The sequence below is a fragment of the Chelonia mydas genome, chromosome 14 (assembly GCF_015237465.2).
Source record: "Chelonia mydas isolate rCheMyd1 chromosome 14, rCheMyd1.pri.v2, whole genome shotgun sequence".
NCBI classification, from domain to species: domain Eukaryota; kingdom Metazoa; phylum Chordata; order Testudines; family Cheloniidae; genus Chelonia; species Chelonia mydas.
In genome coordinates this window covers 21627322-21749217 of record NC_051254.2, presented here as the reverse complement: position 1 = coordinate 21749217, position 121896 = coordinate 21627322, and the positions used below count along the sequence as shown (strand labels likewise).

The following is a 121896-nucleotide window of genomic DNA, read 5'->3' as shown; positions in this document are numbered from 1 at the left end:
TGTGATTGTGAGTTAGAAAGTTCTGCATTCGAATTCTGGCTCCGATACTGACTCTTTCTGTGGCCTTGAGCATGTTACTTCCGCTCTCTGCCTCACTTTCCCCATTATCAAATGGGGATAATAAGTGACCTACCTCACATGGGTGTTCGGGAGCTAATGTTTGTGCAATGCCGGGAATATGTTTTACACCTTAACACTTGGCATTTTATCACATGGGCAAGTGCAAATCATTTCAGGGCATGGACTTAGCCTGAGTATCAAGCGAGTGAAACATCCTCCCCCCCACCCTCCATGCTCCATATCTAGGAAGTTCCCCAGGAGGAACACGGAACCTAGTCACTATGCAAACAATCAGTGTCACTGACTAATGACAATTACTGAAGGCAACTGTCACTGCTAAGGAACACATCACACAGGCATTCGGAAAGGGAACCCTGCCCAGGATGGGAGGCTCAGAGACCGGCCAAACTCTGACGTCTGGTTGAAAGGTTAATGTGACTCTTCAGGGGGTGTTCTCAGAACAAATGATTCAATGATGTATCAGAACATACAAGATCTGTGCCAAAGAGCCTAGCACTCAGCAGCATTCCCCTCTCCCGGCTTGCAAATGTACTTGATTTCTTGCCTAACTGAAGGCCAGTGCTTAATGGTGACATGTCATATTGTCCTGTCCTTTCTTTTTGTAAGTCCTGAACAAAGCAGGGAATGTCTCTCTAAGATTCTGGGAAATCAGGAGAGGAAGAGATGATTCACTCCCAGGAATATCTGAACTCTAGAGAATTCTTGGCAGCTCTGAAGTTTCTGGTGACAATGAGTTTCCCGAGATGATGGATCACCACATCTAGCTTCACAGATCCAGTAACCACCCCAAACACACCAGGAAATCTGCTAACTGCAGCCAGGCACTCAGCTACCACAGAATACGCTCCAAAGAGAGTGTCTGGGATATACACCTTAACACACTTAAAACTGCCTTCACCAAACAAGGGCACTCCACCAGTGAAGTAGATCGCATCATGGAACGGGCCACCCAAATACCCCAAGAGAACCTGCTTTAATATGGAAATATAATCCCCCCCAACTGCACACCCTTACTTCTGCCCTACCCTTACCAACTATCTGAAGGGGGGTTCCAAAGAGGATGGAGCTCGGCTGTTCAGTGGTGGCAGATGACAGAACAAGGAGCAATGGTCACAAGTTGCAGTGGGGGAGGTCTAGGTTGGATATCAGGAAACACTATTTCACTAGGAGGGTGGTGAAGCACTGGAATGGGTTACCTAGGGAGATGGTGGAATCTCCATCCTTAGAGGTTTTTAAGGCCCGGCTTGACAAAGCCCTGGCTGGGATGATTTAGCTGGGGTTGGGCCTGCTCTGAGCAGGGGGTTGGACTAGATCACTGGTTCTCAAACTTTTTTTTCACGGACCACTTGAAAATTGGTGAGGGTCTTGGTGGACCACTTAATGATCTTTTCAATGTTGTTTGTACCATTAGCTAAGTATTGTAAAGTGCTTTGGATAAAAGCGCTATATAAAAAAACCCTTAATAATAATAATAATAATCTTTTTTTGTTCTACAAATAAAAGCACACAACTCATATTTTAATATCAGTAGTCTTACCTTTCTAATGTGATGGATGTGCCCTCTCTCCCCTGCTGCGGCAGCCCCCGAGCTGAGGCTGGGAAGGAGGGGGGTCTCTCCCTCTCTCCCCCACCATGGCAGCCCCCAAGGTGGGGCTGGGAAGGAGGGGAGTCTCTCCCCCACCACAGCAGCCGCAGAGCTGAGGCTGGGAAGGAGGGCTGTCTCTCCCTGCCAGCCGCAGCCCTGGAGCTGGGGAAAGTCCCCTCTTTCTCCAGCCGCCGCAGCCCTGCACATCCCAAATTCCCCCCACCCCCTCTTCTCAGCCCACTGCCCCCTCCCACCTACCCTATTCCCCCCCAAGGCCACCACCTCACCTTACAGGTGTGTCTTCTCCAGGGTCCAGGCACCTAATTAGTGGAGCCACGTCTGTGCGGCTCCACTAATTAGGTGGGTGGCCCTTCATTCTCATGTGTGCTGCCACCCAGGCACGCACCTTGGAGGGAACTATCCGCGAACCACCTGAATAGAGCTCGTGGACCACTGGTGGTCCGTGGACCACAGTTTGAGAACCTCTGGACAAGATGACCTCCTGAGGTCTCTTCCAACTCTAATCTTCTATGATTCTTGTGACGGGATCCCTGGGGTACAGCCTGGGACCATGGGACCGCTGTGCCCCCTTAACTCTCTCCAGCCTGGGCCGTCTCTCACCATGCCTTTTCAGTGACCAGCAGCAAAGCCCTCCAGGCGCTGTGATCACTCAGCACAACTGCATGTGAAGCCCCTGAGGAGAAGGTTCTGGAGGAGCTGGAAAAGGGGCTGCAGCCTGGTGTACTCAAGATAGATGTGCACCAGGGTCTCCCTCATGCTGCAAAAGGGGCAAATATCAGGGAGGGAGGTGAACCACACCAAATACATGGCTGTGCTCACAACTTTGTGAAGGAGCACCAACTAATATCTCCGGTAGGCCGCAGGACTAGGGTGGAATACAAACTGACCCACCGGGACTCTTCACCTTCCATGGGTGATCCCGCCACTTGGTGTCAGGGCAGGACACAAGGGTGAGGAAGGGTATGGAGCATGAGTGTGTACAGTTGCTACCCAGGCTCAGTTTGGAGACGGCCCAGCTGCAAGTCACACAGCCGGCTTAGGTATTGTAAAGTGGGCGGCTGGGGGATGGTTAGCGGGGCGGAGGTTTGATGGCAATGTCCGAAGGGCCAGGGGTGAGGGGGAGCATCCTTCCGCAGGACCCGCTTGAGGAAGGCCTGAGAGGCGGGCATGTAGGAGTAAGACTGTATAGTGCAGAAGGGTGGTAGAAATCCGCATTGTAAATAAACTGCACCTGGTGTTTTACGAGCATAAAGGTCTCTGAGCGGTTTGTGGACTTGAGCAGAGACAGGAATGAGTGGTCCCTGCCATACTTATTCACCTTTCTATTCTCATATTAATCCTCATCTTCTCCAATTTAATAATTTATCATGTGGAACTGCTTCGAATATCTTACTGAAATCCAGGTAGATTAGATCTACAGCACTTCCTCTGTCTCGAAAATCACTTATCTTCTCAAAGAAAGAAATCAGGAGGGTCTGGCAGGAAGGTCTTTTGTAAAACCATGTTGTATTTTATCCCAATTACTGTTTACCTCTATGTCCTTAACTACTCTCGCTTTCAAAACTTGTTCTAAGACCATGCATACAATTGAGGTCAAACAAATGGACCTTGCATTATTGGTTTTAATTTTCTTTGCAAGGTCCAGCTCTACCCATCTTCCGTTCCTTGTAAGCGTTTTGCTTTCTCTGAATAACCTCTTTGAGATGCTTGTTCTGTAAACCTTCCCTATGATTTTTTCCTCTTTGCTCAGAATGCAGGCTTCAGATAGCTTCTGCAACTTTGTCTAAAAGTAATTCCAATCCTTCTCCACAATCAGACCGGTGAGTTCTTCAGTCTAGTCTAATTCCCTTAATATTTTAAAGTTGCCCGTTTGAAATCAAGGACCTAGTTTCAAACCTATTTTTGTTTATCCTTCCTTTTAGCTTCCTCAGAAAGCAGAGGACATTGGGTCACTCGCTGAGGGAGGGGGGCTGGCAGGAAGAGAGAAAATAGCCCTGTGTGCTGGAACAGGAAGCAGGAGTTCACTGATAGGTTCCGCCCCAATGATGATCAAGCTTACTCAGAGCCTTTACTGGACTTCAAGGGAACATACCCCAGCACAGGAGGGGGAGCTGGGGAACTGAGCACACAGCTATGCCATTGTGGTTTCTTAATCTACAGCTCGCCCTCATGTGCTGTCAGCCCTTTTGTGTGAGATGCAGCATCACACACACAGTTCCTGAGCTGGGGCGGGGATCCTGCCAAATGTATTACTTAATCCAGGCATACCATGTGGTTGAGTCTCTCCCGTGCGTAGTCATATACTGAACCACACCCAGCCTCCAGCATCAAATCTTCACCCACTCACTGCAGGTGAAGTATAATTTCTTTGCAAATAGAATTGCTCTCCATTTTAGTGTAAAAGCATTTTTCCTGGCCAAGCTGCTCCCAGGCAGACACTGATCCTAACAAATACCTTGCCCTCACCTGAAGTTGACTATGAGCTTCTAAATGGAAGTTCCAGGAGGACTCATAAGTTAATAGATTTAAGATATAGAAAAGACCGGTTAGGTCAGCTACTCCACCCTACTGCCAGAGCAAAATTATTCCCTTGTCTGTGCTCTGTGTCCCCTGTAGCTACAGAATTTACTCTGTTAACTGTTTCATTGCTGATCATTCAGAGCATGTTACTAATACATTAAAACTATTAAGGTTGTTTAGCTTGCAGGATTGCATTATGCAAATATATTAAAGCCAGCTGTAGTGTGTAATAACAGACTAAGTGACCTCTTAGGTCACAATGCCTGCTCTCAGCAGTGACCTGCCTCCCCTCTTGAGAAATATCCAGACAGAGGCAGGAGCTGTGGTCCAGGAGGGCACCTGGGGTGAAGCAGCGGGATAGAACAACAGCAGATGCTGCATGGAATAGACAAAGGCTGGGGCTTCTTTCAGAAGAGCACCCGTCATGCCAAACCCTGTGATTCAATCCAGCTAGTGGACTAACACCTGGGAGAGATTTTGCAAGGAGGACTTTAGGATTTCTGCTGTGCCCTCTGATAGGACTAGCCATCTTTCCAATGCCAAGGCAAAGAAGAGGATGGTTACAACAGCAGCAAAGGTACCGTGTACACCCCTCTATAGGAGTGAGGTAAAGGAATAAGTGCGTGTACCAGCATACCATGCCGCATGGCCTATCATAGCCCCCAAGCCACTGCTGAATCGGGTTTTTGACTTATGTGCTCACTTTATTTTAGACTCAATAGCCTCTGCTGTTAGAAACTGGCATATTTTTATTATTTGTATTCCTCTATCGCCTCAGAGCCCTAGTCCTGGACCCCACTGGCATAAGGCCACTGACTTTAGGGGACCTCTGCTGATTGACACCAGTAGATAATCTGGCACACAGCCGTCATTGACAGCAAAAAGGGATGTGAGAAAATAACAGAGCATCCTTATTAGGGCAGTAGTTCTGCTTGCTATGCACTGGCTCTAGAAGTTGCTATCCCTTTAAGACCATGGGGCTGGTTGTCACTAGACTGATTCTGGGATGATTGTTGCTAAGGGATGAGCTTGCTCCAGCATTATCCCACTGGCCTTGGTGCAGAAACCTTCTGCTGATGGCACATAAAACTCCTCTTGGGGAGCTTGTTCTGTTCGGCAGTCAAACAAACCAGCACAATTTTCACATGCAGGCACCAAAACAGGATGTCTGGAACCTGCCTCTGGGGCCACAAACTGGCCCTTATGCCCGTAGGATGGACATTTATGCTCCACCTGAGCATCCAGGACTTGGACTTCCTATTAATGTCCCCATGTTTGAAAACTGTGTCCACTGAAGTGAAATCTAATCATCCAAAGAGAGGTAAGATCACCTCCCCTTCTGTTTATCTCGGTTGACACAGTCTGGCAACATGGGCTCAGATCTTCAGCTGCATTCAAAGAGCATTCAGCACAGCTCACATGGGGAGGCAGGACAAAGGTGCCTTTTTCACTCGCTCCCTCCAATCTTGGGCCATCTGTGCACCACTCTGGCCCTGTGACACAAGTTAGAGAAGCCTGAGGGCTGCTCTAAATTATGCCATCTGACCCTAGGGGATACAGGAGCTGGGGATCACTGGACCATAAGGGAGCCCTGGCTACACCCGGTCACACTCTGTTTGTCAGCAGCAGAGGGGCGCAGTAGGAACCAGTATGGTGATCTTCACCATCACAGGTTGCCCCTGTGCTAGTCGGATCCTCCCATGGCTGGTAACAGTTATTCTAGGGCCATTTTGGACTGGTGGAGCAGCTATGGGGTAATAATCTCATTAGAATTTTACCCAGGCTGTAGGGGAGCAGAGCCTGCCAACCTAGATCAGCTGGCCAGGAAGTGGTGTTGCCCTGGGAATACCAGCCTACACATTGCCCAGAACAGACCAGAGAAATGGGAAGTCGTTAGTTACTGCAGCACCATTGAAGAGTAGTGTCTCCTCCCCTTCCCCTGCCAAAGGGAGATTTTAATCCCCTCCACCCACAAACAAACAAGGAAAAGAAACAGCATTTGCTCTTTAAAGTGACTTTCTTCTTTTTTAAACCCCCCCCCTCCCTTTCTGTTCTTATTAAAGGCCTTAAAATATCCGTCCAGGCTGACCTCCTCACCTTGAGAGTCATAAAGGATCTAAGCCATTTTTTCCCCCCATTCTGGTTTCTAATAAGCAAACATGGATCAGTGGTGGATTGTAATGGCAATCCCTTAGAAATGCATGGGACAGCCCCATGTGAGGCAAACAAAGATTTCAGCCTCATTGGGCTGAAATTTTCCATGCTGGGTGTCTATCTTGGGCTGAATATGTCTGGAAAAGTTCAGCCAGCCTCCTGGGAAACCTGAGGGCCAAGCCAATTCAGCAACACTGCGGGCTTTGTGCAAAGCACACTTGGCTGAAAGATCACACTCCCCCCCCCCCCAGTATTTTTAATTTAACGTGCAAATTACACGATTCCTCTGATCGGAGGAGTTCAAAGCCCTTTACCAATATGGATTGTTTCATAACCTGTCAGTGAAGTAGGTCTCTAATTATTTGTATTATAGTAGAACCTAGCAGCCCCAATCAATATGAAAGCCGCATTGTGCTAGGTGCTGTACACCCATAGAGTGGAAAGACAGCCTCTGTCCCAAGAAGCTTGAAATCTAAACAGACAAAGGAGCAGCGGGTGACGTGTCTTGGACACCATCATCGCGCCAGTCAGTGGCATAGCTGGGAACCCCTGCTCTGACTTCTAGTCCAGTGTCCTAGCCACTGAATCTCGTTGCCTCTGCATATTATATCTGTTTTACAGATGGAGAAACAGGCACAGGGAAGTGTGACTTACCCAAGGCCTTCACAATGCGTCACTCACAGCACGTAGGATGTAGGATTTGTGTCTCTGCTGAACTGCTTGGGATCTGGTCCTTCAGCCCCTGGGTCAGTGGGACTGTTCACAGTGCTGGGGCCTGGCGGCCGTAACACTGACAGAAACTGCACAGCGCTTCCAAGTGGGCATAACCGCTGCCGGATTCTGTGGAACGCCAGCGTTCAGCAGCGGCTGTGAGGGTGCTTGGCCGCGCGTGTGGGGGTCTGGGAAAGGGAGAGCCGTGCCCACCCTGTCGCCAAAGTGCACACAGGAGCTGGGAGGAGCCAAGGCAGTGGTATCAGAAAAGTGCCAACCTGCCAGGAATCAGGGCCTGCAGCAGAGCCAGTCTCTGGACCACCTAACGAGCACAGCTGGCTTGTGTTAGGCCCTGAGATGTGGGAGGATCCCGAAGCTCAGGCTGCAGCCTGAGCCCACATGTCTACACTGTAATTAATCAGCTCCTTAACCTGAGCCCTGGAAGCCTGAGCAAGCTGGCATGGGCCAACCTTGGGTGTCTAATTACAGTGTAGACATACCCTGAATCTGGCTTTGACCCGGGGCTCCAATTCCTGACTCATGACTCCTGCTCGAAGCACCAAACATGACCATCCATGTCATGGGCGGTGCATGAGCTCCCCCTTTGGGGAGGCTAGCCATGCAGCCCCCGCTCCTGCTGCTCCTACCCTGCCCCCTATCTGCTGGAGCCCCGAACCTTCTCCCCACCCCCACAGCCGGAAAAGCCCCATGCCAAACTGCCCCTGGCTGCCGGCCGAACCATCCCAGGTTGCTGGCCGGCACAGCGCTGGGTCGACTGCCGACCCCAGTGTCAGCCCCAGCGCCAGGCCACCGGCTGGCACCAGCTGGCCACCAGCGGAGCTCCTGCCGGCTTCAGCGGAGAGGTTGGAATGTGAGTGGGGCCAGGGCCTGGGATAGGGGAGGCTTAGCCTCCCCTGGCCTATTATACCTGTTGCCCATGACCCAGTCCCAGTCACTGACACAGGCATACTGGATGTCTGGGGCAAAAAAAAAAAAAAAAAATCCAAGCAGACAGATGAGTCATGAGATACTAAAGGGCCAGGCAGGAGATTACAGGTGGGGCTGGTAATGCTGTCGATTATTAAGGTTGCTTGACACTTCCCATTATAAAATCCTGCATATAACTTTGCCCAGTTTTAACCATTTGGGCTGAAATCTTCCATGCCGGGTGTCTATCTTGGGCTGAATATGTTTGGAAAAGTTCAGCAGGAATCATTCAGCCATTTCTGAGAACAAGACCAGGAAAAAATAAATTGTTAAAAATAAATACAATGCCCATGTTCAAAAAAATTCCAGTGACCTTCTCTTTGAACAGCTCTAGCTCCCCTGTGTCTTGGAGCAGGGATTCAAAATTTGGCAAGGTGGCAGCCCTTGTGTCAGGGATGTGCCTTTTGCTGTCCCTGTGAAAATCCACCCAAATTTGGCCAAGTTATAAGTCTTTGAACAGTTGCAATTTGCTTCTTCTCAGTAGGGACAATTAAAGTCTCTGCAGGATCTCTCCTCACTGAGCATGCTCCATCCCCTCCCAGCTCCTACTGGTGAGTAGACTGCACGTGTGCCATCCCCACAGAGCGGCTGAGCATGCTGCAGCCCAGGGCTATGGGACAAAGCTGGACTTTTCTTGTAATGGCTGCTCTGGGCCAGGGTGCGGCTGGGCACCCCAACTGGCAGCTGGGAGCCTGTCTCTCTTGTTTCAGAGTAGCAGCCGTGTTAGTCTGTATCCGCAAAAAGAAAAGGACTTGTGGCACCTTAGAGACTAACAAATTTATTTGAGCATAAGCTTTCGTGGGCTACAGCTCACTTCATCGGATGCATTCAGTGGAAAATACAGTGGGGAGATTTTATATACACAGAGAACATGAAACAATGGGTGTTACCATACACACTGTAACGAGAGTGATCAGGTAAGGTGAGCTATTACCAGCAGGAGAGTGGGGGGGCGGGGGGGGGAACCTTTTGTAGTGATAATCAAGGTGGGCCATTTCCAGCAGTTGACAAGAACATGTGAGGAACAGTAGTGGGGGGAGGAGGGAATAAACATGGGGAAATAGTTTTACTTTGTGTAATGACCCATCCACTCCCAGTCTTTATTCAAGCCTACGTTAATTGTATCCAGTTTGCAAATTAATTCCAATTCAGCAGTCTCTCGTTGGAGTCTGTTTTTGAAGTTTTTTTGTTGAAGAATTGCCACTTTTAGGTCTGTAATCGAGTTACCAAAGAGACTGAAGTGTTCTCTGACTGGTTTTTGAATGTTGTAATTCCAACGAGAGACTGCTGAATTGGAATTAATTTGCAAACTGGATACAATTAACTTAGGCTTGAATAAAGACTGGGATTGGATGGGTCATTACACAAAGTAAAACTATTTCCCCATGTTTATTTCCCCCCCCCCCCACTACTGTTCCTCACACGTTCTTGTCAATGGCTGGAAATGGCCCACCTTGCTTATCACTACAAAAGGTTTTTTCCCCCCCACTCTCCTGCTGGTAATAGCTCACCTTACCAGATCACTCTGGTTACAGTGTGCATGGTAATACCCATTGTTTCATGTTCTCTGTGTATATAAATCTCCCCACTGTATTTTCCACTGAATACATCTGATGAAGTGAGCTGTAGCTCACGAAATCTTATGCTCAAATAAACTTGTTAGTCTCTAAGGTGCCACAAGTCCTCCTGTTCTTTTTGTCTCTCCTGTGCTCTCCATGGCCTCCTGCTGGCACATAGGTGGTGTGGAGGAGAAGCCAGTGGATGCCTGTGCAGCGGGGACAAAAGCCAGACTGGGGGAGGGAAAGGAGGAGACTGAGATGAAGTCTGGTGAGACTGGGACTGGAGGGAGTTGGGGAGAGAAACTGGGTCTGGGACTGGCTGGGCGAAGAGCCTGGGAGTAGGAACTGTGGAGAGAGGGGAGGATAGGACAGATTGGACAAGGAAATTGGGAGCTGGATGGAGACTGGGATTGGGAGCTGGTGAGGGAAAAGGGATTTACCGGGAGCCAGTTGGATGAGGGACGGGGGAACAACAGTGAGATCAGACAAGGAGCTGGAGGGGGGACAGTGGGACTGCCTGGGCAAGGAGACTGGGACTAGGAACCAGTATGGGGGAATGGGAACAAGGGGAGACAGAACTGACAAGGAGCCGGGGTGCGGGGAGGGACCTGGGCAAACAGACTGGGAGAAGGAGCCAGGGAGGGGGAGCCTGTGGCAAGGAGACAGAGATGGAGACTGAATGAGGAGCTCAGGGAGGGAGACTAGGATGGGGAGTCAGTGGGGGATGAGTGAGACAGATTGGACAAGGAGCTGGAAGGGGTGAACTGAGACTGGCTGGGGAAGGAGACTGGGACTGAGAGTAGGGGGGTCTGATTTGCAGAAGTGCTGAGGGTCATGCATAGGAATAAAAATTTGGCCGCTTTTGGAGGGGCACTTGTGCCCCCTATGGCCAGAGGAGCTGTCTCTTCCCCCCCCTCCTCCATGGCCCCGGGGCTGGTGGAGCTGTCATCTCCTGCCCTGGCCCGGGGCCAGGCTGATGGGGGGGGGAATCTCCCTGCTTGCCCCCACTTGCGCACACCCCTGCTGAGCACTCACAGCTACAATTGATATCAGTGGGAGCTATGCTTTGAATGTATAAAGTGCTGTATAACGCTAAGTACTCTGAAAAAATCCTATACTAATTGTCTCCAGCCAGACACCCAAAATTAGAGGATAGTTTTGACTTTAATCTTTCTGTGCCTCAGTTCTCCATCTGTAAAATGGGAACAATACCATCCCCACAGCTCACAGGAGGTTGTAAGAAAAAATCAGTTAATATTTGTGAAGCATTTGGATACTATAGTGATGAATCATAGGCTGGGTCTGCACTTGAAATGGTACAGTAATGCTGCAGTGTAGTGCTGCAGTGTAGACAGGACTGTGAAAGGGGTGGTTCTCCAGTTGCTGTGAAGAGCCACCTCCTCGAGAGGTGGTAGCTAGGTCAATGGAAGAGCACTGAATGAGGCAAGGGTCCTGTGGAAGAAATATTATGTAATCGTGTAATTAAAGACTATCGTGCATACACATAAGGGGTCAGAATTAAAGTTGCACAGGCAATCTTCATTCTGGCATTTCCTAGTTTTTGAGTGCTTGACTTTGCAACATTAATAATGGGGTGGGTTCCCCCCTTGTATAATGTGTATTTAAGGTCTGATCCAATACCCACTACAGTCAGGGGAATGACTCTGATGAGCATTTGTTAAGGCTTTGTGCCTGGTGGTATACGAAGTAACTACCACAATTCCCCATGAATGGTAGTAATGTGACATCCCTATAGTAACACAAATTGTTTACTGGCACTTGTACAACTTCCTCCAGTCTGCTCTCGGCTTGCAGGCCTCTGAGAGAGGAAAATAGCTGGAAATGTTTTTGGTTGCGTAGCCGTCTGTGATCAAGGTTTTGCACCCCTCCTGCTTAGTGAGAGACAGAAATGGATGTTTTTTTAAAGGAAATCTTGGAGCCTTCTCAACGGGATGCGTTCAATCACCTGACACAGATGGAAACGGCCACTGCTTGCACCTTTAAGAACTCAATGAAAGGTAAGATGACTGCACTGTGGGTGATGTAGCTTGTACCTCCCCTTGTTTAATTCTGCTGCCTTTGAAGTCGATGGCAAAGCTCCCTTTGAGATCTGTTGGAACAGGAGTGGCCATGCAAGCTCAAAGGTCAAATTCATCTACAGCTGAGCAAATACTGAAAAAAACCAAACTTAAATAAAGTCACTTTGACTGTGCTCACTCCCCTTGTGTGCTTGCTTTATGCTGGGGGGAGGGGGATTAAGTCCTGGGATGGACCAGCCCTTAAGCTCAACTGCTCAAATATTCACCAAAACCAAATTGCAAAATATGGAGCCAACCAGGGACAGTGAGAATTGTTCACTGTGAATTTTTCCCTTGACTATGCAGTTTGAAAGTTGTGCTCTTGTTGGTTAGTTCATTCAATCAATCAGGAAATTAAATCAATGCCATGTGTCTTACGGAACTCAGCAGGAAGTTTGAATATGCACTAAAAGCTATTTGCAAATTATCTGCAGACCTATCATAATTCACTGACGAACTGTGTGATTCATTTCCAATATACTGGAGAATATTGGAATTTGTTCATGGACAATTAAACAGAAAGAGGTGATATTGATCAGATAAGTGGCTTGTCACAAATCATTTGCCCACCTGTAAATTCTGCCCTCTGAAGTCCCCACTGAGTGACTGTACCTGAGTGGAGAAAATTGGTCCCAGGAATTTAAGTATTAGCTTATTCTACAGGGTCTTGCCAGTTAGGATCACAAGGTGTGTAACTTTCAGCAGATAGCATGAAGAGGATTCTCAGTGTAAATGAGTATGGCTCAAATGAGAACCTAGCTCAAAGTTGTCTAACATTGATTAGTCCTCTCTCTAAGCAGGTTTAGTATTAACAAAGTCGTGGTTAAACTTATTTTCACAAGGCAGGCGTATTGTTTCCCTAGCTGAGTGCGCTGTTTTGTAGTTCATTCAGTCCAGGGAGTCAAATATCAACACGTTATCTGTTTATTGCATGCTGTATGAATAGGTGCAATTGTTCTTTACTGGGATTCTGCTCTCTTGGCTCTCAGTGAAATTGGAAGTAGGAGTGATGCCAGAATCTCAAAGCAGAGCATTGAGCTGGCAAGTCACCCACTATTTGACTGCCATGTGCTGGGATTGATTTCATGGAAGGACAGATGCAGCCTGGCTTCCATTCCCACCGAAGGCCTTGTACGGCCATTATGTGGTTACATACATACATGCCAAGTTGCCCTGCGCTACAGAAACAGCAGCAGCATCTCTGCACGGTCTGCTGGGCACAGGATTTTGAAGTCAGCTGTTGGTAGCAGCTTTTAGAGGAATGGCTGCAGGGTGGAGTGGGGAGAGGGGAAATCTGTTGTATTTGGGCATTAATGTCATGAAGCTATCCGTCCTAAAGAGAGGTGATATTTCACAGAGAGTACTGGTATTCTAGAGGTGGAAGAGCACAACATAGCAAAATATGGGTGTGTGACTTATTGTTTTAATTTAAACGTGTGCAAATACAGCCATACAATCTGCGATGTTTGGACATCTCTACTCCAGACCTGTCTTCTGTCCAAACTACAGTCTCAGCCTGTCTCTCTGGCATCTCCTTGTGGATGTCTAGCTGTCAGCTGGAGCTCAGAACGGCTAAGATTGCACTCCCTCTCCCCACTCCAAGCCGGCCTACTACTTCCTACTGTGGATAACACCGCCATTCCACTTGTCACTCAGGCTCGTAACCTGGTTGTCATCTTCGACTCGGACTTCTCTTTAGGTCCTCACAGCCAGACTGTCTGAGTCTTGGAGATTCTTCAGCAGAACATCTAAGATCTGGCCTTTCCTGTCCATCCACACAGCCAACACTCTCTCCTCCTGGCTCTCAGCTCGCTTTTTCATTATTGCAGCATTGTTCTCTGTGGCCTTGACAAAGGTAGTCATGCCCTGTTCATATCCATTTAGAAGGCTGCTCCAACAGTCATTTCCCTTGCCCATTGCTTGGACCATGTCATCCCTCTCTTAGCATCCCTCAGTGGGTTCCCCTTTCTCTATTGCATCAGACCTATCATCTCTCATTGGTTACTGAAAGGTCGACTCCTGCCTCTGATCACCTGGTCATGATGCCCCCTTGTTCGATGTTAAATCAAGCACCTTTCTGCTTTCTCCCATGCTGCCTCACACACTTGGGAGGTGGCTGAGCATCGCCTCTCTGTCTCTCAAATGGGCATAATAGTATTTCTCCACCTGTGTGTTGTGAAGACAAATTAATCAAAGATTCTGAGGCTCTCAGACACTACAGCAATGGAGGCCGTATCAGGCCCTTAGATATCCAGAATGGAGCGTGGGTGGTAGAGGGTCAGAACTTCAGCCCTGGAAGCTCATAGCAGCTCTAAAGCCAACGTAATGGTCCCTTGAGAATTTCTCCCGTGGTGGGGCATCCTCTGGGTGCTGCAAAGGTGCTGTGTAAAATAGCCATTTGTGAGAGGCTGAGAAAGAGACCAAATGGTCTGGGGGCTGAGTAATGGTCTACAGACCCATCAGTCTCTCGGTCACTAGTGTGAACGCACTTACTGGGTGGGGACTAAAAGTAGTTACTGTTCAGTATGAAATGAGTCTGTGAAACAAATTCAGCCCTCGCTTAAGTCACCATCAGTAGGAGTTACACCCGCTGGCTAATGTTACTGCACGCTCCAGAGCAGGCTGGCAGCTGGGGGGATTGAACCTGGGACTTGTAGATCTAAATGCACGAAGCTCTACACCCACTGGTGAAAGAACCTGCTGTGTTAACCCAGGCTGCAGCCAGCTCAGCTGTTCTCTGTGACCCGAGCGCCACCCAGAGTGGGTGTGGATTACACCAGGGATGAACTTGACCTTCATGGTGGGTGGGTATATGCATCATAGAGCCCACTTCCATGACTGGCACTAATTAATACCCTTAGTCTCAGCACAGAGGGCAAGGGCTGGTGGTGACTGGCCAGCCCTGGTGCCGATGGAGACTGGGCAGTAAGATGAGGGTTGCTAATATCTGTGCTGTGGACAGATGGAGAATGGCATCCTGCAGAGCCGTCAGCGTGATACCTTTCTCCTGTGCTAGGGCTGCGATTTTTCAAAGGCTGTCTGGCACCCAGCTCCCATTGGTCTTCAGTGAGATTTGGCCACATTTTCACCAACAGCTTCAAAAGACAGTGAGCTTAGTCCAGTTTGTGCTGGTGGAATTAGAATGAAAGGAAAACTCCAAGGAGGGCAGCTGAGATGAGGGGAACAAAGAGCAAAGGGGAGAAGGCGCGTAGTACTTTCTCCAAGAGATGCTCGTTAGAAATTGGATAGATAGGTCGGGAGCCCCTTGTGGGCCCTAGGAAGGGACCATTGAAACAGAAGGAGGAACTCTCACTCAGGAGACCACTAACAGCACAAGACGTGATCCTGAGCCACTGGGCTAACAGGGGCTGCTGCGCAAGGCGATTAACTTCAGTACCAATCATTAATTGGTTAATCATTAACCCTTACTCATTAATTTCCATACATGATTTAAAGCACCCCACCTGCGGCTACTTTCTTTTAGCGAGTGCACATTGCAACAGTGCCTGGATGTCGTGTGTGTGTGTGTACGCACGCACGCACACACGCACCATGCAGCAATTAACCCCAGCTTCAGCGACGCAAACACATATCCTAGAGGTATATCTAGGAGTCACACCCAGAAAGAAGGTCACAGCCATTGTACTGTCCATAGGCACTTTGGTCTAAATCCTCTCCCCAAAGCCCAACTCACTTGGCTGCATGCTCGTGGACTGCAGGGGGGAAGAATCTTTCCTCCCAGGAAGCCATGCCCAGTAACCCATCGGTGAGTGTGTGACAGGTCCCCCTCTGTCCCAGATCTGCAGGGGATATGAGTCTAGCTGGGAGTCTTGGCTCTTTAGCTGTAGCAGCTCATACTTGTAGCCATGGAGGTTCCCGGTTCAATCCCAGTGTGTGGGTCAAGCTGGAAGCCACCACACCACTCTGCAGCAAATACTTCAGCTGAACATCTGGACTAGTCCCTGCAGCCTTAGCAGCCCCTCTCCGTGCCATGGGGAAGGAAGGGGGGATCCACATAATAGCCTGTTCCCCATGCCTGCCCCCAGAGAACTGTTGTGCATGGCCACCCCAGGAGCCCCCCTGGAGCTGGGCCCTGTGGCACAAAGGAAGCATGCCTCCCTGGCAGTTCCTGCAATCTAGCCGTGCACAGACGCAGCAGATCTGCAGGGTTTGCTCCCCCTCCCCTGCTGCAGAAGGGAGCAGGAGTTGGGCTATTGCATTTAACCTCCCGTGGGGAGCGAGTGTGACTCTTTACAATTGTGGGACCAGCTGGCTGAGGAAGGCAGAACCCAGCCCCCTTCCCTCGTGAAAGACAGGCTGTCTCCAAAATGCAAACAACAGGCAGCAGAGCAGTCACGCTCTGGACATCTTGAGGTGGGTGGGGCGAGTTTCCTTTCGACCACTTATTATTCTTAGCTCACGTGGTACTGTACGCGTCCATCAGCCTGCAGATGTTTCTGTTGCCACCCACGTGGTAGGGGTTATAACAACACTGTCTGAACCCTCAGGCTCAGCGACCGTGGGCTGCGGAACACCACCTTAGAGAAAAGGATGCTCTTATAAAGCCAGCAAAGCCATTAGCGTTCACTTAGCATGGCCAAACTTTACGGCTTCGTTTGACAGGCAAAAACAGTGGCTGGTCTGCTTGCCATGCGGCCTGCAGTTTCTCCCTCAAGGCAAGGTGTGCATAGTTGCCAGGACACAACAGAGAGTCCATCTCCAAAGCCTTGCTGGCAACCGCCGGCCATCAGAGTGCTGGAGGAGGCAAATAACGTGTACTGTATGGAGACAGATATATGCATATGTTGTTATAAGCTTGGAGTCCTGCCCAGGAGGACACAGAAAACAGATGGTGCTAGAATTGTGACCTTGCGGCTAAGCTATAGGCCTTCACTGCCAGCCCCCTGACATCAGTTTCCTTCTTACATGGGAGGGCCTAAGCAGTCTGGCTCTTGGCCTGTTACAGAGGCCACAAGGCTGTAGCTAGTAAACTAAGGCACGTTTACCACAGCTCCAGTCGGTTCAGCTAAAGGTTTATGCCTCATCTAGCAGAACTGTTGGGCCAGGTTCTCTGCTGCATGCAGAGCCAGGTGCTATCAAGGAACTGGTTAATACTCCCTCATTCTTTGCCCCAATAGCCTGGGGGCTGCTCTGTTATACCAGCTGGGGACCATACACCAGGCTGGAGTGCAGTGTGCTCTTCTGGTCACCTCCCATACATTCCCCCCGACACACCATAGACTCATCGACTTTAAGGTCAGACAGGACCACCATGATCATCTAGTCTAACCTCCTGCATATTGCAGGCCACAGAACCTCACTCATCCATTCCTGTAATAGACCCCTAACTTCTGGCTGAGTTACCGAAGTCCTCAAATCCTGATTTAAAGAATCCACCATTTACACTAGTTTAAACTTGCAAGTGACCCATGCTGCAGAGGAAGGCGAAAAACCCCAGGGTAGCTCTGCCAATCTTACTCAGGGGAAAATTTCTTTCAGACCCCAAATATGGTGATCATGTGGGTGAGACCCACCAGCCAGACACCTGGGAAAGAATTCTCTGTCATAACTCAGAGCCCTTCCCCTCTAGTGTCCCATCACCAGTCATTGGAGATATTTGCTGCTAGCAGTCGCAGATGGGCCACATGCCGTTATAGGCAATCTCATCATACCTCCCCTCCATAAACTTATCAGGCTCAGTCTTGAAGCCAGTTAGGTTTTTGGCCCCCACTGCTCCCCTTGGGAGGCTGTTCCAGGACTTCACTCGTCTGATGGTTAGAAGCCATCATCTAATTTCAAGCCTAAACTTGTTGATGGCCAGTTTATATCCATTTGTTCTTGTGTCCACGCTAGCGCTTAACTTAAATAACCCCCCTCCCACCCTGGTAATTATCCCTCTCATGTATTTATAGAAAGCAATCCTATGACCCCTCAGTCTTTGTTTTGTTAGGCTAAACAAGCCAAGCTCTTTGAGTCTCCTCTCATAAGGCAGGTTTTCCATTCCTCGGACGATCCTAGTAGCCCTTCTTTGCACCTGTCCACCTGCGTTAGGGGCTGCAATGAGGAAACATGTTCAGTGAAGGACCCTCAGTTCTTGAACTTGCTTCCACAGCTGCTCGAGCAGTCTGAGGTGCATGAGTGTGAACCAGCTGGGGTGTAGATTCTAGTGCACATCAGCATGTTGCCCACTAACTGTCCGTGTAGACCTTGCTGGTGTGCAGTAAAAGTTCCCTAGCGTGTGCTGACGTAGTCCTGTTTCACAGTACTACATCATTGCGCACTAGGGATCATATACTGCGCCAGCAAGGTCCGCACGGACAATTAGATCATGGCACACTATTGTACATTAGAACCCACAGCCCAGGTGGTGTGCACTAACCATGGGGTAGCCAAGCTCTGAGTTTGTTGGTGTATCTAATCAGACCTTTTCAAAAGGAAAGATGGCTGTTTGGGAGGAGGCTGTTGGTTCCTTTAGTTGAGTGTCCATTTTGTCTTGTATTAATTAATGATGTCTTTGGTATCTCAGACTACAGCTGGTTGGGACTTGTATTTCCCCCTGAACCCCTCCCCCCCCAAATCCTGACAAAAATGAAACCTTTTAGTTTTCTTCTAAATGTTTCCATCTCAATTTTTGGAGGTTTATTTGAAAAACTGAAAAGTTTCTAGTTTTTTGGCAACAGAAATTTTTTTAGGGGTTGGTGTTTGAAAGAAAACCCCCAAATTTTAGATTTTAGCCATTAAAACAAGTGGTGTAAATTTCCATTTTGTTGACAAGCCATTCTTCATCAGCCTCCCCGCAAAAACTCAAATGCAACCCTCCCCAATTTCAACATACAATTTCCAACCATCTACAATAGCATAAAGATTTATATAAATGGCGTCCGTCCATTGTGAGTTCAGCAGCATCTTTTCTGGTCTTTGAACTCACATTTTATTTGTTCCAGGAAGTGGTGCAGATGCCAGAGAGGTGACAATGCTTGGATGATTGTCACTCACATGATCACTGCTGGCTTCTTGAGTATCTATCTTCAGTGGGTGGAATACATGAATTCAATTAGAAATGACTGATGTTTTTTTGGGACTCTAGCACCTGCCAACATACAATGTGCTTGTTAAGTGTCTGAAGCACACGCTATGCAAAAATGCAAGGTACTGGAACCTCCTGCTGGAATAGATATTTCATCAAGTTTTCTTGTTGGGATTGGGTCAAGATTTCTCTAGGCTGGATTAAATGGGGAAAGTTTCTACTGTACTCACCTAAGCCATGCTTCCCGTCTACACAGTTATTTATACCAGTGCTAGCTGGGAGTGCAGTGTCTGAACTCTACATGCTTCCATAGATGTACCCTAAGTGGGTGCTGGAAAGTGATAATATTGAGGAGCTTGTAGACAGAATTTCTCTATCAACAGAATAAATAAAGCTTGAGGCAACAGCAGTGCAAGGTTCTCCACATACTACTGTCCATCTGCCTCAACCTTGACCTGGAGAAAGAAGCTCAAGGAGAAAAGTACAGTCTTCATGACTGTTCAGTCATTGGTCTCACTGCTGAGACTACCTAGATGGGAGGGTGGGTTTGGCAAGATGGACATCCGTCTGTTGGAAAATAGACCAGGACCTTGATTCGTTATTCCACACAGGCCATCAAATGGACAGTAGCAAACAGAGCTGGCTGAAAAAATGTCTTTTATTTCCCCAGCAAAACATGTTGAATGAAACATTTTTATTTGAGATTCTTCAGGGAGTCTTTTGAAACTAAATAAAACTAAAAATGTTGTTTCATTTTGATTCGAATTGAAATGTTTGTTTCTTGTTGTTTTTCGAGTACCAAACTGAAATGAAAAATGCAGTTAGAAACCAAACCAAAGATTTTGTTTAGAAATTTCCTATAGAAAATATTAGTCAAAAATGTCCCTTTCTTGCAAATAAATATATATATATATATATATATTTTGGATAAAATTGCATTTTTCGGCAGAGCATTTTTTGGGAGACAAAAGATTTGGATCAGCTTTAGCAGGAACTTTTAGTCATGACTTAACTGGATGGGATTCAGGCAAAGGTTTTATGTCCCATTACCAGAACCTGCGCTGCACCCTTCAAAAGCCTTTCCTGGGGAAGTGCTGCATGTCTTCTGAGGAAGAGCTGGAGAGGGGAGGCTTGGTAGATTGGAGAGTTGCCTCGTAATTGGTGAGAGCCACTGATTCACATGTCCATAGCGATGTGAGCATGCATGTTTCAGCTTCATCAGACCACACACGTCATCCTTTGCAGCACATCTTCAGAAAGCTGTAGAGTAGCCCTTTGGAGACAAGGCATGGAAGAGCAGGGAAACACAAAATCAAGGGTAGGACTGGCCACATTTCAGAAAAGTTCTGTGGAGGGGAGTTGTGTCAGTATATACAATGTCATATGTTATTACGTTCTATCCTGCACAGTCAGGCAATGGGAATGGAAGACCTAGTGGGGCACATATACCCATGAAAAGTCTTGGGGGGGGGGTGTAATTGTCCCCCTTGCCCTATATCAAATAATGCCCCTGGAATAGGATGCAGCCAAACTTTATTTTTTTTAAATGGTCTTCCTGGTGCATTACAAAGGCAGAACATCTGACAACATCATTAAGCAATGATTCCATTTCAAGACTGTGCAGGAAACACTTTGACCTGGCTTTTCATGGTCAATCTCTCACGCCAGGTAGCTCAACTCACCAAAGACACTCAAGGTGCAGAAGGATCTGGCTTCATGCATAACTTCTCTTGGGAACGTTGCTAAGTAGATATGGGTGGGGCAGTATGTCCTCAGATAGCTCTCCAGAACTCAGAAATTGTCATGTCTTCTCAATCTCACTGGTCTTCCCAGTCTTCTTTCCAGCCAGGCCCATTATGGTCATGACCTATTAAGCCCCACGGAACTGGTGTTTCATCACCAATATCCTGTCCTTATGACAGTTGTAAAGCAAATGGCTCACACAGCCCAGAATACGTTTACTAGATCAATGTAAAGCAACGTCCTGACTGCTGATTCTTTTTTTGTGTGCATGTGGCATGGCAGGCAGGTTTATTAAGAGGAACAACACTGCCCGCAAATAACAGAAATTAACCTTTCCCCACTGTCTCTTGGGTTTCTTTCTGTTCAATATAAAAAACTCATGAGCTCTTTCCCAAAATTAGCTTCAATAAGCGTAGAATATGTATGATGAATGTCTCTGATTAATGTGTTTTATTACAAGTGCATTTGAAGACATGAATAATGTATGTGTACTGGAGTTGTAGAAAAGTTTTGTAACAAAACCAGGCCTGGAACTTGAAGCAGGTTCACTGATGAGTTTCATAGGCTTTTGGTGATCCTGGCCTGAAGTTTGAGTTAACCTTAGGCTTATTTTAGCACATTTTAGTCGTCCTGCCTGGAAACCGTTTACATTCAGTGGCTTGCAAAGAGATATGGACTGAGAAGCTGCTAGTTGTATGTGAGTTAGGTTTAGTCCAGTGTCTGGATTTGATGCTGCTGAAACCTTAGGAGCTAGTCTCATGAGATTTTGGCCCCAAGGAGCAGAAACTTCACCAAACCAGTTGGTCTCACAAGATCTCATCATCTTGGGCAAAAATCATGTGAGAACCCTTATTTCCAGGTTCTCGGGGGCACATCTACCCTGGAATCAGAAAACAGGACACTTTGGGTTTTATAAACTGACCAGTTTCATCTGAGTTTCATTTTCGACCCATCTTCAGTTTTGCCTGATTCCACCTTGAAACGAAACCAAAACTGGTGCTTCGGGCTGAGTTTTTAGGTTCATTTGAACCCCAGGCTCAAAGTCAAACACAAAGGGGCCAGATCCTCAGCTGCAGTCCATAGAGCTGTGCTGCTTTACCCCAGCTGGCAGTCTAGAGGGGCAGACTCCACTCTCCTTCATGGAACTCCTTTGCCTCTCACTGGTGCAAGCCATTGAAGGGAGAGGAGAATCTGGCCCAGAGGGGGCACAGAACATACACATGCATTTGTGCAAACACAGATGCCCGTGTATTATTAATCGTTAGGGTCTCATTGTCCTGCCTTTGCTCATGCTGAGTAGTACCTTACTACGAGTGGCCCCTATGGACTGTATGCACTAAGGGACTAGTATGGATGGCACAACTGGGCCCTAATGAAGTGCCATTCAGGAGGTGTAGTAGACTTCGCTCTCCATAAGATACGAGGTAGTTCCTTCCCCTTTGTTTCATATTAACAAAGCATTCTTGGTTATGTCATACTACGTGTGCATTCTAACGTACATTACAATAGTCCCTTGTTTTTGCTGAGTTCTTACCAGCCCATGCAAATGAAAATAAGAGCTGCTAGTAATCACTGAACTCTGTAAACATACTAGCTAGTGTCCCACAAGCTAAAAGAAACCCAGACTCAGAGTCAGGACAGGCTGCAGTCAGTGGCCAGAGGCATGCACGCCAGGTTTGTATAATTTTTGGTGGTGCCCAGAATGGGTCGTAGAGCCGTCCCATTCATAGGATGGATCGGGGCAACGGCTCTGGGCCCCGTGCTTTGGCGGGCCCTGTGCTTCAGGGGGACATGGGGTCCAGGGTGGCCTGGGGGATTAGCGGGGAGCCTGGCGCCGGCAGCCTGGCGCCGGCCCCAGTCTGCCCCTGCTCCACCCTCTCTCCACCCCCATTCCACCCCTTCCCACCCTGCCTCTTTCCAGCTTCCGTTCCCTCCCCTGAGTGACACCGGGAGCCGGCGGAGCAGGCTGAGGCCGGGTCACTCGCTGATGCCAGCACCAGGCCCCCCGCTAGCCTCCCAGGCCACCCTGGACCTGTGTCCTCCTGAAGCACGGGGCCCCCCAAAGCACAGTAAGCCCGAACATTGGTGGAGCCGGGCTCACGTTTCTAAGTATTGGTGGAGCACAGGCCCATATAACTTGCCACCTATGGCCAGAGGGGGACACAGACAAATTTCGGTGAGCTAGCTTTTCCCCATAAACATGTAAATAAGGTTAAGTTATCCTGGAACACATGAGGACCCCATTTCCTTCACATTGGTTCTGGCACCATTCTCGTACGGCTTGGATCCCTCTTAGCAAAAGTTGCTGAGTTCAGTGTAGTGCTGGCTCTGCATTCCTGGATGATGAGTGAGGGGTTCCAGTGTTTACTTTGAACACTGTTCCCTGTGTCTGAATCCACCGGGTGTTAAATTCTTCCAGATTTCTGGCTCTGTGCTGCAACTCAGACGTGGAAAGGAAACGGTTCTGCTGCAGAATAGGGAGGTCTCTGTATGAGCTACTCAGCCTACTGCTCCCTGATGTTTCTTTGAGTAAAACACAATCGAGAAGGGATTCATTTAATTCTGTTATGCTCATAGGCTCCATTTACCATTAGATTTGTAAGGGGTATCGGAAGTGCACAGCTGAAAACAGGATGGAAAAATCCCAGTAGAGAAAGCACTATTGCAGAATTCATTGATGGAGAAAGCTCAGAGGTGCTCACAATGATGGTTCTTGGGTAGCGAAAGGCAGTATTTGGGAGGTGGTTTCTAATGTCTTGCGTTTTACAGTCAGCCACATCTGTCTTTTCCAAAGGAGAAGAAAATACACTGCACCAACCCCTCAATGTGGCCCCTAGACTTTTGGAGTCTGAACTCCAGAGGCAAATATTGTGACTTGAGTCCATCTTTCGTAGGTTTGGGTCCTTGTGCGGGAATCAACAAAGAGTCTGGTCAAGATTTCCAGAAAAGTGATCAATGATTTTGGAAGCCCAACTTCAGACACCTTAAAGGGACCTGATTTTAAGTAAGTGTTGAGCCAACGCTCTCACTCAAGCTGAGCAACCCAGAATCACCCGTCGCTTTTGGAAATGTCAGCCAGTATTTTCATTTGTCAGCACCTCTTTTCTGAAGCACTCTGTTGTGCTGTGTATAAAGATGCTGTTGGAAAATGTATTGTATTGTGCTGGACTTCTTTTAATTCCAAACACCCGATCATCCAGCAACAGGGGAGAAAGTGTAGGCTAGTGGTTAGAGCAAGGCCCTTGCAGAAAAAACTCCTGCATTCTGATTCTGGCTCTGCTTCGACTTGCTGGGTGATTTTGGGCAAATCATATAACATGCTGGGCCTCAGTTTCCCCATTTGTAAAATGGGAATAATTATAATAACACCTCTGTACCAAACGGAGGATGACGAGGCTGAATTAAATATATGTAAAAGACTCAGAAGATCTCTAAGGAAAGGCCCTGGGAAGTTCGAAGTGGAACTTTGTTGGTCCAGCCAGGAAAATGGCAAATAGTGCAAAAAATAAAAATCAATAGTTCAAATTTGTAAACAAATTCAGTTCACCTCTCTGTGTGCCTCTTTTGTGTTCATTTCCCACAAATGTTCTGGCAAATAAATTTCCCATCAGAAATGTTTGGTGGACCAGCAAATTTTTAAGTGACTATCTTAGAATATTTGCAAAAAGCAAATTTAGCTTTTGGAATGGCGAATATTCACTCTGGAAGCTTCCACCTGAGAGTCACATTTATTCAGTCATGCAACAGAAACATAGCAAGCGATCTATATGTCCAATCAAAACTGCTCAAATATGACCTATGTGTCTGACCGGAATGACTCAGAATATTGAATACTCACAACAAATTGCTACAGGACAATATATGGACCTAGAATCATCTGAGGAAATGAGTATGTATCAACAGGGCAAATGCACCTTAGCCCATCATTGATCTGATTGCAGATGGTTTGTAAGAGACAACATTTGTCTGATAAATTATTATGAGTTGTCGCTGAGCTCTAGCTATAGCCCTTCCAGGGGTTTATGTGTGTGTGTATTGTGACAGGGTCAGGCCAGATGGCTACAAAAGAGTGGTTGAAGGTAGATACATTAGTTCCAGGTTAAGCAGGTCCCTTTTCCCAGGGTAAAATAACAAGGACTATTCCAGAACACTCAGGAACTTTCTAGAACTAATTAAGGGAGGCAGGCTAATTAAGACACCTGTAGCCAATTGGGAAGCTGCTAGAATTAATTAAGGCTAATCAGGACACCTGGTTTAAAAAGGCTCTCACTCCAGTTAGCGAGGTGTGTGCAAGGAGCTGAGAGCGAGAGGGTGTGCTGCTGGAGGACTACAAATCCTATCTGCCATCAGGTGAGGATACAGAAGGTGTTGGGAGGAGGCCATGGGGAAGTAGCCCAGGGAGTTGTAGCTGTTGCATAGGTGTTACACAAAACACTGTAGACAGCTGTGATCCACAGGGCCCTGGGCTGGAACCTGGAGTAGAGGGTAGGCCTGGGTTCCCCCCATCCCCCCAACTCCCTATTGGATACAGGAGGAGTTGACTTGGACTGTGGGTCCCACCAGAGCGGAAGGTCCCTGGCCTGTCCCCGACCCACTAGGTGGACCAGCAAAGACTGTGGGGATTGTTCTCCTTCCTTTTCCCCATGCTGGCCAGTGATAACCTTATCTGAGTGAATGGCAGATTTGAGCCATGAAAGTGGCCAAACTGAGGGCTACTGTGAATCTCTGAGGCAAGCAAAATCCACCAATAAGCGCAGGACCCACCAAGGTAGAGGAGGAACTTTGTCACAGTATGTGTGTGTACACATGCATGTGCTTTGCTTTTTCCTGTGTCCTCCTTTCTCTGCTGCGATCTGTGTCCTCAACACCCACTTTTGATGCCTTAAATCCTTCATTGGATCACAAGGTATAAGCAAATCTTTTTTTGTTCAATCCACACGTTCAAAAAGTTTCAGAGAGTTGCTGCCACCTATAGACTAGAAAAAATACAGTAACAGAAGCATGCAAGCAGCTGCCTAGTAACTAGACAAGGGCTGCTGATATAAAGCTGGGCTTTTCCTGCAGCATTATGAAAGGTGGGCAGGGGCCAGTAGACAGGACGATGGGTACAAATGTGACTCTCAATAGCTTCCCTGGGAAGCTGGATTCTTTCATTAGCCATCTTCCTCTCTGTCTTCCTTTCCCAATAAAATTGATTTCTCATAAGTGGGCAGCAAGGCAGAGATTGGCAAAGAGCCAAAGAAGCTCCACCTTTCTGGAGGCTGCTGATCTTTTTCTTTTCTTTTTCTTTTCTCCTTCTAGAGTTACTCGTTTCTGAGGGTCCACTGACATTAATGAATGGAGTCTCACTACCTGATTGTGCACTAGGGAAGTAACATTAGCCCATTTTACTGGTAGGGAGCACTGAGGCCCAGAGAGTTGCCCACAGTCCTGCAGCAAATATGTGGCAGAGCTGTGGCTGCCTCTCAGCTAGGGGGGCTGGAATGAGGGGTGCTGGGGGTGTGGCAGCAGCCCCTGGCTTGAAGTGGTTTCCATCATATACAGGGTTTACAATTTTGTTCAGTAGCTCTCAGCACCCCCATTATACAAATTTTTCGAATGTCACTGCTCTCAACTCCATGCCTTAACCACAAAGCCAGCCTCCCTCCCTTCTCATCTGATACTCTGCAGAATCACAAGGATGCGCCCATCTTCCCCACTTTAATCCCCCAGGCCTGTAGATCCTTGTGCCCTAGCCACTGCCTTTCTCTGCAAGAAGTCGACGTCACATCTTTCAAAAACCCATCAGCGCAGCTCTGTGGAGCAGCTGGCAGGGGACACTGATGAGCGGTATGAGACAATCCCTTTATCTCAGAGACCCAGGGCCTGATCCAAACCCATTGTGTTCAAGAGAAGTCGTTGGATTGACTTCAGTGAACCAGCGACAACTCATAACTTATCAGACAAATGTTGCCTCTTACAAACCATCTGCAATTAAATCAATGCAGCCTTGAGAGATGGGATTTGGAAATGAACCCACATCTCTCACATAGCATACCCATAAAGAAGTTTGCCAGACTGGGTCAGACCAGGGTTCTGTCTAATTCAGTACCCTGTGTCTAACAGTTGCTTCAGAGGAAGGTGCAAGAAACCCCCACTTCATGGATAACTAAGGAGAAACCTGTGAATACAGGAAGTTTCTTTCTACCTCCTGGCAGTCAGTAATTGGCTCATGACCCCAATTACTCCTTATCAAATGTTTTCTTGTCAACATAGCTGTGGATGTTCTTGTTATTTTTATAAATGTCTTATCCTTTCTTGAACTTTACTAATTTCTTGTCCTCTGTGATATATTGTGGCAGGGAGTTCCATAAGCTAAGTTTGCATTGTGTAAAAAAATTAGTTTATTTTAACAGTTTCTTATCCCAAACCAGGCCATGGGCCCTTTATATCTGTAGTGGTTCAGTGGCATCTCTGCCATCAGCATCCTACAGTCCTTAAAATGTTTTAAATGTTTAAACTTTTAGTGCACACACACAAAAATCTAGAAAATGCACTATCAGTGAAAAAGTCCCTCCTGACCCCAGTTAGGAAGTTTGGTGACTCCCAAGAACAAAGCTGATTAACTCGCCCTTCACTTATTAAATTCCACATAACCATCCAGATGGGAGGACAGTGGGATAGCCTAAATCTGGTATTTTGGGCCCTGATTCAGCAAAACATTTAAGCATGTGCTTAATGTTAAACATGCTTCAGTGATCTGAGGGGTATGTGCTTAAAGTTCAGTTTGTGGTTAAATGCTGTGCAGAATAGGGATGGAATTACCCACAACATGCTTGAAGTTAAGCATCTGCTGAAAATCTTGATCCATTGAAGTTGATGGAAGTTTCGCCACGATCAAGCCCTAAGTGCTTTGCTGAATTTGTCTGTCATGATCAAAGCTTTGAAATAGCCATTGGCTTGATGCACAAAGCTGGGTCCTGGATTCAAATTTACCCAACGTTCTGGGTTGTTGGTTTGTAAGTCTGTAAGTAGGAATACAGCGCTTTATAGCTTCTGGTATCTAAGGGAATATTGGATCCATTTCACAACACGTGGTTTCTGTATTAATTTATGGTAAATCCATCAATGCTTTAGTTGCTTTTGGTGCTCAGTTACCAAATCTTATCAGTCAAGTGAGGTCAAGAAGAGCACTGGGTATATGAGAAAAAGCACTATTGAGTCTTCGGTGTCATCTCCTGGAATAAAAAGAAAAACTTCCTTAGCCCTATCTTCACACAAACAGGCACAGAGTTGGAGAGAACTAGCTGCTTGAGGCAAAATTATTGTCTGACCAAGGATAATCTGGGACAGCAATTATTAAGGGGACCAAGCAGTAGTTAGTTTTTGTGGTCTGACCTTTCTCCCCCCGTCAATCCAAGCTGTTCATGCCCAGACGCATCAAAACCAAACTCCCAAGCCTGGTATACAAAGGAAGGATTTAGCTATGGACCAGCTGTTAAAACATAATAGCGCAGAGTCCTTTTTTGGTGCACCCCTCTCCTGTTGTTGGGGCCTGTGCTTCCTGCACACCACTTCAAAATGCACTGCTGCTTCCCTGTGCTCTATTTAGGCCAGGCTTCTTCTCTATCTTAGGAGTTTAAAACAACATTTATCTTCCTTGTGCAGACTGGCTCCTTGACTGGAGTGGCATGGCATGGACATGCATGGAAAGAAAAAGGAGGGGCCTGCAGAGGCAGAGATGGGAAAATGGAAACAAACGCAAGAACTCAAAAGCCCCTCGAGTCAATAAATGTGACAATCCGTCTGGATAAACTGAACGGAATCCTTCAGCCTAAGGGAGGTGTCTCAGCACTGAAATGTGTGACACGTAGACAGCACAGATCCCTTCCCAGGCTATATTTGGGGTCATGCGCACGTATGGTTTCCCTTTGTGCCCTTGCTGTTGTTTTCTATTCTTGTTTGTTGCTTAAGAGTGATGGAGCTGAGAGAACTTTGTCGGGTTGTACCATGTTTCCCAGAGGCAGCAGGATCAGGGGAATGTTCTTTTCCCCTTGGGAAGATTAATAGTGCGAAGCTGACATTTCTGTTCCCAAGGCTAATTCGTTTGGTTACTGAACGTTCCCGCTTCACATGTTTAGCATGGCAGGCCTATGTCATGGCCTCCTAGTATCTTCTTCCTAAAAACAGACTCACACGCAATCCTACAGCTCACATTTCATACTACAGTCCAGATACACTGTTTTACGCAGTAGCTTGTGCACACAGATTTTACAAAGTGCGTCTCTAGGGATCACGAGGAATATGTCAGTGACGTATGGTGGACTTTCCCTAGGTGGACGTTGACGGTGATCAGAAGGACAGCTCAGGAATGGTATAACCGATAACCAATGGGTCATTTCAATGAGCTGGCAGAAATCTCCATTGCTAACTCTGGACCAACTTCTGATACCCTTATGTATATTGGGTGAAATCCTGGATCCAGTGAAGTCAATGGAAAAACTCCCACTGGCTTCAGTGGCACCAGGATTTCACCTGCTGAATATGAACTTAGTCTGTAAAAAGTCCTGTTGACTTCAAGTGCTCAGAGAGAGAGGTACTGCCCAGTGTGAGTAAGGGTAATAGAATCTGGGGCCCTCTGAAATTACCTTGATGGCCACCAGGCAGGGTGGAAGCTAGAATAATGCATGCTCTTTTGGAAATTAGATGATGATCACAGAACCAAGGGTGAAAACTAGAATCACATTTTCCATAAGCAAGGTGTCTCTGAGGACTTGTCTGCACACTGGAACATCCAGGAAAATTAATCTGAATTAACCAGAGATGTGAATTTGAAGTGCAAACTTCATGAAATCCCTGAGTACAGGCTGGTATTTAGCATAAAAGTGGTTTTTAATTTGATTTTATCTTAATTCATTCTGGAAGTGAATTAAGCTATATCAAATTAAGGCCACTTTAATTCTGAATGAGGGTGTTCACACAAGGGTTTAAGAGAGTTGGTGATGCTGCCTCAGTGAAATAGAAATTGATGTGTTTGGTAGTGCTATAGCCGCATCCTGACGTTCTTGGTGCCTCGTTGTAATATCTCACCACAAGGACCTCACCACAGCTCTTCCTTCACTGCCACGTCAGGAGATCAAAAACCAGCTTCAAGGCCCCAGGGGTGAATGAGTGGTAGGTGTGATACCTCCACCATTGAGTGCAGTGGTTTGTCTCCCGGTAGGGGGGCACATACAGAGGTTGAAGCTCTTACAGCCTTGGATAACAGAGGTGTGGCTTTTAGCTCATGCAGTAGAGGCACAGGTATTTAGACCCCGAGATTTGGGGTTTGAGTCCTGCCTTTGATGATCCACCCAAGATGTAACAGGTTAACGTTGCCAGCAGTCTCCCTCGCACAGCTGTAGTTTAAAAAGCAGCTCTGTTGCAACAGGTGACGAAAGCAAGCAACACGGCACGTTGGCAAGAGGGATATTTTTCTTCCTTGTGAACTAATCAGAAAAAAATAGACAGTGCAAATTTCACTTCCTGTGCAAAGCTATTTCTGGAGCTCAAACTGCAGTATTGTGTGCACCTGCCTCACCCAACGGCCTTTGCAAGCCTCCATAAAAATTCCTTCCCGCTGGGAAAGCTGAGTCAGACCACCAGTGGATGCTGCTTCTGGGCCTGAGCAGAGGCAGAATGAAAGAGGTGGCATCGCAAGTACATCTCTCTTTAAGGGGCAGGAATCTCTGGCAGGGATCATACCCAGCTGTCCTGGTGGACAGTGATTTCTTTTGAAATCTTTAGAGACTTGAAGCAGAGCTCTGTGTGACTCCAAAGCTTGTCTCTCGCTCACCAACAGAAGATGGTCCAATAAAAGATATCCCCTCCCACACCTTGCCTGTCTAATATCTTGGGACCGACACGGCTACAACTACACTGCATACAATGATTTCTACCATCGACTGTCTCCTCCAACTGTGCCAACATGTTCACAAGACATTCTGTATGGCTGTTGCTGGGGATTTCAGTCTTGCAGGATGAAGCTTTGTCATGGAACTTTACACACCAGGGTTTTCACCTAGAAGCAGGGTGAAATCCTGGCTCCATTGATGTCAATGTGAGCTTTGCCATTGGCTTCCATGGGGCCAGGATTTCACGGATAGGGTGAAGTCTTATCTCTGCCCAAACAACAATTAGAAAGTCCAGATTTAGGAAGCGTGAGTTTTGTCCAAAATTCCCCTGTTTCTGAGCAAAAATGATGATTATTCATATTACCACCATAAGCAGATCAAGGCCTCTTTGTTCTAGCCACACTGTGTACACACCTTAAGGGTAGGTCTACACAATAAAGCGCGTCTGAATCCAGCTAATACGGGTAGAATAGCCGTACAAGCCCTGCACAGACCCTGGGTACGTGCTCAGCTTACTAGGCTGCTCTGACACATGGGCTACATTGTCGTCTCTCTATTGTTACCGGCGCTGGCTGGATCAAGCTAGCTTGGGTAGGCTAATCCATGCACAGCTTTTGCTGTGTAGACATAGATGAAGTGAAAGTCTCCTGCTCCGCCTGTTCCCTGTCCCTTCTGGCCCACTTCCCTTCCACACTGCTAGCCAGAGCAGCAGTGGTCTGACAGGGTAGAGCACCTTCAGCTGAGCCTGAGGGCTAGCCAGGCCAGCCTCCAGGCTGATTGAGTTCAGTGCGGTCGTGGTGGGATCACCTGATTTGCTGGAGGCTTTTAAGCTCAGCATCAGCAGTTGGTTGCTGGTTGCTCAATGATTCCACCCACAGCTGTGATCTTTCCTGCTCCAGCCCTGCCCCTGCCTTGTTCCTGTCCTGCACCAGCCCTGGATTCACTTCCAGACTCCTGACTCCAGCTCTGAACCTTGGCTGTGGTTTCTGGTTTCCAGCTTTGGCTCAGACCCTTGTCCCGCAGCTCTGGTTCCCAGCCTCCTCAGCCTGGTTCTCACTATTGAGCAGGATGGCCAGTACCTGCCCCATAACATGACCTCTCACTGCCTCTTAGAGATGCATCACAATCTGGCCTTCAGTGGGAACCCAGATGCTGAGAAATTAGGTGTCTTGCTAGAAGTCATACAAGAAGAGCCAGGAATAGAACCAAGATCTACTGAGCAATGTTGGTGGTCTATGATAGGTGGGCAAACTAGATGGTCTGCTGGTCCCTTCTGCCCTTAGACTCTATGGGTGGGCCTACACTGCAGTAAAACACCCATGGCTAGCACATGTCTGCGGACTCAGGCTGCGGGGCTATAACACTGCAGTGTAGATGTTTGTGCTTGGGCTGGAGCCCGGGCTCTGAGACTCCACAATGGGGGAGGGTCCCAGAACCTGGACTCCAGCATGAACCCAAATGTCTACACGGCAATTTTATAGCTCTGCAGCCTGAGCCCCACAAGCTGGAGTCAGCTGACATAGGCTAGCCCCGGGGGTGGTATTGCATTGTAGACAGACCCTGTGACAGTAGTTCTTAATGAGGGGTACCCATACCCCTAGGGGTACACAGCAGTCTTACAAGGGGTACATCAACTCATCTAGATTGTTACCTAGTTTTAGAACAGGCTACATAAAAAGTGCAAGCGAAGTCAGTACAAACTAAAATTTCATAATGACGTGTTTAGACCGCTCTATATACCCATACACTGAAATGTAAGTACAATATTTATACTCCAATTGATTTATTTTACAATGATATGGTAAAAATGAGAAAGTAAACAATGTTTCAGTAATAGTGGGCTGTGACACTTTTGTATTTTTACGTCTGATTTTATAACCCAGTAGTTGTAAGTGAGGTGAAACTTGGGGTATGCAAGACAAATCCAACTCCTGAAAGGGGTACAGTCCTCTGGAAAGCTTGAGAGTCACTGCCCTATGAGACCCAAACTGTGACTTTAACCCCAAGCCTATCCTTCCTCTCTGCCACATTTTGCAAGGAATTTTTTAATTCACACCATTTACATTAAGTCCCAAAGAAATGTAAAAACCCACAAATGTTCTTTTTCCGATTTAGTTGCTAGCATTTCTCACAGCATTAGAACTCATGCAGGCAGACATGGCACAAACAGGAGCAACTTGTGACAAAAGCCACATTTGGAGTTGTGCTCACGGCTATGGAAACCAACACGGCTCGGTTGGACTGCTCGTCAGCAGAACTAGTCGGAAAAAGGTTTCTTTTTTCCATGGAAAATTTTGACTTTTCCTTCAAAAAATGAAAACATTAAATGAAAATGGAAAGTTCATATTTCTTGGTTTGGGGTTTTGTTTTGCTGATGAAAAAGTGAATTTTTCCAGTTTGGGGGCAAGGGGTTATTTCTCTGATGAAAAGCTGAAGGTTTCTATGGAAGCCAGACACTTTCCATGACAATGTTTCTTTAGTCAAAACCCTGAAGTTTTCCTTCAAATAAAATTTTTTAACCAGCCTTACACATTGGTATTATTCACTGAGGATAGGTCCTGATACTGAGTGCATCCCATGAGCTGCTGGGTAATATTCATTCCAACTGAAGTCATGAATAATGGCTAAAAGATGTCTCTTTGGTTAAATATTTATTTCACTCTGAGAGTTGTCGCTGTACTTTGGAAGCACAAAGCACATCCTCACAAACAAGTGTGTGTGTGTGTGTGTGTGTGTGTGTGTGTGTGTATTTCACTCGTCGTTGCTCTGTAAGGGAAATTGAAGTGTTTGGTTGTGTCACATCTACATCCTGATAGTCTGAGTCCACGCAAAGAGTAAAGAACAATTTGAAGATTGGACAAGGCTTTTTTCTGGAGTAGGGAAGGGTAAACGGGGGCTGGGGTTGCTATTCTGAATTACATGACTGAATGCTGATGAGTAGATGAATAATGAACGGCATCACAGTTTGACATGGCCTGGCCCACGTGCGTCTTTCCTTTTCAGAGAGCGAGAGACTTGGTACAGATAAGGCCGTATTTCTTAAGATTAGGGTCTGACCTAAGAAGACAGCTACATTTAAAGTGAAAAATCAGGGAACACAAGGGTTTGAATTAGTTGTGGGATAAAGTGGAACTTGTTTGCTTAGTGAAAATCCTCCTGGCCTATCAAGTGAGATAAAGTGACTTGTAAACATGTCATCCACCATCCTTGCAAAACAGTAATGTGTTTATTAAAATTGGTCTTACGGCAGGACACAGGGGTCTCTTTGAGATCAGGGGCCCATTTTGCTGGGTGCTGCACAGACAGTCTCTCCCTCAAAGAGCTCAGTCTGTAGAGATGAGACAGACAAACAATGGGAGAAAGAAAGTCTCATTAACCCCATTGTAGGAGCAGAGACGGAGCGATTAGGTGACTTGTCCTGTGTCACACAGGAAGTCCCTGGCAAAGCAAGGGCTTTATCCCAGGTCTCCGGAGCTCCAGTTCTGAACCACCAGACCATCCTCCTTCTCTACAATATAGTGTAATTTGAGATGGGCCAAAAATAGTGGGGATGCCCAGCTCTGGATCCATCCTTCACAGCAAGACCATTCTCTGAGGCCTAGTTGGTGCCCTGAGGGCACAGCCCTGTTTGGGAGGAACAGGAGAGGCACACAGCCAGGGGAGAATGAGAGAACCACAGAAATGTTGGGCTGGAAGGGACCTCAAGCGGTCAGCTCGTCCAATCCCAACTGCTGAGGCAGGATTACGCATATTTAGAATGCCTTCCACAGGGCTGTCTGGTGAATGGGGAAGGGCACAAACTACTAGCCCCATGTGAGGGGTGACAGCATGCTTCTGGCTGCTTGACTAGCCAGCTCTGCCTGTTCTCCATCTCTTGCACCCCACGGGTAACCGGAGCGCTGCCCTTGTTGGACCCCGAGTGCAGGATCTGCAATTCTTCCTGGCCCCTGGGCTCTCCCTCCCACACCCCCATGGCCCATAGCGCACCAGCATAAGGCCTGGTCAGAATCCAGCCCCACGCCAAGTGCCAGAACAGAACATTGCACGTACTCAGCACATCTCTGGGAACAGCTGCCCGTCTTGCCCCAGGGCACTCTGCATAGCTCCGTTGGCTCTCTCTTGCTGACGGCCTCTCACGCAGCATTCCGTGCCATCTTCTGATTGGCCGACAACAAATCCAAAACAGCCACCACCCACCAGCTACTGTATCACTGACCCCAATGTGCCTGCTGGGGTTTATTTAAAGGACATTTCCCTCCCTCCCCTCCCCCCCACCCCCCCGCCACAACCTGACAGCCCACCCTGAGACTGAGCCATTAGCTCCCAGTCCGGAAAAACCCTTTCTCTGTGCACTGGGTACATTGTGTTGGACTATCAGAGACTGGAGGACTAAGCAGGGGAGAAGAGTCTCCTAGCACAGGACAGCAGATTGTCAGGGACTCTCAAAATCCAAAGATTCCCAGCCAGAATAAGAGGCTTAGCAATTACATTCCCTTTAGGCTGGGGGCTGAGGCCAAGTTACGGACAATCACACACACACCGTTGCGGTCTGCAGTGCTAGTCTAACCAGTGGAAGCTGCTAATTAGCCCTGCCAATCACATCCACTCTTCGCTTTCTCTGCCTAATCAATATATAAATACCCAATGTGCACATTGCCGTGGCATCCCCATCAAGTTTGGGTCAGACCAAACTTGCAAGGGAAGAGCTAGGTGCACTGCGTATGAACTCCTGCCCCAGCTTCCCAGCTTGCATGCGAAACAAGAAACTGTGAAAGCTCAGAAAAGGGGAACATCAGACAAAATGAAGGCTAGGAAGGATTTCTCCAGCTGCTAAGCAGGCGACAGCTAGCTCAGGTTTCCTGGTGCAATGTCTGAATTATCACTCAACCCATTCAGCACATGTCTAGATTTGAGCTCATCTAAGCAAGTTCTATTTGAATGAACTCAGCCAGAACAGGAAGCTTAGACTGTTATCAAGCTGAGTTTGGGTCCTAGCCACCGCATATTAACACTGGGAATTCTACATCATCCTGTCTGAAACTCATTCACTGATTGCTATTAACTCCCTTGCTGTCTTTTTTTTTTTTTTTTTTTTTTTTTTACTAGTGCATGGGTGGGGTAGGTTGTTGTTTGCCTTCATCTGAAAAAGAATTTGGCATTTCCCTGAATAACACACTTACTTGGGTGGGAAATTGTGCTGTGATTATTTGTGTTCAGAGCCATCAAACCAGAGAAAGAGATTCCAAAACATCCTCTTAGTTCTTGTGGGGAGCCTAGGCAGGAAAGAAAAGCAGTAGTATTTGTTTATCTGGTTTTCTCCATGATAAATAACACATTTACACAAAACCTCAGCATATCAGAACGTTGCCAACTAAAAACAGGATTATTGTTCCATTATACCATGAAAATAAATACGTCAAAGATATCAGGGTAGTTTTGTAAGTGGTACATAGGTGCTGGAACTAGAGGTGTGGGGGATGCTGCAGCACCCCCTGACTTGAAGTAGCTTCCATTATATACAAGATTTACAGTTTGGTTCAATAGGTCAGAGCACCCCCACTATAACAATTGTTCCAGCACCCCTGAAGCGGCAGTTATGCTTCTGAAGCAAACGTGATTTAAACATTTATCAGCACCCAGTAAAATTATTTCACAAGGGCAGTCTAATTATTTTATGCACCCTAGATTACCAAAAATGACCTTCCTAAGGTGTGTTCTTCTGTAGGCTTTTCCACCAACTTATGTATCTCTTCAGAGCGGTTGGAAAACAGAATTTTCGTTCACAAGAAATTCTGACATTTTGGGGGGAAAAGTTTGTTCTAAATCAAAACAGAAAGCCAAAATGTTGCTGTTTCCCATGAAATGAAAATTCCCCAAAATGTTTGACTCAGGACCACTGAAACATTTCATTGTGATAATGCTGAATCATTTAGTTTCCATAAGATAAAAATATTTCACTTCAGTAATGTCCTTTCTGCAGAAGGGACCCAATACCGTTATTCTTTCCTAACCTTAGACCTTAGTCTATCCCGTGCTTTGCTGCACATTGGGCTATCCACATTTGCCATCCTTCTCTCCAAATCTTCCCATTTCACGTTAAGGTGCTGGATGTCATTCAGAACTATTCGTTTCCATGTTATTCGTGGTCTTCCTCTCTTTCTTCTTGCGTTTTCTGGCTTCCATTCAAGGGCGGTATTTGGCAAGCGTTCTTTTTCCATTCTCAGCACATGTCCCAGCCACTGATGTCTTCTTTTGTAGATTATTTGTGGAAGGGTGCCTTGTCCAGTAATTTTTCTGACTTTGTCATTCGTCTTCCTATCTCTATATGTTATCCCCAATATTCTTCTCAGACATTTGTGATGAAATGCATCCAGCTTTTGCGTATCTTTCTTGGTAAGTTGCCATGTCTCACTGCTATATGTTGTGATGACAATAACAATTGCTTTGTACACATTCAGTTTTGTCTTGAGGGAGATGTTTTTGAGTCTTCCAAATGCAGCGTTTGCCTTCCTGATTCTTCTTCTTTCTTTAGAACTAGTACCATCTTGGCTGATGGTACTTCAAGGATACCTAAAATTGTCCACCTTCTCCAGCTCTCTTCTTCAATTTTGATTTCTGTCCCTATAGTCCCCATTAACTTGACTTTACATTTCTTTGCATTGTATCTCAAACTTATCTTCTCCATTACTTCTTTTACTTGGTTTGTGCATTTTTGTAGTCCATTGGCATCTTCACTGATAAGAGCGATGTCGTCAGCAAAGTCTCAGTCAAATAGCCTTGAATTGTTCCATTTTAGGCGATATGTATCACTGTCGCATTGTTTTAATCCATACTTGATGACTAGCATAAACAAAAAAGGAGACAGGACGCACCCCTGCCTTACACATGTCTTGATGCTGAATGGCTTACTGAATCCATTTTCCATTTTAATGCAGCATTTTGATTTGGCGTAGAATGCCTTCATAATGTTAATTAATTTTGTTGGAATTCCATATTGTTCCACAATTTTCCACATTGTTTCCTAGGGTACAACCATTCCTTCTACCAATCGAGAGAATGGGGAGCTCACTGGAACCCTGCTGCCCACCCTTGGGGAGGAAAAGAGCAGGGTTACTCCTCATGTTTCCCCTTCCCCCAAACGACAGCCTGTCCCCCTTCAGAGTCATTGATCTCAGTGGGAGTTTTGCCCTAATATCGGCTGGATCAGAACTGAGTAAAGATGGCAAGACTTGGCTCTAAAATAACAACAGGGCCAAAAGACTGCAGGTGACAATGATATCACTGAGAGCAGAATGTGGCCCTCTGACATGACTGGAACTTGAGCATCAGGAATAATCAAATGATCAGTAGAGTTGGAAAACCACAGGGCCAGAGCCTCAGCTGGTGTAAACTGGCTTCATGCTAATGAAACTAGCAAAGCAATGCTGTTTTACACTGATTGTGGATCTGGCCCTGAATACTTTAATCACATCTAATTTTTTTTTAAAAATTTCAGGTGTTTTACATTCACACCTTTGCTTTGGTCAGTGAGGTGCACACAGATTTCCCTTCTTTGGTTAAATATTTGACACAACCAAAAATCAAACGGACTCTACCCCATTCCCCCACCATCCATTGTTTTGAAATAACTCAACAAAGAACTATTCTGTCAGCAACTGCAGATTTCACAGGCATCACACGCATGAGCCTTTTCAGAGGAAAGACACTGTCCATTTAATTGGACAGATAGGACTAAATTCTACGTCTCAGCTGTTCTCTGACCTGTGCTATACAGGAGGTCAGACTAGCCACAGTAGTCCCTTCTGGCCTTGGAATCTATGAACCTGATGGTGACTATTTACATGTGCAAAGTGTGAGCCAGATGTCCAGCTAGTGTGTATCAGCATTGCCCCATTAGAATGGTGCCGATTTATAGCAGCTGAGGGTCTGGCCCATATTTCCAGGTCACATGTTATGGTAATCAGACAGTTCAAGGATCCATTAAAGATACTAGCTGATGGAAACCAAATAGTAAACATGCCGAGGGGAGGCCTATAGCAGGGGTATGTGGTTCTCTTTTCCTCTTTGTAGGGAGCAGGGAAATGTGTTTTCTATTTATCCTGGTGCCTACCCCACAAATGGCATTTGTACTGTGTGTATATCACAGACAGGCCTGAGCCATTGCGTTCACATCTACATCTGGATCTGGACTTTCTCTGCGTTTCAGTAAGCCCCACCAGGGGATTAGATCTGGGCCCTTCTCCGTATTGGATTGGGGAGAAAGCACGTCAGACCAATCCGTTTCTAACACATAGAAGAGGCCCGGTGTCACAGTCATTGCAATGGAAGGTGATTCCCATAGCAGGCTGCTCAGTGGCTTTGGCGATGCAGCCTGCAGCGGGACATGAAGGTTGTGACACTGCCATAGTTGCAGCTCCCAGAGGAGGAAGCATTGTGGCAGAGGCTAGGAAAGTGCCATCAGAAGAGCTGGGGGGGGGGGGGGTGCACACCTCTCGTGGGCACTACTATCCCCTGCCTGGCTCCCTCCCTCCCCCATGGCTTTCAGTGTCCTCATTCATAAGCAGTATTCCTGACTTGTGGAGCTGTCACATCTCGAGGTATGATATGATCTTCCATAGGCCCCTTGGGTTAGAGATTTGCTTGGCTCTAATTTAAAAGCCCAAGCTGGACCTGAGCACAGCTAACCTGAACCCAACCCAAGAGCGTTGAGTCACTTTCGGAACCGACCCAATGCTTCCCCCCCATACCTATGTCAGCACCGCTGCTGCCTCATCCTTAGGGTTCAGCCTGGTGGGGGCTTTCTGCTTCCCATGCCTGTGATCCACCTCTGGCTGCCTCCTGCCCGTGGGGTCAGCGCAGTGGTGGCTCTGTGCCCCTCTCTGGCTGGCTGTCACCACCTCGCTGCCCTGTGTGGGCTGCGGAGCGAGAGACACAGCAACTTGTTGGCAGCTCGTGCAGTGCGGCGAGGTGGTGGTGGCCGGCAGGAGTGGGGCACATGGCTGCCGCTGCGCTGACCACCTGGTAGGAGGAGCTGATCAGAGATGATCCAACCTGAGCCCGATGCTTGTAGTTGGATCTCACTGGGGTTGGGTCAGTTTGCAAGGCTCTACTTCAGGTGCCTGCTTTTATTACTGGGCATCTCCCATCTGCCTTTGGAGCTCCACTCTTCAAGGGAATCTTAAGTCAGATGCCCGCAAGCACTTTTTTGGAGTAAAAAGAAAAGGAGTACTTGTGGCACCTTAGAGACTAACCAGTTTATTTGAGCATGAGCTTTCGTGAGCTACAGCTCACTTCATCGGATGCATAGCATATCGTGGAAACTGCAGAAGACATTATATACACACAGAGACCATGAAACAAAACTTCCTCCCACCTCACTCCCCCGCTGGCAACAGCTTATCTAAAGTGATCCTCAAGTAGAGCCATTTCCAGCACAAATCCAGGTTTTTGTTCTCCCCTTAATAGGAGTGGGGTCTCTGGGGACTTTCCATGACGTTCAACCCCAGTATCAGTCTTGTGCTCAGGCTCCAGAATGCAGAAGCCTTAGGACCTGTGGTATTTGGCTTTCCCAAGACCATTGGGATGGACTCTGACTCATTTACACTGAAGTAAATCTGGAGTATCTTATTATCAGGATCTGATCCTGTGTGTATATTGCTTGACGTCAAAAGCCAAAGAAGCCCTGGTACAGTGCTTCGGCGGCAGCAACTGACTGGGATCCCAGCACCAAAAGGTAAACGAGATGAGTTAACCAAGCCACAGGTTAAGGACCATGTTCTATTCAAGGGATGAGCCAAGATATGTTTGGGTCTAACTTCATCCAGTTTAAATCTCTTGAGCACTGGGGCTTCCATCGCCCCCCAAGTGATGCTGACCAGCAAGGGAGAGATTGTGATGGAGAAACCCTTGCTGAGAATTTCCTGTCTCTTTCATGCTTCTCAACCTGAGCTCGGTATTTACCAAGCTTTTTGGCTGTGGGAATAGAGTGAACTTTTGACTCTTTCTGACTAATACTTAAGCCGTTATCTCTCTCAGCCTGCACTGCCAGCTTGGTTTGTTTTTTCCCTCATTTTCATGATCTCATCGATAATAATTATGATCCCTTACCAATTCCCTTACAATGGCATGAGGATTGTAGTGCATTCTAACCACCAGCCTTCTAGCCACTGCCTCATAGGTAACATGGTCATTAGCAGCTATCTAGAGCAGTGTCAGGGCCCCCATAGAAACACAAGGGCCTACTCCCTCATCCCAGGAGAAATTCACTGCTTCCTAGGGATCCACAAAGGCATAGGGCCATCTGTATGGAAGTCCTGTGCTTCTGCACTGGTTCCTGTCTTCCCTCATCCTCCCCGCCCCCATCCCATCCAGCCTCCTGGCAGTATGGCTCCTGGAGGGACTCCCCAGTGACCTCTGCCCATGATCCTTTTAAATTGGGGATGGGGCTCCACCATCTGGAAGGGGAAAGCTGGTAAGTGAGGTATGCTGCTGAAGGATGGTTGTGGGGCACAGATGATGCTGCAGACTGTGATTAGTACTTAGTCCCTGCCCCAAGGGGCTAAAAAATCTATCTTTTTGTTCTGTGTTTGTACAGCGCAGAGCGCAGTTGGGTCCTAGTCCAGGACTGGGGCTCCTAGGTAGAGCAGAGTTGGAAAAGGTCCTCCTATCTAATGAGAATTTTTGAGGGTTTAAAAGATTTTCTGTCTTGAATCAGGGCAAAATGTCAAAATCAAATTTTCACAAACTGCTAATCTGAAAAGAATTTCGGGTTGAGTCAACCAAAATGTTTCATTTCAATTGCAACTTTAAAAAAAATGTATTTTGTTTTGGTTTTTGTTAGTATAAATTAACTAAAATTTCAAAAAGGAAAGTCATTTCCATGGAAAAATGAAAGTTTTCATTTTTAAAATATTGAAATGGGATGTTTTGACAATTTCAAAACTTTTTTTTTAAAATCCCCCCCCCCCGCCCCCGAATTGGGAAGTTTTTCAAATCCAAGCCTTCCTGTGAACAGTTTCACTTCCAAAGAATCGGTGTTTTCCTGCGAAAAAAATGCTGTCAGAAAATTCCCAACCAGAACTACTCCTAGGTGTTATTGCAATACAAATTAATATATAATAATAAAAACAACTCTGGGTATTCCCCACACACCCCGCAGCCCTTCCCCTTTCTGTATCCTGCAGCCTGAACCAAAAGAAGTTCCCATGCATGTCCTTTCATGAACTCCTAGGAAAGGAGAAACAAAGCTGCACGTATCTCCCTTGTGGAAAAGGAGTGGGTGACATAGCCCGTAGACATCTGAATGGAAAAAACCTTTTAGGACTTAGCTACCTTCCTGCAAATGCAGGACCACATTTTTAGGTAATTAACCAGCCTGGTTAAAAGACACCAGCAAAGGGATTTCCCCAGGAAGCTATTACACCCTCCCACCTCATTCAGGTTCTTCATGATATTCAGCCCAAATTTTCTTGGCCTCGTTTCTTCCAAAGTTTCACAAGATTGTTGATTATTCCTGAAACAATTCTGCTCCTTCCTTGGGATTTACCCTCTTCCTAGTACCAGGCATTACAGTAGGATCATTTCCACACAGAACATGCCTGAGCACCCATTGACATGTTGTGGCAGGTAGGGGACCTTAGTGGTTGGGCTTTATGTTCACATTCTGCTTTGGGGCATTCTGCTGCCACTGAGCATTTGGGACCAGCGGACATCCGTGGAACTGAAACAAATGTATTGTGCTACCACTGGAGGAAACCCACACTGCTAAACTGATGGTTTACACAGCCCTGTTTGGATAGTCCCATGGTTAAATCTCAGGACTAAGACTGGAGAGAGCGGGGATCAATTTCTGACTCTGCTACAGGCTTCAAGTGTGACCTTAGGTTCTCCTAAGAGTCATTTACTCTCTGTGCCTTAGTTACCAGTCTGTACAATGGGCATCATAATACTTCCATCATAATACTGACTTGTCCATCGTTGAGAATGGGGCTCACTGGAAGTAAGGAATGTCTCTCACTGTGTGCACAATAAGCCTCTCCTTTGATCTTGCTTGTGTTATGACTGCAGTCCCTTGTAATGGCACAGCCATCTGTTTGAGGTTTTCCTGTAGCATTCATCCCCATATAAGAGCAGTCGCTTCAGTGGGCATAAAACACTCCCTTTTAATTAATCAGGAAAAACTCAGTTCTCAGTCTGGATACCGCATGGCCTTGGTGGTCCAGATTCGCCTCACACTTAGAATCATAGACTTTAAGGTCAGAAGGGACCATTATGATTGTCTAGTCTGACCTCCTGTACAACGCAGGCCACAGAATCTCACCCACCCACTCCTGTAACAAACCCCTAACCTATGTCTGAGCTACTGAAGTCCTCAAATCATGGTTTAAAGACTTCAAGGTGCAGAGAATCCTCCAGCAAGTGACCCGTGCCCGACGCTGCAGAGGAAGGCGAAAAACCCCCATGGCCTCTGCCAATCTGCCCTGGAGGAAAATTCCTTCCTGACCCCAAATAGGGCGATCAGCTAAACCCTGACCATGTGGGCAAGACTCACCAGCCAGACACCCAGGAAAGAATTCTCTGTAGTAACTCAGATCCCACCCCATCTAACATCCCATCACAGGCCACTGGGCATATCTACCACTAATAGTTGAAGATCAATTAATTGCCAAAATTAGGCTATCCCATCATATCATCCCTTCCATAAACTTATCAAGCTTAGTCTTGAAGCCAGATATGTCTGTTGCCCGCACAGGCTGCCCCCAGTGTTCCAGAACTTCACTCCTCCAATGGTTAGAAACCTTCATCTAATTTCAAGTCTAAACTTCCTGATGGCCAGTTTATATCCATTTGTTCTTGTGTCCACATTGGTACTGAGCTTAAATAATTCTTCTCCCTCTATGGTATTTACCCTCTGATATATTTATAGATAGCAATCATATCTCCTCTCAGCCTTCTTTTGGTTAGGCTAAACTAGCCAAGCTCTTTGAGTCTCCTTTCATAAGACAGGTTTTCCATTCCTCGGATCATCCTAGTAGCCCTTCTCTGTATCTATTCCAGTTTGAATTCATCCTTCTTAAACATGGGAGACCAGAACCGCACACAATATTCCAGATGAGGTCTCACCAGTGCCTTGTATAACGGTACTAACACCTCCTTATCTCTACTGGAAATACCTCGCCTGATGCATCCCAAGACGGCATTAGCTTTTTTCACGGCCATATCACATTGGCGGCTCATAGTCATCCTGTGATCAACCAATACTCTGAGGTCCTTCTCCTCCTCTGTTACTTCCAAGTGATGCGTCCCCACTTTATAAAAAAAATTCTTGTTTTTAATCCCTAAATGCATGACCTTGCACTTTTCATTATTAAACTTCATCCTATTACTTTTACTCCAGTTTACAAGGTCATCCAGATCTTCCTGTATGATATCCCAGTCCTTCTCTGTATTGGCAATACCTCCCAGCTTTGTATCATCCGCAAACTTTATTAGCACATTCCCGCTTTTTGTGCCAAGGTCAGTAATAAAAAGATTAAATAAGATTGGTCCCAAAACCAGTCCCTGAAGAACTCCACTAGTAACCTCCTTCCAGCCTGACAGTTCACCTTTCAGTGTGACCCATTGTAGTCTCCCCTTTAACCATTTCCTTATCCACCTTTCAATTTTCATACTGATCCTCATCTTTTCCAATTTAGCTAATAATTCCCCATGTGGAACTGTATCAAATGCCTTACTGAAATCGAGGTAAATTAGATCCACTGTGTTTCCTTTGTCTTAAAATTCTGTTACCCTCTCAAAGAAGGAGATCAGGTTGGTTTGACACGATCTACCTTTTGTAAAACCATGTTGTATTTTGTCCCAATTACCATTGACCTCAATGTCCTTAACTACTTCCTCCTTCAAAATTTTTTCCATACTAAAATTTTGCATACTACAGATGTCAAACTAACAGGCATGCAGTTACCCGGATCACTTACACGCCCCCCCCGCCCCCTTTCTTAAAAATAGGAACTATGTTAGCGATTCTCCAGTCTTACGGTACAACCCCTCAATTTACAGATTCATTAAAAATGTTTGTTAATGGGCTTGCAATTTCATGTGCCAGTTTCTTTAATATTCTTGGATGAAGATTATCTGGGCCCCCCGATTTAGTCCCATTAAACTGTTCAAGTTTGGCTTCTACCTTGGGTGTGGTAATATCTACCTCCATATCCTCATTCCCATTTGTCGTCCTACCATTACCCCTAAGCTCCTCATTAGCCTCATTAAAGACTGAGGCAAAGTATTTATTTAGATATTGGGCCATGCCTAGATTATCCTTAACCTCTACTCCATCCTCAGTGTTTAGCCGTCCCACTTCTTCTTTCTTTGTTTTCTTCTTATTTATATGGCTAAAGAACCTTTTACTATTGGTTTTAATTCCCTTTGCAAGGTCCAACTCTACATGGCTTTTGGCCTTTCTCACTTTATCCCTATATGTTCTGACCTCAATAAGGTAGCTTTCCTTGCTAATCCCTCCCAACTTCCACTCCTTGTAGGCTTTCTGCTCTTTCTTAATCACCTCTCTGAGATGCTTGCTCATCCACCTTGGTCTACAACTCCTGTCTATGAATTTTTCCCCCTTTCTTGGGATGCAGGCTTCTGATAGTTTCTGCAACTTTGACTTGAAGTAATTCCAGGCCTCCTCCGCCTTTAGATCCACAAGTTCTTCAGTCCAATACACTTCCCTAACTAATTTCCTTAATTTTTTAAAGTTATCCCTTTTGAAATAAAAAACCGGAGACCCAGATCTTTTTTTGTTTTATCCTTCCATTTAGTTTGAACTGAATTAGCTCATGATCGCTCAAACCAACGTTGTCCCCTACAACCATTTCTTCTATGAGGTCCTCACTACTCACCAAAACCAAATCTAAAATGGCATCCCCTCTTGTCGGTTCAGCAACTAGTTGGTGAAGGAACCCATTAGCTATCGCATCCAGGAAAATCTGAGCCTTATTATTATTACTAGCATTTGTCCTCCAGTCTATATCTGGGAAGTTAGTCTCCCATGATCATGCAATTCCCATTAGTATTTACTTCACTAAAAACATTAAAGGGGTCTCTATCCATTTCCAAATCAGATCCAGGTGGTCTATAGCACACCCCAAGCACTATCACGGGAGGCTCTAGTAGCTTTCTTCCCCAATGTGATTTTTGCCCAGACAGACTCTGTCTTATCCATTCCATCACTTCTTATTTCTTTACAGTCTACCTCATTGTTGATATACAATGCTACTCCACCACCTTTGCCTTTATTTCTATCTTTCCTAAACAGCACATACCCTTCAGTACCTGTACTCCAGTCATGACTACTATTTCACCATGTTTCTGTTATCCCTATAATATCTGGTTTCATGTCCTGCACCAGTAGCTCTAGTTCCTCCATTTTGTTACCTAGGCTCCTCGCATTAGTGTACAAACATCTTAATTTTTGCTGTTTGGCTTCGCTCACATTCTTTACCCGATTAGGCACAGACATTCTACCGCCAGTATCACTTATTAGACTGGTATGTACACTACCCTTCCTACTTATGTCCATTCTCCTACCCATGGCTATATTCTTTCTTACTTCATTTTCTTCCCTCTCAATGTTAAAAGCCGGCGTGGAGATTATCTGGACATCTCCCAACCATCTCCCCCAGATTCCTAGTTTAAAGCTCTCTTGATCAGTTGTGCCATGCTCCATCCTAGAAGTCTATTTCCCTCCTTACCCAGGTGAAGTCCATACCAAGAGAACAGTCCTCTGTCCATGAATGCCTCCCAGTGGCCATACATCCCAAAGCCCTCCTTATAGCACTACTGCCTGAGCCATTTCTTGGAGCATCATAATCTTGTCACACCTTTGTTGCCCTTCTCTAGAAACAGGCAGAATCCCACTGAAGATAACCTGAGCCTCGATTTCCTTAAGCGTCTTCTCCAGCCTGGCATAGTTTCCCTTGATACGTTCCAGCGAGAATCTAGCCGTATCATTTGTTCCCACATGAAGGACAATCAATGGATTCTTTCCTGCTCCTGCTAGGATCCTCTTCGGCCTCAGGTCCACATCCTGTATCATAGCACCCGGCATACGGCACACCCTTCTGTTCTCTGGATCAGCTCTTGTTACAGGCCTGTCTGTTCTTCTCAGTAAGGAGTCCCCAATCATGTAGACCTGCCTTTTCCTGGTGATGGTGCGATTCTCCAGTCTATCCCCTGTTCCCTCTGGCTGCAAGTCCTCTCAATTCTTATTGTCCCTTACAATCCTCTGCAATCCATCCTGTATCCTCTTGGGGCTTATATTTGGTGGTGTTATCTCCATTGACTCTTCCCCTCTTTCTATAGGACAAGTTGCTCTTCTCTTCTTCCTTGCCCTCTCACCTTCAGTGACCATCTGCTGTGCCCCTTTTTCATTTTCCAACCCTGCAAACCTGTTCCTGAGCTCTGTTTCTCCTTCATTAGCCCGTCTTTTATCTGCCTGGTTCTCTTAGTCTCATGCTTCCACTGTTCACTTTCCTCACCCAGCAGTCTCCCCTCAGAGTTCTTTGGTCCTGCTTCCATCTGCAAGTCTGAGCTTTTCCCTTCAGCCTCCTCATGTCTTTGCTCCATCATCCGCTCGAACCCCCTTCTAAACTCAACCAGAGTTTCCACCTGCATCTCCAATCCTCGGATCTTTTCTTCCATCAGCTCTATCAGGCGGCACTTCATGCAGACAAAACTCTTTTCAGGTACCCCCTCCAGGATCATGTACATGCCGCAGCTTCCACATCCAGTCACCTTCATTGTGTCTTTCACTGCTTGGGTCACTACCACTGCTGCCTCTGTATCTGTCACCGCCTTCTCACCTAAGTCCTGTTAATCTGGGAAACACAAACCAAACCAAAACACCACCACCCACAGCAAAACAAACCCCCAACGACCACCAAAACACTGCCAGAACACCACACACTCCCTTCACTAGCCTGTCTGTTCCTCTGCCTGGCTCTCCCAGTCTTTCCCCCAAACTCCCCTGTTTACAGCTCTGTTTGCTGACTCCTCTGCAGCTGTCTGTGCTGCTGCCTGACTGGCTGGCTGCCTTTATAGGACCCCTAGTCAGAGAAGCCCCGCCCCCTAAGCAGAGCTCAGCTTCTCTCCCAGCACACTGCCCCTACCAGCCTCTATAAATACCAATACAAATACCTACCAATGCCTTCTCCTCCAACAGAACTTTAAAAAGTCTTTATTTTGGAGGAGGTGGAAAACATTGTATTAAAATGAGAGAATTTTCAATGAAAAATGGGCCTAATTTCAAGGGAAAATGGGCTGGCTTCTGAGCAAAATTATGTTCACAGCAAAAAGTAACATGGGTTATTTGATTTTTATTTGTGTTTATTATTTGGTTTGTGGTAGTACATAGGGCCTCTGTCAGAGATCTGTGCGTTACAAACATGGCATAAAAAGATGGTGACTCACGACCCAAAGAGCTTACAATGATTTGGTAACTTCTCACAGCCACAATTACAGTAGAACCTCAGGGTTATGAACATCTTGGGAATGGAGGTTGTTCGTAATTCTGAACAAAACGTTCGGGTTGTTCTTTTCTGAACTGACCCGTCAACCGCACATCTTATTTGGAACTGGAAGTACACAATCAGGCAGCAGCAGAGACCAAAAAAAAAAAAAAGGTAGGAAATACAGTATATTACCATGTTAAACGTAAACGACTTAAAAAAAAAGAGGAAAGCAGCATTTTTCTTCTGCACAGTAAGGTTTCAAAGCTATATTAAATCAGTGTTCAGTTGTAAACTTTTGGAAGAACAACTATAATGTTGTTCAGAGTTACAAACATTTCAGAGTTACAAACAACCTCCACTCCCGAGGTGTTCATAACTCTAAGGTTCTAATAAGACTGGGGCTTTTCAGCTTGGAAAAGGGACAACTGAGGGGATATAACAGATGTCTATAAAATCATGACTGGTGTGAAGAAAGTAAATAAGGAAGTGTTATTTACTCCTTCTCATAACACAAGAACTAGGGGTCACCAAATGAAATTAATAGGCAGCAGGTTTAAAACAAACAAAAGGAAATATTTCTTCACACAACGCACAGTCAACCTATGGACTCTTTGCCAGAGGATGCTGTGAAGGCCAAGACACTAACAGGGATCAAAAAAGAACTAGATACATTCATGGAGGATAGGTTCATCAGTGGCTATTAGCCATGATGGGCAGGGGTGGTGTCCCTCCGTAGGCTCTGTTTGCTAGAAGCTGGGAATGGGTGACAGGGGATGGATCATTTGAGGATTACCTGTTCTCGTCATTCCCTATGAAGCACCTGGCATTGGCCACTGTTGGAAGACAGGATACTGGGCTAGATGGACCTTTGGTCTGACCCAGTATGGCTGTTCTTATGTTCTACCGTAGCACAGCAAGTGAGAGGGAGAAGGAGGCCCTGTGCTAGCTTTTTAGCTGTCACTTTTTACAGCCATACTACTATGGAAATATTCTTCTTTTCCTAATATTTACTGTGGGCCGCATTTCTCATGCTGCTGTAACATGCAGTTATAAAAACATTTTGCAAGATTCTTCATGCTGAATTATGGTGAATGAGAGTGCTCTGATTACCAGAGGAAGCCAGCCTGTAATGTGACTAGTTCCAGCTACATTGCTGCAATTCGGCCATGCTAAATCAGATTTTTGGTCTAATGAGGGGATGATGCTAAGTCACTTAAAGTTTTCTCAATAGTAACAGCTCCCTTGAAGTGTTGCCCAGGAGTTTCCTGATTTCCAGTGCACATTCTGGCGCACAGGGGTGATAGGCTGCCTCTGGTCTAGCTTGCTCAAGAGGAAGGCAGTCACATTCTGCACTGGCTGGTGTTTTTGGATTGCTTCTGTGGTCAGCCCCAGGTAAAGTCCAGCCAAGAAGTAATGAGAAAATGGCTGGCTATGGTTAAGACTGAATCAGAGAAGAAAGGGAGCAGCTTTCTGCTTCCTGCAGAGATCAACAAATGTGTTTATGGCCACCACTGCCCTCTGAGAATCCAAGAACAGGGATGTGTCCCCCAGACTGCGAATGGTTTTTAACAAAGGGTGAACAAAATGCCACAGCTGATGGAGTGGACATCAACACTGGCAACAGGAAGCATCTCAAGCATTGCCAATCAGCATCACTTCTGTCTTGTCTGAGTCCCTACGTCTGCCAGAAAAGTGGAGAGCAAGGAAACAGGGCTGATGATAAAGAGTCATAGAGTCAAGTGTCACTTGCACGGTGAGGCTGCTGTGGTCCATACAGTCTTGTTCTCTCATGGAGTGCCTGACTTCACATAAATGAAGGAAAACTGGGGATGGCAAGACAATGGCCCCCTTAGCTGAGAACTCACTGGAATCTCTCCAAGAGAGGAATAAAACTGTGCTGGAATTTAGAGAGCTGGTCGGCAACCAAGAAAACAATTCAGCAAACATTTCTGAAATTTCACTGGTGTTTCCAGGTTGCAAGGTTTGAATCTAACCAATCATCTGTGTTTTCACAACTATTTCTGCCATATCTTTTACCAGACAGTTCCTTTCCTTAAAAAAACCCCCAGTTTTCTGTAAAACGATTCAGTTTTCAGAAGGTGAAAAATTTCAATAGTAAGCAGAACAAAAATTTTGAAAAATAATTTAAAGGAAAACTTCTATAATGTGGATAATTTTTCACAAATAGCTTTGATTTTGAAAAAAAAGCCCATTTTTTGACCAAGACATTTTTGTATGAAAAATTTCGCCTGGCTCCACTTTCTGGTTAGTAAGGTCCCGTATTCTATGGCATGGCATCAGAGCGGACAAAGGCCCGAGCCTGGGGCTCCCACAGCCTGATTCTCCATTGCTCTGTGTTTCCATGATCATTTACACCAGAGCAAATGAGAGCAAAGCTGACTGTACTACACACTATTGCACTATTACACCCCCTTTACGCTGATGGAACGGCTACCTGGAATGATTGGACAGACAGAATGGGGCCCACGGCCTTCAGCGCCTGTCGCCAGTTTGCAATTTACCACCAAAATGAATTTATGAAAAAAAATCAGAGACACTGACTGCTCATTTCGGAACAAACAGGGTTAATCACAGTCTGAATCAGAGCGGTATTATAGAGGCTTGAAAATCTGGGATGTATTAAGGCTAATCAAACTGGGAATTAGGAGGAAGAACCACGTCCAGCCAGTATGAGAGTTTTCTCAGAGCTTTAGAGCCCAACTGTTTCAAATGAAGCTCTGATTTGAAGTGGCAATGCCAGAATTTCTAACTGGGGCCTCAGGGAAATGAAGGATGAACAGGCTGATCTGTTTGAACCACCATGCTCGCCTAGCATGTCATTTTTAAAGCCTTGTTGTGCTTTCCCTGCTTGTTCCCCAGGCTCACAAAGCACCCATTGTTTAGACTGCAGCACCACTTCCTCTTTCAGAGTGACTGGAAATTGTGCAGTCGCTTATTTTTCGTGGTCTCGCGTCCTGATGGATGGGGAGGTTAGTGGCTCTGTAACACAGCAGAATAGCCCCCAGGTATATAAACTGTAGTGGAGTGCCAACAGTCAAAAGCCAAGGAGGACTCACTTCCTGAGCTTTGGGGCCCCTTGATCTCCTGAGAGAAGGAGAAGAAGCTTTCCACCTCTCAGTGATCATTTCCCTCTGTTGTGCTGCTTGGACTGTCCCCTTACAACAAACTGTGCCATTAGCTTTCCATAGGGGCTACACCCCTCAAGTACCCAGGAGACAGCATGGCCTGCTGGTCGGAGTCTAGGATTAGACAGGTGTACTTGGTCTAAGCTGACTTGCTTCTGACTCAGCACAGGGGAATGGACTAGATGGCCCCTCACGATGCCTTCCAGCCTTTCATTTCTATGATTCTATGAAACCCAGATTCCCCTCCCAGCTCTGACCGTGATTTGTTGTTTGACCTTGGGCTAGTGACTCAGTTTGCCTGTCTGTAAAATGGGGATTATAAAATCGATATGTGGCTGTGACTGGCTTAATTAGTATTTGTAAATTGATTCGAGGCCCTTGGACGGAAAGTGCTGTAGAAGTGCTAGATATTACCACGTGTTTCAAAGAGACACAGACTCACAGCTAGTCTGGAGGGTATTATTCCGCTAATTCCTTTTGCCTTCTACCAGGCTTAACTGAGAAAGTGAAACATCAGGTCATAGTGTGGCCACATGCCAATCACTCCAGTATCATGCGATTCACTCAGCGACAAACACAATGCATTCCATTGTCCTTGGCATCTGTGGTCCCCATTCGTATCGTGCTGTAACTGAATTACTAACTTTTCACTGGCACTAGGGTCACAATGAGCCCTTACTATAAGAATGGTGTATTTATTTTCAGTGTGTCTCCAGCCTCACGTACAAACACTATCCTAAACTGACCTTGTTTGCTAATAGCTTTCCTTGCTTTAAGGGTCCAGTGTGGAAGCAACAGAACTGCCAGGATGCGGTGCTGTCTAGTGGTGAGTTGCTCACCCTGTCACGATCTCCAAGAGGCATCAGGATGAGTGGCAGGGTGGGGTCCCCACTCTGCTACCTTGTTCCAAACTCTTACAACCCTGAGGGAGGCAGGAACTCAGCCAGGAATCGCTCCAGTGCACAGATCAATCTGTGCCCTTATCAGCATGGACAGAACCCCCGTGTCAGTGCACTGGGCCGTTAACGGGAGCATGGCATAAATCCATCTTCCACAATCAGTCTTGACAGGCTCTCCAGCCTTAGCCCCTTAGTCCTGGATTCAGGCACCTCCTTCTCTTTGGCCAATGGCTGATTCCTGCATTCAGAAATTCCCACACTCAGGCTGCTCCCTGTGCCTGTCCCTCAGCCCAGAGCTTGGGCTTTCAGCCTGCTGGGCCCCTGCAGAAGCAGCATGTTCCCTCTCCTGCAGCCTGCACAGCTCCTTCTTGAACGGCATCCCCCTACTCCAGCTGGAGGAGAGCTGGCAGGATTTCCTGTTAGTAACCTACCAGGCCAGAGCTGGTGGGAAGGCAGAAGGTTAAGAGGCCAGCTTTTCCAGTCTGCCTGCCCAGAACCCGCAGGTCTCCAGGGACAGGGCCGCCACGTACTGATCTGAGCTGATCTGTGAAGTGGGGGTTCCTGGGTGATTTATAGCCACTTCTCCTGGGTGCCGTTTCCTTGCTTAACACATTTGTTCTCTCTGTTCCAGGCCAATGGGTGATTGTACATTTACTACCGTACAGCAAACACGTGTGTTGTTATTTATACCTCCGTTGTAAGTGACCTAACGGGATAGCCTGGGTCACACATACACTACTGTACTTTTCGTCAGTTTCAGAAGACCAACTGAACAAAGGGAAGAAGGGAAGGATTGTTTGGCTGTACTCTAAGGAGCAGGATCTAATAGAAGAGGTGTTTGATATGGGATAGAATAGGATGGATCTAGATAGCAGAGATCAGGGGTTCTCAAACTGGGGGTCGGGACTCCTCAGGGGGTCGCAAGGTTATTATATGGGGGGTCACGAGCTGTCAACTTCTGCCCCAAACCCCACTTTGCCTCCAGCATTTATAATGGTGTTAAATATATAAAAAAGTGTTTTTAATTTATAAGTGGGGGTCGCATTCAGAGGCTTGCTATGTGAAAGGGGTCACCAGTAAAAAAGTTTGAGAGCCACTGGGATAGATCAACATGCAATAGGAGCGAGTAGAAAAATAAGCCCCATTTTATAGAGAAGTAATCTGAGGCAGAGAGTGCATGTGACTTGGCAAAGGCCAGCGGATGAATCAGACAGGTGATGAGAATGCAGGAATGCCTTGCTCCCAGTCCAGTTCTCAGACCACTAGACCACGTCAGATGCAACAAAACAAAACACTGAGGGGTAAGATTTCAAAAGAGCCATAGTGACTGAGGAGTTAAAGTCCCATTGACTTTCTGCGACACTTAGGCACCTAAACATCTAGTTCACTTTTGAAAATGGGACTTAGGTTCCTAAATCACTAAATTGCTTTTGAAAATGCTACCCTATAACTCTGAAGCAATCTGGTCTGGCTTACACTAGATGGCCCATTAGAACAGACAGACGGCTGGGACAACTGGAGATTCCATAAGCCGCTGGATCTTTGGCCCACCCCTGGTCCAGCCTTGTGCACTGCCATGCAAGAGATCCTGGAGAATGGGGCTCTGCACAAGCTCCTCTTCCAGGGTCAGGAACATGACTGACTCCTAAATGAATATCTCCAGTGCATTCATTCTCTTCCTTGCTGAGGCTTTACATTAGCCATGGAGTTAGTGCTCAGCAAGCATGCCCCACTGCCTGAAACAAGTCTAGACTCCCAAATGTGCTGTCTGCCAATCTCGCTGGAGTTCCAGAAGAAGCTCAGGGCTTTGGAGCAATAATGGCTTTGCCCGAGTGGAGGCTGGTGGGGGTGGCACTTAAAAGAGGCAGATACAGAGTCATATGCAAACATCTTGGCCTTTGCGTCCTACTTTGTCTGTCGCTTTGCAGCACAGGACATTGTGTCTCGGGTAGAGAGAAAATCCACAGAAATTCCACAGACCCTTCCCTGGCCATCAATATGGTTTCTGTGTGTGGCTGTTGTTTTGCTTCTCTTTTAGAGTGTGAGGGGGAAAAAAGGTCCCTTTGTGTGAGAACTGAAAGAAATAGTCCAATCCCACAGCCTGCCTGAAATCTTAATGTCAACTATTTGTCTCCTTGTATTTTCAGATAAACAAGCTCTTTCCCCTGTATTTCTGACCACTCCCGGCCACTCCCCAAAGTTTTTCTCGTTGCTCTGTCCTGGAGGGCACTGGCTCATTACCAGTGGGGATTGGAAAGCTGTGCTCGCAGGGCCCATGCTGTAGGAGAAGTCGCTTTAGGGTCTTCTCCGAAGCCCATTCAGTCAGCGGGAAGGCTCCTGTCAGCTCCAGGGGCTTTGGAGCCATGCCCTTTGGGGTTATTTGATTCTGTTTTTAAAACATCAGGGGTGAAGTCCTGCCCCTATAGGAATCAAAGGCAAACTCCTCATTGACTTCAGAGGGGCCAGGATTTTGCCCTACGTTTCAGATGGAAAGATACGGGTCCAGCCAGGGAACAAGACTTAGTAACAAACAGGGAGGAGTGAGAATCAAGCTCACTTTCAAGGGACATGAAATTTGGTCACCACCTCTTTCTTGATTCAAGGGACTAATGCTCATTTTATATGCTGCTGATATGAATCAGCACAGCTACAGTGAAGTCAAGAGAGCTACTCTAATTGATGCCAGCTGATGCTGTTGTCCATGATCTCTTTGGACCATTCATTGGGCATCGGATAGCACTCACCCTAGCTAAGGTTCCCAAACAAAACTGGGTCAGAGCTTCCTCTGGTTTAAGTCAATGTAGGAAGTCAATGGAGCTACGTTGATTTGCGCCAGCTGATGGTCTGCCCCTTCGATTGTAGCTCCTATTTATGCCTGCTCGGAAGTTTCTGAAATGTTCCGGAACGTTGCCATGCATGATATCTGCCCCCATTTCTTTTCTCTCTCTTTTCTTTTAAAGCAAAGACATTAGATACAATCCCCTCCCACAAAGTTCATGCAGTGGCATGGCTGCAAAGCAAAACTAATGGATGCCATGAAATGCAAAAGTCAAGGTTCTGTGGCAACTGTTCATCCAGGTGCATTGCACATGTGAATTTTTTTAATGTTCCTTGTCCTCTAATGTATTAACAGGTAGATTGTAAAATATGTCCCATCAAACACAGAGGATACAGTGCATCCAACTTGCCATTGCTGTTAGAACATTAACTTTTGCATTTCTTGATGTTTTCCAGTGTTAATTTTGTAAACCTAACAGCGCTTCGATATGGGATATTTTGATATGGGATATTTCTGATGGTGGTTTCTGTCGTTAAACTCTATGAAATACATAGTTTCATAGAGTTTAAGGCCCGAAACCACCATCAGATTATCTAGTCTGTCTGCTCACTAAAGCTGCTGGATTTAAAGAGGCATAGCTGTGGAAGGGCTCTATTCTATTCCGGTTCTTATCCCGCATGCTTCATGGTAATAGCTGAACACCTTCCAGTAGTGCATTAAGTGACATGACTAGCATCTGCCAGGTTAGTGCTGGATCTCAGCGACTTGGTTTTTTATCACCACAAGCCCACCTGGTGATTCTGTTTCACCAGTCAGATGCTGATTTGCATTAAGGGCCTGATCTAAAGCACACTGGAATCGACGAGAAGGGTTCCCACTGAATTGAGCGGGTGTTGGGGCCCTTCCAATAGGAAACCTGTAAAGAAAGAAAGTATTTGCCAGGCTGTTTTCTTCCTACATTGATTTCTCACTGTGAGCTCAGACCCCAGGTTCAGCCTTTTCCTCTTCACTGGGATGTGATGCTGGGCAGTGGACACACAGGTTCTCCTGTGCTGCCTTGTCTGTCATCTACTCCTCCATCGGCTTTTGTGAAGATCAATTTCTGCCCTTTTTACACAGCTTCCCAATTCACTCGCATGGACAGGAGTTTGGCTGTGAATCAGTTTATGGAGAATTTCAAGCGGTGAAATCAGATGTATGAATAAAGGGTTTTTTGTTGCTGTTATTCCTTCATCAGCTTTATTCAGTGTCAAGCAGTACTTTTAACAGATGCCGCTATATCTGGGTTGGCACTAAGAGTGGAAGCCTTAGCCCATTAAAGTCAATAGCAAACTACCATTGACTTCAATAGGACCAGGATCGAATGCATAGGGAATTTCTTGTTGGTAAGATTTTAAGTTGGCTTCATCTCCTGAAAAACATTACTGACATCCCTTTGTACCCTGCGGAATTACAGAGGCAGAAAATGCATCGCCTTGTTCTTGGAGTTTCATATATTTTGTTCAGGAACCTTGACCGTGGGCGGGGCGGGGGGGGGGGGGGGGGGGAAATGAGGATCTAAAAAGTTGCTGTAAAACCAAGAACCAATAAATTTAATCTCATATCGAGAATGAAGAAATGCTCCTGGGAAGATGGGTCCATTATATCCTCTGTAAAATCTAATCTATCCATCCCATGTTCATCATCAAGGTAGCTGCATCTGTACTTCAGAGAGTGGTTTTCTCCAGGACTGAAAGCATTGACAGAATCACAGGGTTTCTTGCCTCTTTTGTCAGCTCTGCTGCAAGGCCTCACCCAATTTCTCGCCCCTGGGGTGCACTGAGGAAAACAAGGGATGTTTCCAGGATCCCTGAGGAGGGCCAAGTGGTTGGACCTAGCACAAGGAAGAAAGAAGTGAAGTGAAAGATGGCAAATAAAACCACAGTTGTCACAAAGTTTGATCACATTTGTGATTTGACTGATATTTGCCAGGACTCATCAGTGATTTCTCCTTCTCTACAATATTTGATACAACAACTTCTTTCCTAGGGGCTGATCTAAAGAAACTGATTAAATTAATGGGCCCCTGAGTGGGTTCGGATGAGGGTTGGGTGCTTATCTGAGTTGCTTTGATCTTGCAATTACCTGGGGAAATCAGACTTTCTTGTGCATGTTCCAGCTTTGAAAAGATTGCAAGAGGAGCCGTCCTAGCATGTTTCAGTATTTGTGTGCACCATATATGGATTAATTCACAGGAATTATGGATGTCAATTGGATTTAAAATATAATGTCAATGAAAGACGACATGGTCCCAATCCAAAGCCCACTGAAGTCAATGAGATTTTTTTCCACTGCCTTTAGTGGACCAAGCCATATATCTGTGCACTTTTGCAGTGTAAATGTGTGTCTTTCGTGCAATCCATTAAAGCCACTCAAAAAGCAAATGTTTTTCATGAGGCTGATTCCTGATTCCAAAGCAAAACTAAAGTATTTCTCCCTCCTCTGCCCCAGTCTCTGGAGACATGAGCTCTTTCTGATTTGCAGACCCAAACCAAGTGAATATAGAAACCACATGGTGAAAAGTAAAATAAATAAGAGATCAGCATTTGGGAGCCAGCAGTCCGTCAGAAGGGAGCAGTGAGAAAAACTGTAACTTAAACAAAAGAGTGAGAGAAAACGAGTTCTAATTATTCCAAAGGTGGGTTTTTTTTTAACAAAAGCTTATTAGTTTGCAAAGTTTCCCTCTGCAACATGTAATTTCATTTCCCCCTCATTTGCTTTTACTACATGTTCTGGGCACTGTCAGAACAGCCTGATTTATAACTGACAGCTTTGGCTATTTTTCATGCAAGCTCTCTCTAAATATAAGAGTGTGAAAATTGTTCCACTGCCAGGAATTCCTCTTCGAATTATAACTTGCAGCAGTTGCAGCATGCAGGAAAGCGTCAGTAGCTTTATGATTTCAATGTTTTTCATAAAAAGCAAAATCCTCTTTCTTTTGGGAAATTGTTTCTCTTATCTCTTTGATTACATTGACTATCTCAACATGTCCTGGGAAAACAAATCAATGGGTGTTACTGCACTGGTTCCTGCTGCCAGCAATGCAGATTTTAGATTACAGAGGAAATGTTTATTGACCAGGATTTTTTATCTGCAGTTTTGTTCCTTGGGCTTTATTCCCATCCAATGGTCTCCTGAAGCAGCTTGTAAAATAAATCAGCAACACGGACATGATACATAATGTGGTGTTTCTGGCTACAGGGACCGTAACATGGAGAGCAACGTATGGACAGGCAGTCAAGTGCTGGGTTTTATTCAGTGAAATTTCAGCATCGGCCAAAAATTAGCTTTTTTTTTTTTTGGTGCTGGATGGAAAAGTGAAAAGCGGTGTCCACTGAGGAACATTTCTCCACCAGTGATGCTGGCAGATGTCTCCTTCTGTTCATGAAAAGGGTCTCCCTGTTTGTCTGCAACAATTGCTGGTTTTACAAGGCTCTACCATTGTTTTCATTTCTTTTTGTCAAAATTAGAGTGAGCTCTGAATCTCACGCCTTGAATCAGAGCACTCGTGAACTCTGGAAGCGTTTGGTCCGGACTTGAAATTGACTGCTCACATTCCAAGGTGTGGGAATATTTCTTCTCTCTTTTAGTGCCTTTGATTTTAAACTTCCTAAAGAGCCTGTATTCTTGCTGGCTCATATGGAGCCACTGGTTTGATGGGGATCTTTGTGGAGATGATCACAATGGGCCAGATTCACCGACACACGTTGGGGGCTTAGGTGACACAAAACAGCTGTAAACCTGGTTTGGTAGTGGATTCGACTGGACTGCTTGTTGCTTTGCATTACCAAAGCAGTGCAAAACAATTGGGGTTTACCAGTGAAACTGGCCTAATAATTGCAAGCTTAGTAACACTGTATCCAAAAATCCAATCTGGCATGTATCAGTGACTTCCTTGGAGTAGTTGAGTGACAGGCAGACCGTAACAGGTTCCGAATTTGAATCTGCATTGGATAAGACTGCAGAAGTATGAACAAGCTCCTCTGCTATGTCTGTGTGCCTGTTGCACACTCAGGGTCAAATTGTGGGTGAAGAGCGTGTAAGGAACCTTCATCCTTTGCTCACCACATTCAAGGTTAGAGACAAATTGCAATTCCTGCACTATGCTAAGCTCAGAGGCTGCTCTCTGCTACCACCCTCTGTGACACAAGCCATCCCACAAGGGGTGTGGAAGATGCTCCATGGTCCCCTTTGTCCTGGCCAGCTGAGCTCACTGCTGAGGAGGGGAGCACATACCCTGCCCTCCCAGTGGTGCACTCCCCTTGGGCGCCATGGAGCACCAGGAGGAGTTGTCCTTACATCGCACACTCAAATGCAGTGTCTGTTTCTGTTTGTTGGAACAAAGAAGCGAGAGTTCCAAATTAAAAACCTGGATCCAAGTGTCTGTGAACAGTGGGGAAGTCCCTGCAGATCCCCCAACCTGCATTTAAACTCTGGCTTATCCCTAGAATAAAGATCAGAAGATTGGGATTTGAGTGCCTATGTGAAATGGACTCAGCTGGGGGCAAGAGGAACCCTTCAAGCAAATTGTTTTCAGAGAAAGGATCTTCAGTGCCCATAAGGAGATGTGTTTCCAGGAAGACCAGATAGGGTATAAAATCCAAATTCTTGCAAAATGCATGCACACGCATTTAGGAACCCATCATGCTCCCACTGGGTCAGGGACAAAACTTTGATGGGACCAGGATTGGCTAAAGCCCTTCAGGGTGTGTATGAAGTTAGGTAGGTTTAGGTTGCTCAGAGGTTGAATTTTTATTGCAAGCCTGGACTTCACATCCCCAGTTAAAAAGTCTGGTGAGTTTCTACCTGCCCTGAAGGGCAATGCTACCCAGGCCTCGTTACTAACCAGAGCTGTTCCATGAGAGCGAGGCACAAATCTTCCGTGCCACATTCTTCTTTGACAAGTTACGCCTGGATATCCTCCATCTGCCAGATTGGCTGGGTGCTTCAGGAGAGGTGCCTTGTGCTGAGCTCTGGCTCACAGAGTTTCGGTCAGTTTCCTAAATTATTCAATTTAAATACAGCTTATAGGGGAGGATGGTGGGGGAGCTTCCCAGGAGAATAATAAACATCAGGGATAGATCCCTCTGATTGGGTGGGATATTGAAGAGCATTTCGTCTAACTCTGCTCCCGCTGAAATCAATAACAGCTTTGCCTCCTGCGAGTTTGACTGCAGTGGGCACAGAGTTAGGTCAGGACTGAGCACTTCTGAAATCCCATTCTGTATGAATATTGGGGAACTATATTCTCCTGAGCCTTCCCTGCAACCTTCCCATGGGGAGGAGTTTTCAGGTCTGATTTCCAGGGCTTGTGTTTTCAAACTAAAATTTCAATAGCGCCTAAGGCTCCCAACCTCAAAGTATTTAGAGATCTGACTCCCATTATTTCAGTGGGAGTTAGACATCCAGATACCTTTGAGCCTCTGGGACTAAGGGACTTAGGAGCCTAACTCCTACTGCTTGCTAACAAGCCTTGCCGCCTTTGCTTATATCCATTTCATGGTCTCAGTGGGTTCAACCAGGTTCCGCTGCTGTCTTTAAATCTGGGGCTTTCCTGGGGTCACGTAGGAAATGGGATAAATGCTTTTGGGGACGTCTCTTAACCTGTGAGATTTGATTAAAGGAACTGGCCAGACACCTGCAGATAGATTCCCAGAACCACACCTCACCTTCCCACACTGCAGATCTCATGCAGGAGAGGGAACTGGGTGTGGCCATGGGACCTATCGAGCCGAGGGATTAGGATACTTGAGTATGTGCATGGTATACGCAAGGGGAGGCTGAAGGCAAGGATTGCTGGCAAAGAAAGTGAATTGGAAGCAGAGAAAGAAGGATGGAGTTGGAAGGAGAAGAGGAAGAAAGATGGGGCTTGGAGGAGAGAAAGAGAAGGGTTGGATGGAGAAAGAAGTAATGGACACATAAGCTGGGGGGGAGCAGCTGAACTCAGTGGCTGTGGTTTATCCCAACAGCCAGGCTTTTTAGAGGTTTGATTCTCGCTGATTACCAGGCAGCTGAATGAAATGTTTCTGAGGACAGGACATGAAAACATGGGCCTTATTTCAGCTGTGTGGTGCAGTGCATCACAGGCCACACCTAGCCCATGGGCAGTATGCCCCAGCTGAGTGGGCAGAGAGGCTCGGTGAGGATGCTGGGGATGACCCAAATGAATATCCTGGCAGCAGCCACTGGGATTTCCCCGGCGCTGAACCAGCCTGAGCTTGCATTAGCAGAGTATGCTGTGCTGGGCAAGGGTATGTTGCTAGAATCCGTTGTGAGGAGAGAATGTGAAATTCCCATCAGGATGTACCTGGAGAGCTCCTGCCAGTGAAAAGCCAGCATTAGCATGAGACAGAAGACAGCTCTGTTAGGCTGCTCAGGCCCGTTTTGGGTAGTTTGTGAACTGTTTAATTCTCTGGCAGCTACAGATAAACCCTAGGCTGGGTTTACTAAGCACCGTCCAACTTCAGTGACAGACAGGGACTCCTGTCTGTGCCATGGGTAAAACTCCTCCTCCTAAATGAGCTCTGGGATGCATCACCAGATGCACCACAGAGGCAGCCCTTGGTAACAGCCACTTGCACAGTAGGAACACCTGAAGGCTCCCAAGATTTGAGTGGATCACAGAACCTTTTCTCTGTAGGCTGGGGATTCAAATCCAGCCCAGACTAGCAGCCAAACCCAAGATGTTACCAACTGATGGTTCTTCAGAACCCTCCTTCACTTCTCCCTTAGGTGTAATCCCTCCAGCCCACCCTCAGCATAAACCCCTCCCCTGCTTAGTGTTCGGTCCTTCTATGACCCTGTTTCTCCTCAATGTGCCCCATACCAATGTATCCCTTAGCTAGCACCCTGGTTCATTTATCTGGTGTCCATGGTGGAAATGTATGGAGGGGCCAACTTAGAGTGACCAGACATCCCGATATTATTTGAACCATCTCAATATTAGGGGCTTTATCTTATATAGGCAAATATTACCCCCTCCCACCCCCGAAAAAGAAAGTATCCTGATTTTTCACACTTGCTATCTGGTCACCCAGGGGCGGTGGGTGGACTAGACAGAAAATTGGGAGAGCTGCACTTTATATCTTGTGGGCACACACACTTTTTTTTAACAGTAGGGGGCATGGACTGTACTCTGGGAGGGTATGAGCTGCCCAGCTCTGAAGGCAGAGCAGACAGCGGCGGCTGCTGGCCGGGCACCCAGTTCTGAAGGCAGAGCTGCCGTCAGCAGCAGCGCAGAAGTAAGGGTGGCAATGCCCTACCATGCCACCCGTACTCCTCTGTAATGTTTGACCTTTGCACTGGGAGGGGTGGCTGGGGCGGGGGCTAAGGCAAATTTTGGGGTGGCTATATCTCCCGCAAGCCTCCCCGGCCAATGCTGCCCCTGTGGTCACCCTAGACCAACGGCCAGGAAAAGTTATGGAAGCCTTGAGGAGTCAGACGGGGAATGGGTGTGGTGTTCCAAGCAGTCAGTGGTGTTCTCACTGCTGTCCAGTCTTGGAATGTAGCTTGTGCGTCATTTTGGTGGGTGCCAGTGCAGCGAGGACTGGAGGTGAAGGTCGGAGGAGAAACACCTGGGACCACCGGTGCCATAACAGAGGGGAGGTTTGGAAATCAGACCCTGAGGCCTCATCCCAGGTTTGTTTCACCTTCACATGCAATTCAGACACCCCCCCACACCCCGAAATGGAAACATTCTCACTGGCCAACACCAAATAGCCTTAACTTTGCTTCGTAGCAAAACCTTCCCACAAAAATCTAAACCAACACTATCCATCCATCACATAACTTTCCTAACTGTGCACAAAAATGTGAATGCCTTGCTCTTTCATCACACAGACTGAATTCTGTGCTCCTATGCAAAGCATATTCAATTCCACAAAAAGGTATTTTAGCAATTCGACTATAGGCTCTTTTGAAAACCTCAGCCAACATAAATATCACACAAACAGCAATGCTTTCCTTCTGATCAAAATAATTCCATGCCACCTTAATTAAATATCATGAGATCCAAAACTACTATATGCACACATCTTCCTGTTCCTAACTCTTACACATGACCATAAAGTTATCTGTCCCCTTTGCATCAAAAGAGAATTTGGCTGGATACAGTTTTTGGTTTAGTGAAGCTCAGATAAGTACTCCTTTAAAAAAACAATATAAATGTAACTGAGATATGCACATGCCAAAGCCAAGTCTCGTTGCTGTAATTCTTGTCTTTCCTTATTCCATCCCCTGCTATGGCTCGTTGCTTTCATTTGATACATTGTAAATTCCCTGAGGCAGGAACTATACCATGTCTGTTTGTTCACTCTTCAAATCCTCTCTCACATTTTCAGGGGGCTCTACATATAAACTAAAAAATAATCTGCTCTCCTTACCTCACCCTCCCACGGAGATTTTTGAAAGAAGGGCCCATCAGCTGTCTCTTTACAACACCTACAGTGTCATGTTTTGATTTGGTACTACTGTACATATCATTGACTGTTTGTGGCTCTCTCTCCAAGATGCTTGGAATGCAGCTCACAGATGTTTCATAGCAGAGCCAGTTGGGGCTGCGGTATGGGAACAGACTGTAAGTTTTGGATGTGCCTGTTCGGTGCACAGAGTTCTTTTCCATTGCCTTTGTTATTACTGTGTTTAATTTACAGCTCAGTGTTGTTGAGTGGCTGGGTCCCCAGCTTTCAGCTAGAGTGTTAGTTCTTCTTTTTCAAGACCTGATCCCTAGCCTGTTGAAGTCAGTGGATGGACTCCAAAGCATTTTGGATCAGGCCCTTATTCTTTGAGCCTTCAAACACAGAATCATCATTGTTGCCTTTGGTGCCAATCCTTCTGTTACACAGTGGACCTCAGTCTGCAGGGCTGTCAATGCAACACTATATTTGCACACACACAGTTTAAACACATTTTCTGTTGTGCAAATGTATCCCATGCAACCACTGATTAGCAGCCAGGCTCCTTGCTAGCAGATGCCTTTTGGTTTGCAAAATGAAGGCTGAAGGGAGTTGCTTGGTGTTGTTTTCCTGGCTACGTACCAGGCCAAAACTCTCATAAATAGAGCTGTTTGGCGGGGGTGGGGGGGAATGGGATTGGCCTTTCATGGGAAATTTCAACATTTTGAAATGACTTTCTGCTCAGAAAAGGAACAAAAAGTCAAAATGTTGAGCTGGAAAGTTTCAGATTGCAAATATTGGAATGGAAAATGTTGATATTTTTCATCGATATGAAACAATTTGATATCTCACCCTGACTTTTTTTTTATTTTGGAATAGAAAATGTAGCTTCATTTCAAAAAGGTGATTTCAGACAACAGGTTTTGTTTTGATTCACCTGATCAGAAAATTGAAAATTTTCATCAAAATTGACATTGTGCTGTGGGAAATTTTGATTTCAACAAAACCACATTTTCTGACAGGAATTTTGCTGTGGGAAAAATTTTCATCACCTCTACTTATATATGGGTGGAGGAGCTTGTCTGTCTGCACACCATCAGTCTCTGGAATAGCCCATCACTCTGGCATCTGAACAATAAGAGAACAAGTGGGGAGACCAAAGCAACCTCAACATTTATTCCACAAGTCTTCCTGTTGTGTAAAGTATAGATTCCTCGATCCTAGAGCTGAGCGAAGAATTGATTTTCGATTCAGGACCAAACTGGAAAGAAAAAGTGGTTCAGTTCAAACCAAAACTGATTTTTTTTCACCAAAACCAAAACAATGAAAAAAAGAAAGACCCCTTTGTTTCAGGATGAACAGAAAGGTTTGTTTGACCCCCCAAGTGATTTTTTGGGGGGGGATCATTTAGTTTTGGGTCATTTTTGAATACCTCCCCTTATTTTAAATTAGCCTCACTAGAGCTACCGAGAGCCACATCCCAGGTAAACTCGGCTCATGCAGTAACTACATGGGGATTCCACTCAGAAGCACTAAGGAAAAGGCCTGCCCTAAACCTTGGACAGCTTAGTAATGCAGGGAAGTGAAGAAAACCTACAAGACATGCCTGCCCTTGGGATGTAATGAAAGATTCTTCTGATTCTAATCAGGTGACTGAAATTAGTGTCAGCATGATCCCAGTCGGAATGGGATTGCTGACAAGCATGGAGAGAGCCGAAGGAAGGGAAGGGAGCAGCGGGAAGCAGAAAATAAAAGAGAACAGCAGCCAGTTATCTCAGTGACTTCCATGTTCTTCAGGGTGGGCAGGAGTACAGCATACATAAGAACAAATTCCAGACTGTGTGCACCCTGCATGAGACAGTATGTCACCATGGGGTTGCAGAGCAACAGAGCCAAGCAGTCCAGAGGCTGCAGGAATAATTATACAGTACAACTGCTGCTGGATTCTCTGACATTCTTGGAGCTGGGAATGCACAGAACGTGGGTAGGTGTAGAGCACTGAAAACAAACACATATGTTTTTTTTTTCTGGCACAGTGCTATTCCACCAGCAAAGTGAGCAGAAGATAAGCTTGAGCAGAGCATGGTTTCCATTAATAATTAGGCATAGCAATGTTGCTTAGTGGTTAGAATAGATGACTGAGAGTCAGAACTCCTGGGTTCTGTTTCTGCCATTGACTTGCTGAGTGACCATGGGAAAGTCATGTAACATTTCTCAGAGCCTCTGTCTCTAAAATGGGGATAAGAATATCTCCCTACCTAACGCAGGGATTGTGTCTATTATAGTAGCACGTAAAGGCCCTAACTGAGAACAAAGGCCCTTTGAGTATGGCACTGTACAAATACATAGTAAAAGCTTAGCCCGAAAGAACTTCCTCTCTTTAGCTGAATACAGAGGGAGAAAAGAAGTCTTAGTATCCCCACTTAACAGATGGGAAACTGAGCCACAGAGAGATGGGGTAGGATTTAGGAGCACACCTAAGGGATTTAAGAGCACAAGTCCCATTGACTTGCACTCCTAAATGACTTAGGTGCTTTTGAAAATTCCACCCTAAGTGACATGCCTGAGGTCATGCAGAGAGTCTGTGTCAGAACCAGGAACTAAGCCTAGATCTGTTGAATTCCAGTGCAGTTCCTCAGTTGCATAACCATATTTTCTCTTTGTGCCTCACTGCCATTTGGGGCATTGAGAGGTTGACTGCAAAGCATTTTCAGCCTCTCAGATGGATGGTGGAGCTATAGAGGTGCAGATATTTACTGGTGCTAATTCTTCCTGTATAAAACATTTAATTAGGCGTCCCAGGGATAGAAATTACAAACACTTGATGGGCTGGGCTTCCTGCATCTGCAAATTGAACTACCGCTGATTTCTCCCTTGGTCTTTTGAAAACACTGGGAGTCTCCGCATTGACTTTCATGGGAGCAGACTCTGGCCCCAAAAGAGTGTCATACAATCATAGAGAGAGAGATGGGAAAAGGATCTATTCGTCCATCCCCTTGCCCATTATACTGCTCTTGCCAATGGTCTGTTCTCCAATGCTTAGGCCAAATCTTGTTTTAAATATCTCTATTGTGGAAGCATCCCCCATTTCAGCGGAGTGATTATACCACAAGGCGGGCCTGGTCAATGGGACCTTTTTCCAGTTCTCCATCCTCAATGACCTGCTTGTTTAACCAAGAGCATGCTTTACTCCTGTAAATATTTAATTGCTAATTACATAATTGTGGTGATTTATTATGCAGCGCTAAGTAAAGATAAAAGCAATTACATGCATGCAGGAAATTCTATCGCTGCTCGTGGGCTGTGCAATTCTTAAATGAATAATTGCTGCCAGGCAAGAATGAGCTGGTTTTGTGACAGGCTTTAAATTCAACACTAGAAAGGAAACTAAAAGTCTGATGTTTGATGGGGCCTTCAGGTCTTTTCAGCGACTTTCTTTCTTCCTTGGATTTTCTCTCCTGTGTGAAGCTGAGCGTACACCAGAGACTCTAGATTTGTCTCCTCTGCACTCCAACCTGTGATTGCCGCACAGGTAGGCATACGTGGGCTGGCTTGACCCATGCTAGCATGGCTAAAAACAGCAGAGTAGATGAAGCACTGTGGGCTTCAGCAACACCAATAGGTACCAAGGGTCCCCGGCGTGCTGGTACAGCCCAGGCCACTGCATTTACGTGGCTATCTTTAGCTATTCTCAGGGGCGTGTGCAGGGGACAGGGAAGCAGGGGCAGGGGCCCTCCCAATCGGCAGGGGCACAGAACTCCTCTGGGGCCCGAGCAGGGAGCGTGAGCTCCAACAGCCCTGGGGCTGTGGGGGGAGGGAGGAAGGGAGAGCCAGTTCCAGTGGCTGCAGGGGGGGAGACAGCTCCTCCAAGTGCAAGGGATGGGGGAGGGTGTGTGGAAAGAGGCAGCTCCTCTGGACACGGGGGGCACAGAAAGTGCCCCTCCAAAAGTGGCCAAATTTTTATTCCTGTGCATGCCCCCATGCTAGTGCAGGTAAAGTTAGCACAGGTCTGTCTATTCCAGCTGGAGCATAGACATACACTCTGACTCTAATCTCTCTGGTCATATCTATAGTTTCTAGAGCTTTTTGTTTTGTTTGCTGAGATACCAGAGGAGAAACTGTGTCTAGTGGTTAGAACAGAAAACTTGGGAGTTAGGAGATTTTAATTCAGGGATGGGCCCTGCTACTGATCCTCTGTTTGACCTCGGGCATGGTACAGCTCTGCAGAAATGCTAAGTATTGTTATTATTTCATTTCCTTTGCCTTTCTTCTTTTTGTTAATTTCTTTTTGTTAAGCGGGTTCCAACTTGACCTCAGTTCCATATTGCCCTCAAGAAAATGCTGTCTGGAATATTGAGAACAACCCATGCCTTCAGTGAACAATAATACCTAGCTCTTACATAGCACTTGTCATCAGTAGATCTCAAAGAGCCTCCCAAAGGAGGTCAGTGTCATTATCCCCTTTTACAGAAGGGGAAACAGAGGCACAGAGCTGGGCAGTGACTTGTCCAAAGTCACCTAGAAAGCCAGTGGCAGAGCCAGAAATGGAATCCAGGTCTTCTGAGTCCCAGTCCAGTGCTCTATCCATTAGGTCACGCTGCTTAGATGGTAGAGTGATAAGTGCTTTAGATAGGTAGCTTCTTTTTAACATAATTGAGCAAGGGGTCATAGGCTCCAGCCGCTCGATTGTTTCCTAGGGCACCGCTGCAGTCCCTGTGCTCTCCTGAGTGCACGTCCGGCTCTCTGATTGCTAGGTTGACTGGTAGGTTGCTGGACAAACCAAAGAGAGTGGGGAAGAGGTAGGGCCTTGGCAGAGCTAACTCGCCATGATGAAAGGGAACTTGCGCCCCTCACCCCCAGGGGTGCTGCAGGCAGGAGCACTCTCCCTTCATGTTGGGCAGCTCTGGCAGATCTTGTGCCGTCTGCTGCTCCCACTGGGACATGAATCTGCCTCAGTAAAGGTGCAAAGGAAAAACCTTCCATGCCCTACATGGGAGCCGTTATCTGGCGAGGGTCAACCCTGCTGCAGCTCAGGTACCGATGGCAGCACCAGCAATGGGAATCTTGCAGCAGAGTAGGTGCTGGGCGTTGCACTGTTTGCCTCCCAAGCTCTACCCACTCCGATTGGTTTCTTCGGGGCGGTGGGCTCTGAGCTCTGGCAGGTGTGGGCGTTGCAATTGAGCGCACTGATTTCTTTCCGTACTGGAAACCCTGCCTTTTCTCCTTGCACCTCTGTGAGTGCTGTGGGGAATTCAGGCCTTTCTCTGCTGCTTCCGAGGCAGTCAAAGCCAAGCAGAAGGTAACCAGCTGTGCTTGCTGCATTCTAAACTTGTCCTTATCTCTTGGGTTCCAGAACAAAGGATGTTCTCGGCAAATATCGGCCTCCCCAGCCCTTTGATCCGCCGCGGCCGCCAGTGGCCAGCCTACACCACTCTCACGTCTCCGACGGTCAAGATGCTACTTGAGCAAGACAAGCTGAGGAAGGCTGGGTCCCAAGGCACCTCTGAGGAATGCAGACAGGGAATGGGCAGCAGCAGGAACAGCAGGGGCCACACGCCAGGACGAAAGCCAAGTGATGAGTCTCAGGAAGCAGGTTTTACTGAGACAACCCAAGAGTCGTCAAGGCCAAATGAAGATAGCAACCCCCTTAGGACTGCCAGGGGCTCTCCAGCAAACATTGAGGGCTTGTTTTTGCAGAGTAATTCATCCTCAGCGGGCCCCCCAATTAAAGGCAATAAGGTTATTTTCTCCAGTAAACCCCACTTCCGTGTGCTACCATATGGCTCCCAGATGTCTCCCAGCAAGCAGAAATCAACTGCCTGCAGTTAGAAAAATAGATCTCAAGAGTTCTGCTTCAACACTCTGGACTGCATTAAAGTTACTCTGCAACTAACTGTTCAGGGTTTGGTTTGGTTTTTAATTGTATCCTTAAAAGCCCCACTTGAACTCGTTTGGATGCAGAATGATGCATACACAACTTATGGAATGCTACTCTTTGTTCATGAGTGTCTTAGGAAATGCCATACAACAGGGTGTAATGTAGAACACAGCATACAAATGTTTACGCGTGTGCACACAGATATACACGTTCTGGACCTAATTCTCTGCTCCCTTGCACCACGTGTCCTCATTTACATCCCCACAAAGTGAGCGTAAGATGCTATCATTCTAATCTAGGAATGTTTTACACCCATTGGACTGGTGTAAATGTCTTTTCACTGGTATACATGACTATGCAAGGTAACAGTGAATCAGACTATAATGATAATAATTAATAATTAATAGTGTAATAAACTGGCTCTTAGGGTATTGACTTTAGGTGAATACGGCAAACCTACATTAAAGCAAATCAAAATGGAGTGAGTCCAGCAGCCCATTTATATATTTATGTGAATATCATCCTATAAAGAGTCAAAGATTCTCCATTGCCCTGTAGCTTGTGTGGTCATTTATGCCAGAGCAAAGTGGGTATAAGATGCTTCTTAATCAGAACAACCTGACTCTCATTTACATTAAGGCCACTTTACATCACTTGGGCAGTGTAAAGTGATGGTTGGTTACACTGCCCAAATGGTGTTGAGTGGCCTTAGTGCAAATGAGAATCAATCCTAGCCCCTTTACACTGGTGAAAATCACTATAGCAGGGCAGGGCAATGGCTGATAAGGCCCGTATTCATTCCATGTCACGAGAACAGATGTTCATCTCTGAAATGCTCCCCCTCTGTTCTAGCTGGTTATTTTGCACTATTTTGGGGTGGTGGTAGGGGAAATGAAATTAATAAAAGATCTACCTCCCAGTTCTTCCTACAGCCTGGGACTCATTGTAACTACTGAATTAAACCACTTTCTCCATCACCTTTCTTCCCTGGAGGAATGGGCTGCTAATTCTGCAAATGCAGGAAACCAAAGCTATTTATAATCAGCTTAGTGAGCAGAAAAAATACAGTAGGAGGCTAAAATCATCCCTAAATCCCAGAAATAGTGGCCAAGGCGACTGAAAAACACTTTTGTTTTCCTTTTGCATGAGTGTGTGTTTATACATGTGCATGCACGTGTGTGTGTGAGTGTGTGAGAGAATTTAGTGCTGGTGAAAGGACATAGCAAGGCATCCATGGCAATTGAGTTCTCTTCAGACAGGAAGTGTAGTCTAGTGGTTAGAGTGCTGAATTGTCTCGGACCTGTTCTCTACTTTGCTGTTGATTCTCTGTTATATTTGCAGGTTACTTAAATTATCCGTGCCTCAGTTTCCCTGTCTATAAAATGGAGATCACAATATTTAACTGCTTTACCGGGAAGTTGTGGAACTGATGGAAAACTTTCTGACAGAAGTTTTCTGTTGGAAAATGCTGAGTCATTTAAATCAAAATGTTTCATGGGAATGTATTGGCTTTGTTGACATTTTCAACAAAAAATTATTGAAACTTTTGTTTCGATAAGGTGGAAGCATTTTGTTTTTATAATCTAATATAATTATAATTAATTAGGGCTTTTGTTTTTCTGGGTTTATCAATTTCGTTTTGGGGGGCTATTTTTAGCAATTTTTGAGTTTTATGTAACTGTTCAATAATCAGTGTGTGTTGGGGCTTTCTGTTTGCATATGCTGTGTGCAATGAATAATCTCTTGGTAACGTTTTCTAGTGCGCTTTAACGAGGTACCGTTTCAAACAGCACTAAATTAAACCACACTAGGGAACTCTCAGCGCGCACCAGCAGAGTCTGCACAGACCAATTAACGTGCAGCATATTAGTGCACTTTAGAAATCACACCCCTGTAGTCCGCATTACTTCTCTGTGCAGACAAGATAAAAATAGCCATTTGTGGGGTTTTTCTAGTGTTTATTGGATCAACACTGCTTTCTGTGTGTGTGTGTGTGTGCATGTGTGTGTGTGTGCACGCATGCCCGCCCAGGGTGATTTATTTGTGTTTATTGGCTAAAACCTAAAATCAGAAGCCCTAAATAAATAACGAAATAAATATAATATAAAAGTCAAAATGATAAATATGAACCAAAGCGCTTCAACCTTGTTGGAGTGAAACGTTTCAATAAGGCTATTTCATTATTTCCTAAATTCAGTTTTGCAGAAACTTCATGTCTCGGGAAATTTGGAAACTTGGACTTTTCATTCTGAGTTGGGACGAAGGGAAATTTTGAAACATTGGAATGTCTCACCGAACAAAGTTTCTGAGTTTCAACCAGCTCTATCGATTAGCATTGCTAAACTACTTTGAAGGCCTGATCCAAAGCCCTTTGAAGTCAATGGAAGGACTCCCATTGACTGCAACGATTTTATATTGGGGCATCCCATCTTTTAAAGAAACGTGCTACAAGAGGGCAAGGTATTATTATTTGTTATCCAGAGTTGGTAAGGCTCTGCAGCAGCAGTGTAAGCTCCTCCATGCTGCCCCATCCTCGGTGTGGACAGGGGATAGATTACAGTTGTGATTGTTAACCAGGATGCCAGTTAGGGCCAGTTATGTTGGTGAGTTTTGTGCTGTGGATGCTTCTCCCCTGGCAACTGGACTGAGACCTACTAATCATTTTTTATGTAGGCCACTGAACTGCCATTAAATAGTGACAACTTTCCCTTAATTTACAGCCACACCCTAAGCTGGATACAAGCTCTGGATCCTGCTACCAATTATCTGAGCCAGCCAGCCCCTGTGTTACACTTTAGTTCTGGTGAAAGCCTCCAAACAGACAGGCCTGCAGGCTGTAGTTCACTCTTGCTCTACAGACCAGACTCAGCCCCCACAGAAGCAAAGCTTCCTCAGACCCTTTCACCAACCTCAGATTTGGACCTGGACAGATGGCACCTTTCACAGAGGAGAGGGGAATTCACTGCCCATGCTTCCTTAGTTCTTGGCATCTCTGCTGAGATTGCAAGTAAGAGTGCTGATTGGAGCCAGTTATCATAGCAGTCTGTGTGGGGTGGACACCAGTTCACCAGGAACTGACAGAAAACTACCGAGCAGAGAATGTAGGCCAGGATTTTCATCTGTATCCAAATCCTTCTGGAGTTGGGCAACCAAATGCCTTAGGCTCCTTTGAACATCTCAGCCTTATTTCACAAAGGCCACAGACCAGCTGTCGGATGACAACTTCCAGTTCCTACCCGCCTGAGCTGGCTTTGAATTAATGATGTTGAGGTGAAAAGTCCCATGTTTCTGTTACCATTCCCCTGTTCCAGCCAGGCCTCCGTGTTAATCCACACAGTCCGTAATTCACTCATTCCATATGCGTGTGTATATGTAATAAAGTGTAGTCCACCGGTTAGCACAGGGGCTTAGGAATCAGGACTCCGGGGTTTTATTCCTGGCTCTTCCACAGCCTCCCTGGGTGAAAAGAGGCAAATCAGCTTTGAAAGAGGGCTAACAATAATTAATAATTAATCTGCGTCTCAAGAAGGTTGGGAGGTTTAAGGCCCCACATTAGCAAAGCACTTAAGTACGTGCCCCACTTCACTCATATGCTTAAGTCCCACTGAAGTCAACGGGACTTTGGCACGTGCTAAGCACATGCTGAATCAAAGCGGAATTCATTCGTGTGTGTAAAGTGCTTAGATATCCCCAAGTGAAAGACGAAATAGAAGTGAAAACCTGGGACATAACATAAAATATAGGCCGAATGAAAATCTGGACTTAGACAAAAGGAAGAGGAGGCCTACCAATCTACCAGCTTTTCCGTCTGTGCCGGATGGGTCGTGGACAGAACATGCAATTTAAAAGGAAAGTTGCTGTTTCATGAAAAAAAAATCAAAAGTCCCTGAAGCCGTCGATACATGTAGCAACACTAGTCAGTTATTGTAATAGAAAATCAGGGTCCCCAAAGCTAATTGCTGCTCTAAATGACCCTCATTATGTTGTGACTGCTCCTGGCTCTGGTATATTGAAAGCAGACGCTCATCTCATTAAGCAGATGTAAGCCAGGTGCTGCCTGCCTTGTTTCAGCGAAATATGGGCTGATTTCCCATAAAGGTGAGTGTGGTCAAATTGACCCCCCCCGGGCAAACAGCAGGGATGTAGAACGATGGCCACTGGCTTTTATTTAGGACCCCATTTGGGTTTTTAATGTTACTTTGAGAGCTGGGGAGCACTGAGGGCTGGACACAGATGAAAGCAGTTTATAGCTTCCTGTTCTAGGCTGCCGTAGCTGAGGCAGGATCTTTGCTGTGCTCTCAGCTAGACGTGATTACGCTGGGATACTGAGCATACCCCTTGCACTTTCTTTGGTAGGCCCTTGCCAAAACAACTGACCCACTTGCGTGCATGCAGGCTCTCCAGGGTTGCCCACAAACTGGAGAGCGGAGCCATGGACGGCGGGTCTGTCTAATGAAGGTAACAAACCATTACACTTGTGTGGCTGTGGTGCTCAGGGAATATGGAGAATGTACTGTCAGTTTGGGTCCAGGTGGGGTTTGTAGGCCTGCATGTCACTGTTTTTATCCCAACCCATCCAAAATTTCAACATCAGCCAGTCAAAAAAGCCACATTTTGACTAGCTTGGGGTACAAGTCAGGTAGAGTATCTGAATGTGGTGTGGTTTCGGGCTTCAACTACAAAGCAGCCTGCAGTGTAATCAGCAATCCATGCCATAATGGCACAGGAAATCTGTGAAGTCCCAGATGGCAACCCAGCCTTGTCTACAGTAGGGAAATTTCCCTCTAGGCTAATCCTGATTCACTTGGTGTTAGCAATGCTGGGAGCCCAGTGTCCATGGGCCACTGGCAGATTCAAACACCACATCTACAGCTGGTCAGGAAACGTTTTCAAATGATTCTGCAGAAAATAAATGACATTTTTTTTTGTTTTAATTGACATGGGAAGGGGCTTCACTGAAAAACAAAACAAAAACCGCCTCTTCAAAAGCAAGCGGCAGTTTGGGTTTCAGTTTGCTTGGTGAAAACCGGTTCTTGTAAAAATGCCCGTTTTGTGGAAAAGCCATTTTTGGAGGGGGTGGGGAGGAGTTTTGCTGACAGATTCCCCACCAGCTCTAGCTGTGTCATCTAACTATGTGCAGAGAATGATCTAACCAGTACAATGGTGACCACCTGCTTCCACCAGGCTTCCCAGTGTTGCTCACACCAGTAGCTTGCCAGCTCTGTGGGGGCAGGGATGGTCTTTTTGTTCTGTGTTTGTACAGCACCTAGCACAATGGGGTCCTGAGCCATGACTGGGGCTCTTAGGTGCTACCATAATGCAAATAATAATAATAGAACTGAATACGTGTCACCAATGGAAGGACATTTCTGCTAAATGTCCCTAGCATGGAGAAGGCTAGAGGGAGCCACAGGGTCTGCCTGTGGCCATCGGCCTCATAAAGAATCCCAAGTTGTATTCATTACAAGTGAGTCTTGTCTCTTCTCTACCAGGAGAGAGATTACACTCAGCCCAGGTTCCCTGGATACTTGACTCAAGCTTGCCGAAAAGTTTCTGAATAGACCTTAGGAAAAAGACCTCAGAAAATATCTCGCTTGCCAATAGAAATCTCTAGAGAGAAATCTGATCATTTAAGATGCTGAATGTTCCCCGTTGTTTTCTCATGCAATGTGTTGTAACCCCTCATGTCTTCAGCTTTTAAAGCTGGGGTGGTCCTGACCCAGAGAAAATCCTGGAGATTGCTTAAGAGACGGTGTATTTTCTCCAAGAATTACAGGTCCCCAAAGGGAGTAGTTCAGCATGCTCTGGGTTAGAGAAATTCTCTGCAGTGACAGAGAGAAAAGAGGTCTCTGAAAGAGGATAAGGAAGTAGAGGAATTTCTGTGATGGTGATGGGCTCACGGTAGACTGAAATAAGTAATTCCACCAGCAAACTAGGCCATGGGATTTTGAATTAGTCTCTGTAGCTAATCCAGGTCTTTATCTTTAAGGGCAAGAGTGTAGCTGGTCCTGCCTGGGTATGAAATGGAGGGAAAGGTTGAAAAGAGTTGTCTTCCCTTTATGCCCAGTTCTCTAATTGGGAAGCCTAAACCTAGTGTTGCATGGAAACCTTTCAGTGCAGACTAAGACAGCGAAAATTCAGGCTTTGAAAGAGGTGTGGGAAGATTGTGAAAAGCCACGCCATGCCTGTTCTTCAGGTTCACTTGGCATTTTTCACAGGAACAAACCCACCATTTTCACATGTGAATTCCTCCCACACAAAAGTTGGTGGCTCTGGCCTTCTCAGGCTAAGTAGCCATCTTTTTCCCCCTGCCCCAGAGACTGCCAGAGTGCTGCTATGCCGTTCCGAATCTCGGGACTGACTCTGCCTCAGTAGGAGCTTGGTATGATGTCAATGTTTCGAGTGGGTGAAGCAGAGGAGGCAAAAATAGACATTCAGACATTTTTCCAGCTCTGCCTGCTTGAAAGGGAATATTTATAGTTCTGTGCATAAACACAAGCTCTCTTTGTGCATCCGCTACCAATGGCATTTTGCATGTCTTTCCAGAACAGCGCTCAGCCAGAACGTTATCCTGTTATCCCGTCACACACTTGTCTTCTAATCTGAGGCCTACTCTAAGCCCGTTTCACCTCACTGGGAGTAAGAATCTTTGCAGGTCCCTCTTCCCAAAGCAGGCTGGGCAGCATTGCTTTGCAAAGGGTGCTTCTTCTTTGGAGCTCTGAGTACCCATAAAACTCCATTTTTAAAAATATCACATCAGCTGCTTCATTATGGGCTTGACCCTATGAGATGCTGAGCACCAGCTCTGCATTTCCCCTTTTGAGGTGTCTCAGGTTGGGCATCCAAAAATGGAGGTATTCAAAGTGACTAGGTACTTTGGTGAATCTTGACAATCCCTGGAGAGCACATGGTACCGAACAAGCAGATGCAGCCCCTGTGGGCCCAATCTAATCAGGAAGAACAATCTGAACGGAAAGCCACATACTTTGGGTTGGTTTTTTAATTGTGGCCACAAGGTGTGATTTGTGACTCTTGGTCACTAAGCCGAATAATCTTATGGAAGCTGTCATGCCTCATCTCAGTGCTGCAGTTGTTACGCAGGGACAATGAACCTTAATGTGGATTCAGTGCTGATGAAAGAGGATGAACAGATATCTCTGCAGACTGACATTTTCTCTGCATGCACTGGACTGGGACAGCTCAGGCACCACTGGTGAAACCTTTCTTCTTCTTATGTCTGTGTATCCCAAATCCTTCAGTGCCTGTATGTATGAGACCAGAGCCTCAGCTGGTGTGATTGGAATATGGCCAATTATTTTATATTAATCGGTAAACTAAGAACTGTGATCTACCCACCTACATCACTATAGTGTCTGAGTGCCTGCCATGTAAAATCATTAGCAAAGTCCCTGGTGGATTTCACGGAGTCTCTGGCACTTCTCCCTTTTATGGGTTCAGAATTCTGCTTGTGAGGTTTGTTGGTTTGGTTTTTTTGGTTTTTTTTTTTTTTTTTTTTTTTTTTAGAGGGGAAATTGGGAATGAAAGGGGTATTTGAATTATGAGCATCACTTATGTGGAAAAGTTTTTCCTCAAAGAGGAAGACTTTTTGCAGCATTTCCTGACACCAGTCAGACTCTGGATTAGCCTGATCTCCTCTGGGAGCTCGCCCCATATCTGGGTCCTCTTGACCCACAAGGCTTTGTCCCCAGCTCTCCCATGCTTTGTCCTGGGTGCTCTGATCTTCATTGTCCCAGATGAGCCCAGTTGTCATCAGGGTTCATAGAGTGAAATCAGGCTTTGATGTTGCTGTAACCCCTGACTCATGCAGGCAAAGCGCGGAAGGAGCGTATTTGCAGGGGTGCTGGAAAAATTTGTATAGTGGGAGTGCTGAGAGCCATTAAACCAAACGGTAAACCCTGTATATGATGGCAACCACTTCAAGCCAGGGGGTGTGGCAGTACCCCCCCCACACACTCCTAGTTCCAGCACCTATGTGTATTTGGGAAGCAGAGTGCAATGGCCGAGGCAGCCCAGCCGAGGAGCTGAGGCAAGCCTTCCCTTGTTTGGAGGAGTGCACACTCTGCTGCTTTCCAAGGCAGAGCTAAAAAAGGGCTTGCCTGTCTGATGCATCGCTCCTGTTTACTATGCTTGTAACATCTGATCCCCCCCGGAACGAGGGGAAGGAGGGTCATGGCAAAGCGAGGGAAGATGAGACTCATTTGGTAAAAAGATGTGTAACTTCTCGGGGCAGCTGCCAGGTCAAACCGCTGCCACCCACAGCACTGTACATCCAAATAAAGCAAGCTGCATCTCTCCAGAGGCAGTCCTGGCGTTCCTCAGGGAAGCAGATTACAGCCCTAATGTCAAGGTTTCTATTACAGCGGGCATGGTGGCATGCAGGGGAACAGGCTGTCAGATGCTCTGCATTCTTTGGCCTCCCGAACGGAGGAAGTTGTAGGAGATGCACGTGCTGTACTGTCCTTTATCCATACACTGTTCCTTCCCCAAGCCTCGAATCTGGGAAAGGTTGCCTCTCCCTGAGCAAAGGGACAGAGATGTATTACCCAGGGCTAGATTGACAGCCTGTGTCCATTGACATCAGGTTGATTTACATCAGGGGAGGAATTCCTGTGCTCCCTGCAGAATCAGAAACGGAGAGGTGTCACTAAGTGTCAGCGAGATCTGGAGATTAAAACAGCAGGTGAGAAAAGGAATATGCCAGAAGACCTCTCAGTCATTATCAACAGAGATGGTGGACCTGTTCCTTACTGATCATGGAAGCCCTCTCCTTACAACCCTGCCCCCCATCCTGGCTATCTCCCTCCTATATCTGGCCAGGCCCCTCTCTCGCTGTATGTGGTCTGGGATGGGGAGGGCAGTCATGCCATAGAGGACATTAATTCCATGCAAAAAAGGAAGGGAATCCATGCAGCAGCCCTTCTGCCTAGATAACCACTAGATCATCTGGCCCAATGGCCCTTTCTGCTGGGTTAGGATTGCTCCATAAGTAAGTGGCTATTGATACCCATAGATTGGTTTCTATAAACAACCCCCCAGACATCAGCAGGTGTCCAGGGTGACTTGCGATGGCACTGAACAGAGCCATAGAGCAAAATCGCCTTTGAATTGCAATCACGGTTCACTAGGGACTCCAACTCCAGGGTGGGTTTTGTCACCCAATCCTACCACTGGCACAAACGGGCCCTTTAACGGAGTGAATGGAATGCCACGCCACTGCAGCTATCAAAAGCATTCCACCCTCCATATTGGCACCCCGGACCCTGTTTTTGCAACCTCAGGAGATGGATGGCATTCCAGCCCCCCACAGAAATGATCCGTCAGCTAAAAACAGCCAGAGGACTGCGGAGTGTGTCAATAAGCTGTGTGTCTGGCTGTGCTGCATCCTACACTTGCTGCTGCAAAGCAGAAAAGGGAACATAATACATTACGTTTGTGCAAGATGCTTTGTTTCTTCCCGGTCCGGTAGGCTGGCAACCGAGGCAGTTTTTTTGTTTTGATTTTGTTTTGTTTTTGTTTTCTTTTCTTTTCTTTCTTTCATGCACTTTAGAGTACATCCTAGCTCCAAAATGTATATTTATTAAAAGAATAAACAGATGATACTTCTCGCAAATTAAGGAGCGGGGCTATCCTGAGTGGTACTGGGCACTTCCTAGAAGGTGCTGGCCACTCTCACTGAAGGCAAGGGAAGAGGAGGGTGCTCAACGCACGGCACAACCAAGCTCAATGCCTTATTTCTACTGTTTGTTTCCTATCGGCCCAGCTAATGAAACCCAGAGGGTTATTTGTCTGGATGCAATCAGATGTCAGCTGTGCGGGGAAATTGAACCATGCAGGTTGCCAATGTATGGATCGGGTTACAGGCACCTTTCCCATTGCACAGCCCAGCTATGCTGGGACATCTTTGCATCACCATGCAGAGGGGTTGAAGAGTGGGTCAGTGGCAAAGCAGCTGGGTACTGGGCTGCTCTCAGCTACTCTGCTGCCGTATCTGAGGTTCTGTATTTTGGGGGGACTTGATTAATGCTTGATTTGAGTTGATCTAGACGTAGGTCTGGGCCAAAAGCCGTGCTCTGAAGACCCTGACTTTTGGGCGTGCTGGTGGCTGAGAACCTGAGTCAGAATCAAAATTTTCTCTCTCAAACCTCAGTTCCAACCACCCTGAGTGTGAAGCTGTTTCAGTGGGGTCCTGGGTGTGAATTGCGTAGCCTAGGGCCATCTCCGATGCTCACCTCATTTGATCCTTCCTTTCTATCTTGTTTCTAACTGTTAAAGGGTTCTGCAGGCTTGGTTCCTGGAAAAGTGTAGCTGTCTTGATGTATCAAATTGTCATTGATCTCTTACATATGGAAGTGGTCTCTTCCTCTTAGCCGATGCTCTTATTAGGGCCACTGGGAGCATGTAGCGGCTGGGCTGAAATACGCTCCCAGCACGTAAACTCTGTCTGTGGCCGCAGGAGCTATTCTGGGCTGCCAGCCAACCTCCTTAGAATGGATTAATGGCAAAGTACAATGAGCATAATGAGTGCTCTCACTTCTAATGGTGAGCTAATCCATAGCAAGCAGAGTGACCGACTGCTGATTCAGACGCTAATGGATAAATAGGAGCGCTCTCCACACTCAAACGTTAGATGGAGTAGGGTGTGCGTGGAGAGGTGTTGTTGGGAAAGGCTCATGTTCCCTATTTTATCTGAACTCCTTTCCTTGTCCCCCAAAGAGGCACTATGGCCCTGTGGTTAAAGCATCGGCTACGGAGGACCTTGAACACCTAGGTTCTAGTCCTGGCTTTGTCGTGGACTCAATTTCTCCATTTGCTGTTGGGCAACCCAGGGGTGCAATTCTGGCCCTTTTGATGTCAATGGGAATTTTGCCACTGGCTTCAATGGGGCCAGGAGCTGATCCGATGTTTGGATTAGCCAAGAGGCAGAGGTTTGGTTTCATTTACTCTTTGATTTATATTTTCCTATAGAGAGAAAATTCCCTATGGGTGAAACTCTCCCTTCTGCAGTTGGGCCAACAATACTTCAGTCCCACTCGAGCCCTCAGAATAGAGTTAAATGTCGCCTAGGCCCCACCCCTGCACAGGGGCAAATTTCACCCTGTGTTTGTTTATAAAGCTTAAAGGTCAGCTGAACGTCATGCTGATCAATGCCAGCTCTGAACAGACTCCACCGCAGATCAGCTAAACGCAGTACATTTCATGTGAATAATTGCCATCACTTCGTTCTGCTCCATGTATGGATAGAGAAATTTCATTTCTCATCAAACATCCATTTTCATGCCAAGAAGGAGCGAAATCCAAATGTTCCAGGTTTTTAGTGCAAATTAATGTACATCCCCAAAGCATTTTTTTTTTGTTTTTTTTATTGCTGAACAGTAGGACAATTTGGAGTGGAAACCCATAACATCTTGCAGTTTTACTTCATTTCAACCATTTTGGAAAATGATGAAATGTTTTTCAAAAACTTCATATTTCTCAAAATGTAATGTGTTTTTCATGTTTTCTTGCTTTGGAGACTTGGGCTTCATCAGATGCAAGTGAGCTGTAGCTCACGAAAGCTTATGCTCAAATAAATTGGTTAGTCTCTAAGGTGCCACAAGTACTCCTTTTCTTTTTGCGAATACAGACTAACATGGCTGCTACTCTGAAACTAGGCAGGTATAGTTAATCTTCTATAAAAAGGGACTGAGGCCTTGATCCCTCCATGTGTTTAACTTTACATGCATTAAGCTTCCATTGAAGTCAATGGGACTACTTACCTGGGTGAAGTTAAGCAAGTGCATACATGTTTGTAAGATAAGATATTATCTTGGATGCTTATCAAAACTGAGTCTCCAAAGCTCATCTGACCCAGCGATGGGTGACCCCTTCAACCTCACACTGCCTCGATCACAGGCAAGTGTCTGCAAGTCCTTTGCAGATAGTAATGCACATATCTTCACAACCTCCTGTGAAGAAGGGAGGAAAACAGATGTGCAGAGAGGTTCAGTAGCTTGGCCATGGTCACACACGTCACCTCTGCTGGGTCCCAGTCTTTTATCAATAGGATCACAGAAGGTTTTGTCCTTGTTGATGTGATATAGACGTGAGCCTGTGGTTTCCCCGTCTGCTGCTCCACAGGAGAGGTATAAACATTGACTTATGGGTAGAGCTGGTCAGGAAATGATTTTTTCCCTCTGGAAAAATTTCAGTTTTTATTAGAAAACCCAAATAGGTTTGGTTTAGTTTAGATTTTGGCCATGGAAAATGTTTTAATTTGGGAATTTCTTTCTTTTGATGAGAACCTAAGTGTTTTCACTGAGAAATACCTCACCAACCCACTAGAATTCTTTGAGGGGTCAACAAGCATGTGAACAAGGGGGATCCTGTGGATATAGTGTATTTAGATTTTCAGAAAGCCTTTGACAAGGTCCCTCACCAAAGACTCTTAAGCAAAGTAAGCTGTCATGGGATAAGAGGGAAGGTCTTCTTGTGGATCGGTAACTGGTTAAAAGATAGGAAACAAAGGGTAGGAATAAATAGTCAGTTTTCAGAATGGAGAGAGGTAAATAGTGGAACTGTACTGGGCCCAGTCCTATTCAACATATTCATAAATGATCTGGAAAAATGAGTAAACAGTGAGGTGGCAAAATTTGCAGATGATACAAAACTACTCAAGATAGTTAAGTCCCAAGCAGAGTGCGAAGAGCTACAAAAGGATCTCTCAGAATTGGGTGACTGGGCAACAAAATGGCAGATGAAATTCAGTGTTGATAAATGCAAAGTAATGCACATTGCAAAACATAATCCCAACTATACATATAAAATGATTGGGTCTAAATTAGCTGTTACCACTCAAGAAAGAGATCGTGGAGTCATTGTGGATGGTTCTCTGAAATCATCCACTCAGTGTGCAGCAGCAGTTAAAAAAGTGAACAGAATGTTGGGAATCATTAAGAAAGGGACCGATAATAAAACAGAAAATATCATATTGCCTCTATATAAATTCATGGTACGCCCACATCTTGATTACTGTGTGCAGATGTGGTCTCCTCATCTCAAAAAAGATATATTAGAATTGGAAAAGGTTCAGAAAAGGGCAACAAAAGTGATTAGGGGCAGTGATGAGCTGCCAAAATCTTAACAATGGGTTCCCTCCTCACCCCACAAGGGGGTCGTTGCCCGCCCCCGCCCCCTGGGACTCCTGCCCCATCCAGCCCCCCCCCACGTTCCTTGGTTCCCCCCCGCCCCCAGGACCCCTGCCCTGTCCCCTGACTGCCCCCAGAACCGGGCAGGAGGGTCTCGTGGGCCACCGTAGTGGATGCCCACTCCTAAGAGCCAGAGGCACCTGCCGGGGGGGCAAGGCGGGGGGTCCCGGAGGTGCTTACCTGGGGCAGCTCCCAGGAAGCATCTGGCAGGTCCCTCTGGCTCCTAGGGATGGGGGAGTGTAGCTGGGGGGGAGCAGGGGAAGCGGCCACTCCCCCACTGATCACATCAAAAGTGGTGCCTTAGGCGCCGACTCTCTGGGTGATCTGGGGCTGGAGCACCCATGGGGAAAATTTGGTGGGTGCAGAGCACCCACTGGCAGCTCCCCACCCCGCGCCCGGCCCCAGCTCATGTCCGCTCCTCCTCCTCCCCTGAACACACTGCCCCGCTCTGCTTCTCCGCGCCCGCCCCGCACCCCCGGCTTCCCGAGAATCAGCTGTTCAGCGGGAAGCCGGGGAGGGCAGAGAAGCAGGCGGCGGCTTCCCGCTCAGGCCGAGGGTGGCTGAGGTGAGCTGGGGCGGGGAGCGGTTCCCCTGCGCGTGCCCCGGGTTACCTGCTGCGGCGCAGGCAGCCCTCCTCGCGCCCCCCTGCCCTAGCTCACCTCCGCCTCCCTGGGCCTGAGCGGGAAGCCTGGGGGAGCGGAGAAGCAGGGCGGGACGGCGCGTTCAGGGGAGGAGGCGGAGCGGAGGTAAGCTGGGGCCAGGGGTGGGGCGGGGAGCTGCGGGTGGGTACTCTGCACCCACCAAACTTTCCCCTTAGGTGCTCCAGGGCTGGAGCACCCATGGAGTCAGCGCCTAAGGTGCCACTCTTGGCCTGTTAAATTTAGAAGCCCTTTTAGAACCGGTTGTCCCTCGTGGAACAACCGGTTCTAAAAGGGCTTCTAAATTTAACAACCGGTTCTAGCGAACCAGTGCAAACCGGCTCCAGCTCACCACTGATTAGGGGTATGGAACGGCTTTTGTATGAGAAGAGATTAATCAGACTGGGACTTTTCAGCTTGGAAAAGAGACAACTAAGGAGATATGACTGAGGTCTAAAAAATCATGACTGGTGTGAAGAAAGTAAATAAGGAAGTGCTATTTACTCCTTCTCATAACACAAGAACTAGGGGTCACCAAATGAAATTAATAGGCAGCAGGTTAAAAACAAACAAAAGGAAGTATTTCTTCACACAATGCAAAGTCAACCTGTGGAATCTTTGCCAGAGGATGTTGTGAAGGCCAACACTATAACAGGGTTCAAAAAAGAGCTAGATAAGTTCATGGAGGATAGGTCCATCAATGGCTATTGGCCAGGATGGGCAGAGATGGTGTCCCTAGCCTCTGTTTGCCAGAAGCTGGAAATGGGTGACCGGGGATGGATCACTTGGTGATTATCTGTTCTGTTCATTCCCTTGGGGGCACCTGGCATTGGTCACTGTCAGAAGACCGGATACTGGGCTAGATGGAGCTTTGGTCTGACCCAGTATGGCCATTCTTATGTTCTTATGAGTTTTGAGATCTAGGGATGAAAAGTGCTGTATTAATGATTGAGTATACCTGCATCTGCCACTGGTATCAATAACCCATCCTCTTTATATTATTTCCCCCTGTGGATGAGTCAGTCTTTCCATCTCTCCTTGTTTGCAAACACACCCCACCCAGGTGCACGCATGCAGTTTGGATGAGCAGGCGGACTGTAGGAGATGGTTTGAATAGACAGTGTGGGCTAGGCAGCCTCCATTGAAGCAGACAGGGTGGCAGGGATTGTTCATCAGGATTCAAAGGAGGCAGGAGGGGAGTTTTCATTTATAACTCAGTCTGCCCTGTCCTCTGCAGCCAACACACGCAATAAGACAGGAGATGAACCTACTCTGAAACAGGAGCCTTTTTCATTGACATCAGGGTAATTCTGTTGGTTTCAGTGGCATCTCTCCTGATTCCCACTAGTGTAAATGTGATCAGAATTGGGCCCTTCGCCCTTGGACTCCAGCAGTAGCATTAATGAATGAGCAAACTCAATGTCTCTACAGGAGGGTACAGCAGGGGATGCGCGGCTGCCTCTTTTAGTTTGGCTTTAAATCCTGCCCCCTTTTGCTCCACTTAACAGTCTGTCTGATAGTTCCTTGCTCCTCTGAGGGAAATGTGCTGGAACATTAAGGCCTTGCTCCTACTGCAGCCTGGCTCTGGTGTCTTCCTGATGTCCTACTGAAATCAGTCAGGCTCTGCAGGGGTGCAGAGATCTGCTCAGAGGATCAGATTGCAAGAATGGGGTTTAAGCTCCTTAATTGCAATGGCTATTTCTGACCCTGTAACTGGTGCCATTTGTTTTACTGTAAAAGGACTTTCTTAGGGACACAGGCAGTGCAGCAGGCCTGCGTTCAAGCCTATGAAAATGGCTCCATCCTGCTCTGATCCTGTCTTGTGGAGTCACAGGTACAAGATTGGGAGAAGTAAATGTTCGGGGAATTTAGGTTGGAGCTGGAGTGGGTGGTGGGGCAAAGGGTTAAGAGACCTGATGAGATGCAGACCTAATTATTTCTAAAGCCCCCTCCCCCTGTAGGTTGGATCTGCTGCTTGCTTTCAAGTAGTAAAGGGATTTTGCGTCGCTGAAGAAGGCGGAGTAGGGAGAACCTGGTGGAAATGCAAAATGTAGGGTTAAAAATCAGTGAGAGAAAAAATGTGTCTAATAAGCCAAAAACAACTTTGAGGAGATTAGAGAACACAGAGAGGAAAGGCTCAGTGAGAGAAATCCCATATCCTCATCAGAGAGAAACTGATCCCCTCCATGTGGGTTTAGAACAGCAGCCAAGCAGGAATCAGATAAGGGGAGGATTTTCCTGTTTTCATAGCACAACAGAGCATTGTGGAAACATTAGAAGTAGAGGAGGAATTTATCAGGGTGAATTTAACGTGTCTAGGGTTCCTGGTTGCAGAAGCTGGGAACGGAGCAATCCAGCTGTCTGCAGATGAAATCCAACTGTGTCTTTTGTGGGACTGAACCTCGTTTTAGTTCTCTATTAAACTCTCTGTCGTGTTACTATCCCCATAGTACCTAGGCAATGTGTATAATTTAAAAGGTGTAATTTCCATATTAAATGACCATACTCTCCACTCTTTCCCTATTATTCTGTTTTCTTCCTAAGAAATCTTCTTTATTTTGGTTTGAATGGAATGTAAGCACCATTGTGATGGGGTGTACATACCCCGCACCAGGCAGGAAGGGGTTTCAGAGCAGCGTTGGGCTCAGGCAGCCCTGTCCCACTGCATACTAGTCTTCCAGAAGGATACTGACTAAGGAGAAGCCAAATTTACAAGGGCCAGACCTGGGAGGGGGTCAGACCTCTCCAGACTAGCTCCCAGGGAGGAGCATTGTGGAAGAGGATGCTGACAGATGGTTCCTGTGAACCCTGCATGACAGGACACTGAGCCGGCTACGGCTTGTCAGGGGTCCCTGAAGGGAGGGAGGCCAGGGATGTGTTTGGACTATTTTTGTGTCCTGCCTTTCCTTTGTTACTGTTCCTCTGAGGCCTGAAAAAGGCCTCGAGGCAGGACACAAGAGGAAGAAGCCCAAGGAAGAAGCTGGAGCTCTAAAGTAGCAGACCTTGCCTGATACAGGCAGGGATGGCTCTAGGTTTTTTGCTGCCCCAAGCAAAAAAATTTTTGGCTGTCCCCCACCCCAGCCCTGGGCTCACCCGTACCCCTGCCACCCCAGCTCTGGGTTCCCACTCTTCCCCTCCACCAGTTCCCTCCCCCCCCACCTGCACCCCCGTTCTGCCCCAGCCCTGGGTCAAAGGTCATCTGCACAGACAGCCCTTGGTAGAGTGGAAAAGTTGTGGGTAGCCTCCACACCCTATGTGCAAGGGGAGTAAGACGCGGTGCTGGCTCGCAATATGTTGGTATGTAGAGGAGCACTGGGGACAGGCTGAGGAAGAGAATCTTTGCTTCCTGATGGCCTGTAGCATGCAGGGTGTGGATGAGAAGCAACCACCCTTCCATCCAGAGGGTTAGAGCAGATGCAAAGGGTCAGAGCTCCACCCCTTTGCCTTCAGCCCCAGTAGAATTCCTTTTCCAAAGGGGAGGATGAGGACAAATTCTGGCCTCTAGGAATCTGCCCCTCGGGAAATTAAGGTTGATGTCTCCACGTGAAAGGGAACGTATTGCACAATGGATAGCCAAGATTTAAGCCGCACTGCCAGTGTTCAGAACACCCCACCTGAAAGGGGATGCTCCGTGAACTCACCACAACGTACTTGGCTAAAGAGTAGATCAAAACCAGATGAAGAACAATTCTGAAACGATGCTCCCCCTAGCTGGAGCTGGGATTATGTGTGTTTTGGGTCCGAAGGAAAATCCCCTGCTGTTGTTTCCCTTTGCCAGGCCTGAGCTGGGATGAGATGCAGGGTGTTTGTATGTTGGGAGGTGAGGTTCCCTGGGCAGCCGGCAGGAGCAGCTGCGGTCTGCTGGCCCCTGGCATCTGGTGCTGCTGGCCCTGGGGGCTCCCCACAGAAGTGCCCCCCATGCTTCCTCAGTGTCCCCTCCCCAAGATTTAATCACAGGTATTTTTAGTATAAGTCATGGACAGGACACTGGCTGTGAATTTTTATTTATTGCCCGTGACCTCGCCATGACTTTTATTTATAATACCCATAAGTAAATTGTAGCCTTAGTTATTAGCCACAGCAGCATGAGGAGCATGCTGGCCCATAACCCAGAGGTCACAGAGCTGAAACCATAGCCTGTTTCCTTTCCTTGTCTCATTGCAGTGAACTTTGGAACGGATAATCAGAGCAGAAGAGAAAGGGGGCTGAGGGTTTGATCCTGAAGCCCTTACTCTGTTTTTCGTCCCCCCTCACTTAAATCAACAGGGCCCTCTCTCCACTAGGTGATATTTCCATAGTTGCCTAAGGACTTTGGTTGCCCAATTCCAATTAACATGAATTGTGTGTCTAAATCTCTTAGGCAGCTTTGAAAATCTCAGCCCATAAGCCTGTGTAGTTTTGACACCAGGTCAATATATACTAGGGAACTAGAGGGATTGTTATGGAAGAAAGAGAGGAGGAGCTATTACATGTTTCTATAGTACGCTAGGGATACCATTTTCAAAAGTGCCTATGTGATTTAGGGACTTACATCCCATTTTCAGAAGTGACATAGGCACTTAGGAGCCTAAGTGTAACTGCTAGTCACAGTGCTTACAGCAATCTGAAAAAAGTGGTGGTGATGGTGGTGGTCTATCATAATCTGGGAGCAGCAACTTTGCTAAAATATTGCTTAAAGTACACCCCATGGTGACCTGGCTCAATTTAAAAAATATATATATTTTTGCCAGGTCTGTGACCGCTTTCACCTCCCACCCACCCACTCTGTAAACACGGGGAAGTCAATATGACTTAAGCTTCTAAGAGCCCAAATCACTTTTGAAAATGGGTCCTAGCCTCCCAAGTGACTTAAGCGTTTTTGAAAATCTTACTCAAAATAAATCTCAGTTTAATCTTTCAGTCAAATCAAAACTCCCAACTTGCCACTCAGGAACCATATCTGGAAAGGTCCTTGGTTTGGGCTCTGTGGACCATACAACAACCTGTGTGATGAATAAGGCCCTATCACAACACAGATGTGTCAGAAAGTAGAAAGTGTTGATGGAACACATTCCAATCCTAAAGTCCCTATGGAGGTGAAAAGCCTATTGAATAAGGCCTTCAGGGTCCTATATAAACACACAGACACATGTTAACAACTACATAAGAGGTACATCCAATATATCGCTACCAAACATCAGCCATCCACTCTGTTGTTTTTCCCCCGCCATCTGTCTGGATTTGGTTTTCTGGTATTGCCCATCACCATAGTAGCTAAAAGAAAAGGAGTACTTGTGGCACCTTAGAGACTAACCAATTTATTTGAGCATAAGCTTTTGTGAGCTACAGCTCACTTCATCGGATGCATTCAGTGGAAAATATAGTGAGGAGATTTATATACACACAGAACATGAAAAAATGGGTGTTTATCATGCACACTGTAAGGAGAGTGATCATGTAAGGCGAGCTATTACCAGCAGGAGAGTAGGGCTGGGGGGGGGGAAAAACCCTTTGTAGTGATAATCAAGGTGGGCCATTTCCAGCAGTTAACAAGAACGTCTGAGGAACAGTCGGGGGGGGGGGGGGGAATAAACAAGGGGAAATAATTTTACTTTGTGTAATGACTCAACCACTCCCAGTCTCTATTCAAGCCTAAGTTAACTGTATCCAATTTGCAAATTAATTCCAATTCAGCAGTCTCTCCTTGAAGTCTGTTTCTGAAGTCTCTTTGTTGAAGAATAGCCACTTTTAGGTCAGAAATCAAGTGACCAGAGAGATTGAAGTGTTCTCCGACTGGTTTATGAATGTTATAATTCTTGACATCTGATTTGTGTCCATTTATTCTTTTACATAGAGACTGTCCAGTTTGACCAATGTACATGGCAGAGGGGCATTGCTGGCACATGATGGCATATATCACATTGGTAGATGTGCAGGTGAATGAGCCTCTGATAGTGTGGCTGATGTGATTAGGCCCTAGGATGGTGTCCCCTGAATAGATATGTGGGCACCATTGGCAATGGGCTTTGTTGCAAGGATAGGTTCCTGGGTTAGTGGTTCTGTTGTGTGGTGTGTGGTTGCTGGTGAGTATTTGCTTCAGGTTGCAGGGCTGTCTGTAAGATTTGTGAGAGCAATGGGTCGTCCTTCAGGATAGGTTGTAGATCCTTGATGATGCGTTGGAGAGGTTTTAGTTGGGGGCTGAAGGTGACGGCTAGTGGCGTTCTGTTATTTTCTTTGTTGGGCCTGTCCTGTAGTAGGTGTCTTCTGGATACTCTTCTGGCTCTGGCAGTCTGTTTCTTCACTTCAGCAGGTGGGTATTGTAGTTGTAAGAATGCTTGATAGAGATCTTGTAGGTGTTTGTCTCTGTCTGAGGGGTTGGAGCAAATGCGGTTGTATCGGAGAGCTTGGCTATAGACAATGGATCGTGTGATGTGGTCTGGGTGAAAGCTCCATGCACGAACAGTGTGCATGATAAACACCCATTTTTTCATGTTCTATGTGTATATAAATCTCCTCACTGTATTTTCCACTGAATGCATCCGATAAAGTGAGCTGTAGCTCATGAAAGCTTATGCTCAAATAAATTGCAAAAAGAAAAGGAGTACTTGTGGCACCTTAGAGACTAACCAATTTTAACCAATTTAAGCTCATGCTCAAATAAATTGGTTAGTCTCTAAGGTGCCACAAGTACTCCTTTTTCTTTTTGCGAATACAGACTAACACGGCTGTTACTCTGAAACCGCTCAAATAAATTGGTTAGTCTCTAAGGTGCCACAAGTCCTCCTTTTCTTTTTGCAAATACAGACTAACACGGCTGCTACTCTGAAACCTGTCATAGTAGCGAAGACATTTTGGCTCTTAATTTTGTGAATGGAGGTACTGGTTATGAAAAGGAATGACTGTGAATGCTGACATAAGACAGCCATAGCACAGGCAGGTGTTGTGCAAGTTTCTTCTACATTGCTCTGCCAATTCATGGCAGTCCTGACCTGCAGCATATCCTGCTATTCCTGTCCTGGTCTGCTCATGAATAGAGATTGTCATCCGTGTGGTCGTTTTATGATGTGCGCAAATAAAAATCCACCAAGCTCATTTTTTCACTCAGGCAGGACTGGACCTCAGGTCTCCGGGATTTCCACTGCAAACCCTGATAAAGCAGAGATGGACCCAAGCTGGGAAGTTTTGTTTCAAATCCAAAGTTCCCCAGAATGAAGGGACCAGAGTTTCGATCCTATATTTTGAATTGGGTCCGTCTTTATTTTTCTTAATAATTGATGCATGTTGATTTAGCAAACATGAACACGCTGTATTAATCCAATGTAAAGAATGACGCTGTGAACAACTACTTTAAAATATACAGTATTACCATGAGGGGCCATACTGTGAGCGCATTACTTGCACTGGTGAGGAGTTACTCTCACAGTCATCCCAGTGGCTGCTAAATATCAACTCAAGGTTGGAGTAGACCAAGGGGACTACCTGAGTGAGCAGTTGCTCACCAATGGGAGTAAGGTGTTCCCAGGCTGGTTTAAATAACCTTAAAATAAAAGATGATGGGTTATGGAGTGTAACCCCATCCTTGCTCTGAAAGAGTGAATTGGAGCAGGAAAGCCCAGTTAAGCCATTTGATGGCACCTGGAAGGCAGGCCAGGCCTAATTAAAGAAGTCCAGCTGGCAGGAGCTGGGTGGTGCTATAAAGGCAGGAAGTCTGAAGCAGAAGGGGGCAGCAGGAGGAGAGGGAAAGGAATTTTGCAACCCCGCTCAGCGTGTAGAGAGGCTGTAGCAGAACTGGGGAACCCTGCCAGGTAGAAAGAAGGCTTTTGTGGAGGCCCCGAGACCAGGGGAAGAAACAACTCCACCAGGGAAGGCTGAACCTACGAGTGGAAAGTGATTTTGGAGGAGTTTAGCAAGGGTAGGACTCATGCGGGGGGCCTGAGGGAGTGGACCAGTGCAGGAAGCCACTTGCAGGAGCCCTGAGGGATGGCTTGTGGATAGTAGGAGGAAGTCCAGGAAGGCTGTAGCAAGGAGTCCGAGGGAGCAGATCTTGGTTGCTCATTACAGGGTCCCTGGACTGGAACCCTGTAGAGAGGAAGGGCCTGGGTTCCCCTCCCAGCTGCTGGGAAGGTAGAATGAAGCCCCTGAGAAAGGGATATGGACAGCTGAAAAACCCTTAGAGGAGGGGTATAAGGACCCCAGGGCTGAAGGCAGAAGACCAGACGTAAGGATTGAGACTATTATTGTGTTGGACTGTGTTACTCCGAAAGGGGTGAAATTAAAATGTGACCTGGCTGGAGGGCCAGGCCGCATGAAGAGGCAGTTCACTGCAGGACCAGAGCGACTGTCGGCAGGGGCCTTACAGAGGAAGGAGCTGTTACACCATGCCCAACCATCCGGAGACATGCCTGGCGAGTGCACTCTTCTGCAATACGACCTGCCATCAGTGCTCCACCGTTACAGCACATAGCTTGGCTTCTGTGTCATGCTGGCTGCCTCTTTGTGGCCCATCCACAGGGAAATACTTAACCCAGCCCCTGTCCATGGCCAGTTTTCACTCGTAGGATTGACCACATCCAATATACATATTTTTTCTGCTGACTGAAGCTGAGTTGGACATGTCACGTTCTGGTTGCATCACCCCGGCATCAGTCTATTCTCACTGGAAAATATAAAAAGCCTGACACCAAGTGAAACCACAGCTTAGTTCTTGGAGTTCATTAAAAGGAAGTTTCACATCATTCATAAATGCAGGGCGGAGAAGTAGGGGTTTGATGTACATGTTGGGGTGGGTTTGAGTTGCAGGAGGGTGACAGTGTGGGGGTCAAAGGGAATGACTAGGGTAGGGTGTGTGTGTGTGGGGGAGGTGTTAGAGAGTGACACAGTGTGCGCCATTTTAAAAACTAATCTTTAAGCAGAATGTATTAGTGGCCCTCAACCTTTCTCTGTGGCTATTTCCCACAGTACCCCCCTGAGAGCTCTGCCTGAGGCCTGGCCTTGTGCAGAAGAGGTCTGTGCCTACAGGAGATGTTTTCTCCCACCAGCTTCCAAACAACTTTTAAAGTCTTTCCCTCTTACTGTTGGCTGATATTTGCCTAGCCTGGGGGGCATATGCAGGTTTAAAGGAAGGAATTCGTGAGGGAGGGGAGGACAGCATGAAGCCCTTCGAATCCCTCCGCCTTGCGAACTCCCATTGGTCCCAACAGCATTCTGCAATCCCCAGTGGGCTTTGGAGCTCATTTGATTAGAGGCAATGATCTGCTGCTGATACAGTAACAGGGATGGTGGTGGCACCTCAGAAGGAAGCATGACCTCCAGGGGGAGAGATGTCTCTGTGTATTACAGCTGCTGATGGAGAATACAGGAACCTGAGTTATGGCTTCCAAAGGGCAGTGAAAGTGCCACACTTCAGTATCCTTAATTCCTGCCTATTGGCATTACAGGAACAGCTAGAGGCCCAGTCAAGTTCGGGCCCCCATTGTGTTGGCACTGTACCTCAGCTTGATAAGAGGGAGCCCCTGTCTCAAAGAGCCTATGGTCTAAATGGATGAAATGGGGGATGGGAAACAGGCACGGCAAGGGGAAAGAAGTTGCTTAAGGTTGCACAGCCCCTGAGTGGCCCAGACAGGAGTAGAGTCCCAGTCTCCCATGTCCCCATGCAGTGATCCATCCACTGCACCATACTGTCTTCCACTGTGCTAGAGGTGAGAGGGATTCCTTGAGTCTGAAACTCCCCTGTGGTTAGTGCCCTGCCAGAAGGGAGACCTCGGCATCATTCCAAGGTCCTGTCCCTCGCTCCTTCCTGGGCTGGCAGGAAATGGAAGTGCTGTGGCATCAGATTTTCTCCTTTCGCCATTGCAAACCCTCTTTGCTCCCTCTGTGGTTGCAGTGTGATCTACTGAGGATGACTGTGGAGCACAATTTGTACTTTGCTGGCAGCTGTTGTTGCAGCTGCATCCTGCCAGTACGGTCACTCGGTCAGAACCTCACAAAATACCAGCCCGCTGATCATGTGGTTTGAACATAACTGTCATCCACTTGTGCCACTAGAGATGTGACCTTCCGGAGTGGGGTGGGGAGCATGGCCATGATCTGGGAGCTCGCCATGCAGAGAAAGGAATGAGCAGAGAACAACTGGGGACTGAGGCCTGTTTTGTTACACACAGTGCTTACTGTCTTTAACCTCCCTGGCACTTTCGATGGCTGTTCCTGCCTGTGGCATCTCTGTTTGTCACAGCTCTATGAAGTGAAACCCCATGACCGGCAGCCTAGGATTTATCTGCCTGCCATGAGTAGGACAAATGACATGCTGCATTGTAATCTTTCGCCCCAGCTTGCATCTGGGAAATCTAGCTCTGCATATCTTGAGTCTTCCTGTAATGGCTGGTGACACATACAGAACTCCCTTCCCCTCTCCAGTTTTTAATGAAAAGGGTAATATTACAAAATCCTCAGTACATATTTTGTGGCAGTAACTTACCCTCCGGTCTGGCCCTGGATATGCATGGATCCTGCCACCTAGGGGTGCCCTGAATGGAAGCAAGCCTTAAAATGGACCTCATTTTTCACCATCCTTTTAACCTACACATACTTGTGTGTTTCCCATGACATGTGAATACCTCCCTCTGCCTGGGAATTGCTGACCTGGCATCTCTTGACTTGTGTCTTCCAGCACAGAGGAACCTGCACAGAGTCCATACATCTGAAAATATTCACATAACACAGATGGTACCTCAATATTCAGGCAACTTAAGCACGTGCAATACTTGCAGACAGAATCTGTAAATTGTCAGGAAATGCTGGTAACACCTGGAATAGCCTGGTAACAGTAGTAACATCTAGCGTACCCTGATAGCAATGATAGCTCCTGGAATACATTGGTAACCCAACTATCTTGGTAACAATAGCAACATCTGGAATACTATGTAGCACATGGAACATCTGGTATACTCTGGTAAGCAACGGTAGCACATAGAATGCAAATAAGTGAGTGGAAGATTCTGATTTGGTAGCATTTTGCACCCACTCTGTCCTTGGTGGTGTAAATGATGACACAAAGGGCAGGGCAGGGGAGAATTGAGACCACCAGTCTGGTTTCATATTTGATAGTTGTCAGTCAATGCATCAGAAATGAGGAATCATGATTCTGAGTCCATGTAACACATCACTGATGCTAAAGAAATCCCACCTCCATTTCATACTTCCTGTCTCAGGCATTTGTCTCCTGTCCGTCATGCTGGGTTTCAGCCCCAGACGCTGTACCCATTTGGGTCTTGACTGAGCAACAGGCTTATAGTCCTATGATGCGTTGGTGAAAGAAGAGCCAAAGGGTTGTGAAATTGAACCACAAGTGCCCTTAATGCTCCAGGGACTTGGCTTTGGCTCCCTCTGACCGGGCTACCTTCAGATAATTTTTTTTTTTTAAATTCCCAGTTTTTCCCTTTTGTTGTCAGTGGAACGAGTTCCAGTGTCGCACTCATGGTTTTTATCTTATTTTAAAAACTGCCTTGGGCTGTGGCAGCTCAGAAGATCTCAGCTGTCTGCACAAGGCAGGGCTGAGCCTGGTCAATACTTGCATGGGGGCATTGCCAGAGAGAACCTGGGATGCTTCCAGAACTGCTGTGGCCAGCAGTTTTTCTCTCTCCTTATTGAACCAATTCCTCAGCAAGGCGCTAGGGGGTGCTATTCTATTAGAGGTATGGTCTTTCAGAGGAGGTCAAGAACCCGGATCCTGCCCACTTGTGGCCATTAAAGATTCCAGCACACTTTTTTGGAAGAGTAGAGTTGTTAAGCCCAGTTTTCTGACCAAATTCTAATGCTAACTCTCCCTTTTTGTACTGGCCAACTTTCTGCTGCCCTCTCCTCTGGCTCCAAACGAAGGTTGCTGTGTATGGTTAAACAGCTGCTGCGTTCCACCCCAGAGCCGTCTGCATTTTATTTCTGGGGCATGTGATTGCTGTGTAGCACAGCTGTAGTTTGCAAAGCCATTTTTTGGAGGAAAGGCACAAACTCTGGAAAATGAACTGCAGGGAGCAATCCTGTGTTTGCAGAGAAGCAGGTTGAATGATTAACTGGGGATTTCCCCTCTCTAAATTCTATATGTGAGATTCTCTCTCCTGCTCAGGCCCCTCTACACTGAATCAGGAGCCAGCGTGACATAAAGGGGTTCTAAAATCTGGCTGGGGAGAATCCACACAGCAGGAACTGAGGAAGACAGCTGGGGGCTCAGCTGGTTGTGGCAGGGTTGTGTCTAGGGGAGAGCTGTAGATTGTGGTGCCGTGGAGAGTCCAATAAAAGATATCACCACCCGCACCTTGTCTCTCTCATTCCGTGGTAGAGTCCATTGTAGAATCAAATGTATTACAGCCTTCCCAATAAAACTCCTGAAGAAAACCCAAGGAGACCTCATTTGGGGAGTGCATGTGTCTTTAACCACACAGGTACACCAAGAAAAAAGTCCAAAGACGCTTTTATCCCTTTCTTATGGTTTACTTTATGGGATTCCCTTTTACCATACGACTAGAACTTCATGCTCAAGGCTTCTTGGCTTTGATTTTCTTTCACAAATCAGGTCTCCTGTGGGGAGCCCATTTAACTAAGACAATCATTTGTTTTGGCAGTCACTTGTGGGTGTGGGCTCTTGTTTGTTATTTAAGCCTTTCCAGAGATATACTAGAAGTTGAACTCCTCAATCCAAAGAGGCAACAGAGCCCTGATCATTAACCTGAGCAAAGCAAACAGGATGTTAGCGCCCATCAGAATAATAACAACCAAATGAAATGGCTCTTTGGTGCTTTGCAACCATTCCCAGCCAGGAGTATATTCCTTTACACTGCCAAGAAGTATAACTAGCCTAAAGAACATGGAGCAGGGAGGCTGGCTGTAATCAGTTTGTTTGGGAGTAGCTGATTCTTAAACATCTCTCAGGCCAAATCAAGACCTTGACTCCTAAGCTGTGGTTCACTGCAGCACAAATTCAGCAAACAGCAAGGGCAGGGCATGTATCATTTAAGAGACCATGGGGGCTTTGTCCGGCTGTCCATTAACGAGGTTGGTTTAAGAGCTTTTTGTGTCTCAGGGGAGACCAGATCAAAATGGAAACAAAATTGGTGAAAATATTTGGACTTTTTTTTGTCCTTTTCCCCAATGGGTTTGAATAATAACACTTTTCAGAGTAGCAGCCGTGTTTTTCTGTATTCGCAAAAAGAAAAGGAGTACTTGTGGCACCTTAGACACTAACAAATTTATTTGAGCATAAGCTTTCGTGAGCTACAGCTCACTTCATCAGATGCATTCAGTGGAAAATACAGTGAGGAGATTTATATACATAGAGAACATGAAACAATGGGTGTTACCATACACACTGTAACCAGAGTGATCACTTAAGGTGAGCTATTACCAGCAGGAGAGTGGCAGGGAAAAAACCTTTTGTAGTGTTAATCAAGGTGGGCCATTTCCAGCAGTTGGTCTGTTCCTCAGACGTTTTTGTCAACTGCTGGAAATGGCCCACCTTGATTATCACTACAAAAGGTCCCCCGCCCCCGTCGTCCCCCCCCCCCCCTCCGCTTTTCAATCATCTTTTTAGGCTGGTCAAAAATCTCCAAGTTTCCAAAAAACCCTGAACCCTGGTAAACTTGTCTTCTTTTTCTGTGTGTGTGTGTGTGTGTGTGTGTGTGTGTGAGTGTGTGTGAGAGAGAGAGAGAGAGAGAGAGTGAGAGAATGATTCATCATTTTCTGACTCGCTCTGCTCCTGAAACACCTCCCCACCCATTCTCCATCATGTAGAGTATCTCCCCTTCTGTGCTCAGCCATTGATTTACAGCATTTCAGGTTAGAAGAGACCATTGTCTAGTCTGACTTCCTGTATGAGAGGCCAGAATTTCACCCCATTACCATCGTACTGAGCCCAATAACTTGTGTTAGACACATCCCCTACCATTCTTGATCGTACAGACCTCATACCTGAGTGAGTGGCCCATCTCCTCTCCTAGCCATGATCACATGGACACTTCTGCTCTGGTTTGATTTCCCCTTACCACTGCAGGCAGGGAATTCTTTCCTGTGAAATGTACTAGCCAAGCTGTGGCATAGTTAGCCTACGACTCCCTAGACATCACATATAATGTAGTGCCACCATATTGTAATATAACACCCATTCTATGACAAAGTTTGGTGGTGTCTGTGTGGATGGGATCAAACCCTTTTCTAACAATTTTATAGATGTTCTAAGCCAGGGATGGGCAAACTTTTTGGCCTGAGGGCCGCATCGGGTTTCTGCAATTGGATGGAGGGCCAGTTAGGGGAGTCTGTGCCTCCCGAAACAGCTAGGCATGGCCTGGCCCCTATCCAACCCCCCCCCACACACACACTTCTTGCCCCAGATGGCCCCCCGGGACTCCTGCCCCATCCAACCCCCTCTGTTCCCTGATGGCCCCCTGGGGACCCCTGCCCCATCCACCCCCCCCGGCTCTCAGTCCCATGACTGCTCCCGGACCCCCCGCCCCTAACTGCCCCCTGCCATCCCATCCAACCACCCCTTCTCCCTGACTGCCCGTGGACCCCTCACCCCTAACTGACCCCTGTCCCATCCACCCCCCTTGCTCCCTGTCCCCTGACCACCCCCTGCTGCCCCATCCAACCCCTCCTCTCCTTCCTGACTGCCCCCCTAGGATCCCTGCCCCATTCAACCCCCGTTCTCTGCCCTCTGACTGCCCCAACCCCGTCCACGCCCCTGACCCCCCCCGGCCCCTGCCCCCGCTCCCTACCCCCTTACCTCACTGCCTGGAGCACCGGTGGCTGGTGGCATGGCTGCGGGGCAGGGGGGACAGCCTCCCGGGCCTGGAGCTCAGGGTCCGGGAAGGACGGTCCTGCAGGCTGGATGTGGCCCGTGGGCTGTAGTTTGCCCACCTCTGTTCTAAGCCCTGGGGCTCTGTGAAGGAATAACCAACTCCCGCCAGGTGCGCCCCCAGGTGGCAGATAGGGGAACGTCCTGTCAATGTGGGACTGCTGTGAATATCCAATAAGCAGTCATGGGCCAACTGGTGGCATCTCTCAGCAGGGCATCGTGGGGTAGTTGGTGGCATGGCTACCTCTACAAAAAGCTATGTAGGCCTTATGATGAGAAAGCCGAGGTGAAAACAGGCTGCCTTAAAATAAGTCTTGCTGGGACAGGGGGGTTCAGTAGCCTCAGTAGGCAGCTCACCTCGGAGAAGGGAAACACTAATTTCAAACTCAGGATGTGGACGTGAACAGCTGACCTTTAAAGCTTGTCGAATTGACATGCTCATAGGAACATGTCCAGTGGAGAACTGAGAATTATATAGATAGGATGGCCTTTGCACTGGTTGTGGATGGAAGATGACCAAGAGGGAGACCAGGGCTTAAATTCAGCTGGAGCTGTCCGGAGCAGAGCTCCAGTAAATACTTTCAACCCCCCCGGAGTTTTTATAACATGTTGAGAGGGAATGTGGGGGGCTCCAGGAAATATTCTATGAGAGTTTAAGCTCTGGGGGAGACCAAAACTCGGTGTATGGAGCAAATATCAATTGACCTTAGAGAGATCAATTTGCATGACAGCCTACAATCATGAGTTTCGGAAGAAGGCTACAAAAGTCACCGACCTTGTATAGGGAAGTGTCAAGAAAGAACCAGCAGCAGGAGTGCTAAAGTCCTAGGGCCAACTTAGAACCTGCTTGGCCTATGTGGCCTCTTTATGTATTAGAGTTAAAATTACTATTTTTTATTAGTATTCATCTTCAGCATTATTATTACTGTACATGGTTTTTTTTATAGTGTCCAATATCCAACTACCATGTAGCATGGATCTGTAACACGGTCCCACCCATGCTGTCAAGAACACATGATGTTATAAGACATACAGCACTGTTGTGTAACAACATGGTGTCCCATCTAGGGCTGATTTTTCAGTTCATTGGAATTTCTGAAAAATTCATCCCAACCCCTCATTTTTGTTCGAAAATAAAAGAAAAATGTCAAAATGTTTGCAAAACCGAAACGTGGGGAAAATAATTAGTTTTGGAGCAAACAAAATGTTTCATTTGACAGAAAAAGGGAAAAAATATTTTTGAGCTTTAAAAAAATGTTTTTATGAATAAAACTGAAGTAAATTTGGAAACAAAAACTTGTTTAGAATAAAAAAAATCAAAGCATTTCAATTTTGGTGGAATTTTATTTTTGAGGTCCCCCCTTCCCTCCCCCCCACCCCCCCAGCTAAAACAATTCAGTGAAATTGACATGAATTTGTTAATACCCAAATCTGGGTATTTTTTTGTCAAAAAAAAGTTTCAGCTGAAAAATTTTGCCTGGCCCTTGTTATAATGCAGCATTCTTGTGTTACAACATGGTGTCCCATTCCCAACACAGTATGAGGGAGAAGAAAGGATCTATAGTGTTCTAGCCAAACAGAGAGGAGAAATGTCCACCAAGTAGGTGGCAGTTGTCCAAACAGACTAACATCATCACAGGTGAATCTCCAGAGCTCACTGGGAGTGCAGCTGCTGAGGTTGACATGCTTTTGAACGTACAGAAGATTACATCTGAATTTGTTTTAGGAGGTTACAACCACACGTCTCTAGGACATCAGCCAAGATTAAGCACAAAGCCAAAGAAAGAAAGATAAACAACAACTCAAAGAAAAGAGAAAGACCAAGCCTGAAACCAAGGAGGAGGGAAAGGTTAAAGTCAAATAAAAGAAAGACACTGAAATAAAAACTCAGTAAGAATAAAAGTTCAGTGTTGATTGCAAAACAAAAGCATTAGCAGAGTCACAAAGAGATTTAAGGAGATGAATGTAAATCATTTGAAAAGATTTGAGTTTTATAACAAGCTGTTTATTGGTTTATATTCTTAGGTAGGAAAAGATTTAAAAATATAAATAAAGGGAGATGTGGGGGTAGGATTGAACATACAGAATTATTGGTCTTCCGCCTATCAGAGTGGACCATAGGATGTTGTAGAAGGAACTTAATAAAATGAGGGACTTCTGGGTAGTAGGGTACTCTCTAGTCATCTGCTAAAGTCCATGGAGTCTGGTTTTAATCTTCTGTCACTATTGTCTCTTAATATGCAGGGCAGAGGAGGGCAAATTGAATGGGCTTAGAACATGGTTCTCAGAGAAAAGTCCACCCACTCTTGCCTTAGAGTCCTTCATTTAAACTTGTTTTCAAATAGCATGGTTCTGCTACTAGTGTGAACAGGTTCCCAAAGCATATGCTGTCTTAAAAGGGACAGCAGTATCTGGTAGAAAGAAACCTAGTCTATTCTGAAATATGCATTTTTGTGTGTGTGTTCTAGGAAAGAAAAAAGTCTTCCGTTATTCAGCTTTTGCTACATCCCTTGGGACTTTGGTCCACCGATAAGCAATAATAAAATACAGTAAAATAATACCTTGCATTAATACAGAACCTTTCATCATATGGGGACTCAAAGGACACTTCGGTCACCTCTGAACTACAACCACCTCTGGGGTAAATGCAGCAACTGTTTAACAGCCTGCTGCATTGCTACGCTTCGCTTTAAGACATGGAAGTAAAGAAGACAACTCTCTTGTTGGAACAAGTGAATGTCTTTTCTCAAAGTGGATTCCTTATAAACCGGTCTGTTAGTGAGAATCTCTCTCAAAGCCCATCTGACTACGACTTTTCCTTGCCTCACTGATGTCTCAGTGCAATATTTTAACCACTGCCGTTTTCATTTATTTTTTAATCAGGGATAAAATACAGGTGCATTCCTCTCTTCCACCCATTTAGTGGATTAGCCCACAGCAAAACAATGCCTCATGCAATTAGGCATTTTTCTGGTGAACTGAGGCCTGTAAACGGAATTATCGCCACTTCAGTGCCTATAACTGTTGCATCTGGGTGGGTCTTCAGTTAATGTCACAGGTCATAAACCAGGAGCTTGAGAGATGCTGAATGACTGCAGGTCAATATGTGACCTTCTTCCTTTCACAGTCACACCTAGGATATCACTTTCCATCTCAGTGTGATACAAACCCCCATCCATACACCATTGCCAGCTTTCTTATGCAGCATGATGCACATGAGGGGCTGGAATTTGGTCTCCGGTTCAGTTATCCCAATAAACCAGTGTTTTATCAGGATAAAGTGGAGAGGTTGTGCAAACATGCTCCCACCCTGGAAGTTTCCATCTTTCGTGCTGATTGACCCCTCAGATGACCCTGGCATTGCAGGGCAGTATCTGGGGCATAAATAATTTGATGGTGAGCTTTGTTTTTAACAAAGAAAAAATTGCAGCTAGTTGTAAAATGGGTATTTTTTCCTGAAAATTCCAGCTTTTCAGCAAAACCTGGGTTGCTGGTTTTTTTCTGGGGAAGGGGAGGGGAGCTGCAACTGCCAAAAACAAATGTGTTTGGTTTTTTTTTATCCTAAAACCAGGCATTTTTTTGGGTTTCAGTTTTCTAACCTTGCTTGCCTTTAAAAAAAAAAAAAAAAAGACACTGTCCACAAAAATTTTCTTGGAGTCAAAAGCTAATTTTCTTCTGGAACAAAGTTTTGATGGGAAAAATTTCAACCAGCCCTCGAAAAGTATTAACCTGGTTCAGCTATGGGCCAGATTCACTGCAGCTGGTGCAAAGATTTCTATATTACAGCTCCCTGCAGCCACCCTGACCCCCATGTAGAGGGGAAACTCACCCCACAGGAGGATAAGCAGTGAGAGTAGTTTTAAGATATTGTTGGGGCTTTATGGAGCCCACCAGATGTGTGGAAAGGATGGTTTCCTCTACAGCAGCCCTTCCCTTTGCCTGCTGGACTTTCTTCCCTGGAACTTCTATATCCAGGTTTATGCTGGCAGAGATTAGGGTGAATCCTGGCTGAGTGTGGCCTTGTGCACAGTGAAACCAATGTCCACCTGGGCTCCTTGGTCAGACTACATCTCCCATGATGCACCACAGTCTCCTCTTATGGTGAGGGGAGTTGCATCATGGGAAGCTCTGTCCATGCTGCATCATGGGAAATGTATTCCAGCTAGGTGAGCCAAGCTTATAGGGGAGAATGAGGACACACAGAAGCCAAACTACATCTCCCATAAAGCACTATGATGGGATACCCAAATTTGAAATATTTTGGTTTTCAGGTATTTGGGTTTTTCAATGAAAAGCCAAACATTTCTGTGGAAATTGGACACTGCATGGAAAATTTTGTTAGTCGAAAACCTTCAATGGAAAATTGAAAACTGGCCCTACTAAATTATCCCTCTTTCTCCCTGTCTGTCTAACAAGATTTTTCTAAGGTGTCTTTCACTGTGGTACATAAAGGCCAGATCATACACCCATTTAAATTAATTGCCAAGCTCCAATTAATTTCAGTGATGCAGAATTGTGCTTACTCTAACCTAGTGTTACCACAGCCTTGTCCGCTTGTGTGCTATCTAGCATCTCTTTAATGTAGACCGAAACATGAGAGTGTGGATAGGTGGATTCAGAGTAGCAGCCGTGTTAGTCTGTATCTGCAAAAAGAAAAGGAGTACTTGTGGCATCTTAGATAAATTTGTTAGTCTCTAAGGTGCCACAAGTACTCCTTTTCTTTTTGTGGATAGGTGGAGTAGCTCTCATTGTGTAAGGACGTGGGGTGTGGCTGCCAAGAGCAAAGGTCATCATCCATACTGGAAGGAGGGATTCTGGACTGTACTGAGACCAGTACTGGGGCATTTTAGCTGTCGCTTTGGAAATGGACTGAGAAGGTTCTACTGACCCCATCTCCCTTTAGAACAACATTCCACTGGCCAGAAAACAAGGTGACCAGAGACTTAGATTGCAATTTGGGGCCTGATCTGAAATGGAAGGACACACGTTTACTTCCATGGACTTCGGATCAAGCCCTGACAGCATTAATCCAACTCCCCTGTTTTTTGTGGGAAAGGCAGAATTAGCAAGCAAATCTCAGCCCTTGGATTTTCCAGAGAGCACCAAAGAGATCAGATTGAAATGGACCTTTCCTTGCCTGCTGTCCACTCAGACACATGTCAGACACACAGGCTTTCTCTCTTGAAAGTTGTCTTGTGTCCCAGACTGTGTTTCAGTCAGACGCAGCTTGTGAGGCCTTTTGGTTTAGAACACAAACCTCTGCTAATTAGCTGTACAAACCCATCTCCCTTTGTCTACAACCACCCTGATGCAGCATCAATTCAGATGTTAACTGCACTCAAGTTACTGCTTGCTGGGGCAGTGCCAATTGCAATGGGCTCATGATGGATTGCAAAGTGAAATGTAAGTGAATTAGGAAAGGCAGTTAGATAATTAAATACAATAGATGGTGCAATTAGATCTGCTTTGCATGAATGCAGTTTTGGATGCAAGCCTACAGCTCTGAGGCTATGCTTATTAGTGGAGTCGCTTCTTTACAGGCTTGGAACACCTACCTCACAGATGAGTAAATCTGTATCTGGACTAGGTCAGCAAAAGCTATTGAAAATAGAGAAGGCCTGATCTGACTCCCATTGAAGTCAATGGAAATGCTCCCATTGACTTCAGTGGGCATTGAATTGGGAACATACTATTAATTTCTACTCTCCTGGTGTCACACTATAAAATACACATGAATTGGTCTGTTTTAGAAGTAGGCCAGAGACACCAAGTTTGGATATGAATGTCCTTCCGGATCAGGAAAGTTGCGGTCCAGGATTTGCTTTTGGGTCCAGCTCTGCCCTTATGGGGCAGATTCTCCTAGAGAATTTTATAGGGATGAAATCTATGGGCACTACAGAGATTTAATAGTGTTCTATAGAAATTACTCTACAAACCTATGGAATTTCATACAGAAGAATCATCTTTCCATAGATTTTTTTTTAAATCGCCCTATATAATCCTGTAGAAGGGATATATTTCTGTATTAATTCAGAAAACCTACAGAAGGATAATCATTTCTATTACATTCTATAGGAGTAGCTCAGTTTTAATTCCTTCCTCCCCACCCTATAATTTTAAGTAGGAAAATCCACTTTTCAAATGTCTTAAGAGGAAGGTCCAGTTCCATATTTAGATACTCAAACTCACACTTACCCATATAAATCCCCTACATGCTGATTCAAGCATCCAAAAGCAGGGTGTGGGTGTGCTTCTGAGCTTCCCCACATTTGCAAATTGCAGCTGGGCATAAGAATACTTAGCTGCCTTGCACAGTTGTTCTGAGGCTTCTAATTCATTAATAGGAAATATTTACCCCTGTGCAGAGTGCCAGTTTAAGGGCTATGCACCTCTTAAGCCTTATAGGTTAAGTTCAGGCCTTATGAAGCCAGTGGCAGTGTTGCCATTGATTTCAATAGGGACAGAATGACACCTTATGGGTTTAAAGGTTGCCTAGGCCTTGTGCTGGTCCTGCGTGTGGGGGTGTATTTCGTCATCCTATTTGTAAATTGTTTTGAGATCCTCTCATGGAAGGTGCTATTCAGGCATGATGTGCTAGCCTTACTAAATTCAATTAAAGAATTCATTAATTATTCTATATTGTTACCGGAGCAAGTGGAAATCTACTGACGGAACCTCAGAAACCTTCCTGTTGTCCTTGCAGCTTGCTCACCTCCATGGAACTCCAAGGTCTCACCAACCCCGAAGATCCTCAGCACCTCCAGACTCCTCCAGGCAAGATGCCATTTTGAAACGATCTAAAGGAAATGTTGTGATTTTTCTAAATGGTTTTTTCTCCCCAGATTTCTGTTTCACGGAAAGCTTCAAAACATTGGGGAATGAAAACAAAAATTCAAAATATTGAAACCCTCTGCAACACGGAATTACCATTTACCGCCCAGCTGTAATCATTATCCCAGTATGATACAGGCAAGGGGATTAGCGTGTATGGGACCCCACAGAGTCTGAAATGAGCCAGTGGCCTAGAAGGTGTTGAAATAATATGTTTGTGACATATGAAATGTTAAGCTAACCCATTATTTCCACACACTCTCGGGCACCGTTAGCAGATTATCGAAGGGAATGTATCCATAAAGGTCTGACTGATTTGTACAGAGACTCAAACACACAGGTGTATTTATCTTGGCTACAAAGTAGCCATTGTTTTTCTTGCTTCTTAGCGGTCACCGTAATGTGTTGTCACAGTCTCTGTTTTCTCAGTTGTTACCTTCCTACCAGCACAAGCAAACAGCACATTAAATGCGCTAGAAAAGCAAAGGAGAGATGAGATAAACTGGGTTGGGGGCAGCAGCTCAGCTCTAAGCCAGAAGCGGCAGCGGAGCAGGAAAGGCAGTTGAATTAGAGCACTGCACTGGTGCCCCAAGGCAATAAACTGATGAAGCAGAGTGGTCTAGTGGTGACAGCCTTAGCACCATACTCAGGAGACAGCCGCAGGCTCTTCATCTGAGCTTGGGCAAATCCTTCAGGTTTTGCGTTCACTGCAAGAAGAGCTGTGCTTTTTTCACCTTGCATTAGCTATCTTGATGTAAAATCCTGGTGGAGACAAGGCACAAGAAATTTTTACCTCAGAGTAGCCAGTCGAAGTCAACTCTATATCCCTCATCTGGGATTTCCCTGGATTAGTTTCATTGAGGTTAAAAACTACCAGTGCATTGTCTCGACCAGGATTTTACATCAAGATAGCTGTCTTAAATTAGCTATCTCCAGGTAAAACGCACCTTTTCTTATTGTGAAGACATCACCTCAGATGCGCTGTGCCTCGGTTTCCCCACCTGCACAATGGGGATAACAGTACAGACCTGCTTTGTAAAGTGCTTTGCGATCTACGGATGAAAGGTAGTGTGTAAGAACTAGGTGTAATTACTGGTTTTAGCAGAAACTGAATTAGGCCAATGCTGGGCACTTCTGAAAATCTCACCCCCATCTGGTGAGGCAGATGAAGTGTTAGAAAGTGTTTGCAGTTCCCTGGGAAAGATAAAATGTTTTCTCCCAGGTAGTCTAGATACAATAGAAGCCAAATATTTGTCTTTTTAACAGAGTCCACTCACTTCTATTACAGTTCAGGCGTTATACAATTTTCCACTCCGATGGGAATAAGTGTTATTTCTATAATATTTTCTATATTGCTGAGCCCCCAATGTGCTTTGCAAACATTCATTCTCCCAACATTCTCCTCATGATTATCCCCATTTTACCCATGAGCGGCCCAGAGAAGACCCAGAGCCATGGAGTTGAAGGAATCTGTGCAGATAAGCTCCGAACCAACAAAACCCTTCAACATGGGCTTAACTTTAAAGTGTGTGAGTGCTCCTGCTGAAGTCAATGGTCTCCTCCTGTGTTCGCAGCTAAGCAGGTGCATAAGTGCTTTTCTGGATCTGGGCTATAAACAATAATCTCAGCATCCTTTTGCCAGCATAGAAAATATCCAGAACACCTCACTGTAGCAGCCTACTTTCTAGACTCTGTCTGTAGAAACTCCCACTGGGCTGGAATTCTCTGCTGGAGCTTTCTGACAGAGGCTGTTACAAGGGAGCCCTCTTGGCTTCTGAGTTTGGCTGATGGCTTTGACGGAATGCACTAATTGCTCCTGGGACAAAAGCTACTTATGCTTCTTTCCGACCACATGGCTCTTCTGTGCTGATTCTTCACAGCCACTGTATGAAAACTCCCATTGTTTTCCACCATATGCTCTGCACACATTTGTAATGTACTTTTGCTGGGAAAGGACTTAGGTTTATCCTTTCTTGCTCTGCTCTGTTTATAAGGCTCTTTGTTTGACATGCATAGATGCAGAGGGAGCTGTCATGAGAACCCCCCATCTCTTCATTTTTTCCCCCTTGTCTTCAAGCATAGATAGCTTTCCAATGTGGATCCTGTGCCTATGGCTGTGGAATAGATCCTCAGCTGAAGATCTGCCTCTAGGTCTATATTTTGTAATATTCTATTAGCAACTGAGTCTGCAAGCCCTCAATATGTGAATTGCCATTGACTTCAAAGGGAGTTCCACATATCCTGGCATGAAATACAGCATGTGAGATTTCAAGGACACTAATTTCTGTCGGGGGAAATTCAGGAGGTGGGTTGAAAACAGGATTTATAATGGGAAGCTAGCTGCAGTATTTGCTGCCGCTTGAATGTAGAGCTGGTTGAGAATTTGCTGATGAAGCATTTATTTATGGTTGAAACGGAAACTTTTCACTGGAATGTACCCGGTTCAAGGGGAAAGGTTTCTCAGGTCCAGGATGGAATTTCTGGTCAAAACCAGAGAGAGAAAGAGAGGGCTACTCTAGAACAACCAGGAGCCTGGTAGTGAGTGCACTCACACATGGGATGTGGGAGACCCACATTTAAGTCCCTGGTTTGCCATTCTCCCACATACTAGGTGAATACCTTAGCCACCAATCCATTGGCTATTCTGTGGTGGATCTCTTTCCTCTTTCTTCCCCCTGACCCTGCCCCCCAGAAAAACTTCAGAAGGTCTTGGTTTCATCACAGTGCAAAAAGGGAGCACATTGGAAATCTCCAATAGCTTCGTGGGATGGGAAATCCATTTCCCACCAGTTCTTCGCTAATGTATCTTCTCTGTCTATCTACTGTAACAATCTTATCTCAGCTGGATACCCTATCCCTTCATACAGCTTCCAGATCTAACTATCAAGTTAACATGTGTCATCATAAGTTTTCCAAACTACTGTGTGCACTTGCTCTTGCTATTTATGCTTGATTATTATTTCTCTTACCTTATCTCGCCACTCTGAAACTGTATGCATTTTTTTCCTGCAGCATTCTCTCTGGTATTGCAAGCAATGACACAAGCAGGATGCTATCTGCTGACCTCTTTCCACCTTCAGAAAGCAGTGGGATTATCAAGAGAGCGCCCTGCACATTCTGGTTTCTCTTTACACATGCGTCACTCCCCGAAGACGTATTTGTACCCAAGGACTCAGAGCACTTTGACGTTGGTAGCTGCTTCGTAAACAAGCGGTGATGTAACACTTATTTCAGCTGGACAGTAGGGAACACTGTATCTGCTACTTGTACAGGGTTATGTATGCTGAAAGGCAGATGCGGACAATACAATGGCGATGTCCCATGGAAAGACAATAGGAAAATCACAGCATGTCGTGTCCTGGCTGGACAGACCATGGTGGAGTGGGAGAACCCACCCTGGAAATTATGCTCTTGAGTTCAAATGACCACTGGAAGTTTATGTTTGTCTAGAATCTGTGCTCAGGTGGAGGAAGAACACTCCTTGGGCAAAAAAAGAGGGGGGGACGGGACAGGAACTTGTTTCTGAAGGAGGCAGTTTACTTAGACCTGATCTACACAACAGTTAATTCGGCATAGGGCAGCTTACATCAACCTAACCCTGGAAGTGTCTACACTAAAATGTAGCTCCCACCAATGTAACTCGCCCGTTACAGCAACTTAATAACTCCACCTCCATGAGAAGTATAGCGCTTAGGTCAATGTAGTTAGGTTGATGCAGTGTCAGGGTAGACACTATGTTGCTTACATCAACCGTTGTTGCCTTTCAGAAGCTGTCCCACACTGCAAGCACTCCTGGTGAGGACATGCATCCCTGACCCAAGGAGCGTAGTCAGTGTTTAATTTGTAATGAAAGAGGTGCTGGGGCTCAAGAAATTAGGTGCCAGGGCACAAGTAATTATTTTACATTCACAACTGATTCAGCAAGGCCAGAGGTGCCAGGGCTATGAACTGCCACGCCTAGAGGTGCCAGGGCTCAGCCTTGTGCTAGCCCTGGCACAAATTAAACACCAAGCGTAGTGCAGACATGCAAAAGCAGTTTAATTACTGCAGTGGCTGTATGTCAACGTAACTTAGATTCACTTAATTTTGTCGTGTTGACTTGCCCTTAGACTGTACTCTCTTTGGGGCAGGGACTATGGTTTGGTTTTGTTTGCACAGCCCCTTGCACAATGGACTCCTGATCTAACAGTGTGGCTCTGAGGCACTATTGCAATACAATAGATGCCTCTGCCACATGATGTGCTGCCGATATTTTAACAAGGGGATTTTGCAAAAATCTCTCCCCTTTAGCTTATCTCCCAGGCTGCGTATTCTCCGAGAGCGGGGGAGTGAGGAACTGGATGACATATTGGTTCGTTTCCATGTTTAAACAAACTCATCGCCAGCAAAGAGGCAAGGCAGCTTGGCAAACAAAGTGTCTGTGAAGTGCACTGCCTGGAAAAGTTTATACTTTGTTCTTAAAAAGTACACTGAGCATACCCAGTGTCCTCATCGGACAGCAGGGTGTTCATCTTGCGTCTCTTAAACCTCTCTGAAGACCTTGTTGACAGAAGTCCAGAAGCAGCCACCTCTACTTCCCCGCCCTGCCTCTTTTTTTTTTTAAATACCTGACACTTGATTCATTCCAGAGGGGAAAATTAGCCCTTCCAAAGTACCTTTCTGAGTCCTAGGCTGAAGCAGCCTTTAGCAGTGAGATTACCCATTTTATTACAGGTAGCATTTTATTATGGGGCTGGGAGCACCGCCTGTTTTTAAGGAGACCTTTCAGTTGCTTATAACTTGGCCAAACTTCAGGCATTGGGGCTGAAATTTTCCGTGCTGGGTGTCTGACTTAAGGGGTTTGTTTCGTTTGTTTTGTTTTTTTAAAATTTCAACCAAACTGATTCAGCTGTTTCAGAGAACAACGCTAGGGGAAAATACATTGCCTGCTTTAAATTCGGGGTGTGTGTGTCTTTGAAAAGCTCTAGCAACCCCATGCTGGGGAGCAGGGACTTGACATTTGGCAGACAGGTCTTTGTGACAGGGATGTGCCTTTAGCGATCCCCATGAAAATCTGCCCACATTTGGCTAAGTTATAAGCCTTTGAAAAATTGCAGTTCACACATGCTCAGAAGGTGACTTGCTAGAGCTTTGCAGCTAAAAAATTTGAAGATTCCATGTGCACAGAGCATGCTCCAGCCAGCCACTATCCAATTGGACCTTGGGGCTGCTGTGGGCTACTTCAGGGCCAGGTACCAGACCTGAAAGTAGGGAGGCCATTTATCCTGGGTTTTCAATGACACCCCCCTTCTGACTCCCAGCAGCTCGGAGGAGGAAGCCGCCTGATTTAAGTGCAGAGGGCACAAGAGCCAGAGCTGGGCGGGGGGAGGCGCGTCTATTGGGACAAGGCACATGGAGTGGTGGAGACACATGGCTGGGGCTGCAACTTCAGGATGAATTTGTTACCTAGACCTGAATCTAAAATTTGTTCTGGTCTTTATCTGTCTAAAGGATCATAATGAAACCTTAGCTTGAAACATTCCCAGACTTGTGGTGTGGGACAGAATATTGATTTAGATTTGAGGGTTACAACTCAGGCTGTGCGCGGTGGGGGATGCTCCAGTTTGTGTTAATTAACTAGAATTAATAATGGGCTAGACACTGAGGTCCTTACTCCGTTTTTTCCTCAGTCCTCCTTCAGGCACGCTCTGGCCGATTCCCCTAGAAGAGTACAGTTTCCGGCCCTCACTTGTGCTTCATTCTCATTCTTGCTTTCTGGCTTTCAAGTGACGGGACTAAGCTAAACGGGCAAAGTTTTCCTTTAAGATTACAAGCCAGCTTGATGTCACAGCGCTTCTGCTGTACTTAAATAAACCCAGCCCTATTTAGAGAGTCACTCTCCATTTCCTGTTTCCTTAGGATTAGCATAGGAATGTTTCTCAACAGCTGGAGTAACCTGCAGAAAACCAACACCCACATTTGGTCCCGCAGAAGACAAAGATTCGGCCACTGGCTTAAAATTAACATTTTCCTTGACGTCGAGCTGCCAGAACAAGGAACAAAGAAGACTCTCTCTTGGGGGAGAGACAGGTCATGTCAGTATTCCAGGGCTGTTACTGGAATGCCGCATTACCCCTACCTGCTTTTAGGCAAGCTAATTTTTTTAATTTGGTGCCCGGATATCACAATTATAGGTCCTTTATAAATAAATAAATAAGGAAGGCAGACAGACAGACCACAGTAGAGTCCTGGAGCTTCAAATTCCTCTTACCTTCTAAGATAGTATATTTTTTTTATCCAGGAACTCAGTGTTACTCAATGGAATTCATCCTGAAGAATAGGTAGGATATTTTAAGCTAAGATTTCAAAACCACATAAAGGATTTGGATGCCCAAATCCCATTCCTTGGGGGTCACTTAGATGGCTTTGGAAATTTCCACCTCAGTAGTCCAGGGTTGCAGATTTCCTGATCTCAGAGTCAAACACTTACTGGTGAGGATGGATAAATTTATCTGGATAAAACACAGGTCGGAGCAAATCTGGACCACATCTCGGAGTGCAGAAAAGTTCAAGTCACATTTGTGTCAAATGTTTATAGCTGATATCTTGTTGCCAGAAAGAAAGGTACACTTTTTCTTTGCAAAATGGCCTCTATTCTTTGTATCCTGGTGTCAGGCTGTCAGAAGTCTAAGTGCTCTCACAGTAAAAATAATAACCAGGTCTTATATAGCACTTTTCATCAGTAGATCTCAAAGGTCCATATCCTCAGAAGTATTTAGGTTCCTAACTACCACTGATTTCCAAGTGCTTTACGGAGACCAGTTTCATTATCCCCATTTTACAGATGGGAAACTGAGGCCTAGGGAGGGACAATGACTTACCCACGGTCGCCCAGCAGGCCAGTGGTAGAGCTGGGAACAGATCCCAGGTTTTTTGCATCACTGCCTCCCCTCCAAGTAGACTGCCAGGCCACAAAAATGAAAACCAGGTGAGGCCCTTTTGAAAACAAGGCCCAAAGTAGATTCAAATTGTATTCCCATGGTTCTGTGTGCCTTGGTTCAGAAGCAGACGCACCATACTACCACCTAAGAATGCACAGATTCCAATGCCAGAAAGGGCTGTTAGGATCTTATACCAGGTCCTCCTGCATAACACAGGCCAGAGAATTTCACCCAACATTTCCTGCGTTGAGCCTAATAACTTGTGCTTGACCTAGAGGATGTATTTTAGAAATACATCCAGTCATATCCCTGACCTAATGCACCCCTCTCTCAGCTAGGGAGCATGGGAAATCTCACTAGAGGCTAAGCTACAGTGGCAAAGACCCCAGCCCAGGTCCTGTATTGAAGGGGCTCAGGTGAGCATCTGACACTTTAGACACTTTTCAAGTTCACTCATCACTGCAAAACCATTTTTTTGAAACACCGTGCAGTCAAGTTAACTGCTTTGCTTCCATGATTTCCAGGCAGCAAGTCATAGACAGTTGCTGGCTTTTGATCAGTACCAGCTTCAGCCAGGTGCTATTTCTTGCCTGATGCTGAATATCAAAACACATCTAAACCAAAAGCCCAGATCCAAACAGCCACAACCTGTGGAAAAATTTCATTGGATCTGCATAGCTTGGCCACCTCTCTGCTAATAATCAATCAGTCATCTGAATTCTCTGACAAGAATGCTCTCTCCATAAATGTGTTGTCGCTGTCCTCTTGTTTTCTCCGGTCTTACTTTCCCCCTCTATTCCTCCACCCAGCTAGGGGCGTGAAGTCAATGGGAGTTCTCTGTATCCTGTGGAGTGAGAAGAGGGCCCTATCTGTTGTGAACCCTTGTCATGTTCTTCATCCAGATTGCTCTGTAAGAAGCTTGGGGGGAGTGAGGCAGTGTGGTCTAGTGGCTAGGCACTGCACCCCGGGGCTGGGGGGTAACAGAGCTCGGTTCTAGTCCTGGCTCTGTGATTTGTCTATCTGCTGCCTGTTGGGTAAGTCACTTAACACTGTTCATCAGTAGATCCCAAAGTGCTTTAGGAAGAAGATCATTATCCTCATTTTCCAGATGGGGAAATTGAGGCACAGAGAGATGATGAGACTTGCACAAGGTCACCAGAGGAGCTGGGAATAAAACCCTGTTTTTGTGAGTCCCACACCGGTGCTATAGCCCCTAGGCAACACCCCCTCCCGTTGCACCATTTGTCTGTCTTGTCTATTTAGACTGCCCCTTACGATGCCCTTGTGCAGCTTCCAGGCAATAATAATTGTCTTCTTTCCTTTTGTAACACACTGGGCACACCAGTGTGTTATGAAAATAAAATGGTGATCAATAATACCCAGGAGCAGGTGTGGCCCTTTCACTGAGTGCCGCCATGTGGTGCTTAAAACCAAAATATTATTTATAGATATGGTGGTTTATTTGTCTCTGGTCAACTTCTTACTTATCTCCATTGCCTGACTTCCTGTGCCCATGCCCTTCCCAGTAATGTCATTAGGAGCTCCTGTTGGCAATGATAAGCTGTAACGCCATGGTGACAGTGAACCCACCACACAACTGAATTCATTACCGTGCCATGGCCATTCCGCTCATTTGTATAACACCCTCCCTGACCGTGCTGCTTTTCTGTGCCTTAGTCAAACCTTCTGAGCTGCCCAAATCCACAGGAGACCCTGCAAGAACCTGCATTCTCATAAGGCTCCCAACACTTTCTGCCTCTAGCTGGGCTGAAAATAGCACAAGAGCAGCATTCCCTTGCTGAATGGTGGGATGGGCACTTCTTTCTGGAACTGGTATGTGTAGGGTGACCATATTTCCCTATGCGGAATATGGGACACGAGGTAAAATTACTCATATTCAAGTGAGATCAACAGCAATCAATCAGAACTATGCAGTACAAACGTTCAAATTAACATCAAGTTGACTGAGCCTCTGTTAAAAAGAAACATTGTGTAGTTGGATTTTTTTATTTATCTTCTTATCTTTAAGCCTTTAGGGTTCACACAGTGAGGGGTGACACACACGCCTCCCCTCCCCCCTCACACACACAAGGAGAGATGACACACACACATGCCTGTATACCTCTCTCACACAGGGTGGTGACCGACCAACTGACCTGACCCTCCCTGCCCGGCACTCTCTGCCCTCCATGCCTGGCTGGGCCTCCAGGACAGACCCACCTCTCCTGGTACCTGGTTCTGTGTCTTCCCGAGACAACACATTGTGGGGGCATGCAAGGTCACATGTCATTCCCCCCCAGATTTCTGCCAGGGTTCACACCAGAATGTGGCCAGCAGCAGCCTTTCAGCACTGTGCGTGAGGGAAGGGACGGGAGCTGCTTCCAGCCGTGGGGATAAATGAGGATAATGATCTTCTTCCTAAAGCACTTTGGGATCTACTGATGAACAGTGTTATGTAGGTGTTATTAAGTGACTTACCCAACAAGCAGCAGATAGATAAATAACAGAGCCAGGACTAGAACCTAGCTCTGTTCTCCCCCCCCCCCCCATGGGGGTGCAGTGCCTAGCCACTAGACCAACAGCTAGAGCTTAGAGCTGAAGTGAGATATTTGCCAGATGCCCAAATTCCAGTGAATAACTCCCCGTTCCAAGGAAGCTAGAATTCTAGAATCAGTGTCTGGTTTTGTCACTAAAGGCTCAGATGCCCTACTCTAACCATCCCTCTCATCTCTGGGGCGTTTCTTGGCAAGCAAAGGAAAAACCTATGAACCTATAGCTACTGATCACTAGTTGCCTTAGGAACGAATGAAATGCACACAGCCATTCTGGATTCTTGTGACTAATAAGTCCATAGTCTAGTCCCAATCATCAGTTCCCTTCCTCATTGTACATCAGTTCACATACACAGTATCACCTTCCTGATGCATCGAAGAGCCCAAATCCCTCGCTAGTTATGAACTTTCTGCATTTGGTTTCTTCTTGGCTCCCAGCAGAACAGAGGCATGAAAATGACATAGTTCCCCGTGTATACAGTAGCACATATGCAGGTTATTATTAGAGACCAGCTCATCATTTCTATCTCATGCTCAGCAGGGAGCATAAGATGGGCCATTACAGATTTGCTGGCATAGGGGAGTTGAGCCTTCGCCCCTGAAACCTGCTGGAAGTTCATTGTTTGATCTAGTGTAGTGGACTCACAACTGGATGAACAGTGGTATTCTTGCGGCATCTTTCATTTAAGGTTTACAAACATGATTTAATGAAGCCAGCAAACGACCATGTGCTGTAGAGAAGCAACGTGGGGCAGTGTCTGGGGCGCGCTGGGCTGGAAGGAAGCAAACACGAGTTCTATTGTGGGCACTGTCACTGAGCTGCTATTAGAGAGATGAGCTGGGTAAGGTTATATCTTTTGTTGGGCCAACTTCTGTTGGTGCAAGAGACAAGTTTGCAAGCTACATAGAGCTCTGCTTCAGGTGTGGGAAAGGCCCTCAGTGAGTCATGGCTAAATGCAAGGTGAAGACAAGCCCTAAGTAACTTTATTAAGGTCACAGAGGACATATGAAGTAAAGCAAGGAATTGAACCATAGTTTGACAGAATTTCAGACTTGCACCCTCACCACTGGACCGTCATTTTCTCCAGCTGCGAACATGGGTGTGGCTGCTTTGTCATCTGGACCTTTGCACACTTGGAGCTGCCAAGCCATCTCTGTTTGGCCTGTGACCAAAGTTCCTTCCTGGATTCTAGGATTTAAGATGCTGTTCATTAAAAATCAGCTGGAAAAATCAGCCAGATTCATTGTAAAGACTTCAGGAAGCCTGCCAGCCTCCCTTCCAACACACATGTTTCAGAGGGGCAGCCGTGTTAGTCTGTATCAGCAAAAACAATGAGGAGTCCTTTTGGCACCTTAGAGACCAACAAATTTATTTGGGCATAAGCACGTCAGCCTCCTTGGACACTCAATAACAGACTTAAAAGTGGCCATTCTTCAACAAAAAAAAACTTCAAAAACAGACTCCAACGAGAAACTGCAGAACTGGAATTAATTTGCAAACTGGACACCATCAAATTAGGCCTGAATAAAGACTGGGAGTGGATGGGTCACTACAAGAACTAAAACTAATTTCCCCCTACTGTTACTCACACCTTCTTGTTAACTGTTTGAAATGAAGCACCCTGATTACCACTACAAAAGTGATTTTTCGTCCTGTTATTAATAGCCCACTTTAATTGAATTGTCTCGACTCCCCACTTGGTAAGGCAACTCCCATCTTTTCATGTACTGTTATATGTATCTTCCTACTGTATTTTCCACTCCATACACCTAATGAAGTGGGTTTTAGCCCACGAAAGCTTATGCCCAAATAAATTTGTTAGTCTCTAAGGAGCCACACGTACTCCTCGTTTCGACACACAGTTCATCTTAATTTGATTACATGGAAGGGCTGGGGAGCAGAACTGTAATTATAATCCATGCACAAATCTGCAGGCTGAGATGTACCTGGGAATGTCCCAGACAAACTGTCTGTGCTGCCAGGCGGAAAGAGGAGAGTTAACCCATGAGAAAATGGCCAGGTGCCAGGAGGATGATACCCCAAAACTGGTGGTTTTGAGGGCTTTTGTGAGTGGTTCTGGTAGTCTAGGGAGTGGGGAGAACTTCCTGCACAGGGTCGGTGGGGTAAGTCATGACTCCAATCTGGATCAATTGCCCCCTCTTTCACTGCTATCTGAACCCCACCCTCATACTAGGAAAGCACACCCCAAACAATATTCCTGCTGGGTGCCGGCTCCTAATCTGACCAATGGACACTTTCCACAGAGAGAGGAAGTGATGAGGCCTTGGGACAGGATGAAAGTCATTCTCTTTGTTCTGAGGCAGGGATAAAGGAGAGCTGTATTTCCATGTCCTGTGACATTGAGTCTTCCTAGATAAGTGAGTATACTGCCACAATGCACTGCCACACACTGCATATAGACACACCCTTGCCAGGAAGAGATCCCACTTCAACCTGGATCTCCCACAGAAATGTACTTCCCCTGGGATGCCCAAAATTTCCTCTTTGGCAACTTGCCATGATCCCTTAAACTGTAACTAATTAGCCTAACCCAGAGCATATTTCAGATGTCCTGCCTTTGTTACAAAAGGGCAATGCAAAGAGAATACAGACCCTGGTCTCAATCCAATTCTATAGGTGGTACAGCTGTTCCCCTCCCCTGCATCTCCATCATGGGTCACGTTTTGGCCACCCCGCCCTAGCAGATGCAAACAGACTAGCCCAGGTCAGGAATGTAACACCAGGTTTATCTAAGGTTCCCTTTGGATTGCAGCCAGAGGAAACGACAACGCCTTAAATGACGGGCTGCAGTTTCTTGGATCTCAGGGATAATATTGTGTGATTACCTCTTGGAACCGCAAATATTTACCTCAGCACATATGGTGAGTCATCCCTGTGCCCTTGTGGTTTATGGCTAGGATACTCAAGCTTCATTAGAGTAACCAGGTGGGTCAGTCGGAGATGAGGCCACCTCAGACCCTGAGTCAGGGGAAGATAATTAAGAAAGTGCCAAAATTTAAGCCTGAGAGACAAGGTGAGCGGGGCGAGGTAATATCGCTTATTGGACTGTAGGGAGCCAGGGTGGCTCCCCTCCGAACCAGAGGGTAAAGAGCCACCCTCTGGGCCTGAGTGGGCGGGGCCAGGCCAAGCTTCCGCCAATCCCCAGAAGGGGAAGAGTGGGACAGGAAGTACAAAGGGCGGGGCCCTCTGCCCAGTGAGGAGAGCACCAGGGAGGGAGGGAGACACAGGCTGCTCCCTTGTGATCCTGCTGCTGACCCAGGCGAAGCCCTGGGCAAGGAGGAGCCTGACCGGGAGGAAGGCCTGTGGCAACCAGGGCTGCCGGCCGCTGAATACCCAGAGGACCTGGAGGGGCCTGACTGCAGCCCGGGCCAGCGTGAGTCCGAGACCGAGAGGGAGCGGGGGTGGCCTGCAGCGGATTACCCAGAGGAGATGGAGGATCTGGAGCTGCCCGCAGCGGATTACCCGGAGGAGATGGAGGATCTGGAGCTGCCCGCAGCGGATTACCCGGAGGAGATGGAGGGACCGGAGCGACCCGCCTGAGAGACCGGGTAGGAAGTAGCCCAGGGGCCGAACTGCACCGTGGGGTGGGTGTGTTTGGTCAGCGGGCGCGGACGGCCCCGCTGACCCAGCGGCGGGACCTTCGCCTCCTGCCACTGTCAGGGCCCTGGGCTGGAACGCAGTGGAGTTGGGTGGGCCTGCGTTCCCCTACCCCGGCGCTCCCCTGCCTGAGGGGCGCGCTACTGACTCTTGCCGGCGCCCCCCTGCCTGAGGGGCGCGCTACTGACTCCGGCCGGCGCACCTCCCCGCTAATTCCCCAACGCCCGGGAGGTGGGGCCGAGGCCTGCCACGGAGACCATTGCTCTCCATCGCCCCTAGGGGCTCGGAGGACCGACCGACACCTGTCACATGGACCAACTTCTGTTGGAGAGAGAGATGAGTTTGTGAGCCATCCCATTCACTTTGCCTTCTCGCGGGTTTATCATTAAGCATGTTACCAGAGCTAGTTAGAAATTTTTCACTGAAACAGTTTTTTGACAAAAATGTCATTTTCATCTATATCAAAATATTTTTCATTTTGGAAAAAAGAAATTAAGTGTTTTAATAATATCAAAACTTTGCATTCTGAAATTATTGAAACCAGATGTTTCAACATTACCAAAATTGAGGTTTTTTTCTATAACATTTTTTGTCAGAATTGACATATATTTTTAAAAAATAATATTTGTGATGTTTTTGGAATGGGATGTTTCAATTTTCCATTTTGAAACAACTTTTTGAAATGCCATGCATTGTTTCTTATATAAATCATTTTAAAAAAGTTTTAAAAGGTCTCAATTGGAGAAAACTGTTTTGTTTTTGTTGAAATGGAATGTTTTGATCAAGGACATTTTTTTTCCAGAATTTTGTTTGGCAGGAAATTTCAGAATTTTTTGTTTTCAGTTGATTTCAGAGTGGGGCAAAAAAAGCTGAAAACTGTGGAATTTTCTGTAAGACCGAAATTCTGGTTCCCACCCAGCAACTTTAACTACGTACCTGTATCTATCCTTAATTTGGTCTGAATCTCAGAGCTAAGGCATGAAAAGGGAAATATTTACTAGTCATCCAAACCAGGCAGAAAAGTTTAAATACTGTATACAGAAGAATCCACTGTCTACATTATCCCCTGTGCTAGTTACATCAGTGAAGTCTGGTTTAACTTTATACATTAGACTAGAGTAAATGTAATTTTACATACTCAATTTTCTTCTTTTAGGAAGAGATGTTTGACTCAAAAATGTGTCCATTGCAATAACCGTGAGATATTCTTATCCTTTTCTCTTACTGTATATGAATTGCATTCCTGGAGCACCCCAAATGCCTCCTGAAGCCAGTGAGACAAGAGTGCAGATTCAACTCCTGTGCCCTTGAAAATATAGAGGGTTTTTATCATTTTCATCCAGAATTGGTCTGAGAGCACATCTTGTGTCAGAGCCAAGTGTTCCTGCTTCCATGGTAACTTCTGTCAACACAACTGGGGGGTGGCCAGGAGTCAGACACACGTTTTTACTGTTTAATGAGCCCTGCGTAAACCTAATCAGGTGCTTGAATCACAAGACTAAATTCACAGCGGTGCTTGCTTAACTCACTTGAGCAAGAAGTATTCACTGCTGGGTGAAATCACTCCCCCCCGGAGCTGGGGTGGGGGTCACAGATCAGAGCTCCAAAGCTGCAACCCCTTGTCACCCCTTGCATGGTGTGGGAGGGTCACTGTATCCTCATACGTGGAGATCACAGGGCCATATCCCTAACCTGCCCCCATTGCTGCCCTCTGTACTGGCTTATTAAAGAATCTGGGATCCAAGATTACAATATGGCTATGCACAAGTGTTCAAAAATCGTGTGTCAGACCCCAGAATAGACTCATAGACTTTAAGGCCAGAAGGGACCATCTTGATCATCTAGTCTGACCTCTTGCTCGTTCAGGCCACAGAACCTCACCCACCCACTCCTGTTATAGACCCCCAACCTCTGGCTGAGTTACTGAAGTCCTCCAATCATGGTTTAAAGACTTCAAGTTACAGAGAATCCACCATTTACTCTAGTTTAAACCTGCAAGTGACCGGTGCCCCATGCTGCGGAGAAAGGCAAAAATCAAAAACGAAAAACCAACAACAAAAACACAAAAAGAAAAGGAGTACTTGTGGCACCTTAGAGACTAACCAATTTATGCTGTAGCTCATGAAAGCTTATGCTCAAATAAATTGGTTAGTCTCTAAGGTGCCACAAGTACTCCTTTTCTTTTTGCGAATACAGACTAACACGGCTGCTACTCTGAAACCTAACAAAAACACAGGGTCTCTGCTCCTCTGAATTGGGGAAATATTGCTTCCCAACCCCAAATATGATGATCCGTTAGACCATGAACATATCAGCAAATCCCACCAGCCAGACACCTGGGAAAGAATTCACTTTAGTAATTCAGAGCCCTCCCCATCTAGCATGAGATCAGTTTAAAAATCATGACTTTTTTTTAAATACTTTTTTGACCTTGTAATTTATTTTCCAGTACTTGAGGCTGTGGGGGGTAGTGTGTGTGTGTGTGTGTGTGACATTTTCAAGCTTTTCTTTATAACTGTGAGGTCTAGAAATGTACTTTTTAAGGAAAGCTGCGCTTGTCATGCCATCACAGGACTCCAGGAGCAGGGGCTTTCAGAAAGACCTCAAATATTGTGATGCTTGCAATAAAACTGCAAGAGCTGGCGACACTGGCAAATTGATCTTTCTTTCAATCCACTCTGATGAAACAACGGCAGCAAGAATTTCATTCTTACGAAGTAAGGAGCTCCCTCAACCCAGGGTGCTCAGAGGCACTAGGCACCTTGCAGGATCCATCGCTATGTCATTATTAAACCCCTGCCCTGCCCAAGCATAGGTTAAAGCATAGGAAAAACATCCAGAAATACTTAATACATTTCAATTGATATTCTATTGTTATAAGTGCGATTAATAGCGATTAATTTTTTTAATCGCAGTTAATTTTTTTGAGTTAATCATGTCAGTTAACTGCGATTAATCGACAGCCCTGCTAGAAATGCACTCTTAAATGAAAGCTGAGATGCTAGCCAAATTGCATGAATCGAGAAGCTGGGGATTTAAAAAAAGCATCAAATATCATGAGAGTCATGATAAAATCACGAGAGTTGGCACCAGTTCTGTTACCTGAGGGTATGTCTTCACGCCCAAAAATGACCTGCAAGCAGCAAGTCTCAGAGCCCCGGTCAACTGACTTGGGTTCCCACTGCAGGGCGAAAAATAGCTGTGTAGACATTCGGGCTCGGGCTGGAGCCTGCGCTCTCAAACTTGGCAAGGAGGAAGGGTCTTGGAGTCTGGGTGCCAGCCTGAGTCCAAATGGCTACACTGCTATTTTTAGCCCCACAGCATGAGCCCAAGTCAGTTGCGCTGAGCTCTGAGACTCACGGCTGTGGGGTTTCGTTCGTTTGTTTTTCTGGGCTGTGTAAATGTATCCTTAGACTCCCAATGGGTATATGGGTGCACTCTTGCAGAACAGACTGCAGGACTGGGGGCCAAGAGTATGACTTCCTGTTCCTTAGAAAACTCTGCAGAGAGTTGCCAATTACTTAGCAGAGTGGTTCTATCTGCCCCGCTGCAACAGCAAATATTAAATGCTTGTTAGAAGAAAAACCGAGTTTCCTGCTTTTATAGCACAACTTCACAACTGGGACAATTTCTGTGGACAAGTGCGTTTGCATGATTTTGGCCTACCACCAGGCAAAACTCACTGTTTTGGGCCAAGTTTCACTTTATATTTTGGGGCTTACTCTAGCAAAACTCAAGATGGGCGTAGCAAAGCCACACGAACCAAAGAGTGAAAAACAGTTTGCATCCAGCTTTGCAAAACCCACAGGAGCTGAAATTCACGCTCCGGAAAGCGGGACCGATCCATGGGGGAAACATTAAGATCAATCAGGTTGAAAACTTCAAACCACTCAGAGGTTTGTTTTAAAAGTTGGGCCAGATCCTGAGCTGTTTCTACGGTTCCCTTGCACTGCTGGAGTGGCATGTGAGGTCAGATCTGGCCCGTTGTCTGCCCTGGTTGTTTGCATACAGGTGAAAAATAAACAGCTCTTAATGACAAGAGAGGAAATGACACTCTTGCCTATCTACCACTTCAAACACTCGAAAAAGCATTAATGACGTGTGTGTATCGGCAAATACAGTCCAGCCAAGTAGATAAGTTCCATGCGTTGCAGCTACTGTTTTCTCCCATATAGGAGCACAAAGACCTAATTTTCAGATATACTGTATAAACGATCCTTCCACGGTTGGTCAGAGGGACATTGCCAGGATCAAGCCAGAAAATGCTCTGGCTGTTAACCAGCATAGGAAATTCTTAAGCCAGCAAAAGCCATAAAACGCTCGCACCATTATTT

At 46.2% G+C, this 121896-nt stretch overlaps 1 protein-coding gene across 2 annotated transcripts; it reads left to right on the top strand.

The window, feature by feature from the left end:
• Positions 1–4478: 4478 nt before the first annotated feature.
• Positions 4479–68994, top strand: CDRT4 (CMT1A duplicated region transcript 4). Of its 2 annotated transcripts, none has more exons than XM_007072498.4 (3): positions 4479–4784; positions 11546–11636; positions 68455–68994. In XM_007072498.4, the coding sequence occupies exons 1-3, from the start codon at positions 4764–4766 to the stop codon at positions 68928–68930; spliced, it is 588 nt and encodes a 195-aa protein (XP_007072560.4). In that variant the 5' UTR covers positions 4479–4763; the 3' UTR covers positions 68931–68994. The 2 variants fall into 2 exon arrangements, with proteins under 2 accessions (XP_007072560.4, XP_043383815.1); XM_043527880.1 differs by lacking the exon at positions 4479–4784 and adding an exon at positions 8545–8610.
• Positions 68995–121896: the final 52902 nt, after the last annotated feature.

Coding starts and splice junctions, on each gene's coding strand:
- CDRT4 (XM_007072498.4), top strand. CDS start 4,764: ATGGTTACAACAGCAGCAAAG. Junction 4,785..11,545: donor TGGTTACAACAGCAGCAAAG/GTACCGTGTACA, acceptor GTTTTTTTAAAG/GAAATCTTGGAGCCTTCTCA. Junction 11,637..68,454: donor CTTTAAGAACTCAATGAAAG/GTAAGATGACTG, acceptor CTTGGGTTCCAG/AACAAAGGATGTTCTCGGCA.